Source organism: Chelmon rostratus, chromosome 2, assembly GCF_017976325.1.
Source record: "Chelmon rostratus isolate fCheRos1 chromosome 2, fCheRos1.pri, whole genome shotgun sequence".
NCBI classification, from domain to species: domain Eukaryota; kingdom Metazoa; phylum Chordata; class Actinopteri; order Chaetodontiformes; family Chaetodontidae; genus Chelmon; species Chelmon rostratus.
Genome location: NC_055659.1, coordinates 28492282 through 28631867, shown reverse-complemented (window position 1 = coordinate 28631867; position 139586 = coordinate 28492282). Strand labels below are relative to the sequence as shown.

Below are 139586 nucleotides of genomic sequence, written 5' to 3'. Positions count from 1 at the left end.
GATGGATTACTCTGACATCTGCTTCATTCACTCCTCAACAACGTTGCTACAACAACCACACTGTGCCCCCCAAAAATGCTCCCCGTCTCATCGAGATGCCAGACTGCCCATTAACAAAACGGTAACCATGCAAAGGCCAGATAAAATTTGGATGCTATTTATTTTGTGGAAATGGCAAATGGGACGAAAGCAGGGAGGGAGGCTTTACAATTGCGAGGGGATGATGTCAAGAAGGATTTCAATCTGCGCAACAGAAAAGGTCTTAACTCATCACAAAACATTCCTCAGCTAAACTTTGCCTCAATAGAATGACACTTTGAAAAGGCAGCTGGCCAAACAGCCGTGGTTAGAGTAGCACCGAGGCTCTGTCACTGAACTCAACAACATTATCTGAGTGCCCACAGAGCCCCGGCTCGTCACATGCTGTGCTCCTCTATTCACATTTCCAATGATGTGGCTCCCAACTAATTCTGTCAACAGGAAACAATCAGACATAATCACAGATGGAGAACTGATCCCCAAACATTATTATCTATGAACACCTCCTCCCCCGCACTCACAAACCTCCCTCCATCTGTAACGCTGGCCCCACTTCTTCACAATGCATCCGTCATCACTGGGAATTTCAGCCACTGATGCTTTAGAGTTCAGTCCTTGTACGAGTGTGTTTGTCTGTCTGCTTGAGCTTTAAAGTTCATCCTTGACCTTGAAAACAGCAGTTGGCAAAACTGTCCTGTTAACGGTGTTCTGGAGATGCATTTATATTAGATGTGACAAAACAACAATGATAGAATTGTTTACCATTCAAAATTAGAATGAAAATAAGCTGAATTTGGCTTCCCTTTGAGGTTAAAGTACTCTGGGTAATGTTGTCTTTTCATAGTAACTGCTCTGTCATCCCCATGCTATCTGAGGTGCCAGGGTATCTAACGCTGTACTACCATGGACTGCTATAGTATACTATTGCATAGCGTAGTCTAGCATGTCATAACACACCTGCTAACAACTTCAGTAGTCAACTACTATGTCCAAGGTCAAAATGAGCTTGAGAAGTGTGTGTAGGCAAATGGCATCAAATGACGTCCACACTTCAATGACAACCGGGGCAAAATCTGCTGAGGAAGATCATGGGATATCATCTGAAAGCTCCAGAGGAGCTATGAAATGGACATTGTCAAAATACTGTTTTGTCAACAGTGCCTGGCTGGTGTTAATCCTCCTCTAGGATCACTCTTGCTTTGATTTGTTAGCTAGCTCTGAAGACCCTCAGGAGGACCTGTTCAATGGAACGCTGGATTGAATTGACACCACTGGACCAATAAACCACGTACCTTCTGGAAAAGAGCTGCAGATCACCTGGATAACAAACATCTACAAATCACAGACTAGATGGAATCCTTTATTAATGACTTCTTAATGTTTGTAATTGCTGATGACTTACTAACCTTTGCTGATGGCTTATTAGAAAGTGAGACATCCATGAGTAAAGACTGTACTTCTGATGACTCAGTAACATGTCACAACATTGTAATTATAATTTTCCTGAGCCAAAGGTGACATGTTCAAATTGCTTCTACAGTCTGAGCAACAGCACAAAAACGAAATGTTTGAACTTTTCAGCTTTGTTTAACAGAAAAGCAAGATGTCCCACATCTGAGGAACTAGAACCAGATCTTTTTTTTTTGCTTTCATGTTTGTTTGTCAAACAATATTCTAGAAATCAAATAAATACTTAATCAACAAGTAATCTTTCATTTGCATACTCTCTCTTCTCGCTTCTTTTGAAGAGCACAGTCCACAGGAAATGGCGTTTGTTGGCAGTACAAATCAATGCAGAATTAGAGGAATCCATGCAATCACATTTTCTCCCATAATTTTTGTTTCCAGGACATTTTGTCATACACGGTCTGTAATTGTAGATCAAATTAAACTACACGCTTCCTAAGATCGGCAGAAAGTGACGACAAACACACGCTGCAATTATAAGTCAGAGCGCAGCACTGAGTCATCCTCCACAGGCCTCACTCTGTCAAAAACTACACACCAAAAGGGGATCATTGAAGCACTAATGAACTGCTTTGTGGTGTTTTTTTTCTCTGAGCACCAGCACATCACTTGGATCCTCGGTGTTTAAAGCCTCTGCTTGCTGATAGAACTGCTGGCGCTAGCCTTTTCTGCGTCTTTCTGCACACTGTGCACCTGTAAACACCTGCATTGAGGAGGTAGCCCAAAATTTCTGACCGCCAGTCGTCTGCGTGGGCTCACAGCTATCGCTGTGACTGCTTCATCTCTGTGGCTGTCCCTGAATAGTAGATATTTCACTTGTGGAGAGCTTAATTCTTCAGCATGGGACTTCACTCGATGTTTTCAGTTTAGGGTCCTTGAGCGTGACAAGCTGACAGGTTGCTGCTGCGCTGCGAATGCCGCTGGAAGCTGTCACGCTTGGCTTGTGCAGGAGAGATTCTTTCTCAGAATGTTGATTATTTAAGACAGGGGCTGCGTAATAACTATCATTATAGCAGTACCTTGAGAGCGAGGGCCAATCAGGGTCCAAACAGAAATCTCCTCCGCCAACAATGACATCGTAGCCAAGGAATGAGCCAGAAACAAGGTACACACATTCTGGAAAACCAAAGGCTGCTATGAAGATTTTAATTGAAGGATGCATAAATCAAACATTTCATATCATGTACTTTAAAGACTGCATCTACAATAAATCATAATTTGGCTCAGACGTGACTGAATAATGAATGATGTGTTATTTGTTGGTTAAAATAGGCCATGGTTGGGGCATGCCAGATAATGATAAATCTATAGCCCTGAGCGAAACTTCTGCTGTCTGGTTGTAAAATGTTTTCAGTGCTGAAACGGCTTTAGTGTTAAAGCAAATGAATGAAAAGCACTGAAATGAATGAAAATGTGCTTTGCATGAGTCTTCTCCATCTTTTTATTTAAAGGGTAGCTTCAACAAATTGGCAAAAAAAAGAGGACAGACTACCTCTCTGGTTTTTAGTCATGCAGATAGTTTTGTTTTTGTTTCATCAGCTTTGGAGATATCCATCTCAGCCATTTCTCCCTCCACTCCAATACAATGGAATTTTGTTTACGGTGCTCACAACAGTGTTTACACAAAGGTGTAGAGAGCAGTTTCATTGCTTTATTGTAGATTGTTGGAATCAACTCTTTGAGGTCAAAACTCACATGTTCACGTGTAAGTTGAAAGAGTTCTTAGTTGCTGTAATTATTCCTTCTGTCCAGTGAGATATATGACAAACTCCACAGTCTGCACGCTGCCATGCAGTTAGAAATCCAAGATTAGAATAAAAGTCCGAATCTTTTGAGTACAAAAGTTCCTCCTTGTTGAGCTGTGCTAAAAGGACGGTGAAATGAGCTCCACCCTTTCTCTGAGCTCCTCTGTTTCCATACTTATGTACACAGGGTCATATCTTTTACCTGTCAGCATGTTCAAAAGACACTGCTGGACTGTATCTGCTCATGTCCTCTTTCTTTGTGCACTTCTGAAGGAAGGTAGGCCTTTATTAATCACAGATGAGGTGGGAGAAAGAACAGCACACCTGACACCAAACAGCCCAATCAGAGCCTGGAGACAGAAATAGCACAGTTCACACATTTAGGGGAGGGTTTTGTTGCATTGACACACACTTGGTTGCAATAATGCCCATGACAATGGTCAAAACTTCACTGCACTAACAATGTCACATACATGGAAGTTGGAAACTAGTGCTGAAAAAAAACCCACCATCAACTGGGCAGAAAATCATCCAATCTGGCTGCAAAAGTCAAGTTTCCATCCATTACTGATTCTATGAATATTAGGAGTTGGGCACATCGAGATAAACAGCTGATAGAGTTGGTTTTCCAGTCGGGTGAAATTAAACCATTGCAGAAGAAGAGGACACAACAAGATGACGTCATAAAAAGGGCGCCAGTTCAACCCTAAACAACGTGGACGACGTGATGGAAACGTGGCACTTCTGTTTGTTTTGTGTGTAAATTGCAGGAATCTTACAGTCTCCTCATGGTTCCACACTGATCTGATGTTTTCGTCTGCCGTAATTTTCTCGTCTCCGCTCTCTCTCAGTGGACGGCACGTCACGTATGTCATGATTTATTCACTCAGTCAGTTTCCATTGCACGTTGTCACATTTTGTTTTTCTAAGCAAACAAACTCGTCCACTGCTGCCAAGCACAAAAACGTCTCTGCAACATTTACCCGCTGGTATCGTTTTCACCGTGTGAGTCTGTGTATGTGTGTGTGTGTGTCATCATGGCAAGATGTGGTTCTGCAGACATCGATTGTAGTGGGAACCACCACAGAGGTGGTTTTGAGTCCTTTGTCAGCTGTTTATGTCTGTCTGTGGACAGATTTTGTCAGTGCATCACAACCATGCGAGAGGCAGTCACGAAGCTTCACAGGTGTGTAGTTGAGGTCGAAATGAAAGTCTGAGCAAGGCCGCCGGAAGTAGAGGAGTAGGAAGTGAGGAAGGGGCCACTGGCCCCTGACTTTACGGCCCTGGCCAACGTCCTTTTTAAGTCGTGGATCACTGTATCCCAGTCTCAATCCTTCCCTACGACATTAAGTGAAATCAAGCTATGAAACAACTTGGCTTCGATCAGCACATCGAAGAGGCAGCTGCAGACAATGGAGCTGTCACTGACCACACTGATTACAACACAGCATGTCCTGAAATCCTCACACATGTTGTTGTTGTATATATGCAACCTTTCCTTCCAAACAGGCAGCTTCCCACAGGACATGAAACTAGTCAAAGTAGTCCCCATCTTTAAAAATGGTGACAGACACAGTATGGACAACTACAGGCCTATAGCTCTGCTGCCACAATTTTCAAAAATTTTAGAAAAGCTCTTTATAAAACAATTCGATAATTTTATTGAAAAATATAATATTATAAATGAACAACAATATGAATTCAGAAAGAACAGAACAACTACATATGCAGTGATGCAGATGGCTGAAGAAATAGCTGATGCAATCGACAACGATCTTCATGCAGTAGGTATCTTCATAGACCTAAGTAAAGCTTTTGATACTATTGATCATAATTATTTGCTGGAAAAAAATGAAACACTATGGATTTAGAGGGACTGTTCATGCCTGGCTGTACAGTTATTTAGAAAGCAGACAGCCATATGTTCAAATTAATCAAACAATGTCTGAATTTAAACCTGCGGAGTGCCTCAGGGCTCCATTATTGGCCCCAAATTGTTTATTCTTTTTATAAATGACATTTGTCATGTTTCCAATAAGTTAAAATGTATCATGTTTGCTGACGACACAAGTTTGTACTCCTCCGGTGAAAATTTAGAAGAACTTCTGCACACTGTTGAACAAGAACTTGGAGTGTTCAAAACTTCAATAAATTATCTGTTAATATAAAGAAAACTACATTTATGATATTTGGAAGCCAATCTGAAAGTAATATTAAATTAAAAAGCTCTAACATTGAAATAGGAAGGGTTTGGGAGACCAAATTTCTCGGGGTTGTGATCGATCACAAACTAAACTGGAAAAAACATGTTGAATATGTAGAGGGGAAAATCTCAAAATCAATTGCAATCATGTACAAAACCAAAGACATGCTAAATTATAAAAGTTTATATTTAATTTACTGTTCTCTGATACTTTCTTATTTAACTTATTGTGTGGAATTATGGGGATCTACGTTTAAAAGCACAACTGAAAAAATTGTGTTACAACAAAAACAAGCCATACGCATCATAAACAAAGCTGCTTATTATGACCATACAAATCCGTTATTTTTAAATTCTCGTGTATTGAAGTTTAGAGACTTGGTTTATCATAGAACAATGCAAATTATGTTTAAAGTAAAAAATAAAACACTACCAGACAGTGTGCGTAAGTTCTTCAGAGTGTCTGAGAGTAAATATGAGTTGAGAGATGGAAGCAAATTTGTGTTACCAAAAGCTAAAAAAGAGGTTAAAAGAAGATGTATTTCTTTTAAAGGGGTTCAGCTGTGGAATAGTGCTGATCTCAAACTTATGCAATGTACTTCTTTTGTTATGTTCAAAAAATCATTATGTGGATTTATATTTAGGAGTTATGGCTGTAATTGAAAGAAGGGGAAAAGAGATATTTATGTGCATAAGTATGTATGTATGTATGTATATATTTTTTGTTTGTTTATTCTTTCCACTTGATACCATGAATTGTGTAGCTTAAGATGCATAGTAGGCGGGCATTAATAAGCTTTGCTTCTGCCTGAGCCTTTTTCAGTCAAAATAGTTTTTTTTTGTGGTTCTTTTTTTCTTTTGATGCTTTGAAGTGTATATATGACTGAAATAAACTAACTAACTAACTGACTAACTAACTCCTCGTACCACGACCAGCAGCGATGCTTCCTCAGGTACAGCAACAGTTTGAAAAAGTAGGTCGACATTCAATGGTCATGTTCTTGCCAAACAATTGACTGTGTATCTCTTGCCAATAATGACACATTCTACATTCAAGACTAATGATGTTTAATCTTGTACATTCCTCGTACCAAACGAGGGAAGATTTCAGCAAAACACATGTGTATGTGGATACTAACATACTGTAGGTTAGAAGCTGACTGTGTGAGGATGGTTAGGCATACTGAATACACTTGGCACAGTTCACCTGTTTGGCCAAACCCACCTCTGTCATATCATGTGTTCAATGCACTGATCTGACGTCGTGGCTGCTCTAGTTTAACATTTTTCTTTAATTTCCGGCTTTTTTTTTTTTTTTTTTTTATGAGCAAATTGTGCATAAACACAAGTGGATGGAAACTTAGTGACGAGACGGTCTGGAGAAAAATAAGATAACATCTGGAGTTTCTGGCAAGTTTTGAACTCAGTGAGTCTGAGGTATGAAATACTCCTCACACACACACACACACACACACACAAACACACACACACACACACACAGAGCACGTTTGATAGAGGTAATGTCTGTCCTGTTACCTGCGATTGCCATTTGTGTCCAAAAAACTAAAATAACATAAATAAACCAAGCTGTAAATTCACTTCCTGTTTCAGTGTGAGCGAAGACAACCTACGACTGACAACCAGGAAGGATTCCTCTGCTGCAGCTCAACAATGAAACACTCTCTGGGGTAACACAGAGGCAGCAAATAGCCCATAACTTCGGAAAATACTCACTTGATTCTGTTAAGTGAAACTGCTGAAGCCTCCTATTAGCTTTGGCACAGCTTTGGAATGCACTTTGCGTGGTGGATTTTGTCTTTTGCAGTGGAATTGAGTTATGGCACAATTACTTTATGGCTTGTGTGATGAGAAGGAGTGATCACAGCGACCAATAACTGTAACTAACAGCATATGGCATGAGAGTGCAGCATAAAGGTGAGTGAAAGTGTCACGTGTGGGCGCAATGCTCTCATGTTATTTGTGACAAAAGCATTTTTTTAAATACTGCTCTCCATTTAAAGGATTACACAGCTCTCTAATGTTGCAGTCATGCCGACTGCCTGTTTTCTCCCCCTCAGTCCAAACAGAGATCAGTGTGTGGAGCAGGTAGAGATCTGCCATCGGCACTGAGGCGTCATGTAGTTGTGCTGTGGTTATGCACTGAGACATGAAGCCATGCAGGAGGTCCCAGGCCCCCTTTGTTTCCTGCAGTGATTGACAAGCAGCTTAATCCCACAGAAGCCGAAGGAAATAACATGAAGATGTACTTAATTACACTTTTTTTCTCCTGCAGGCCTTTCTACCACATGTGTGGCGTGTATCTGAAATTACACTCCACGTATGAAAAGGATTAGAAATGATTCTCCTGCTTGTGTTAGCTTGCAGTTCATACCAATTTGTGGAGTATATAGAAAAGTATCATGCTGTTATTAGAGCTTACAGCGCAGGGGAACTAAATTATGAGTTGTCCCTACAAAGGTTTACATCAGACGCTACACCCTCTGCTCCTTTGACAGTAAAAATGTGTGAAGAATGCAATAATGACACATGGTGTGCACCGTATGAACCGCTGTACTGACAGCACATGGGAGGTATGTCCCTGTGGCCATGCTGACATGAAAACCAAATAAGCAAGCATCGGCTACACAAACGACTTCCTGCTTTACGCCCGGCAAGCTATAATTTTGCTCCAAATAAAAGGATGTAAAAAGTTCTTGAAGCATATAGAGCCATTAAATGATGAGAAAGCCGTGATGTCTGAGGCCTGGAGCACAGTGTGGGCGGAGAGGTTGAATCAACAGCTAATACAAATCCCGTATCCTGTTTGAGTTTGCTGCATGAACAGCTCGGATGAATCACAGCACAGATCGTTCTTTACAGAGAGAGCAGGTAGCGCTTTAAGTGACGCATAAATTCCTGTATAGAATCTACTCGTTCTTGATGGTTTCATCACCTCACACCAGTCACAGTTGATTTAGGCTGAGGAATGTGGTGGATCATCCGGCAGCAGAGAGGGCAGCTGAAACTGAGGTACCTGAAAACAGTTGTGACAGTCATGCTAAAATAAGTTTGAGTAATGAACAGCCTGATGACAGACTAATGCTATATCAATATATACCAAAACAAGCCTCCTCTCTCTTCCTCTCATCTCGCGCTTGGGATGATGAATGACTAATATTTATAAGAACTATTATTGCACAATCACAGAGCCTGCGTTAAAGCAATAACCAGGGATGTTTTCTGTCAATCCATGGCCATGTTGCTGATAGGCAGAGCTGATTCTACCTTTCAGTTCATTACAGCTTGACGTGTCTGAAAGGTGTTTCCAGGACAACATCTGCTGCTGCACAGGTCCACCTGTGTGAAACTATCTGATTAAACATTTGATGGACACATCTACACTTGGCCTGAAACATTTGGCTTATAACACGTAGTATTTACACAATATTACAACTGATGTACTGCAAATAAAACTTTGCGTTTTATTTACTTAAAGCTGCACTACGCAATATTTGGCAATATTTTAACACTAACAATGGAAAAAATGACTCCATGTTGTGATAAACCAGCCAATGATTATTACCTAACTCTGCGCTACAGAGCATTTTAGCATCTCTGCTAACAAAAGTTAGCAGCTGGCTGGTGAACATAGCAGAATATTTAGCAATTCAAGAGCCAGATATTTTTCTCAGGAGTGGGTGGAGACCAAAACAGAGTAAAGAGGAGAATGAATATTGGACCCATATTTGTTGGGTGGACAGAACCATAACTTGAAATGAATTCTAATGCTGTGCTAATTCTAATGCATCTAACAAGTTCACCATGTCAAATTTCTCAGGCGATGATACGTCAGTGTCATGTTTACGACTTGTTGGACCTTTTTTTGTTTGTTTGTTTTCATTTCTAAATTGAGGGTCAAAGATTTTTATATGTTGTACAGATTGTAACAAACCTGCAATGACTGTTTTTTTTTGGCCACTTGGGGGCAGTGGAAACAAGTTGTGTCCACCTGGTGAACGGTTCAATATTCCCTCTCTTTTAGTTCTATTTTTGGTCTCTACCAACTCCTGAGGGAAATATGTGCCTCTTTAGCTGCTAGCTGCTCGGCTTGGCTGGTTTGAGTTCAGTATGGGCTAGTCATACGGGGGTGGGCCGGTAGCTGGAGAGGTGCCAGTTCACCTCGGGGGCGTTGCAGTGGTGCCCATGAGCAAATGCAGCGATAGGCTGCAGTGACCTGTAACTCTCACATCTCTCCACGTCAACTGCATCTCTGTGTACCAGTGTGTGTGTGTGTGTGTGTGTGTGTGTGTGTGTGTTTGTCAGAAAGTACTGAACAGAGTAGAAAGATGAATTTCCCCCAGAGGGGATTAATGAAGGAATTCTTCTTCTTCGTCTTCATTCCAGAGCCACAGACACCAGACCAGACTCAGTTCCCAATAGAACAAACTCTTAAAACCTGAAAGGCCTCAGTGGAACTGTCACCTCTCTAACATTGGCCCGTGAGAATCAGGAGCAGACAGGAAACCTGAGCTTTGTTTTCCTCTGAGTTCTGGGTGTGCTTACACTACCTGTGCAGGACCTCGCCACACGTTATCTTTACGTCCAATCACCTGTCTGTTTTCACGTACTGTATGCATTGCTTCAGTTAGGAAACTATTCCGCTCACATTCATCAAGCACATATCTTTATGAGCTTCATGAGGTATTACTGAGATAAGACACGCTCATATTGTAAATGTGCATGACTCTGGAGTTTGCACCAAACTGCATGCTTCAACAGCTTCTGCAATAGAGCTCTTAATCACAGTGGAAGGAAGTCATTCTTTCTGCCCAAAGTCGAAGGCAGAAGCAAACTTTTTTTCACATTCAGAACATACATAAAAAAGGCTTTTGATTTGTCAGTTTAGAGGTTCACAGTAAGGTCACGACAATAGCACAGCCTTATAAATTGTGGAAACTAGGAGATTAGTATAATAATGATGACTGCAAGGCTTAGTCATTCGTGCTGGCAACATCAGCCCAGGATTGGATCGTGAGTTCTCCGCTGTGTTGCTTTAAAACAACAAGTTTTAACAAGTGACAAGACATGGATTCTAGAGGGAAAAAAAGACCTCAGCTCTCTTCTGTGCCAAATGTCAAAGCTTAGGCAGCCCTGACTACTAGTTTTCTGTGAATATTATGCAGATCCTTTGTAAGTCTGCGTGACATATTAAAAGCCAGATTGCATGTCAGCTGTCAGTGTAATGATACTGCGGAGAAAACAATAGTGACAACAACGTTACTGTACCTGTGGGTTTGGTGACCTTTCATCTCGCTGCAGCCTCTGATGTTCAGACAAAGTCTGGCAGAGGCAAAAAGAGAAACAGAGATCAAAACCCTCGGAGGATCTATAATGCAATTATACTCTTTTTCAGGTTGAAAGAGATTCCCTTGTAGTTTGTATGGGCCTCTGTCCTGAAACCTGCAACTAGTACTGGTGGGATGGGTCTGCCGCTGGTTATTGTTTGAAGAGCAATTACATAAATCTTTTAAAGAGAGCAGGAAGCTGAGGCACTCTCACTATTTAACTCACCAGCCGGAGTTTTCTGCCCAGTAACCCAAGGAATGACCTCCATATTGGACAATTCTGTCACAAGTCACAAATTATGTTCGACATTCAGTGCCAGTGCTGGAAAGTAGTGTGTCCTCAATGTAGCAGGGTAGAAAAGTACGGGTGTGGAGGCCCTGTGGTGGATGAATGTATAGTGTGTCGGACTTTGAAGCAGGTGAGTGGAGTATATGTCCTGTTTAGAGACGTGACGATTCATGGTTTATCAAAAGTAGCCACCATTTTTTGCTTAATCTTAGAGCCAAAGTTTGACTCTACATCTAACCCTCTGCTTCCCAGCAGTGGGTTGGATGATGACAAGGTCAATACCACTCTTCTCTTCATCTGTGCTATAAATATAAGGCTACAACCAGAAGTCAGTTAGCTTAGCTTATTTTTAGCAAAAAATTGCAAGTTGTTGTTTTTAAAGTTCAAGTTGTGTGTGACTCAGCCAGCTGTTTCCCCTATTTCCTGTCTTTATGCTAAGCTAAGCTAACCGGCCGCGGGCTGTAGCCTTAATTTAAATGGATGTAGTCTTGAACAGATAGATATGTGATTGGCAGTGGTGAAAGAAGTATCCAGATCTTAACTTAAGTAAAAGTAGCGATACCATAGTGAATAAATAGTCTGTTATTATTTACATTTTTACTTAAGTAAGAGTACTCATCATGCAGGCTGGCGTATTGATGAATTAATGTGTTCATCACTTTGTTAATTATATTTTGTATTAAACTAAATCTGCAAAATAATTAGTGACTAAAGTTGTCTAATGAATGTAGTGAAGTAAAAAGTACAATATTTGCCTCTGAATTATAGAGTTGGAGAAGAATAAAGTAACAGAAAGTGGAAGTACAAATGTCTCAAAATTGTACTTAAGTAGAAAACTTGAGTAACTATTACTGTTTACTGTTACCTGTTATCAATAGTCTCACCGAACTCTAAATGAAAGCAAATACACATATTTCCCAACATGTTGAAGTATTTCTTAAACCAATGGCTGCCTAACCCTTATCATACCTAAATCATTGTTTATTCACTAATAGTCTGATATCAGTCTTTTTGTATAGCAACAGAGTAGTGACTTTTATGGCAGACGAGGACATGATAGTTGATAGTTGAGGATGGCAGATACATTTGTTGCTCACAGCCAACAGTCAGCACTGTATGCAGCTGATGGTTGTTACTAAACACCCTGCTAGGTTCAGATTAACTCTTACAACACTTTGATGAAGGTCAGGCGTTAACTCACCTGCTGTGTTGACAGAAGACCATCTAAGTGTTTGTTAAACCTTCAGATACATCTGACTTGGCCTCTGCCAGTATCACATGATGTTCATATTGACAATAATGTCAGTGCTGCATTGATAATGTAAGTTCTGACAGTGTGTCCATGTAAATAATTAGGTGAACCGGTGCAGCTCTGCACCTGGCGAATGGAAAAAGTTAAATAAACACATGTGGGATGTAAGCACATATTTCTCAGAATAAGAAAAATAAAGGCTATTTCTTTCTTCTGCTGCCTGAGATGTGCATTCTGCTTTCCCATGGCTGCCTCATGTTGCTTGTTGCTGTCCCCCCTCTATCATTGTTTAGACAGCTTGAGGCCTCCTCAAGAAGGGAAAGTTGATATTTATGTTGAGGCTTTTGGACTGACCATAAGCAGGAGGAGCTTTTGCCCAGGCCCAGGCAGCCTGCCACTGATACAAACTTTTATTCATAGCACTTAGGGAAAAAAAAAAAACCTGACAGGTTCAGATAGTGGCTCTCAGATTTAACAGGTGAGGCTTTCTCTTTTGTATACCACAAGCGCTGGCAGGCTGCATCACCAAACGCTCCACTAACACACATTTTCCACAGAACTCACAACGCTCCTCTTTTTCCAATTGATCTGGAAAGATTTTCCTTCTCCATTTAGCCCTTGAGTGTGTTCCAGTGATAGCTAACGGCAGGAGCGGATCCCTGCTGCTGCCTGATTGGCTGAGAGTGTAGTTCAGCGTGAGGTCAGAGGTGTCATCCTCCGCCCAGAAAAACACAGCTGGCCAGACCAGTGATGTCAGACGGGGGATGATAATTAAATAACTGATGGCGTTCGGGCTGATTGACATGGAGCTAATGTGGTGTACGGACGGTGAGGATGAGCATGAAGAAATGTACAGTAACAGTACCACAGAGCAGTGGTTAACACCACAAACTAAACCGACTCTCAGCTCATCAATCAGCCATGTCTTTTAAAGCTGGAGTAGTTTAGAAGCATTTTTATTACATGTGCTGAAATTTTCTTTACTTCTGACAGGAATCAATAAATCACACGGTGCCAAAAAACATTTGGTGTGTGTGGCAGCTGCAGGCTTTTTTTCATTTTTCATTCATTTCTTTCAGCCCGAATGAAATGATTGGATGACCTACCTGCCCGTCTACCTACATACCCGCCTACCCTGCTCGTACACTCGTTGCGCATGACCGGGGTCTTCTGCGAGGCTAGGTAGATATATTGCTAAAGCTATAGCGGGCTAGTTGCGCAAGAATGGCAGAAAAAGTGCAGCCAAAATTTCCCAATGCCAGCGTGCTAACATGGCAGCTGTGAGAACAATGAGATGTGGTCTTTTAATTTTTAGCTTAGTGAACAATTAATTAGTTGAGTACAACGATATTATTACCAATAGGAATTATGGCCAAAATCAAAAAATCAGACTCAAGGTGTAATTAAAGGGGATTCTTTAATTTTTTGGCCATTTTGGGGACTTATTGGCAAACTATTGCCTATTTAGATATGCAGCAGCCAAATGCTGTGGTATTTTCACTAGCCAGTCTCTAACTTTGAATTTCTTCAGCTCGGTACTGTGTAGGCAGTGTACAACTGGGTTTTTAGCTGAAAGCGAGCGATACTACAACTATCTCAGTGACTAGATATCAATAGGGTTAATCGAGAAAACATACTTTTGTTCACCGGGTGAGTCATCCCTTTAAGGAAGCTGCTCTTGCTGTGTACAGTAGTACATTATAATACGGCTGCACGATAATACGATGTCCTAAAAACACACTTCCATACAAAGAGGCCTCTGGAAGGATAGAAGTGCAGTGTGCAGATTTCTAAAACAAAACTGTGCACCTGTAAGACTCTACTCCCATTATTCACCTGACTTGAAAGAGAAAATCAGATCAAATCTAGCTATTTACAAACTCGTCCTTAATTTCTGGGTTACATGATAGGGAGTCCTAGCAGAGTACAATGGCCGTTCCTCCCCCGGAATAATGTAGTGCTTCACTGGAATGCTTAGCAGGTTCCTGGAGGCCATTCCCCATTCAGCAAACAATCACTGCCAGGTAATAAAAGAAGCATTTGTGTGATATGTCAGCAGTGTGCGCAGGGCTTAAAAGCAGAGAGATGGTGTGGCAAGATAGCATTTACTTTTTTCCCAGGGGGGAAAGCTATACTATTATTACCAGTAGCCATTGACACAGCTACAGTACTTCTTTGAAATAAAATGTGGCAAAGGCACGGTCAGACGATACTTGTGCGATCACAACCACCATAAATTGCAGTTCCTGAGGTCCAATGATTCTCTGGTTACAGCGGCAGGTACAACAAAGGCCTGTCCCCAGTCAAAATCCTTCACGTGTCTAACAGTAAAAAATATACAGAAAAATATGGCAGAATTCAAACATGAGCTTGTCTTGGGTTACAACCACCAATGCTGGAGTCCTTTTACAGGGAAAGGATGTAGAATGAAGACCAGTGATCATGAGATCGCCATTCTATATAAAGTTTGACCAAATTAGTTGGGAATGTGCCTCCTCTGTCCATCAAACCTCGTGGTATTGCATTTATTCTGGGTTTTTCTGTGACATAGTCAGAGTTTTTGTGCTGTGTTGCTGCTCTTTGCTTTGTCTATTCAGCCTTGATGCTACGGCTGTTTATGCTCATGAGAAAAGTTGCTGTTGTTGCTAACATGTGTGCTACGCTGGCTGCTTTTCATTTGATGCAATAGAAAATGCCGGTTAAACAACAATCTTTTAAAGTCATCTGCTCGTGTGAAAACTTTCCTGAGTGCTCAGATCCCTCAGAAGTCTACGAGACGGGGAGCCGGAGAGCCATAAAGCTAGTCTGTACATGTATGTTTTCTACATGCTATTTAAAACACACAGAAACACACAGGTTTGTTTTGTCTCATCTGCCTGTGGTGTAACCGTGAGCTACAGACTTATTAAACCCATTCATCATTTCACCCAGCGCAGACTGTCACAGCAGAGCAGTAGCTGGAGGACACAGCCAGCACAGAATGTGGACTGGAACAATCAGCATTCGTTGATATTTCCCTTTATTCTGTCTTGATTTGGGTGAACATTTTTGACTTCTCTTTATAAACTGCTGTCATACATGACCTTGTCTGAAACCACAGTGTTTCCACAGTTTGAGGCAAGTCAGGGCTTTACTGACACTTGGATGTCTATTTGAATGTGTTGAAGTGTATAAAATACGATTAAGCACTTAAGCAGCTCTATAGATCTTTCAGGATCAGGCCTCTTGAGGAAGCACATTTCATCTCAGCAATCACAGGGAACACACATGGTTTATATAGACAAAGTTTATGTTTGTCCATTGCATCACAATTTACTACTGAGCCCCCACATCTGGACCTTAAGTAACTCCCAGTTAACTAATGACCTCATCGCTGTGTCAGAACAATTATGTCTTTGGCAGATCGATGGGCACACGGTCACTGTCTGAATAACAAACTCGTGCTTTCCTTTATAATTAAGTCAGACAAAGCTGTTGTGGGGCTTCTACATTGATGTCAGTGGAACAACCACATGCAATGAGTTAAAAGCTGCAGCCGACCTAAGATGAAGAAGAAGACGTGCAGCAAATCAAGCCTTTTTTAAAAAAATCATTGTAGCAGATTATTCCACAGAAAGTTAAATAAAAGTTTCTATCAAAGAGTTTAAAGTCAGATTTTTTTTCTCACAGAAGATGGTCCAGTGACTCGCGGTGGACGGGTTCCATATGAATGAATGTATGCGCCTGTTGACTGCTGGATTGTTAAAGTTAATCCTCTTAGTTCCAATGCAATGTTAAACACTGACAATGAGGCCCCATAATGTGGCTATCAGGAGCAATCTCATGGCCGTGGAGATGCTAAACAGCCTGGTGTGTTGGGTTAGGCCCCCGAAAAGAAGAGTGCGCCTTAGAAGAGGCAATATTTTTCAAATTGTCTGGCTGGTGAGCAATGATAGAGCTGCCTGTCACATTTTTCTCCCTGACTACAGGGGCTCCCTTTCAGAGGGGCTCTCAGGCCCTCCGATGTGACACACAAGCACCCTTCCGGCCTTGTTTGCATTCAAATGTGATAAAACTGAGAGGTGACTTTCCCCCACAGCTGGGCAGAAAACGGATTAGGTCAGAGTGACAGGCTTCTTGGGGATCCTGCCTCAGTGGCTAGTCACACTGAGGAAGAAAAGAGGCCTCACTAAGCTCAGCTTTGGAAGCCAATTGAGGGGCTTTGCTATCCCTTTCACACTTCCAGTGTTCCCAATGGCAGCTAGCCAGCCATGGTGACCCACTCACAGACAAGGTTATACATTCAGCACAACTCCTCCCAGTGCAAGGGTGCAAACGCTCCCCAGCTCTGAGGTTGCACTGCAGTAATGTGGAGTTTGATTTTAAGCAAAGATATAACCAGTCATATATTTTGTTTTGTTCTGTTTTCCTGAGCCATGAATCTATGAAACATCTAAAGCTACACACAGTCAAGAAATATTAGCTGATCTCTAAGAATCCATGGGTTCCCATCCCAACAGATTTAAATAAGAAGACAATATCTGGCTAAAGCTGTGCAGATCTGGTAGAATGGAGCCACTTATGATTCAGCTGCAATTAAACACAAGTAAATAATAGTTGTGGGGGTAGTCAGATTTAACATCATGAGCTGCGTGTGCCAGAGCTGAGACAGGAACCTGTTTAAGAATTAATCCAGAACAGTAGCAATGACCTTGAGAAGACATCAGGACATTGTGATCGTTTTAACTGCACACCTGTTGGTTCAGTCTTCACCGACATTGTTAGCTGAGAGGGAAAAACTGTACAGCTCTGGTTTGCTCTGTTTTAAGAGCATTAAGCATCACATTAATAATGACCTTCACCAAGGAAGTTCATGTTTGTCTGCTGTGCTGTTCTGTGAGGAAGAGCTGATTAGTTTTTCTTGAGGTCAGCACCACCGCATGGACATTTATACAGAGCTTTATGTTTCAGCCAGTCACTGCTGAAATGTGAGGCAGAAAAAAAACAGTCCAGGCACTGAAGACATTTGGTTTTTATGGGGGGGACCCGACAATCACAGTCATGCATCAATGCTAGTTCCCGTTTGATTACTGGAATCTACGTAACAGTTAGCAGGAGCTGATTCTTGCTTCTTGCTGAGTGACCAACCTCATCCTGTGAGCTTTTCTTGTTGGTAAACCGCCTTACTATGTCGCAAACCTCGAGAGGTTCAATTCAGCCATGTTGTTACACACAACTCACAACGAGTGTGAGAGATCACCTGCAGAGGGTAGTGGTACTTAGTCCATATTATCAGAAACAGAGACAATTCTTTCAGAAAAACACAATATAGTTTAATACACAAGAAACACTTTGCCGAAGTACATATTAAATAACAAAAATAACAATCAACAATGCTGATTTCTCCTGGGAGAGCCAAAATCCCTGGATGGGCGGGCCTGGCCCCCCGGGGCCTGCCCTTCACACGAGATCTGTGGAAATCCTAAATGACTTAACGTGGATCCCTTGGTTCAAGGCAAATCTTTCTATAAAGGGTCTGATTTTCTACCCTTCTAGTTTTTTTTTTTTTCGGACACAGTTGATCCAATGAATTTCATCCAATCTTCATCAAGTTTGGTACATGACACATTTTGATTACAACAACAAAGGTTAATGAAATTGCTCCAGTGGGCAGGCCAGCACCTTGCCCGGCAGCCTTGTGTGTAGATAAGAGGTGCTTTATTAAAAAGGGATTTGTCCATTACTGAAAAAAAAGTCAATGAGCGTGGTCCATTTATCTAACTAAACTTTGATAATACATGCACATTTCAACTCAGTATGATGAAGCTGAATGGACATAACTCAGAGCTCAGCACGACTGTTTAGCATAATACATATTTTGATGCAGTTACATTAAAAAGACAAATATGGAGGTTTGCACAACCTCCTCTCTTTTTTTTTATTTTTAGAAAAGCTATTTTTAGGCAACGTGTTTCTCTCCTAAATGTATTGAAGTGTTTATTTTCTAATAGACCTCTGCTCTATGGTTCTTGGCCCCAGATTACAACCAGTTGACGGTCCCTAAAGCACAGTTTGTTGAAAGCTCAGCTCTTTGTTGACATTGGCTTAATCCCCTGCAAGACACAGGATGCTTCTATTCGAAAACAAGCAAACACAGTTCCATTTACATGCTATGGGACAGAAGTTCACATCGCCACATGTTCATGATTTTTTTGGGCTTTTTTTTTTTCATTATATGTCATGTGATGAAAAAGTAATGATTTTTTGACATTGTGATGATTTTAGTAAGAGTTTTAGGCTGCATTTAACAGCCGTATGGAGCAAAATATCATCAAACTGTCTCTGATTAGATGATTGATTGAATATGGAATAATCATGGCTCTATATTCCAAGTTCATGTCTGTGAGCACAGTCTCCTCAGCACTTGGTTGATCATCAGAGAGCTCAGGAACTGGGGCGCCATCTGCAGGTTTACGCTGACAGAGGGCTGAGCTCCATCCTCACAGGGCTCACTCAGCAATGCATTCATTCACACAGTCGCACACACTGATGTACTAAACTGCTTTGTTGTTAAAAATGTGATTAGTTGTACCACTGAGCATAAACTGCATGTGATCACATTTTGTTTTACTGAATCTTACAGACAAATTCACTGAGTGTTTTCAATCCATTAGTGCATAATTTGGGGGTTTAAAAGGAATGCTATTTTCAAATAGTTCCAATCAGAAAAAACTGCATATTTCAAGATGATTCATACAATCAGTTTTCTTATTTTAATTGTTTCAGCTTGATTTGCCATCAGCATGGTTCTGTGAGTAGCGTGAATCCCTTCATTCATGTTTAACCCATTTATTCTGATGTCTTTTTGATGACGCTTCACACGGCTAATTAAATATGATGTAGAGTTAACTGTGTACTTGTATGTACATGTGACACACCAGGGTCATGCAAAGGTAATGAACTGCTCAGTCATGCTATTAATGATGAGTGCTGGAGGAGCAGGTGGCATTAAACCTGCGATCCCACTGAGGTGGTTCATGTGTGTTTATTATTGGAGCTCTTTGAAGAGCTTCAGACAACATATCTGAGAACAGATATCACCACAAAGCTTAAGTGTCAAACCGCCAACGAGGCAGCTGTGTATATCATGTGTCATCACTCACACATTACCTGTCCACACCTTAGACAGACAGACACACACACACACACACACCCCACAAGAGATCATTTAAAAGATGGAATCAAGCTTAGCTATTACTTTAGTAGTGCTATATTAAAAAGATGCATACATACATATATATATATATATATATATATATATATATATATATATATATATATATATATATATATAAAGAGGGATCTCTGAGCAGCCATGAGCGAGGATACATAAGATCAGCCTTCAAGGATGCGTTTAATCGGCCGACATACCCCCTTAATGGATATCAGTTATTGATGGACCACGCGACTGACAGGACTCATGTAACACATCACTGGAGTTTCAAAGCAGAGTGAAGACAGATACACGTTGAATCTGTTAGTTTTGCATTTGATTTGTTTTCTGAATCACCGTCTTGTTGCACATCTGTGTTAATTGTAGGTCTGAACGAGAAAAGGACCGCAAACAAGTGTCTTCTTTGATGAGAAAGATTTTTCTTTTCATGATCTGTTTTTTCCCTCATTAACTATTATTATGAATGCGATCAAAGTCAGACAGCGTAGGAGAGTGTGTCTGTCAGCAAGAAGCACTTTTACATCATTTATCATCATCGTTTCCATTCAGTCACGTGTGAGGCTGATCTCGCCTGAGCGTCAGCTCTGATCACATCATTTCCATTTTCAGTGAAACATTTAGGCCAATAAATGATTACCAGTGTTCAAAAGACACCATAATCATATTCAATACATACAGATGCCATTAATGAAGGAATAATGTACACATGAACACACTGTGGCAGTAGAAGTGGTTCCTGTGCCTCTGAACAGGACACAGCACACAGTGCAGACACAGACTGCAGGTTGTTATTCATGTGCAGGTGTTTGTTAAACAGGTAATAGACTACAGAGAGAAAACAACTGCTGCCCTGGCACTGATAACTGTGTGCCTTCATTAATATTAGCACATGTGTGCAGGCATTAAGTCTCTGCAGCTGTTAAAGCTGACTGATAGATGATCCAGCTGTGATCTGCTGTGATCAGAAACGGACGCTGCTTCACATGACGTTTCAGAGGAAAGGACGTCTCATTTCTCTAAAAACAGATTTCCTCGTTTCTTGTCTCCTCACATACGTTTCCTGATGTGTCACTTGTGTCTTTTCCAGATGCAAGGAAAAGACACAAGTGAGGGAGTGAGTGAGTGAGCATAGAGATTTGGGATGTGCTCACTGTGAGGAGGGTAGACTCCTGCACATAGCAAACATAAGCTCCACACTGTTCAGCTGGGCACAACACTCGAGCTCATTACATAGGATCTTAAAAACTAAAGAAAGTGTATTCATCATACTGAGGTGTCCCAGTGGACCAGCTGGCACATCAAACACCACGCTTTATCTCTGTCTAAATTCCCTGACATTCGTTTGATATTGACTAGTGCACAATGTGCAAAGACAGCAGGCTGAAAAGACTTTGTGGAAAAAGGAGAGATGTATTTTTTTTGTGATTCCCCACAGCTTGTCGGACAGGTTTTCTGCCTCTCCACCAACACAGTTTCCAGGCCCTCGAGGCTCCACATTCATTTGTGAGGCATCGTGGAGGTGCAGGAGCTAGCAGGCACAGCGCAAGATTAAGATGACAAACCCTCCCAGTTTAACCCCTAAACCTGCCATTCATAATCACTCTTTATATCTCCAAAGACAGCTACTTCCTCCCAAAGCCCTGTCCAAATCTTTATGTAATGGTATCTTATCCTCATCCCTCTCCTGGTTAATTATTAGTAGGGGAAAGTAGCCCCAGTATGTGCCTCTTGTGTATTACTATATATTTGGGTCACAGAGGTAATAATCAATTTAAAAACACTTGCTACTCTTCTGATGATATTCTTAAAGTCCTCAATGATTCTTCTAACAGTCTGGATGAAAACATATTCTATTTATATGTTTAACCTGTTAAAACTGCGCCACTTTCTCTGAATCAAAACAGCAATGACAGCTCTCTGGACAGGAGTATTGTACAGGAGTATTATTTTCTACATTTTTGACTGCAGTTTTGCATTTTGTGAGGTAAGGAGTTAGCTCATCCACTTTGAACAGTACAGAACAGCATTTATACATGAATATAAAGCAGGCAGTGCAACTGAAGGCCTCACAGCAGCACCCTGTATTCTCATGCTTACCCATTAATAACTTGTTGGTAGTGCCAGGAAAGCGTCACCTACAGATGTCTGAGTCGACCTGTCAGGACGGAAGACATCATATCATCAGCTGTATTGTTGCATCATGATGGTGTGAAGGCAGTCCAAGTAGTTCTGTCAGTGATTATTAGGATTCATGTTAAACTAATTATCACCAGTGTTAACACCATTTCAGACATTATCATAATGCAACCCCAAATTAAAACATGACCACAGTCTCGAAAGCACACGCCTCTCTGTCAGATGAAGCGTTTCTGATACAAACAATATCATAACACATCAGCTGTAACCTATACTGACAGGAGAGACACAGTCACTGGCACGATGGCCTTCCTTCTCCACCTGACAGGGTGGTGGCCGTAGACAGGAGAGATTTAGTGTGTGGTCAGCCTTTAGTTGTTCGGAGAGGGCAACATAACAAAACAGAGAAGACAAAATCTGTTTCAGCACCTTGGAGAGAGACGCTCTCTGCCACACAGGGTTAAACTGTCCAAATGGAAAGACGGACTCGGCCATAAGTAGGAATTCAGAATGGACAGTTTTGGCTGCTGGGCAGGAGTCCCGCTGCCCGCTCTCCAGGTACGAACGGTCCAGATGGGGTTAGGCATTCATCCAGCTTATCCGGCCCCCTCTCGGGGTCTCCTGGGGTGCCACCTTGGACATCTTGGCCCAAGTTCTTCTGACAGAACTCTTTTCTTCATTACTTTGGTCTGGGACAGCTCCAGTCAGGTAGGCTTGGCAGAGCAGTAGTGACAAAATATAAAGAAACAAACAAAAGTAAGCAATATTTGGGTCTGAATAGCTTCACAAATGACAGAAATATGGAAGAGTATAGCGTTTCTCATGTGACTGTCGAGAGGAGGGAGGGAATAGAGAGGACAGAGCTCTAAAACAGCACCAAGCAGTTCAAGATTATGAATTTGTTACGACTCATAGGCTTACAATGACATTAAATCACATGTGTAATTTACATATATATCATTAAATATAGCTTAACTGGACTACCCCCAAGGGTGGGGTGAGGTGGAGGTGGAGTCAGTCTCTGGCAAAGCCTTTGAGCTTAACATTTTGATGACTTCTATGTTCATTGAATGCATGCACTCTCCTCTGTACTGTGGAAATGTTAGAACTGTATTTCCCAGCATTTCAAAACAAATAAGAATGGAGTTTCATTGGTTTTTGCCTGACAATGATCTGCTGTTCCTGGCTAGGTTATTACCTAAAATCTTAAAAACAGCCAGCAATCACAATTACAGAATAATTAAAATAAACTATTTTGAAAATTCAGCAAAAATACTTGTGTACTGCTGTTCAGTACATAGAAAAGTGTTATTTCAGTATTAAAAGGAAATATTTATCTACTGCAAATACATATCTGTAACAAATGATGTAATTGTTTGGGGACAGAGATGTTAGTGAAGCTGGTAGAAGACTGTTATGACAGATGGAGGTCACAGTTCACATCTGCACCTGGTGGCTTTAATGACATAAATGATCTGAATTAGAGGGCAAATGTTTTATCTCTTCTATCATCACCTGCACATAGCTGCACTTTGGGGCTAAATGAATGTCTTTATATTGAATGTGCTGAGAGAAGTAGCCTTGCAGGTGAACACGCTTACAAAGGAGTGCTGCACTGAATAAAGCACTTCCAATCATCTAATCTGCAACAATAAGTTGTGTCTCCACACCTGTTTTTCAAAGGGAATCCTTAAGTCTCCTAAGTTAAAAAAGTGAAACGTTTGTGGTGAGTATTGCAGTCTAAACCAGAGCTTGCCCTTTGTCTGAAAGCTAATTATGTCTTCACGTACTCTGATGACTCAGACAGCAGGAAAATTACTGAGCTGTCCCCATCAGTCAAAGGGCCGTCTGGGGAGGAATGCTACATCACGGCAAACTGAGATAGATGTGAGGCAGAGGCCCTCCTCCTGTTTCCTGCCAGGGGGCCGATGAAAGAACTGTCACTTTCCTGAAGCCTTTGGTAGCACAGTGGCTGAGAGATAAGTGATAACAAAGACAGCACGATAGAGTCTGATGGTACCCAGTTCTACATCACAGCTCCACTGCTGTTCACACGCAGGCAGCAGAGGAGTTGAAGGCCTAGGGTGATCTCAATCACCACACATTAGAGGCAAGTTGAGGTGCTCTCCAAAGCAAGCAAACACAAAAACAGAATTACCACTGAGAGGACACACAAGAGTAATAATTAATAAGGGTGGAATACCCCACCTGGCATCACATCAAGCAAAGGTTCACCACAAATTAGCACCAAAACAGGTACAGGTGTGTTTGTGCTGGCAAGCGTTGAGACTGACAATACTGTATGTTGAAGTTACAAATCCCTATGGAAGTGAGAGGCAGTGGTTTGAAATTAAACAAGTATACATCCAGAGCTAATAAAAGGCTGGTTATAGTTTATGCTGTTGCCAGGACGTTGATTTTCTGTAAATGGAGAGATAATGCTGCTCCACTGAATCTTCTCAGTGTCAACGCTCTGCCAGGCATCTTGCATCTTAGGGCCTCCAAAAAGGAGAAGCATGCGCATCATGCTACCGCAAGATCACGCGAGCCAAGAATCCACGTTGCCAGGCTTCAAGTCATGTGTTTGTGGCCAAACCACAGCAGCTTCAGCAAGAGTCCTACCACAACACATGGTTTGTTGATGTGATTGGTTGAAGTTTGCCCATGCAGGTGATAGACGGTTCATACAATCACCTGCCGAGTATTCTTTGAAAGCACCTGCATTTTTCCATAGAGTTTCCACGGACGACTACTCTGGTGGTTCTGTCACAATATGTGACACATCATCATGACTGGCTGTTACTGAATGTTTAATGTGGCCCTTGAACAGACTTACACCTCCCTCAGGATCATTACAGAAGGTGTAGTATCCACCTTCCCAGAACCACCATGGGGAGAACACCATTAGCTTCAGACCATTTAGGCTCCTACGCTGGATGGAAACAACCGAACAAGTCTGCAGAGGTTAAACATTTTGGTGTTTGGTGTTATTTTACAGATCCATCATCGAATCAGTGCTTAGCTTCTCACAGATTTGTTGCTATGGAAATCTAAATGCATGAAACAGGAAACACTGTAAAGGTGGTGAGTAAAATCTTTGGTGAGCAGCAGCATTCTGTCTGACGAATCACGCGGAAACCTGAATCCATCATTTCAAACAAACCTCTCCTTACGGAATCCAACATCCTCCCCTCAGGTCAGACACAGCTTTCCAAAAAATTAGGTGCAGCAGGTTCAAGTTTTTATTCATCCCATGTGTAGCAAGTGCTCTTAATTCTAATACAGTAGTTACCAAACTTAAACTGTGTAGGCAAGAGTCTGTCAGTGTCAGACTGCTCTTTCCAGGAGGCAGTGCATACCAGTGCAGGCCCAGTATGAATCAAAGTCACAGAACTATCTGGGCAAAAAGTTTTTAGTCATTTTTTGGCAGCAGAAGTACACTCATCAATGTGTGAAGGTGAAAAGCAAAGTGTATCAAGCTGCATCTTGAAGTAATCTACATAGATCAGGGACTCTTGAAATGACGAGTGTAAATGGGGCCTTTGGAGGACACTGGCAAACAACCTTTTTTTTTCTAATTCTAAGGACTTTGACTTATGTCTACATATGTTTACTACAGCTTGAAAGTAGGTGTTCATGGTTTCAGTCAGAGGTCTAGTTTGGGCTGGACGGGGGTAACCTGGAGGAGGTATTTGTGGGTAATAAGAGGGAGGGTGACAGCCCTTTCACGAGCATGCTGAATATCTGTATTCAGGAAGTTCAACACCTGGTCCATGCTGTTCGTTGTCACAGTGAGCGCATGCAGCCTGTCTCCTTAAATTATCATGTCTTCATAGACGTCCCCTCACTGATCCTACCTCCATATTAAGTCATTAAGTTCTCAACCTCTCCCATGCAGGTTATTAATAGACATAATTTGGACTTAATTACAGGTTTATAACTCGCCAGTAATGATAGGAAGCACTGAGCTTCGCTTTGAAGTGAGATCCCAATCTTGTGGAAGATGGATAAGTCCCAGTCCTGCAGATCGAGCTGATACACTCATGTCAACAGCCTCAGGGGTCATAAAGAGAAAGGTTTGTTAATTTCTATACGGATTCAGTTTGGAAGCAAGCCTGTGTACTGCTGTGCTGTAGTGGAAGTGAAATGAATATATCACAGGTATTAGTTGTGTGTGTCTTTGAGACTTTTGAGGGATCATTGGTTGAGGAATTTGAAGCCCTTGGCATGTGTGGCCTGCCTGAACAATATCTTTGATAGCTCATTCAGTTTGAGTCGTTCTGCATGTTTTGGAGAGAAATCATACCACTGCATTTATGACATTTTTGTTTCTTTCAGACGTTTTAGGGAAGCTCGGATTAGCTGGATTTCTACTGTCGGCAGGTCATTTGTAAACACAGACACACAATATGAGCGCCTGATTCAGAGGTGGCCTATTTTGAACAATGTTCCCTTTATGTGTCCACTCCTGTGATCGTTTGTCAGCTCCCTCTTTCACCCTCCCTCCCATTTGGCTTTCCCAGCAGTCAGACAGCTCCAAGTCAGTCTGTCAGGTAAGTTTTACCTGCAGCTGAACTCTGCACCACCTCCTATTGTAGCCGGCAGCACCGGCAGTGCTCTCTTATCCATTAAGCAAACGGTGAATTCCAGGTTTGTGCCCCAAGGCTGTGACACTTCCACCACACATTGCCTTAATATGTTTTTACATGGAGCTGCTAATAGAGAAAAGGGAGGATTTATTCCTCTGCTGCAGTTCATATCTAGGAAAGGATCATGTAGCTGGTTGTCAGAACATTTCCTTGCTTAAAATGACATTAACATCATTTTCCTTTGAAGGTTAATTTCAGCCTGCTGAAACATTTGCTTTCTATGTATTACATGATAGGTAGTCCTGGTATAGAAGTGACTGCCAATCTGAAAAATTAGAGTTTAAGCCCCTAAAAAAGTGGCATCATATCATAGACTTGCAGTGCGAAATTTTTGTGCCCCCCCCTCTGGCAATTAGAGTAATTCCACAAACACTGTTCGTGTGCTTCTGGCCTACGCCATACTCCTAGTTGCTGTTGCCGACTCCATCACTACAGCTGCTCACTGGTGCTGTGGTCACAGCCAGTGGCCATGTGATCTGAGCACAGCCTTCCTTGTTTTTGTTGTTCTATAGAGTTGATTGGAAGTGAATTAATGAATGGGATTTAAAGGTTTGTTTTATTTTATTTTAAAATTATTTTACAATGTATTTGTAATATAAATAATATAAATAATAAAGATTACTAATAAATTCTTAATGCTTTAACTGTCTGTCAAAGTATTAAGACCATTTAACATATTTCCGAATGGCTGCAGGTTCCCATCATATCAAGTAACAGGACACCTCAAACATCCAGTCAACACTTCAACCATTGCTCTCCATCAGAGCAGGTAGATAACACCCAGGTAATAACTCACTGAAACTGACAGAACATGCATTAAACAGACTACAAACAAAACTTCACAATATAGATTTTGATGAAGACTGCCTTCCTTATATCCCCTTGTTGAAGGGCAATGGCAAAAGTGTGATAAGATGAGCCTTTATCGATCCCCAGAGGGGAAATTCAGCAGCAGCGTAAGGAGAAAAATAAGTACAGATAAATACAGAAACAAACAAAAAAAATGAATAGAGGCTAAAATATAAGACTACAACAAGAATAAAAATAAAAATAGAATCTACACAAGTGCAACTAAATGCAAACACACTCAGAGCAGTGTATTATGTTTTTCTACATTATATATAGCATGTTGGGTATTTCATATTTAATATTTCTGGATTGCTTGCTTGCTATTTCCCAAACAGTACAAAATATACCACAGACACCAAAGGTTCACCACAATCTTTCTTTGCTTCTCTTACAAACGTTGCACATAAAGGTTTTCTGCTTGGGATGATTTCAGATGTTTAAAGCCAAAGGAAAAATACATCAAGATACAGGCAGCTGGATAAAAACAAGCAAATATTGCGTCAGCTTTGAACCTCAGTTTATCTCTCTAGGATTCAGGAATGAAATGTCCCCTCGTCTTCAGACAAACATCTTGTTTATAGAACTTGAAATAAGGCCTTGACGCTTCATGTTAGGTTAACCTGAGTCTAGAATATGTCTATACCTTACAGTGTGAATGCAAAGCACACTATGAGCTGAGGACTAGCGGTTGCAGACTGCTGTGATGTTGCACAGTGTTGCTGGTGGATTCCAGTGGAGCAGCTGTACGGCAGAGGAGTCAAGAAGGAGGTGTCTGAGGATTGGTCAGACCTTGGCAGTCAAGCCAGGTCTATAAAATGAACTCCTTCTTCTTCCTTTTTTATAGTGTGGAGATATGCAGCAACTATTTGTGCCACTTCACCGCCTCTCCAAAGGTTTTACACATCAAGAACACTTTACTCATCATGGTGAGAACTGCTCACAGCGTGGAAACACTTGTATAATGTTTTCTGTGGCTTTGGAAGATCTTTCTTGAGTCCGAAATGACCCCTGATGATGTCACAATGATGTCATCAATGCATACTGAGGTTTGGATTTAGAGACAACAAATTTTCCATAAGTTATGGTGTGTTGTAATATATTAGACATGGCCCTTGCTAACCAATCAAATGCCACATACAAGCTGAAAGATGTCCACCCAGTGTAATTAAACAAGCTTAATGGATAGAGTGTTAAATTGTCACTGCACGGTATTTTAATGTTCATATGGCCAACTCTGCAATCAGCGGCCAAATGACATGAATGCTTGCACGTGGTAACATGGGACTCTTTGCTGTCGCAATCATTCATCCTATATGATGTGAATGTGGCAATACCACCAATCCTGCTCTCTGCATTAAAGGATAATTCTGGATTATTACATTGGTGAGTACAGATAGAAAGCATGGCTGTGAAACCTGTGAAAATAAGCAATCATGATTCACTAACCAATCATTTTATACTTACTTCTACTGTTTCTGTCAATTAATAGTCACATGTTTGTGCTCTAAGATGCCTCAAAAAATGACAAATGCTACTCTTGAAATCTGGGTATTAGGAGGAGGCAAAAGTTGAAACCAGGACATATTTTTTTCATTTTAAAGATTCCTCCATTATCGCAGTGGCAGCTAGCCAGCAAACAGACATACTGTATCTCAGACAGGGATCATTTTCATTTAAGGTATACGCTCAGTGTGTTGCCAGCTCTGCTCGAGGAAGAACCAGATTTTGGCTTAACACTACGTCAACTTGAAATGATTTTCCATGTATAAACAACTTCAGTTTAGCTGTTTAATAGTCAAGTTAAGTCATAGTTAAGATCATCAACTCTGGTGTGTTAAAATTGCTCAAATGTATGAAACATATGATGATCTATAAAACAGTATATACATGATATATCTAGACATGGTCTGGCTGACAAGCAACACCACATGCCAGACAGAGGTAGGGCACACACAGCCCTATCCAACACTCTTGGCACTCACATAAAGAGTCTTTCACATGGATTCATTGTTAGACATAACTGCACTGTGTACAGATTTAAAATGCTCAGAACTGGCTAAGACCATAAAGCGGAGGGTTACAGTTGTGACACTGTTACCCAAAGTGCCACACACAGTGACAGGATTCATTATATTGTGCCAGACAGGGTGGCATGAGAATGAAAGGAGACAGGGCACAGATGTTTCCACCTCCATTTTTTGTAATACTCCCCATCAACCAGGTAATTTTCCTGCAAAGTCATCTCAACTGAGTAGTTTTATATCAGTAACCGGAGGTGAGATTAAATGAACAATACTGTGGTTTAAAATAGTCTTGCAACTTGGCTTCTTTCAAAATAAAAGGTCTTTCTATGGGCTGACCTTTAAGAACAACATTTCATTATCATTCTGCTGAATCATCAGCACTGAATCATCAAACTGTCTGAAAAGCTTCCATGTTCTCATAAACAACTCCAGCAGTTGCATGAATGCAGCAGGGTGCTGCTGTTTGTCCTGATTTATGCAGCCCAGAGAAGAACACCTACTGATGTGTTCATGTGACAGCCGGAGAAAAAGAAGGCACTTCTGCTTAGCAGGCCCCTACCACAGACAATTGAACACATGGCTGTTTGGAGTAGAGCACACAAGCAGGTTTTACTAGTGAGGACAGGACCGTGCTGGAATTCCTGAGGTGTGCACTAAGTCGGCAGTAAAAACACTCCATGTATCTGTCCAGGTCTCCCACACACAGGCAGCCCAGTGTAAAGTGGTCATGCATCCCGACGGATCTGTCACCAGATGCTTAGTGTGTCCCAGAGTCGCTGACGGCCCTGGCCCGGCTCTTTGTCTGCCTGACTGCAGCACAACAGAGCAGATTCACATTCCCCACGTCCATAGGCAGCACTCGGCACCGCTCTGTGGGAGAATACTTTATGATGACCTGACACACATTTTTGCTCCCCAATTTGTCATCCAGTGAAAGGATGTTCATTAGCAGTGGATGGGAGCCATTTCCAATCTGAAAAGCAGAGGCAGAGAGCATCTGGCCTTTGTGGCGTGGTCGACTGCAGGCAGAAACCCTGCCGCTCAGTGTCAGGGTCAGGCCACATTTAGCCCGCGCTACCTGTTCACTTAGCAGGTTTTGTATGCGCGCTGCCGCTGGGAGCGGATGAGGTGTAAATCACAGAGGGGCTTCCTGCTCTAATTCACAGGGAGTTTGGGCTCAGCACATGCTAAACCCCAGCAAAGACTCCACACTAAAGACAGAGAAAATGCCCATTGTAATAACAAACACTCCAAGAAAACTCAATGCTCCAGAAGCATTGTTTCTCTCAAGGCAAGCCCCAACTCTTCATCTTTATGAAGTGCTGTCCATTACATAGCTTTGGGAAATTTATTGGCCCTAAATCCATTTGCAAAAGACAACATGCATTCCTGAGCTGATTTATTACTCAAGGCAACAACAACTCACCAGAAAGCATGAGGAAGATAGAGATAGACATACAGATAGAGAGGAAGAGGAACGAGCCTATGTCATAGTCACGATAAAACATGAGTGACAGGTAGAAACTGAAGTCTCTATGAATATGACTAACTGTGGTTAACTCTGGTAGTTCTGACCGTTATTTTCTATATGCATTAATAACATTGCGTCTGCACAATATACAATACATATCAGTGCGTATCTGGTAATGTGGTGACATTGCTAAAAACAGGTGGGACAAGAAAACAATTTCTCAAATGTATTTGAATGGATGGTGCAATTCTTTAAGCCCTGGTGACGCTCGAAAACAGCACAGGGTTTTCTAGAAGCTCGGTGAAGGAGGACCAGCTGCTGAACTGTGGCCAGTGGGGGACACGCTCGTGCTCACCGGTCACATTTGCGGAATCACTTGTTGCATCAGTGAATGGACATTGAATATTGAAGCATATAGATTTTGCCAAGAAATGTAGCTGTTTGAAATGAACTGACTAACTAAACTAACTTCCTGGTTCAAACATGCTTACTGTTACAGTGCTCACACAAACTTTTCCTGCATTAGGCAATATTACTGACTTTCTGGGTGCACTCATCTGTGGTTTTACTTGCATATAAAGCTGGTTGACATAATCTGGCTAAACTGTGGGCTTGTTGAAAACCAGCAGACAGCTCATCTGACTGCTTGTTTCTTACTTATGTGTGCTAACGTGATGAATTCCATCCACATGAACATATATTAACATGTTGTCCCTTAACACTTTGTTCTGTATGGAGAAGCCTCAGTACTTGACCTGAAAACCTTGACACATCACACTGAAACTTCTGTATTATGATTCAAAGACCCAAAAATGCATTCTGGGACTATGAGTAACCCTGCTTGCCATTGCTTGCTGGTTTTTTTTTTTTTTTTTTTTTTTTGTGCATGTAAGCACTTGGGCAAAACCCTGCAAGCATGATTCACTTGTATCCAGTGAGGTCTGGTGGAAGTCTTTTCACATATGATAATAATAAATCACCTTGAAACTAGCTGATCTTGGCAGAGCTCAACAAGTAGCTTTGATTGAGGCATAAAGTAATGTCGCAGTCTGTGTGTGTGTGTGTGCGTCGCAGCAGTAGCAAAGAAGAGGACTGCATGCCACACAGTGAGACAGCACTGGGATCCATCATCAGAACCATTATCTTTTGTTGTAGCCAGACCCACCTACATGAGGCGATGAAAGTTCAGGTTAAAGTGCACTCGACTAAGAAAAGCTCTCTGCTCTCTGCTTTCTCAAATAACCAAATTAATTTGGCCTGATAGGACGGAAATGTTTGCATCAATCACAAGACTGTGCAACTGTGCACAGTGACCTTCAAGAGGAGCTATTTCCAACAATGTAATAAACAAGAGGACAAGTTTATTTCCAATCGCTTACACTGCGTAGATTTGCATTCTTACATTTCTGACATCACATACAAAACACAAGTCTCATCAGTCAAAGCATTCAGTCCACTTGTTTACTAGACTCTACTTCTATTGCCAAATTGCCAAATCTCAGTCTCAGATATTCAATTTATTGATTTCTAGTTTCATGGCTGGAATCCTTGGCAGTAGCTGGCAGGCTGTGAGTGTCAGTGCCGTGTCAAAGACATCAGACATCAAGTGCACCTGGTGACATGCGTTTCCCCTTACCTAAATCTGAACCAAACTGTCTTCTGAGATGCTTATCCTGACCCCAACCTTAGAGAGCCAGCGTAAACACCCTTGCGCTGTGACTGTGGCTGTAGCATGTTGTTAGTGTTGATGAAGAGTGAGGACCACACCAGTACCTAACCAGACCCAAGTGGCATTTACAGATAACATATGATTCCCAGTCTGTGACTGGTGTAGCAGGCTGCTGTCTGGCTCGGTGTCAGGGCTGCCAGCTCCACGTTTTTTCAGCAGAACTGGGATACAGACAGACAGAGGAATAGAAATGGAGACAGAAGAAGAGGGAAGCAAAACTCAGGGAACAGATTAGGTCAGATATACAATCACCTACAACACCTCTTGGATGAGGACCAGTGGCAGGGCCCTCAAAGCCAGAGTCAGTATGTATTATAACTCCGGATGAATATTCACTTCTCATTGGCTGAGCCGGTGATACCGACGTGGAAAAGGTGAATGACGCTTCTTATGGCCTTGTGACAGTATTGCAAGATTTCTTTGTTCCTCACAAGCAAACTGGTTAAATCTTCAGTCAGGTGTTAGGGTTAAGGTTAGGTCCGGTCTGTCCTCTTTGGGGCATCCTGTCAGCAAGCTTCTCTACCCACCAGTGTGCTGTACACATCAACGCAGTGCCCTCTAAGCCTCCATCTTCCCTTCTCAGAGGCACAACCCACCGGCCATCTGACCATCTCCACCCAGTGTTGGAGATGGTAAAGGAGAAGTTCCCCCAAGGACAAAAGGGGAATTACTTCCTACTATGAACCAAGCCATTCAAACGGGGGTTTGATATCCCTTGTAACTTTTTCAAAGCCATTCGCAACAAAGGGGCTCCAGTCTGAAGCTATCAGCTAACAGCCTTGTTCGCTCAGAGGAAGACATCCCCAACACAGAAATGGATAAAGGAGAAGGGGGACGGATTCCCCTTCCACTGAACCACTGTGGCATCCAGGGTTTATTACCACCAACCGCGTTGGAAGGTAGTGTGTGTGGGGGGAGGTACAATGATGACCCCTACCCTGGCACCAAAATGGCTCTTTCAGAAACAGCATCCGGCAGAACTCCATGCAACGTAATAGTGTCGCAAATTCCTGGCCTGGCCCTGGCAAAGATGTCAGCTGGTAAAAGCAAAAGGTTGATACAACTGGACATCATCTGGGTGTAGAGAGTCGCCCCCCCCACACACAAATTGCCAGTTGTGGTTTTAAGCTATTCTTTATAACATTACAAACAGTTGGCAAACAGCCAACAAATCTCAGGTAGAACAATCAACGATTACAATGATAACTTTTTTTTTCCAACACCCAAATATGTACGAGTAAAATTAATCCCTTTGAACCCCTTTTCAGTCCTTTTTCCTCAACAAAATAAACATTTTAACAGAGAAAAGCTCCTTTCTTTCGACCGTGTACTGTGGTGGTATGATATTGTTGGAACAATGCTAATATGTTACCGTGTGTTACTGGACATGTAACTAACTTTGCAGTCTGAGCCATCATAACTTGTATTTCATGTGGTTAAAATGGTGAACTTTTTTTTCTTGCAGTTGAATTGCAGGAAACAATTCACATGTTGTATGAACTTGTTAGGCTATGTTGACCGATCTTGAGCCTCTTGATTTTATGTTTAGCTGTAATCAAACATAACTTGATAAATGGCTGTAAAGGGGCTATTACATCAGTTATTCCTGTTATTAGCCTGCAGAGTTATAGATTATGGGCCACAGACTAGGCTGGGCAATGACAGTACAGCCAATAGATTCAAAGGTGGACGTACAGGAAGCCATGTGTCTTCATGTTATTTCCACCAAATATCCATGGTTGTCTTATTTACACGGTGAGTCTTAGCTGTGTAGCTAACCACACCGCTAACTGTTGGTGGTCAGTGCATAGCTCCAGTGTGCAGGCTTGCTGCTTGTTACAGTTTTTCTCCGTTGCTCAACATTCACAGCCCGACAATGGCAGCCCACTGTTATAGATCACAGTTTGGGAGAAGAGTGGAGAGTTCAGTCTACGTCAGCAGATATTGTCTGATCAAAGTAGACTGCTACATCCCAGGTCTGCCTGTCTGCTGCTGTTTGGTGTTGCTCCACACAGTCAATATCTCCTCTGCCAAAAGCTGTAATTCTGCTGTCAGACTTAAAAAAAATAATTGTATGTTCTCAAAATCCACATAACCTCATCATTATCAGATAATCTGCAGCCACCAGGCAAACCACCTGTGACACCATTCCCCACCTGCAGAACTGATGTCACCATACATGGCATATTCTTTTTGAAAATGGTCTATAAAATCATGTTTTTTATAAAAATCATCTTCCAAAATGTTCATTTTCACTTGGACTGAACTGTATTTTATTGTCAGATTTCTGTGAATTTTCTAATGAGCAATTCGCACCACACAAACAGACAAACCAACATCTTTTTCTTTCCCCTCCCTCCCTCTCAAATCCTCACTACATCTGACAGTCATGTAGTTGGCGCTAGATGTGGCTAAAGCAGCCTGTTTGACATAAAACTGTCTGATTCTCAGCACCAAGTTGCCATTTTGTGCTCATTAGCAGTGACAAAAGACTGTAGCGATGCAATCAGAAGTAGCGTTCCCTACAAGACCTTTAAGTGATATTTTTACCACTTGGTGGTAGCAAAAACAAGATGAAAATACAACACAGACGTACAGCATAAACACAGCTGAAGCGGATACTTGGTAAACATGTTTTTGAAGTTGTGCTTCTTGTTACCTGGCCAATCCAATATTCACTCTCCTTCAAGATTTGCTTCGGTCTCCAATGTCTTATTTCAAAAGTAGCTTTGTCTTTTTTGACTCAAGCAAAGTGAGAAAAGAGAGTATATTGTTATTTGAATCCACTGAGTCCTTATTCCAGATCAACAGCAGAATCAACTGTGCCTCACTTCCTGCAGTCGGACCCGCCATATTGGAAAAGCCCTTGTGTTCTATTGTTGAAATTGCTTTTAAAAAAGGTTATTTGGTCAGGTCAATTGACTTCATATTCATTCAACTGTTATGGTGTTTCATTCTGATTGTAACTTCAAATTCCCACAACCAGTGTTGTGCATGAACGTGCTGTTAAGTGCTAAGAGGGTCAGTTGCTCACGCACCGTGGCATCTGGCATGCAACCAGTCCAGCCAGAAATACAAATGCAGCTGTGAATATTTCAACATAAATCAGTGCAGATTCCAAATGAAAAAATCGCATATTGTGCCCATATTGAAATGATGTATAAGATTAAAGAAACTGACCAGTCTTGGGAAATATCTGCGAGTGAATGATAATGACAAAAAATAATTTACCTTTGTTTCCCAACAAGTAGAAAGACTTTTACTAGACTACATTTTATGAAATCTTCACACTTTGCGACTAAAACAAAAAGGAAGAAATAAGCATGAGCTAGTTCAGTTTTTGGGACTGTGAACTTAGCAAACACTCTAAACTATGAATGTGAACTAGTTCATTTTAATCTGCATGAATTTAACCTTGAGCTAGCTCTTGAAACCTTGTGACCTTGCTGCACTGCCCACAGAGAAGAAGAGGTGACTATTGAGTGTGCAGAAGGACAACAGCAGGATACAGCTCCACACAAGACTACAGTTAATTTCCTCCAAGCCTCACAGCCAAACCACAAACACAGGAGAGGCCACCCACAAAAATGCTTCTCATAACAGCTCCAATCTCCACTGATAAGCCCAGAGCCAAGATAAATAAGAACACGCTCCTCTGCCAGCCTCCTAGTTTACACTGTAAATACTGCTGGAGTGCACAAGGCAGTTGGTCAACATCCCTCTTTTAAGTCTGCCACACCCTGAGTAACGTTGCAGGTCCTCAGTTGTGGGCTCATCACTGCCAGAGGTGAAAAGCTTTCCAGAAATCTGGTCCAGGGATCAGTTGAAACCTGTGAATTAGCTGCTCTGTGCGCTGATGCATTGTTTCTTCAGGGGAAAACTGGGAAAATACTTTCAGATGCAAAAATCTATTTATCAGATGAGATGTCACACCATGGTTAAATAATGGCTGCTTTACATATAAAGCTGAAATATTTCAGCCTTCAAAATGACCATGCATGGTTTTTCCCGAAGCCTCTGGGTTTTTGAACTCTCTGTGCACATGCTAAACCACTAAATTCATTATCACCTCTGATGTGTACATGTTGAATGGATGAAAGCTCCTTGAACCCTTTTTGTTTATCAAACAGGGAGCTGGGTAAAATATCTGCCACTTCAGAGGGGTAGAACCGTCTGGCCATTCTTGGAGGGGGAATTAACAGGAAACACAAAGTCGTGTGTCGAAAGACGACTGATGGAACGGAAGCAGCGTTGTGCTTTGTTGGCCGGTCAGGTGTCGTCTCCTCTGACCCTTTAAGCCGGAGCTTTCACACAACAAACATACCTTCCATGTGAAACTGCTAGAGCAGTTCAGATTTTTTTCACAATAATTTTATATACTTTGGATGTGGGCCAATATTGTTGCCGGATGATGGAAAGTCTGCTTTAACCTCAGCAACATTACACCTGAAAACCTGACATTCACTTAGAGTTAAAAAAGCTTAAGGTGAATTAAAGGTACCTTGCAGAGATTTGATGACTTGTAACATTATGGAAAGAGTGATTTACAAGTGGGCCCCCTGTTATATCATGCATGAGGACTCACATGCACTCACAGGAGCATGTGGGCAGAGCAATTCACCTTATCATCAACATCAATAACTGGTGTACAGAAGTTAAAAGAGGTCAGCCTTCACTCTTGGTTTCTCCTAGGTGAAAGTCCTGTGTTTGTCCCATCCAACCACACCAACCTCCTCCATATGTTCTCACCATTTAAGTTACGTCACTTGATTTAAATGGCACTTCAAAACATTACATTAGAGGAGCACCTCCTGAAATGATGCTAGAGGGCTACCTAGTCTGAAGTGTAGAGCCACTGACCAAGCTGCCGTATTTGATGCGTTAGGAGGGAGGACAGGCTGGGATACATACAATGTGCTTTGGCGGGTAACACCAAAATGCAAACACAACTTCAGTATGTTCACAAAAAACTCCACAGCCCAACTTGCCCTTTGTTGGTTGTGACTTGTTTGAACTCCGGTGGTAAACTTAGCACAAACATTTCATCCGGATCATCAGGTTGAATAGATGTGTTCAGAGTTCTGTAGAGGTCTTCAGTGGAGGATTTCTGTGGTGGATCCGCTTGCTTCCTTCTGTTGGAGCAGTAGGAGTTGGCCCTCTCTCTCTCTGTGTTAGCAAGAATGGCCATCTTCACCAAAAGAAAACCAGGAAGACTGCAGCACCCAAGAAGGCCACAAATAACTCTATTAAGAAGCTTTGTTAGCTAAATTAGCTCCACACTCACATTTACATTCATGAACACATCCATGCATCATTAATTATATTCCAGTTATATAATATACTGTATATTTTATACATTTTGTATGATGAGTCTTTTTACTTTGGGGATTTTCTGTATTTTGATGGTAATGCTGTGTTCTTAGGTAAGAGTTTGAATGCAGGGCAGAGTATTTTTACACTGTGGTATTGCTAGTTTTGTTGGAGTAAAATATCGGAATACTTCCTGTGCTGCTGCATGCACTACAAATGATCCTGCCATCGTTCCCCAAGTGTGTAAGCAGTCTGTTTATTGTAGATAGATGGCATCAGGGGATTCCATGCATTCAGTGGCCTATGATTAGAGGATGGAGATGCAAACAGTGTCAGACTGTACTCTGGACACCACCAGGGCCATTGAATAGCACAAGATCCACCACTTCCCTCAACCAACCGAAGAAACCTGGGCGATAGTGGCCGGGGGCCTCTGGGAGACGTGACAATTTCCTAATGGCATTGGAGCACTTGATGGGAAGCACTTGGCAACCACAGCTCCACCCAGGAGCAGAAGGCTCTTTTAATTATAAAGTGACTTTCTCAATTGTATTGCTGGCCCGTGTGGATGCTAACTACAGGTTCCTGGTAACAAAGACAGGGATTTTGGCCGAACCAGTGGTGGTGGTGGTGCGTTCAGAGACTTCGCTGTGCAGGAGGCTGGAAAACAACATTACACACGAACCACCACCAATGCCCCGGCGAGACGCTTAGCTCCTACGGGAGGTGCTGCATGTTATAGTGGTGACGCCTCATTTCCCCTGAAGGTATTTCTCCTGAAACTCTTTGGAGGATGAAACCTTTCTCAGGCTCACTTTCCCAGAAGGCCTGTCTAGGGATGTTGTTGAATGCTAATGAGCACTAGACTAAAAATACAGAATTACTGGGGTTACCTCGCTAATGTCTCTTGAAGAAAGCATCTTTCCAAGCATTAGTTAAATACTTTGTTCAGTAATGCTCAGTGTAGTAAAAAAAAGTGATGAATTAGAGAAATTTTACTGCTGCTTGAAGAAACTTTGACTTGATGTGAAGTGGAAAGAAATAAAACAAAATAACCCTCTCGCTCCCCGACAGTCTGCCTCCAGTCACCTTATTAATTTATTCTTCTAGTTAAATGAGGAGGTATCACATAGATTACAGGAATATTAAAGTGATTAAAGTGTCACAAACACACTTAAAAAGTCATGTAATATGAGATACAGTATTGGTGAAATACAAAACAGCATCAAACACGGGAATGTTCATCTAGTTTTAGGCGTACATATACAGTACTTCTGTAAATCTGACAGCGCTGTCTCCTGTGGCAATCGTCTGTCATGACTGTCTTTGGTGTCTGTGTATTCCCCCACAGTGATTATGTCTATTTTGCCTGAGGATTCAAGCTTAATTCTGCTGTTTAGTCTCACCTCCTGAGAATGTGCAGGATCAGACAAACACTGCATGACCAGCAGGCTGAGGGTTTGTAAATGGGGAAAGTGGGAATTCCCTGTAGTGCTGCTGGCACTGAAAAACCCTCGCTGTGACATTTTATAATAGCTGTTAGTTAATTGACTTATAAAAGCAAATATCTTTTGGGGTCCGGCCTGTAGACCTGAGAACTGCTTTGCTGCTTTTTGCAGATGATGTGCTTCCGTTGGCTTCATCATATTGTGACCCAACATGCGCTGGAACAGGTTGCAGTGAGTGTGAAGCAGTTGAGATGAAAGCCAGCATGTCTGAAGCAATGGTTCTCTGCTGGAAAATGGGTGATTGCTCCCTTCGGGTTGGGAGTGAGTTGCTGGCCCAAGTGAAGGAGTTCAAGTATGTGTCTTGTTCATTAGTGAGGGTAAATTTGAGTGTGAGATGGACAAGCAGACATGTGCTTCATTGGCTTTACTCCAATGCTCTGTTGTGTCAAAAGGAGAGTTGAGGTAGTTCCATCTGATAAAGACGCCTCCTGGCTGGCTGCTGGGAAAAATTGCTGCTGAGCCACTGCCCGGTCAATACATTCATGTTAGAATAATGTTAGTTTCACTGTCCTTCTGTCCCATTCTGATAGCGTTGTGTAAATGGAACATAATATCCACACTGTAAGATGATTTTCATTGTAGCCCCTGTATTACAGGGCAGTAAGTATGTCATCATGTTAGCACCTCCAACAGTTATGTCATGTAGCTAATGCTACTAATGAGCATTCATTAGTTCTAATACAAGCATTCAGCTCAAAGTGCATGTGCCCAAGTACAGTTAAGGCTTACAAAGTTCAGATGAGACTAATGAAAGTGAACAGACCTGAGTCAGACACATCATAGTCTGATGGTCTGCAATTGTCATCGTACAGCGTTATAGGTAAAAACATCTGTCTTCTGGCAGCATGCAGGCCACACTTTACATCTTTACCCCTCCAGTGGAAGACTCTGCCTGTAGATCTGAAGAGCGGGTGGCTTTATTGATGTCACCCACCTGAATTTCTGGGTCATAAATCTAAAAATCAAATCAAGTTTATGTGAAACACATAACAGTTCAAAGTGTTTCACCACAATAAGTTCTGAATCCCAGTGAGGTCATATTTGCATACTAACACCAACAAGCACAAGCTGAAGCACGGACTTCCATAAATCAGCCTTCCGTCTTTTCTGTACCATCAGATAGTGATCTACAGCATCTACTGTGTGCTGCGCATCAACGCAACCATGAGCGCTGGGAATTCCCAGACACTTCAACACAGGACCAGGCTTATGACAAGAATCGATATAAAGCAAAGTTTCTCTGTGGTCTGGAGCTCAATACCTGTTTATCCCCCATCACACAGCACAGTTCTTTTCATGATCAGACCCCAACCTTTGTGCCACGTGGCAGCTCAAGCATACACCTCACTTGCACAGTATTTCACAACCGCTTACAGTAAGAATGCAGATATAAAACAAATCAGTCAATTAGACAGTCACAACCTGAAGAAATACCTTTTTAATTGCTTCAAACTGTTAACTCAAACTACTGTTTCTATAGACAACAAAACCTTCCACCTCTTTCAAAGATGTCTTTCAGACACAATGAACTGCTACTGCAAAACACTTGGCTGAAAAATATGTTGTTTTATTGACAAATCCTCTTGTGGAGATGACATAAAGTCAGCTACCGTCATGTCAGCAAACATGTGAAATTGCCTAAAATGAGGAAGGTTTCACACAAATCAAGTCTTTTGCACACATGGGATATTGTTGATAAAACAGAAAAGCGACAGCTAGCACCCACATGTGCACACACTAATGTACACACACACTGAAGCCTGTTACACAGATCCTCTGCAGATAAGGGAAACAGAGATGAGATAGGCTGAACCCACTGGGACATGAATGAGTGCACAACAAAAGCCAGAGGTACAGTATCTGAATGGATTCTGTGCATGCCATGTAATATTTGGTGTGTGGTGAGACAGCAGCACAGACCATAATATCCTCCAACCCTGTCTCATAAAAGGCCTGTGTGAAGGATTTAGTGGCATCCAGCAGTGAGGTTGCAGATTGCAACCAACTGAATACCCCTGGTGTCACTTTGCTCTACATGGGCCATGGACAACATGGACGGTGCTTCCAGGACCTGATCCCTCAGAGCTCATTCCAAGCAATGAAAACACAGCAATTCTTATTTTCAGGTGATTATGTGAAAACACCATTATGAATATTTTATTTCTATTATGCTCAGTGGCAATGTATTTTCTTGTGTCATTTTCTAGTCACAAAAACATTCTACAATAAAACAAATTAGAAAAAAATCACTTAATACTGCTTTAAACAAGGGTTTTAAACATAACAACGAAAATGTGAATTAGCTTTAGGTGCCATGAGTGGGATATTGTATATTAAAGTAATGTTCAGTCTGGAAATTGAGCAACTTTATTGTGCAAGTTAATGAAAAATGCTTCTGCATTCTGTTGATAAAAACATAATCTGAACAGCATTATGTTCATTTTGAACATGCTGTAAATTTGCATGTCTCAAGCCTCTGTACACAAAAAAGCAACAAGCTCTATTTTTTTTGGTGGTGCGACAACCAGTGCAAGAAACTCTCAGATTTTTGTACCTCGAAACGGGCTTGTACATCTCTCTCTGTGGTATTTTTGTGCCAAGCTCACAGCACACGGGTGTGTAAGGTAGAAATGTGCCATTATTCCTCCTCGCCATTCTGTAGAAGATGTATGAACACAGAACGGGGGGTATTGTTGTTCCACCTTTAAGCTGGCAGCAGAGGAAGTACCAGACATCTGTGTAAAAAGCATGACGCATGACGCAGTAGTGTTACACGTCTTGCCTCTTTTGCTTCCGGCAGGCTGCACACACTGGATCAGCATTTGTTGTTTGGTTTTGTTTAAAAAAGCAAAGCCGGTGTGATAACAGGTATTATTTATGGCAGCATTGTGGGATCTCTGTGTGATGGGGCTTAAACTTCTCTTTGAAAACAGACATACAGCAGAATTATGACTGAGTCAGCATTGGGCTGATGTTTTCTTATAAAAAGCTTCACCAAACACAATTTTTAGGGTTAGGGTTATTTCTAATTATTTCTTGTCATTTTACTAATTAACAGTTGAAAAAACAACACATCAGGCTGCTCTGCACCATCCAGACAATATGATTTTCCACTTGTTGAGCTGTTGCTGTCATGCAGCTCACTGTGATTGGCCCAGTTGTTTCAGACCATTTAGACATCAGAGCTGTGATTGGCTGAGAGCGTATTTATTAATCATCAGACCCTCATTCCACTTCCCACAGCTCTTCTGCACTCTGCATACATGAACCAAGATAGCAGGTGTGCTTAGAAGCACTCAAGACCTCCCAGTTTGCTGGTTATTGTTCTTGTGCAGTTAAAATAGGGAACATGATGTTTCTCGTGACATTTAGTAAGAGGGCTGTATCTACTAACAGGTGGTGGATCTTTGAGACTCTGACAGCTGGTGTGGGGACAACAAGTTTGTCTGAAAATGAACAGAAAACTGCCTCTCACAAGGGACAACCCACACCTCGCCCTCCTCCACCTGAATTGCTTTTTTAAATCTAATTTATCTCAAGTGCCAGCCTCACTGCTGGGAACCACTGACGCTTCATTATTAATCTCCCAACATGATCAACTGAATAAGCAAAGCCAGGCCCACTGTGCACTGAAAGCACTAGAGACTGACATGACCTCTGGAGAACTGTCACTACGCTCATTTTCAGGCAGGCCAGTCATAAAACCTCAGGCATAGACCATGTATTTGCATACTGCTGCTCTGTCACCGATGGACACTGATTGATGTTTACACATGATAAGGGCAAAGGACAAAATGTGTTTCTGAGTAGAAAACAATCATCATAGTCTGAAAACCCACCGGACTGCTAAACACATGCATGATGTATTTGTGTCCATGACACGTATGCACAGAATTTGGAGGTCAGTAACAGAGGGCTTTGTTGAATTTTGATCTGGGTGACAGCACAAACATTTCTCAAAAGTGACTCATTTTGTTTTTTTTAAAAAAAAACAAATGAACTCCTTAGTTGTGATGATCAAACTGCTTTGAAACCCTGAAAGACTAATGAAGCTGCTCAGAGAAAGAAAATCCCTGCTGTTATCATCACAGCAGACTCATCATGGGTATGTCCTGTAAACTAAGAGCTTTTGGAAGAAGAGCAGAGGGAATTACCACAGTGCCTCAGGGGCTGAGACAGAGCTGATAATAGCTGAGCGGCACTCATCATGGCATGCCATGAGTAATTAAGAAGCTACCTGTAGTTTCTTGCTGCCTTTCGAAACATGTGACCAGCTCTGAAGGTCAAGGTGAGGAACTATTTTCCATTTTCTGTCATAAAATCTGATTTTGAAGGATAAATGTTAAAATTATCATTTATTTATGTTTTTGTTTTTTGTACACCATCAGAAAACACATTTTACACACAGGGGCTTTGAAGTTGTAAAGAAATTATTTTATTTTGAGAGGGACATAACACAGGAAATGCTTTTAGACACAATGACTAAAGATTAATACATTACAGCCACTGTGTTTTGCCTGTATGTGTCTCCAGAAAGCTGGAGTGATCTTAATTCACTGAAGTGAAAATGATGAAATCTTGTTTTAGTAGGAAATTCAAATCAACAACTTCTTTGGAGATGCAGATCCTTTGTTCTTACGGACTGAAACATATCTTCCTGAGTGCTGCTTTGAGCTCCGTAATCACAGCTCTGGAGTGACCTGTGAGTGATTCAGCTGACCCGAGGATCAAAGCGGCGCGGCGTACCTGTGCGAGCATCCCTAGTGGAGTACAAAGGCCTGCGCTGTCAGGCCGACCCTCCGAGTAGCTGACCTGCAGCACCCAAGCTGACTCAGACGCGAACTCGCCGAGCCTCAACAAACACACTGCTGGACGACTTCAAACACAGCAGTCGGCTCTGAACTTCATTACCTCACATGAAAGACAAAGATTCATCTTTCATTTGAGTCAGACGTTTTGTTTGATGCAATGCACTGACCTATGTGGGCACAGTGCAGGTCTGGTTCTCAACAATCAGGCTCATACAAAGCATGTACAGTACAGCGCCATTCCAACCTGGGCCGGCATAAAAATGACCTTTTCCTCTTTCCAAGAGGTCTCCTCTTTGGCTCATAAGATGATGAAGCTCCTTTGACAAAGCAATGTCCCCACCACACACCACTCTGGATATGAATAGAGGAGCTGACTTAATGTTTCTGTTGCAGCAGCTCACACAAGGCAGTTACTCTTCAGTGAACATGGGAAGCAAAACATCTCAGAGTTGAGGGAAGGTCATTTTTCTCACTTAGCCGAGGGGAGCTGTGCGGGGCTGTGTGAAGCAGAATGGGGGTTCGAAAATTACCTGTCAAGCCACGACTGTCTGTCAGTAGAATGCACCTTTCCCAGTGATTTAGGTACAACACGTGGCCTTTACAGACGCTTCATTAAGATGACTGCACTCTGATTTTTCTATGGTTACAGACACACATTTAGAGTTTGATTTACCAGTGTTGGTCTTCAGCTGTTTGAACAAACCACAAACTTCCTGCTAAAACTCAGCTTTAGCATTTCACTCACTTTATTGAGAAGTCTTAAGATAGCTGAAACTGATTTCTTTGGCCACTTGGGGGGAGCAGACCCAGCTATAAACACAACACTGACATAAAGTTGTCATGGTAAATGTGTTAGCTTTTTACCCATCCAGCAGACACAGAGCAACATTAGCATTCATATGAAGTCATGTGTCTACCCACCTGATGAATTTAAGTCCTTTTATCTCTGTTTTGGTTCCCACACACTCCTGACAGAAATATCGGGCTCTGTAGATGCTAACTTTGTCTGCTGTTTTGGCGCTGGGCAGGTGGTGTACGGCCAATTATAATTATTTCTAATTATATCTCTTGTAGAATACTGTACCAATGTCTGTAGAATGTTTGATGATGGAAGGGTCCTTTGAACAATCTTGTACATATAAAGAACATGAAAATGAACCAAACAATGATAAGGTACATGTCAGCCAGGTTCCCTGAAGGCCGGAAACAAGTATGCTTAGGAATGATGAAGTGAGCTTTCAAGGCTTTTGCACTCTTTTGACTGTCAGCGCCTTAGGGAACGTCAGTGCTTGGAATGTCAGGGAAAGTCTCTCCCTTCCTCTTGTCATATATCCATGTACTTAATGTATCCGCACTCATTCCTCTTGGTTCACATGATACCAAATCAGTTAACAGGCAGGGTTTTACATGTTTGACTCACTTCAGGACTTCGAACAAGCACAACGCCTTCACGCCTTCAGAATGTTTTAATTTGTAAGGTGCAGTCAATAATATTTTATTGGTTCTGACCACAAACTGACTATGATTTGTTGGTTTGCAGGATTTTGCAAGTGTTGCTGATTGTTATCGCTCCTCAATTATCTGCTGTGATAGCTTTCTAGAGGCATGGACAGACTGTATTTTTACTGGGAATGCTCCACTCTCCAGGCCCAACTGTGAACAGCTCACTGAAAGCTTCTTTAAAACCCAGTGAAACATCAGTGCTTTAAGGAAGGTCGATGCTACCGAGTCTGAAAACCATCAGTACCAAGGTGGAGATGGTGCAGCCTTGCTACCAAATTGTCCTAATGGTCCACCGCATTAGTGGAACAAAAGAAATCCCTGTGGAACAAAAAGCGCCTTGGACTACCATTTCAAATGACACGGCTGCTCCCAATTACTATGATATTATAAATGGTGAAGGAGCCTAGAAGAGCAGCCTTAATGTGATGTCTGTGAAGTGTCCGGGCAAGGCGGCGGGTTCAGGAAAAGAGACACTAATGAGCACGTGCCATGGGCTGCACAACAGGAAGTAAACCAGGTAGAAAAACTCCACTGGCATAGGCGACTCGTAACATAGCCATTAGTTGGGCTAATGCAACAAATGATGCTAATGTTAGCCTTAAAGGCGCTCACAAGAAAAATAACAACGTTGCCTGAGAGTACCAGTTTTCATGATGACCCGTCGCTGTGTGAATTATACAGAGGGCCAGAGCAAAGTAAAATGCCGGGCATTTGTTTTTTAATAGTTTTTTCCAAAAGCAACAGTGGATTCATATTGAATAGCTGCATCCAGTATTTATCTGTTCAAACACTACCCTCAAATGATGCTTATTTACTCATACTAATGATGACACTTAAAATTCGGTCCAGTCATTATTAATTAATTGTGACCTGATAGCGCAACCTATTATTTCTAAGAATGGGAAAGCATCCTAAGGTTGTGCAGCCTCACCCTGCTGTTAAACCCTACAATTCATACACAATCTGAGGCCAGGTCAGTTATTAGTGCAAAATGAGTAACTATACTGTAAATGTTGAATCTGATAATGCATGAACCTTAAACTGTCACCAGTGGAAACAGGACGCAGCATGGCAGAGCGTTCAAGCCACGGCCTGTTTTGGTAGGATGGACTGGCAAATGTGTGCTCCCTCCCTGACAGGAGTGCTTGTTTGAGTTTATCCACCCAGAGATCATCTGCTTGATTCTCCTGCATTAGCTGGAAAATGCATTATCACAAAGTTGAAAACAGACTGTTTTTCTTCTGAAAAGTTGGTTCTGACAGGACCGCGATGCTACAAACATGTGCTGATCTTATAGAATATGATGCTTTGCTGTAGATTAAATCACTCAGCAGTATATAAAGTAGCTCAAAAGAGCTCAAACTTAAACATCTACAGCAGAATACGTCCAACACTGGCATTAGCTAAACATATTCTCATTGTGCTTTGTCTTGCAAGCTTTTTTTAACGTGATGAGGTGTAACAGGTAACTTTAGCTTTTACTTCTAGCTTAAATCACCTGAGAAAGAATAGTCTGATATGTTTTTAATCGTTGAAACTGCTGTTAGCTCATACTGTTAGCTAATGTTCGGTAAAATTAAACCTGACAGGACATAAACCGTCCTCACTAAACAAGCCGTGTTGTGCTAAATGTTGCTGTCCATTGTTCAGTTTTAGTGCTCCTGTCCTTCTCTGGAGAGGTTCAGAAGACTTTTTCATATTCTGTTGTGTTATTGTTACTGCCACGTGTGTCATAAAACAGAAATGATAATTCAAGCTGATGAACTCACCAGACTTTCCACCTGTGTATATTCCACATGCTGCAGCAGAAATGCAAATATTATCCTTCATCTTATTTTTTGCATTGCATGTTATCTGTGTACCTTTCCACATACATATACTGTACGATTAAGAGCAGCAGTGGGAATTTTCCATTATGGGCCTATCCAATAAAAATACTCATTTGCATTCCATCATGATTGCAACTACGACAAAGAAGAATTAATTAAAATCAGATGATACCTGTCTCATGAAGGAACAGCATTAAACAACATTAAACCTGGGGAGACTCAGATAAGTATGACTAATCGTGAGTGTGCAGACAATTGCACAGCGCGGTAAACACAACAGGGATCTTACGCAAACAGGAGCTCTTTGATTTCTCTGTGGGTTTTGTCGGCATACTCCGGCCTCACAGGCTGGTACAGCATGATAAAAGAGAAGTTTCGTATCTCTGTGATTAGTCAGCAGAAGATGGATGGTGTATAATCAGAAAATCAAAGGCATCATTTAACTGGAGCCCCTGACAAGACCTGGCGTTGCTGTCACAGAGGGAGTTCCGTGCTTTGGAAGAAACACATCACATTTATCCATGGAAAAGCTGACTCATGATTTCACGCAGAGTGTGCATGATAACCATCCACCAATAACTTGGGCTGACGCATTATTGCAGCGGGAATGTGACCGAACACAACATTTCAGCGGAATCCGCGGCGTGTTAGCGAGGAAGCCCCCGTGAGAAGAATGGGAATGTGTTTGGGCTCACATGTGCTGGAATGGAAAATGTAGGCATGCTCAAATACATGCCTGCATTTTCCAGACAGGTTACGCAAGTGTATTGTGCAAGTTAACATTCTTTCAGCAGCATGCTAAGAGTGCAGGATTGGAACAGTCTGCTGCCCTCTGTTGACAAGCTGCAGCTCACTGAGGTTACCACAAGCAAGGTTTAAGAGTGCTACTCAGCTGAGGCTCAGATGTCACATCCATGACTTCAGACATGGAGATGAAACTCAAATGTAATTCTAGGGTTCAGGTTTTGGCTACAATACATGTAATGTTCAGATAATGTGATTGATGAAGTGACCTGCTGGTGTAAATCTTTGATAGGCTAAAGTGATATTTGCTTGTGAGTGTCTTTAACCAGATTTCAGCTGAATATATTAAAGAAATAAACAAAACTCAACACACAAACAAAAAAAAATGCATCCCATTTACTTCAGCCAGTTACAGGATTTAATATTGTGCATTATTTCTCCCTGGTATGGGACACTTGGATAGAATAGAGGCACCATTAATATCATTAGCTCCACATACACAGTATGGCCAAAAGTCAGTGGACGCGTGACCTTTACACCTGTATGAGCTGGTCGGACACTCCGATCTAAAACCATGGGCCTTAATGGAAACTGGACCCGCCTTTGCAGCTGTAATGGCTGCCACTCTTTGGGGTGTGTCTGTGGGAACGTCTGCCCATACAGCCAAAGAGCATTTGTAAGGTCAGGTACTGATGTTGGACAAGAAGACCTGGCTTGCAGTTGCCATTCAAATATCTTCCAGCAGCAGCAAAGGACCCTCCCCAAACTGTTGCCACAAAGTTGGAATTGCCTAACTGGCTAATCAGTGGATCCTGTAGCGTTTAGAAGACCCTACACTGGAACAAAGGGCCTTGCCAAAACCCTGAAAAACAGCCCATTACCCCTCCTCCCTCAAACTTTACCTAGGCCAGTATGCTTTCTGATAGGGGCTGCAGTGGTTATACTCCAGCAGTGAAGTGTGGACTTTGAATTAATGTGGTTGCCTTGCAGCCTGAAGCTGTTTGAAGTAAAATGTGCTGTATTTGTGCACGGCACAGTGCCGAGGCTCCAGGCCTCTCCGCCGCCTCCCTGTTAGAGCCAAGCTCCACTTTCTTCACATCTGCATTTAAGATCAAAGCTGGCCGGCCTCAGTGCTCAGCGTCAGGGTCACTGATCACTCTCGATTCATTGAGCAAGCTCTGATGTGCTCTTACTAGAGTTTTACTGATACGTCTCTGAAGGCTGTCTTGATGGTTCAGTAGTGGAGCTGCCATGATTCTAAAAGGAGTCTGTCTCTGTCTCTGAATATTATTCTTACCATATCAAATCCTCTCAATCAGCATTTATATTCTATATATATATTTATGACTCACTGAATTTTATGGGAAGCTCTGGAATTAGTATACACTACTGAACATGTTGAAGTAAAATGCAAAGACCAAATAAAATTTAATTGCAGGTTTAACCAATTTATATTGTTGACTGACACTGACTGGCTGCTATTCAGTAGTTCAAGGCAATATTGGCTCACATAGGCTGTATATCACTGTAACCAGTTTATTTTATGTTCAAAGATTAAAGGGCGCTCTAAAGCTGACAGAAGTATAAGAGAAATTCATTAGGTTAACGCTGGCTCAGTTAGTGTCTCAGGCAGTGAGCTGCAGTTCTGGCTCTAGCTGTTGAACAAAGTGCATTAGTCCCTCTGAAATGTTGTGGTATATCAGCAAAAATTAAAATACAAATACTGAAGTACCTTAAAGTGTTTATGTGACACTGAGTACTGGGTTTTTAATGTATGTGTCGATTTTACATAAAGTTAAGGCCTGTGACATCATCAGCTTAATTCATGCAGCTGAGCGATCAGCTGGCACGCCCGGTGTTCAGTAACTATTGTTTCCTCACACCTCTACCTGCTCCTGATGATGGTTTTAAAGTAAAACCAAAAGCCTGAAACCTTATTCATACTAAATGATTGGAAGAATACGCTGAAACACACTTGGTGAGGTTGCAAGTGTGAAAACTGTGCGGTAAATGTGGTGATTAGCTGTTAGCATTTAGGCGTTTGCAGCATTATGTTAGCAGAGGTCTGGTTGTCGTCATGCTTGAGTACCACGGTGGGACCTCATCAATTATATTTAGTTGTCTTGATAACCCTTTGAAGCTGAGATAGATAATCAGAGATCACACCCTCGCATGTGTGGGATGCCATCTCAATAGCCGGATGTGTTTGGGCTTCAGTGGAGAGGAAAGAGGCCTCCCAGTGCAGACCGGTGTCACTGCTGTACTGGCTTAGCAGTTTCCTGAACAAACTGTCCAATCACACGAAACGCAGTGGACTGTTAGGACCACTTTTACTTCTTAAGATGTGTATACCTTCGTCACATACCATTTTTATGTCATATTTGTAATAGAACTGGGAGCCACCAGCAGAAACTCTGAGGTGAAGGTGACCAACATGATCTGAAGTGCAAAAACACCACAACAACAAGCACTGAGCACCAGAGATGGAGGTAAAATCAAAACAGTGGAGGTTTACCTGTCAGTTTTCAACATAAATCCACATCATAAGTCAGTGCAGGGAGGTTATCAGGGGTGAAACAGAAGTGTGTGTCTGGGCTGCTAAATGGAAGGTCCGGCCTCGTGGAAGTCAAACCATCTCAGACATCTCAGAATCTGAGGTCATCTACAGGCTTTTGTGTCCAAAAGTACAGATCAGGTGCAAAGACTGTACTAATGATCACCTACAGATGGATGACAAATCAAAGGGAAAACCTTAAAAATAGAATGAAAGAACAAAGCAACTAAAGGGCGCAAGGGGCTGGATGGAGGATGGAAATGATGTGAATAATGTGCTGTGAGCTATACAGTCACCAGATCTCAACCCATCTAAACACCTACTGGAGATTTGGGAGCACCGTGTTAGATGGCGCTCTCCACCGCCATCACATCACAACACCAAGTGAGGGAATATTTTTTAGAAGAGTGGTGTTCATCTCTCCAGTTGAAGAATATGCCGAGCAGCAGTGAAGCTGCTCCGGAGGCTCGTGGTGCTGGAATAACACTTTATTGAGACATGTCATGTCGCTTTGTCCATGAATTTGTCCCCCAATGGCTTCCACCCCAAAAATATCAGTGTTGATATGATCCTGCATCAGTCATACGATACCTCGTATCAGTCAGACTGTGGTGTTTATTTATATGGTGACCTGTGAGAAATTCACCCTCCCTACTTTCCGTTTGAAAGGCTATCTGTTGGGCCGTATTATTAGGCTGAGGTAACAAAGCACACACACTTTCCGGGTGGGAATTTTGGAGGGTGTAACACACACTGAATGTTCCTTGTGGAGCAGTGGAATAGGTGATTAAAACAGATAAGATAAGGATGGATCAGACTTACAGTGAAGCAGTTTCTTTTCAAAATAACATGTGAATGAAAATGTTGCGACACAGAGTAAAATAAATGAGTGCTCACTGACTTGAATATTTATTAAATCTATTTTTAGTGTTATTCCGACTTATGTGAATCACTTTGAATTGTCATGTTGTTGAAAGGTGATAAACAAATAAACTTGGCTTAGTAAGAGTGGTGAATCTATTGAAGGACTGAGGCCTTGGACTGTTCACACTGTCACCACTAGATGGAGATGTTGGCTCACCGTTCACTCACATTAGAGTCCAAACAGTGAGGAGATGCTGCGCAGCACTGACTCAGGGATGTGCATTTTGAGGAAGAGGGAGGGGAAGGAGGAAGAGGAGAAATGGACGGGGTGGAACACAAATCAGAAAATACAGAAGGGTCCATCAGAAGAACTGTCTGGACCAAACCTATCCTTAAACAGAATGATGTGCCTGAAATCAACACGGCACAATGTCTGAGGAGGTATACGTTCATTCTGCATCACCTGGGGTCTTGAACTCACAACCTTAGACAGCAAGGGCAAGCCATGAGAAACCACAGGCAGCTTCACACTATGACTTAGTCACTGGGGTTGCATGTTAAAGCAGATTTTGGAAATGACGTCAGAAATTTCTGAAAATGTGTGTTCTTCTGTCAAGTGACATCAAATTTTGCCATTCATGAACTATGGAAATGTATTTGCAGAGAATGTGCAGTGGCCGTTTACAGAGAAACATTTTTTATGCACTGTGGCCTCAGTTTTTGATCATTCAGAACTGCGGCTGGATGTTTTGTGGTGGACAGTTTGAAGATGCACTGCAGCGAGTTTGGCGTCTGCTCAGCAAAATATCTGGGAGGAGGTCTGTTTACATAGTTTCCCAGTGTTTGAGAAAAACAGAGTGATGGACTTCATAATTCCTGTCAGCTCACAGCATCTGAGCACTTCTTCATGTGGCTGCATTGACTTTAGTGCAAGTTGCATGTTGTTATGAAATTAATTTTAAATTTTAGAGGGTTGTTGTAGCGCCACCATCAGGACTACTAGCCCACAATGCCAGTTGAGGAAGTTCGGCATAGAACTTGACCTATGTGCAAAGTTTTGTTTGTCTTCGTGCACTTTAAGGCAGATTTTCACTGACATGGAGAGTACTAATCCTACTAACCCTGGTTAATACACGAGTGGTCCGGCAGCAGAGAAACCACAGCATCAGTGTGCAGCACTGATGTGGAAAAACTGACCTTGACAGAAGTTGATCTGTACTTTTATTGAGCAACTGACAACAGTTTGATCATCATTTATTGATTGGTTTATAGATGTCATGTGGCAGCTGAAGCTGTACCGGCTGTGTGAGGCCAGTCTGGAGTTACAACAGCAGACTGATTCATTCCTGCAAACTGCACAGGCATTTGTCGAGCGTATACACAATTACATGAATTTCACCCTGAGATAATTACAACACAGTAACATAGAAAGATATGTCCAGTAATACAGGAAAGAATACGACACTTAAAATGATCAACGGCAACGCTTCATTCATATTCTCAGTGCTGTAATTTACCTTACACGACTTCTTTTCTAGTGAGATTTGCACTGAATTTTAACAACTTACATTTCATCAGATCACATCTTTCATCAGATCACATCTTGAAAAAAATAATATACACCAAATGCAGAACAAAATGTACTGTTTGAAGTTTCTGCCACTTTTCTGAGCACGTTAACAAAGCTGCGTGGTGACTGCAGGGGGCTCAAAACTGACAAATGTACATCAAACACTAAATGTAATGCATCAATAATTATAATGTTTGATGTTTGTTTTAAAGTAAGTCTAAGTAGAAATATAAAGATTTTAAAATGTAAAACCTAAGTTATTTAATCCATAACGCATTAAAACTTAATTTATAATAATTTACTTTACTTTTGGCACACAGACTCCCATGCTGACCCAATCCTAGACCTACACAAAACAGGTGGATGACTACAATTCTGACAAGACTAAAAAGTGGTAAAGGAAAAAAAAAAAAATAAAAAGCATTTTGCTTTTTTTAACCAACTGATTGGGAAGGAAAATATAAAGACATATTGTCTTTATTGACATATTTAAGTTGGACAAATTGATGTGTTCAGTGATGTTTTTGACTCGTCTGACTTCATGTACATTTAGTCAGTTTTGGCCCTCCACAAGTGACAAGTGCCCTTAAATTCTAGTGCTGTTAAGGTTTATTAGGCTCTTCAGGCTTTCATGAATAATTGTCATAAAAATGAACATTTACATAGGGAGGTCAAAGAGCAGTTCTTAGAGAGAGCGGAGCACAGCACCAACCACCAGCCGGACTTGTGCAGTGACCTGTGCAGCACCTTGCCACCGTCTGTACAAAGCAACAGCTTGAGTAGACTAGCTAAAGCTAAAGCTAAATTACTATCAATTACAATTAATAAAGAGTCAAACTGAAAAATACTTTGGTAAATACAAATGCAATGTTTTCAGGAAGTACAACTGTCATAGAGAGCCTGCAGAAACCAGCAGGTACCCTGCCACAGAGAGAAAAGCATACAGTAAGGCCTTCGGCTGCATTTTACTAGATTCTTGAATAATGCTTGATTGTGGGGGGGGGGGCATTACAAAAAGAGTCTGCACTTTAAAAAGTTTAGCACCATATGAAATTTCCAGTCCATGTGTCTGTTTCTTTCTGGCGTTACACGGTGCTGGATGTGATGAAGACGTAGATCCTGGCGAGGAACGAGGTGAACGAGCCCTGCCGCAGCAGCTTCATCTCCACATCGATCAGGAAGTCTTTGGGCTCGCGGACTTGTCTCTGCAGGTAGACGGCGCCTGTGAAACTGTTCAGCTTCCTGGTGCTGAAGTAGCCCTCCTCGTTGCCTTTGACGATGCCGATGATGATGTGGTCGCCGGAATAGGCCGGGGACGGTCCGATTCGGAAGATCTGGGCGGGAATGATGATGTTGGTCTGGAAGCTGAGCTGGTAGTACGTGATGCGGACGGGGGAGTTCTGACAGTCTAATGAGTTGCTGGGACAGCTGATCCTCTCACAGCGTCTGAAGACGACAAGAAGTCAAGAAAGAGAGACGGAGGGAAGAGGATGGATGAGCAAGACAATATGTGGGGGCTTGATGCTTGAGGTGCATTGAGATTAAAGACGAATAAATTAATCTGAGTGTATTTCTGAATGTTTCTATACAATAACTGCTCACATTCAGACTGAGACCAAACTGAACTCTGGCTGGGCCTTGAGATTCAGCAGTCAGGTTTGTTGGTCTCTGTAGCGATCTAACTACTGTCAATGCATTCACACTGTAGCCTGCAGGGTTTTGGAAAAAAAGTCACTACAAGTCGTTCAAGTCAAAATTAGTTCTGAAACTTGCAGGTGCTTGCAACAAATTATCTGCCTGTAAGTTAGACTCCCCAGTCCTCAGTCCTGCACTGAGCTGCTGTCAGGGACATGAAGCACAGGAGTTTAGTGCTTCTCTGCCTAATGTGAACACGGCGTAAAGTTTTGCAAGTAGGGGAAAAGGTGTCACTTGCCTTGAGCACATGTCATACGTGCAGCAAACCTCCTGCCTGTACTGGTGAAGCTAACGGCTATAATCATGCACTGAAGCTATTTCACATCTACTGTAAAGAATTGCACTGAACACATGCACTCAATATATGTTCGGCATCATTCATGACAACAAAACATCTGGTAGTCAGAGGCTCCAGCTTGCAGAGCGGTTCCATTCACTTCACTGATGAATGAATGGCAAGAAATTCATTTCCAACTTAATGAAGCTGAGTTTCATTAAAATACGCTTCTGTGAGAGTCTGTGCACTGCTTGTCCTTGGCAAACTTGATTTCACAATACATTTATAAACTACCAGCCTGCTACTAAGATAGTTAAACTCGCAGTATCACTACATGTAGCATTGCTAGTCCACATCACTACAAGGATTTCATGACAACAGAAACGAGCACAGACCAGCACAGTAGTACCATACCAGTGCAGCAAAGGGCGTCCTGCAGTGGCCAGTTGCAGGTCAGTATTCTAATAATCTGTGACTGCGTCTCCATTACGCATCAGAATTTACAGCGTGGAGCAAAATTTGATGTAGTGCATCATAAAATTTGCACAGCTCATGCCAAAACAAGAGTGTTTCAGAACCCGCTCCAATGAATCACACGGTGGCACTAAAGGCAGACTGGGAGGCATTTTAACCTGGAATGCGTGTCCGCGGCTGCCAAGTCCACTCATGAATGAAAGATGTCTCTCCACGCTGAGCCAGGCCACATCACACTGAGGTTAATAAGGTGTCTCTTGATGGCATTGATAAGACGCCTCCTGTGGGCTGAGTAGAGGGTTTGTGCGCTGTTTCTGTCCACTGGAGCGCAGAGCGGGCAGAGCTGCAGAGACGGCCCGAGGAAGCACCGAGCTGATCAAAGCCATCTGACCGCATCGTGCCGCTCGATGGGAGTCATGTTCAGTTACCAGCCAGCCTCTATAGCTGCCACAGGTTCACAGCTAACAAGAGCACACTGCACTGCAACGGCATGGATGTACTTCTCATTAGAGGAGCACAGGCAGAGAGAAAGTAAGGGGAAACCTATTGAAATATCCCACAGGTCAATGCTTAAAGCGGCAGTATGTCAGGTTTTAAATGGATATTCCAAAATAATACGGTTTACCTGTGAGCAGAGTCATTGCACAACATTTGAAGAGTCAGAAGAGGCAGAGAGAATAAGGAGACTCACGTGTCTGACACTTTCTTGTAGTTGTGAGGGCAATCAAAGGAGAGACATCTGAAGCCTCCCTGGAGGTTGTAGCACGTATGTCCGTATGAACAGTTGTGGGTGCCAGTTGTGCATTCGTCAACATCTGTAAGAAACAATAAATAGAAGAGATAACCACGCTGACAGCCAAAAAGTGTTTTCAAATCATTCTGAACATAACTCATTCATCTTCTGGTCTGTGTTTTCCTAAAAAGAAGTTAAAGAAGGATATAAACATTGTGGGAAAGACATGCAATCGCTCTCTTGCTGAAAGTTAGATGAGATGAGTCCCTTTCATGTCTGTCTGTTAAATATCAAGCCACAGCCAGCTGGTGATTAGCTTAAAGACAAGCTGAACAACTGATGGGCGGCCAGGTGCAGTGACTTCCCAGACTCTTACTGTCTTCACTATTTACCTGCTAACCAGCACACACCATTACAGTAATAATGAAAACTAGACTCCTCACCGCTGTCTGCCTTCACCAACCGGACAAGCTGCAGTTTACATTCATGTCTGTCCAGACTCATATAATACATGTAATACATGCAAATATTGTACGATTCCTGTGAATGATTTTCAGTGAGAAACATGTTGTCTTCACTTAGAGACTATTTTTCCAGAGGAGCACAGAGGGCTGATAGAGAGCTTCATCACATGGAGCAACAACAATCACCTGAAGCTCAGTATCAGCAGAACCAACGAGCCTGTGGTGACTACAATGTTTCAAATATCAGAATCAGATTCGGCTTTATTGGCCCAGTATGTGTGCACATACAAGGAATTTGACCTCCATAGGAAAAGGACATACAGCAAAATCTGAAAATGAACAATATACAGAAAGAAAGTTGTGGCAATCAACACTAAAGTTATTACTGCAAAGGAGCTACAAGCTGTGAAATGTGGACGCTTCACACACATCTTCAACCTGGCAGCACAGACGATCTGTTCAATCACCAGTTTCACCACTTCAGTAACTGAAATATAGCCACAGTCTCCCCCTCACAACAACCACACCCATTTTCTTACACTATTTCATCACTAAATTCAATCCTGAGAATTTGTGATGACAGTTTTCTGAAAATTGATGACAAAATGAAAATGTTTTCTGAGTTGAGAAGCTCCATAAGCCTCTGTGGGGGGGGGGCAGTCACACTCACACACCCTGTTTACCACTGCAGCCAGCACAGCAGAGGAAAGCCAGGCCCACAACTGAAAGACATTTTGAATTCTTGGACTGCTGTTACCCATTACATTAATTTTTGATGTATTTCATTGTACTTGGGCAGCTACTGCCAAGAGGGAAATGTTCACAATATGACCAAACCAGCACGGGAGTTAACACGAACAAAAACACCATCAATCAGCGAGTTTTATGAAACGACTCGCAGTTTGATCGAAGAGCATAACGAGGAAGCGGCAGAAACACTGAGAGGACGAGCTCCAGCAGTGAAGTGAACCACCGTGAGTCTGGTTCCTTCCAGCCATCACACAGGTGTTGTGTTGAGCAGGCTGCACAATGAATACATTTAACAGTTCATACTAATGAGAGAGAGAAATGGGCTGGAGATGGTCAGAGTGACTGTGCAGGCACACAGTGCGGCCCCCTCCTGCATTTTTAACAAGTTTCTTTACTGGGTTTGTTTTATTCACCTTAAAAAAGTCTCTACTAAAAAAAAAAAAAGTAGGATAAATGAGTAATGGCATATTGCAGAGTAACTGATATCATGATTGAATGCATCAACAACTTCAACACTGTCTATATCAATATAGTTGACACTCTTTTTTAATTAGGTTAAGACCAATTAAAGTTATTTTAGGAGCCAGATCTAAACTGCATGTCCCTTCTGTCTGCTTGCAGTTTCCAATTTGTGGTCTCCAGAGATGACACAGTATGACGATGATATGCATTGCATGTTTGTTGAAGGCTTACCCCTGCAGGTGCGTCCATTGGCGGACATAACGTATCCATGTGGAGGACAGGAACACTGGTAACTGCCGGCAACATTAACACACTGGAAGGCACAAAGGTTCCCGATGCTCTGAGAGCACTCGTCAATATCTGTTAAAAGATGCACACACAGCTCATCAGTCGGATTAGAACTCAGTGTAAGTGGAAGGCAGCTTCAGACACAGCAGCAGGACTTCTCCTCTTTAGCTTCACTGCTGAGGACCATTCATGTCCAGCTGAAGGTGCAGCACCTTATTGCCTCGCCTGCATCACTTTTACATTTTTTGCACATTATCATGTAAAACCGAGTCCTGATTTGGTTGGTATTAAAAAGTACATACATGAGATCGCACATAACATCTACTTTTGAAGGCTCATTTCAAGCCCCTCCAATTAGATTTTTGTGTGACTGCAAATTGTTTGCATTAGTGTCTGCTCCGTTGTCTTTTTTGACATGACCACTAGGGAGCGCCAAAGTCTAAACCTTTACAGCTGTTCTGTTCTTTTAGTTGTTTTGGCCACTTCATGGGAGGTGAAAACACGTCCACTCCCTTTACTAAGTAAACCTGCACAATCTAATGCAATCCAGTCCAACAGCTCTGACACACACTCTACCTTTATGAGGCTTGTAATGGCAAGTTAATTCATCTATATGTGCATTACTGAGGACATAGTTTGTGGTGGTGTTTTACTGGAGTGTATTGTGTTAAAATGCGTCGTTAATCCAAACTGAACATTAATATCTTTGTAAAGGAGCTGAGCTGAGATGAGCTGGACCTAACTGTTGCTCCTGAGTGTACCTCTGACATAGAATTGCTTTCTGAGGTTGTTTTTACTAATGTGTTAACAATCAATTATGTATTTAAACATGAAACAGACCACGAGCAGCATATTGTGGGCTACTGTAGGCCTACACATCAAATTCATTTGAAGTTACGTGTCTGTCCAACTGGCTAATGTCCTGTCCAATATTCACCCTCCTTTTGAACTTGAAAGAAAATACCTTCACAGGTGTGTCCGTCCTCTTTCAGGAAGTAGCCTTGGCGACAGTAGCATTGATATGAGCCGTAGATGTTGGCACACTCTTGGCTGCAGGGGCTTTTGTCACATTCATTTACATCTTAACACAGAAAAGACATGGTTAGAGATCTTCCTGTTTTCCATATTCATCCTTCTCCACTGACATCTCTGCCCTCTCTGTGGCATTCAGCCCCAAGACCACTGCTTCCTACAGAAAATGTAAATCTTTGAAATTAAAGTAAAGCTAATCTTATAAATAGTCACAAATACATAGTTGTAAAAGCGTCTGTCTTTTTTAAACCAGCTGGGCACGGCAGTTTAGCGCAAACATTACTCAAACAGGAGGACATAGTGCATTTGTTGGGGACTACTTTCAGCTGCGGATTGATGTGTGAGTATTTGGGACAGCAGGACAGTGTGTACGGGATCAGGTCAAACTGAAGTGTGTGCTCATGGTAATGAAGAAACAGGTCACCCAGTGCACACGCACACACACACGCACGCACACGCACACACACACGCGCACACACACACACACACACGCGCACACACACACACACGGACAGATTCTGTGTTACTTTTTTCTCAATTTCTATGTTTTCTCTTTTAATTTTACAGAATTCAGTTTTTTTATTATTCAAGCACATTTTGTCATCAGAAACAGTGTCGAATCATGTGGAGGATGAATAAAATTTAAACAGTCGATAACAAATATTCAACATGTTATGACCGTCATTATTTCTCATCAAACAGATCTTCTGCAGGACAGCCTCCACATGCAGCTCGAACACAGCGGGTAAGTGGCTCTGACGGATGTTATTAATATTTGTACACTAATGAACTCAGTCATAAGGGAGGAAGTATTACAAGCATGGAGTACATAAAAAGTGGCCTTTATTTTTTAGGTTTTTGGTTGTTTTCATTCTTTCTTTTTGCTTGTTAGGACAGGTGGACAATAATGCCACCTAGGACATAAACATGATGATGATGTTGACATTTCAGCCGGTGAAAGATCAAAGATGGGGGGCACTCCACAGAGATGAATGGTATTCCAGGTATATACGATGTGCTCATGTTTATTCTATATAACATGTTTCATTACAGTTGATCAGGTATGAAGATAATGAGGCTGAGCTTGCTTGCTTGCTCCTGGGGGGTAAATGTGTTGCTGTATGGTTTGTTGTTTTCTGTCTTCTTGTTGAGATTCTGGGTCTTTCTGTTGTTGATCTGGGGGGGTGCTTCTGGGGAAGTGCATTGAACATTTTCATCTCGACCATTTTGAAGTTGCAATGAAGGTTTCTGGTGTTATTTGAAAGCTTATTCATTTCTACATTTATTGTCTGAAGAAAGCTTTGAATGTCTGGAACGAGTTCATCCGACGAGCTCTAATCAAAATCTGATCACGCCGCTCAGACAAACTTTGATTAAAAAACCCTGGAAAACGCAAACCCTCACCTTTTGATCATGAACAGAAACCTTCACAACCTCATGAAGTGCTCTGAATAATAACTGTGACAAGCTAAACGTAATGTGAATCATGCTCCTGGTCAGCTTTGCTCTTTAAAGCACAAACACATCTCCAGCACGCCGATGACTGACAGCACCTGAACCTGGAAACCATTATGCATGCACGTCAGACGCCTCCACATCCAAGAGACGGAGACTAAATTAAATTCCAAAAGAAAACAGTTTTCGCTGAGAGCAAAGACGTACAAAAGACTCATAAACAGTTTCCTATCAGTGCATAGAATCTCCAAGGTCCGTGAAAAGGCTGCATTTAGCTTTTGATGCCAGCGCTCCCCCCAGAGGCTCACCTCCTCACCTTCAATTCTTCAAGGAAAACAAGACAGACCATCTAAACAGGTGGCATTTAAGTTCGCAATATGTTTGAGAGAAAAAAAAAAAGAAGAAGTCTAGCTTACCTTCACAGTTCTTGCCATCAAATGCTAGGGAGAAGCCAGCTGTGCATGAGCAGTGGTAGGAGCCTGGGGTGTTTTCACAGGTCTGGGCACACAGCCTGCCAGGATAGCGCCAGCACTCATTTACATCTGTCAGTGCAGGGGCAGGAGCCATTAGACAACAGACAGATACCTCCAGGCCATGAAGAACTCACTCAGACACACACCCAGTGATGTGGAGAGCGACTTTTTCACCACGTTCTCTGCTCATTTTCTTACACCCATTTAACAAGAAGCCAAGCATGTCACAGTGATTTTCAATTAACACATCACTGAAGTGGGACAATTCAAACCCATACAAGGGTTTAACCATGACGTCATGATAGATTTCATATGATTGTTTGCACTACTTACTGAAGAGATAACCCAGCTGGAAACCAGACAAAACAAATGTATGGGGCACTTCCTGGAGTAGGAGCCTACAGTCCATATGGTAAAACAAAAAAACCCTCACACTGTTGGCTTTAGCATTTAGACAAAGTAATGTTAGGATATATGAAAGTGCTGCTGTTTTCATGACAAGATATCAAACACAACATATACTGTGTGTGTGTGAAAATGCAATGGCTGCACACATCCTGTGTCAGCACAGGATTACTGAGCTCTCTGTCAGCCCGCTCGTTTTTCCTCTGCACGTCTCATAGTAATGTTGTTGTATTAATTAATTGTTCTATATCATCTGCACGGATTCTGAAACACAACTTCAAACTTCCTCCTCCACACAGCCGTGCACTGCCTCCTCTTCATACAGCGATGGAGGAATCATCTGCTTCTTGGCCCACGCATAAACCCCAACATAAACATGAAATCCATTGACTGTGAGCTGGCAGTAAGGTCAACAGGTTAACTCTCCCACAAAGCCTCGCAATGTTGACAAAAGTGAAAAATTAGATGTGTCATTCATATCATGAATGATTTATTCGTTAAGTCTGCTTTCGTTGTAGATTTTTTTTTTCACTGTTTCCACTCTGGTTTTTTATGTGTAAACTAAAAATGTGCACAAAAACAGGTGGATGGAAACACAATGTATGTTTGGGTCCTCTTCCCTCTTGCCTGGTTCCTCGAAATGTAAATTTTTCTGCAGTTAGCAAGAATAAGAGGCTCCTTTTTCACCAGACTTTACATCGCCGTTATTTATTCTACCATATTTTGAAAATGTGATGAGAAACGAAACACCCACATCTAAAAATACTTTGATTTTATGTCAATGCTTTAAATTCATTTAGATTTTTATCACTGTGCTGCAGTCCCAAAAATCAAATCTTCACATAATTAGCACTAATTATCAGTAAAAGGCTGACAGGAAGTGCCCCCCCTGTTCTGCTTAGTCATATCTGCCATCACATTTAGCACAAAAACTTTGTTTTTTTGGCTCTGCACTGACGTTTAACTGAGCCCATTTCCTGCTTCCAGAGCGGCTCTGGCTTCACAAACTGTTTGGACCACTAAACCTCCGATCTGCTCGTCATCATCTCACAGACCTGACACAGCGATACGTACCAGTGCAGGCTTTGTGGAGGGCGTCGTACTGGTAGCCCGTCTGACAGTCACAGCGGTAGCTGCCAGGGAGGTTGTGACAGATCTGGCCCACTCCACAGCGGTGTGTCCCCATCTGACACTCATCAGTGTCTAGACAGGCAGAGAGAGAGATAAAGCCTCAGCAATGACCCACTCTGCACCTGACTGGGTCTAGCTTAAACACAGCAACTTGTGTGTTTGTACTGCGCCACCAGACGCAGTAAAAACACACACACACTCAGAAACACATACATATGCATCTCATGCTCACTCTCTGTCTCTCACAGGTTCACAAAAATGCAGATGGAGTTTACCAAGCTGCCACAGATGTGTTTATCTGAGCACTTTAAGGACTTAATATGCTGATGAAGATCCTGTAGTTAAGACCAAAAATTCCAGCACAGCTACATAATGGACTTGGATGTGTTTTCTCAGTCTGTTGATTATTTGTGGCTCTTTCCTTTCATGCTAAAGCAAAAATATCTACAATGAAATAAAAATGATGTCTAATAAAACGTAGTTTAATATTATTCCATGATAATTTCTTTCATGATTTCACAAATGCATACATATTTAACATAAACACTCATACTGGGTTATTACTTTTATAATTTAAAGCCACTTTTTTTTTTTGTTTTACTATCCTGCGTCTTCAGTCCTGTGATTGGCTTGGTCTGCTCATTCAGACCAAAGCAACAACCATTTACTGGCTCTCCCTCTGTTGGCCTTTGCCCGGCACTCACCCAATGACAATCTGGATAATTCCAATAGGGTTCCAGCATCTGCGGTGGTCGGACCCCTATTAAAAATGAACTGCAATAAACTGTTATTGTGAAGTAATCATTCTAACGAGGTGAGTTTTTTATAATGCATTTATGTTATCATTCATTTTATAATTTCTTGTTCATTTATTCTATTTTGTGTGATTTGGTCTGACCCTAACTGACCCTCGCTATTATGGCATTTTGTAATTATGCATGTGAGCACTTGTGTCTTAGCCAAGACAAATACAATATTAATGCTTTCATTCACATCTTTCCATAGTTCCTTTCCAGTAAATCTCACCGACACACTTGGCTCCATCGGGGCTGCTTTGGTAGCCGTGGCTGCACATTTTGACCTTCTTCTGGCACGTGTAGGAGCCCACAGTGTTGATACAGTTAAAGCCTGAGCTGCATGGCTCACTCAGGCTGCTGCACTCATTTATGTCTGCAGAAACACACAGAGAAAGAGTGAAGCCTCCGGACCGCTGGAACAATGACACTTCCACAGGAGAGTGATTGTTAGGAGGTTTAATCCTGATTGACAGACCTACCTATGTCTATTTCCTCACAGTCATTTTACCAAAACAATTATGTAGTCATCTGTTTACTTGTAATAGGTAATCATGTCTTCCTAATACAAGGTGGCTCCAGTACTCGGGGGGACGAAGCAGGTTATGAACTGCACATTTAATATATGTGCGTGTTGTCAGGAGGATGTGCATGTGATACAGCACCTCGAGGCAACGTCACAGAAATGCCAAACGGTGCTTGACTAGAGGTGTATGAGTCATAGAATTTGAAAAATGGTGACAAGAGGGTTAAAGGAAGCCTTCCACCCATGATACATCTGTAATGTTTGTGCTGTCATATGCTGGCAGGCATTGGCTAGATCATTACTTGGCTCTGTGAGGCTTTCTATCAGCTGAGGTATATGAGACCTGTACGACCAGGGGTGAACCTCAAGATATGATGCTTCCCATATTACTTACAACAAATTGTAAGTAATATGAAGAAAAACAGGATGTCAAATGTAAAACAGACAAATCGTGGTTTTACTTGAGGGTTATGTGCTGGTCTTGTCGTTGTGAGGTTACCAATGGAGAGACTCCACGAAGTTGCTGCAACCAACCTAAATGTTTCGTGTGTGACAGGTGTGTCGAGGATGGTACAACTTGAAAACAAATCCTGCGAACTTTCTCGTTTTCTGCTCAAAGTATTAGATTCTAATATTTTGGTCTGTTTTCACCAGGTGTATGGGCAGCATCTCAACACTTCCATATACACGAGCTGCCTCAATAATCTAATTATCCAATCAGAGGACTACAGAGACTAGTGTGACTGATGATCACCCTGAACTTATATATGCATCACTTCTTCTTTTCTATTTTTGGCTCTTTGGAGAGCTTTGAGCTTACAGCGATGTTACTTAAGATTTATTGGTGTCATTATATTGAGTCATTTTGCATCTTTCTTAACTTTTTAATGCTATTTTCTGTCCAGTAGTGCAGATGATTTGAGCCAGTTCAGGGTGATCATCAGTCAAACAAATCTCTGCAGTCCTCTGATTGGAGGACTGAACGACTGAGGCATATGTACTGTAGAAACTGTATATATGGAAGTCTTGACGTGCTGAAAGGAAGGAAAAACACATGCACATCTGATACCCAACAGGATGGGTGCTGGATCACAAAATGCCTGGCAAAGTAAAGAACCAGACAGAGAGCTCCCGTTTGAAGAACTTTAATCAGCTGCTGCGTTACGCTGGCAGCACTGGGCTCTTCCTCAGACCGCGTCTAGTGTTGTGATGCTGCCCATACACCTGATGAAGGTCGTACAGGCCATTACAATCTTATGAATATTTCAGCTGAAAGCGAGACGGTGTGCGCCAGTTCCTCTCATTATTTTCAAACTGCGCCCAGCCTGCTGACAGTCCGGCACACAATGAAACCACAGCTTGTCCTTTTCACACTTGAACACCTGAATTATTAATTTAAAGCAACTATAATGGGTATTTTTACAATAACAATGTATGAAATGAGCATGTGAAGACAATGTGAGAATGTGAAATGTGTCTGAAAGGAGCTTTAAAGTGTTTAAACTCATCGTTCAGCTGGTTCTGGGTTACTCTCGCCGCTCTCACAGCGCCGGCCGCAGCAGGACGAGGAGCACCGAAGCTGTTTGATATGGCCCTTCTCTCGACTGGCTATTACACGGCCATGTGTTATGAGTTTCTATTAGCCAGCAGAGAGCAGCACTGACAGCCTCTTACCGATGCAGTTGCCATGGGAGTCCTGTGTGAAGCCGCTGACGCACTTGTGTTTGGGATTACACAGGAAAGAGCCCACTGTGTTCTCACACACAAAGCCCATCCCACAGTTATGGGTTCGCAGAACACATTCATCAAGGTCTGGAAGAAAGGACACATAAACATTTACATTCAGAGAGCTCACACTTCATTAGGTTGTGAAGAGTTTCAAAATCTGCTGTCAGCTCTCGGAGCTTCAGTCTGAGCTCTCGGCTTGTTCAGTGCAGTAGGTGGCACTGTGGCTCAAGCACAGAACAAACATGTGCACCACAAATTCAAACTCAGTGTTGTCGAATTCCCCTCCCATAAAAATATCACTTGTTCCCACTCTGCAATTAACAGAAGTTGAACAAAACTTCTTAAAATGACAGTTATTGAATCTCATGAGCGATGGATGGAGTTTAAATGGAAGATTTGCTCTTCTGTGCTGCGAGCTCGTTTCTCAGGAGTTCACATTCAATCGAGTCCTCTGAGACTGGTCCGGTGGCACATAAGCACTTGAGATCTTAATTTGGGTTTTTCTCTCCCAATCATCATCAGAGGGATACTTTTCCAACACCAAAGCAGAGATCTCCCGTTTTTTTCATGCGGCTAATTAGTTTTTCCCTGTTGGACGGTCACCTAAGTATTACTTTCATTATGTGGCTACATTGATTAGTCCTCCCTGGTGCTGATGACAGGAGTCACAGAGCTTGAAAGTGCTTTACCGCAATGCTGCCTCTCTGGGTGATCATCTTGTCACATACTGAACCCGGGCATCTGCTGGAACACAAATATGACCACTGGGGCCAAAAAACATTTGCATAAATCTTAATAAAGCCTTGCTGACTGAGCTGAGTTTAAGCCATGACTACAGACACATTGCCACAGTATGGCAGGAGTCTCGGTATGAAAATCATCATAAATAATCCACATAACCCTCTGGTTTCCACACAGTACTCTGAGGATTTGTGCAGCTTTTCCTGTCATTAATGTTGACTGTGTTCATCTAAACAGCAGCTGAAGGTGAAACTGGTCCTTTTAAAGAGCCTCTTTGGAAACTATTGTCTGCCATAAATAATGCCTGGACACTCCAATAGCATCAACACCATGATGCACTACACTGCAGTCTCGTATTCAGGGGCTTGTGGTGCTCAAGGGACCCTTTAAGGACAAATGATTCTTGGTTTTCGGCGAAACAATTAGAAAGAGCAATAGAGGGGACGTGATGACAAACTTTAGGACCAGAATAGACTGTGTGTGCATGCATGAGCATCTATTACGCTGTGCCACAGTTTTAAGCCAGGGGCGTTGGACTTGTTGCTGGCTCCTCTTTAAATTGCTGAGAAACTGGCAACAAGTAACACACTCCAACACAAACATGAGCCACGGCCAAACGTAAGTGCCAAGTTGTGTTATGAAGGGGAAATACACTGAAGTAATATTCAGAACCTCACAACATGAAGGCTACTATATATGAATGAGCAATTTGGGTTTCATCTAGGTGTACTGCAGCCCGGTATCCCTCGCTATCCTGCACAAATAGGACTAATCTGCAGCTCATGACTTAAGGCCAACAGTCAGTGCCAGAGAAGGACGTGTAGTGAGGTGAAAAGAAAGGGTGTGGAGGTCAGGGTGGTAGATGGGCCCGCAACACTTACGACTTTCACACAGGAGACCAGAGTTTGCATCTTGTCACAGATCTGCAATTTAATTTTTATTACATGTAGCCACAATGTTTTTTTCTTTTTAAAAACCATTGGCATTGGACTTTAAAAAACCCTGCTGTCGCTGAAAGTAATCCAGGCATTTGCAGAATAGTCCAAAATTGACGTTATAGTCTGGCAATAGGGCTGTGGGTTTACTCTACTGTTCGCTCTGTCTTATTTTTGTCTTTCTTACCACGAGAAAGAAGCACAAATCCCTGTAGTGCATATTGAAGAAGACATCATCAGCATTTCCACCGACTACTTAAGTGGTCCTGGAAAAGACTGCTGGGTAAATTGGCTTAATGAAATACATCAGGGACAATGAACTCACCCTCGCAAATACTGTTCCTCAGCTGGTAGCCTGCAGGACAAGTGACCTGCAGCTCGCATACAAATGAACCCACAGTGTTCGTACAGTGCTCGCTGGGCCGACAACTGTGAGTGTTGGTCGCACACTCGTCCACATCTGCAGAGGAAGAACAAGGGTGACTGTGTGTGAAATGACCGGGAGGAGAGGGACTCGGACAGAGGGCGCGTGACTATGAGGTGGAGGTAAAGCAGACTCCCTGATTGTCACCATGACGGAGCTCAATGAGTCAGCAGCACATGAACGTCGGCAAGAAAAATACAGAAGAAAGCAGCATTTTTCATTTAATTCATTTTTACATGGAGGATTTTCAGGCATACCAGGGAATGACATGTTTTGCTCTTGCCTGTGTGGAAATCACTGGCTGGGAAGCTGTCATGATAGTCTCAGACTGAGACGCTCGCTTTGAAGTTCAACTGAAATCACGTTCCTTTGTGCAGTCAAGATCATGTGAAAGTGTTTTTTCCAAATTGGCTGTACATGTTTTTTCTATTTCTAAAAAGGAAGAAGAAAGGCATCTTTGGAGATAATCATAAATGCTCTTTTAGCTTCAAAGCCTCTGAGAAGGCTGACCAGCAGGGACCCAGAACGCTGGAAACTCACTTACAAACCAAGGACAGCGTTTTGTTTGTGGTGGTTCAGAAGAATAAAGCTGCACTAATCAACAGTTTCATATCAACAAAGGATCAAGTGACTGTTTGATATGAAAAGGGTCACTCGTTGTGAACCCACAGACCCCTCAGCCCTATGGAGCATTTTATCGTCTTCCAGCTCATTGTTTTGCTTTTTTAGGGCCTTCAACTTAAATGTTTTCTTTCAGGTTCAGTTCTCTCATTAATCTCTTGTCCATATGCAACAGGCAGCTGTGTCAGTAAGAAAGCCCCCCCTCAACAGCAGACAGACAAGGTTAGCAACTAGCTGGTGAACACAAGGGAGCATTTACCAGCTGAACAAGCAGATATTTGAAGCAGAAAAAACAGACACTTCAACTGTAGCTGGACTAATGCAGCACTCACAGAATGTGTCCTGGAGTGCTTGGCAGGCCATTATACCAACTTTGGGCGGTGAATGCTTCATATAACACAGGTCAAATTCAAAATATCAGGTCTTGGCAAAAGCTAAACAATATTTTGCTTGTTATGCTTGTTTGTAGGAAATAAATCCACAGTTGCAAACCTTTAAATCTTTATCAGTCAAACAGCGCTGCAGTGAGTAAACAGGCGCTGTTGATTTATGACACTGGTTCGCGGCTCATGCCGAGACAGTGGATCGTCACACTGTTGTGGCTCATCTTTATCAAACTGTTGCATTCCCTTATCGTGCATTGCCATGCATGGCCGATTAGCTGGATGCGCTGATAGCACTGGACTGGGATTATTGTGTGTGTGTGTGCGTCTGCACGTTTGTGTGCATGCGGGAGTGTGGCAGTCATCCAGATTTGAAGATCACCCCAAAATATGGCGCGTTCCACAGGGAACCCTGCGAAAAGGTCTTGTACAAATCTGCATGAAGGAGCCCATTCTGAAAAACAAAAGGCAGGAACAAGAGGAGAACATATTCTCCGGTGCTGCCTGCGTATCTGCTGGCAGTCCCTTGCTGAAATGCCTTGCTCGACTTTCAAAGCTTTTTCTACAGGGAATCTGAACGAACCGTGTGCCTTACAACACCTTCCCGCAGAGAATAGGGGGAGGAAAAACTCTGATCTGAGATTTTACCTGGTGTGTGAGTAACATCCTGCAGCTCTTTTCCCGTAAGGTTTTTCACCTCAGGAAACTCTACAAGCATCACCCCTCACAGCACAGAACATGGTTTATTGTATTATATGAAGTCTCTGCGGAGCTGCAGGAAACACATTCATCTTACTCACTAAAATTAACAGGTTCTCCTTTTGACATTGTGTAACACTCTGGAGAGTCTACAGGACTCATGCTGTTCATGCAGTGGTGGCATACTCTTGTTTTGGGGCCTGTCTTTGTAAGTGTCCCCATTTGTTCCCCGGCCGAGAGACATCTGCTGTCTTCATTGCAGGAAGTATATATTTCCAGGGGCAAATCACACTGAGGACTTAGTCCGCCTCGTCCTCTGGGCCCTGCTCTCCGTCAAGCCTCACGATACAAGGGACTGTTTCCAATGTTTGCGTACTGCCAGTGGTGCAGAAAGTCGCCTTCGCCTTCCCCACTGGTGGCCGGCATTATTTCCAGTGCGTCATTCGAAGAGAGAAAAAAAGAAAAATAAAAGGAAAAAGTGCCTATTGGCTCAAGGTCCCTACCTTCCCCTGCCAGTCCCCCAGGGGCAGCCACATTACACAGTTGTGAGGAGTGAAGTGATCCAATACAAGGCGGAAACAAAGCCTCTATTTTTGAAAAATACGACTGTTCAGTCAAACAGAGAGAAGAGAGAGCAGTTTCAGAAGAATTCCATCAAGAGGCCGATGGAGGCTGTGCGCTGGGACATGTCTGAGAGGCAGCACTATGAAGCACAGAGGCAAACACACACCCTCTTCTTCCACACTGGACCCTGCAGATGATGAGATTTTTGAAAAGTTCAGGCTGAGGTGGATGAAGTCAGCCTTGGCGTCTTTGCAGGTTTGGTTTGAGACAGGAGGGCTAGGCTTACACAGATGCAGACTGGAGGGACTGTGAGGATCACAAGTTGTGAGCATAATTTCCCAGTCATCGAGGACAGGGGATGAAGTCAGGAGGATGCGCCTCACAAAGCGTGCAGACAAACTCAGACATTTACATGTGAGGGATATTTTTTCATATCCATTAAAGCAGACATTGGGCTCTATTTTAATCCCCAAGGCCAATACAATCACAAGTTCGTAAGGTCACTGAAAGCACATCCAAGCGCACCTGCAAGTTTTGTTCACAGACATGCAGAAAGCTATGTGCAAAAGCTCTGGGTGAGGCCAGATATGAACCAGAGGGTGCGGCAATTAATTATTGTCCTCCCCACCAGTCACATTAACCGTCTCATATCTTTTAAACAGCTGTACCAACACAGTGCATAATGCTACAGGTGTAGGCTACACTACAATTAGTACAGCCAATGTGAGTTTGTGATGTTGATTGATGAATTCAGTTAGGGGTTGACCATGCATATATGCAAAAACAAAGCCACTGCTGCCAAAAGAGTGAGTTTAAGATGTTATGGGATTGCATAAGTTCTCTATAATGACCTGGGGGATCTGGGGTTTAACTTGCATAACTCATCCTTAAAAAATGTAACTAGAACTAATACAAATATGTTTTATCACATCACAGCACAATTAAAAATGTACAGTAAAAGTTTTCACTATTAGCTGTGTTTTCATCCAGGGTGTCTCTTACGACCACCTTTCATTTTGTGCATGTTTGCACTGTACTTCTGTTTTCACTGTAATTATCAGTGATCCTACCACAGTTTCTGAAGAAATGACATTCTCTGGTTAATCAGAGCAGCACTTCAGAATGTTGGGGGGGGGGGGGGGCGCTTACCCCTCTCATTGTGCTCCTCCAACCAATTTTGTGTGTGAAACCCTGGATCACAACTAAACCACCTCCATGTCAACATGAGGAGGGAGGTGAGACGTAGCCGAGCGCTGAGGAAAACCAGATCAGCTGACCTTGTGATGAGAATCTGTTATCACAACGTCATTTTCACCAAAGTACCAATACCACATCTTGATACACCTCATCTGCAAATTACTCCCATCTCATCTGGCCCCAACTTTCCACCTGTGCACCATGTGTGCTGCACAGGGTGTTTCAAGGTTATGGAAACACCACCATGCAATAGTACTGCTTTCAGTGCTTCTATGAAAATAGAGCACTTAGAGTGATGCTATCACACCTTATAAAAGCACACAAATAAACATATCTACAGCCCTATATGGGAACTCTCTATAGGGAGATGGTATCAATTGTAATGATTTCCCATTTTGGCCTCAACAGCTAAAGAAATGACCTTTACCCTGGATCAAACCACCAGGCTTCTCTGTGTTTGACTGGGCTGGTCCACCAGTCTGAAAACAGCGTGGTTCAGTGAGTGTTAATATCTTCCACAAGGTTTAGTGGAGCAGACTAAGCAATCCCAGCCATGTAAACCTTATTATGATGTCAGCAATGAGAACGCAGACAGGGTAACACAGCGGGCCTGATGGCACTCCAGTGCAGGCTCTTATCCACAGCTATCTATGCAATAACGCTGCAATATGATCCCCGTGAAAAACCCATTAAACACTGCCCACAACAGCCTGTTTAGTCCTCAGAGTGAAATTCGTAAACAGGTGAACGTGGGCAACCACATGTGTTAAAGCTGGAAACCACTATGTCTGAATTTGGATTGTCTGTGGGCTTGTGTGTGTGTGTGTGTGTGTGTGTGTGTGTGTGTGTGTTTGTCTGGGAAACTTAAGAATATCAGTTTACAGGCTGGTGATGAGCAGAGATACTGTCAGAGCACTGATTAACCGTCTAACCCACACATTTACTATTCAGGTTGTGCATAGAGCCCACACATCCTGTCCTGGTTGACACATCTGGAAGGATCTTCACCTCTTCACACACACGTCACCGTGGGAACAACTGTCTGTTAAAATCCTACATTTATTACATTCATGTGCAGCTGAATACAGCACAGAGAGAGAGAAGCAGCTTTAGACCAATTCAAAAAATCGAACAGTCATGAGAATGGATCAGTCAGGTCTAGATTTCTGACTGGAGTGCATGTTTGTTAAACAAATGTCAGATTACAGATGACTGCAAACATCCTAGGTGTTAAAGCATCATGGTGTTTGCATCTGTCCATATGACAAACAGTATGTATGACAACGAGTTCTTCATAGTCTACTCATATCTCTGTCAAATCCTCAAATCCCCCCTCACACTCACATCTTGTAGTTGTATTTGCTTTGTTTCATTCCAGTCCAAACCAAAAGCTGCCCACCCACATCTTCACATGTGGCAACACTTTTGGAGCGCAAGTCCCCACTCTGCTGGCTGGATGGAGTGATAGGCGTGCAAACACTCACTCTTGTGTAGTGCTTATGCATCCAGAGGTCTTATCCTGCCTGCTGATTAAATGAACTCATCCAGGACTGCACCTCCAGTGTGTGTACATTCAGGTCTTCAGTATTTAAGCGGTACATGATCTCAGAAAAAAACATTCACACGAGCAAAAGTTTTCATGTTAATGGCACTCACATCCTGCCTGTCCTTTGCTGTAACTACATCTTGTGCCCTCAAAAGTACATGTGGAGGAAGAAGGGATTTGCACGAGCAACACTTATCGAGCAGGTGTATATTGAATTCCAGAGTTGGACCCTATACCACTTCATTCACAAAGGAAATTGCTGCCAGGTTTTCACCCTGTTTAAATTCATGGATCAATTTACAAACTACTGCAGCAAAACTTTAAACTACTGCAGTAAAATGTTGAGTAGCATGCAGATGCATTTCTTGTCATTTGATATTGATTCTCAACTCCAGCTCTCCAACACACATTTATCTGGTGAGCAGCGGTCTTTATACATCAAGTGTTTATTTTTTACCAGCAATGTAGTCCTTCAGGATGTAAATACATTAAGCTTTAACTGGCAATCTGGAAGATTTCAGACCTGGATGATTTGATGACACCTGTAGTCACTGCTGGTAACAACAAATGTGGTTTAAAACGACAGGTCACACAACTCTGGGACCAGCAAAACAAACTGTAGTTGTACTAATCCAGGAGTCAGGCAGTAATTGGTCTTTTTTCCATCATTCTTTGAGCAACTGTGATCTGATCTGATGCTGCACACAGCATGAGTCTGCAGACAGCAGAGCACAGTGAGAGGAGTTGGTTACCTCATTGAGGAGTTAGAGGCTTGCAGCCTGCAGTCTGCAGCTCTTCATCTAACAGCTCACAGTGCAATACTTTTATCATAGCCATAGATAGTGATTTAACATTTACTTAAGTAAAACTTCAGCTTTCAGAGTTGCCTCTTTGGATCTCTGCTATCTTGGATAGCAGCAATATACAGTATTATATCAATCAATAATTTTTTAATGAGGGAAGCCTAAATACCAGAAACACCTCGCAGTATTATGCAACAAAATTCAACAGCAGCACAAACTACAGCCTCCATGCTGACCATGAAGTTGAATCAGCGCCTCCCTAAAACAGCTTGAACAAAAACTGATTACAGCTTGATAAAGGCAGGGTTTATTACAGGACTGTTGTATTAGGCTGCTTTAGGTTCAGCTAAATGAACCAAATGAACAGCCAACTGAGTGTATTATCACCTTATAAATTTGTAATGGAAAGCACGTTAGCAAACAATTGCCTCTTTAGACATTCAGCAGACATGGAGTAACATTAGCATTCATTTTGAGCTCTGTTTCTGGCCACCTGAAGAATGTAAGTCCAATAACTGTTTCTTCAGCTCTGTTTTTGGTCTCCACCAACTCCATGCAGGGGCGTGGCTGAGCTGTTTACCATCAAGTTTTTTTTTTTTAAATGTACTTCTAAACAGACTGTTTCCATGCATTTTTGTGAGTGCTGCACATTGCTGAAAAAATGGCTAATTTAGAGAAGGAAGAAAGGGTTTAATTTGATTTACCAGATAATCTGCACGTGAATATTCCAGCCGCTCGAATGTCTCATAGGCCTACATCTTCAAAACCCAGAATACAGTGTCAGTTTCACAAATGGGAGTTGTAAATGGCTACCCACTCAAAGTGAGTAACGTTCATAATTAGGTAGCAAAATCATTGCTGATGGACCTACTTCATATGAACCACAAGTCCCACCTCAGTGGTCAGGGAGCAAAACATGAGCAACTACTGTAACCTGAATGTCTGAATTCTGTCATTTTAAAATGATATGATCTGGTTAAATTTTCATTCGTTTTTCTATCAATAAACCTCATCAGTTTTCTAAAAACAGCTTGTTGATTATGAGGGACTTAAGATCCCTGTCAAATTACACAACAGAGTGTGAGGAGGACCGAGCAATAGCCACTGCACAAACTTGTCAGGCAATTTCTGCTGATTGTTGCTGATTGTTTGTCCATCATCTGAAGGCTCTCGGTACGTTTGTGACCAGACCTTCCATTCCATCCTTCCCAGGATTTTCCCATATTTTGCCCTTCTCTCCAGATGTCCTCCTGTTTAAATATTTTCCCATAAATCTCCCATATTTTTAAGCTTAACCTCAACCTAATGTTGACGGGAGGCATAACTTACGTAACATAACATAAAGCTTTTGATGTGTTTGCTACATTCCCCTCAGGTACAGCAGGTGACAGAAGTCTCACTCAAATGACACCTGCCAACAAAAAAGAAGTTAACCCAGTCCTTGTTGCTCTGATATTTTAAAGCAAGTGGTTGCCTGGTGGTGATCGCCACACTGACCTACAGTGATGTGTGTGAGACACGTCTAAAGCATTTAGATTGATTACTTTATTTCCTCCTGTTTCATTTAAATTTGGTAAAAACCAAAGTGCTTGTTACATCTGTGCAAGAATCCACCCGAGATCTATTGTCCGTGCAAGCTTATGATGCATTACGATCACTTTAGAAACTATCCGATCTGGTTTAATCTTTTCAGAGCCCCACTCTTCACTGTAGTTTTATATCTGATGTTTTTGGATTAATATTACTGCTCCATTTATGTGTATGTTGCATTTTACTGCTGTAGATATTTAACCTTTCGCACAAAAAACAGTCTGTTTTCAGCTTTGTGATGATTAATTTTCCTGCTGATTCAAGAGGGGTTTTTATGTTTATAAGGATATTTAGCTTAAGAAGTCGGAGCATTTTTTAAACCCATAAAGGACACTCCTTCAGTCCTTCAGTTTATCAGACAAATCACCAAATAGATGCACGGTACTCACTGCACAGGAAGGGTATGAAACCTGAAAAATAACTAGCTATGAAACAGTTTTTGTTAATGTTGAAAAGTGGGGGAGATCATCAGAATTTCATATGACTTCATCTGTGACATGCTTGAGCAATGGCGCCACTCAACCTGCTTGATTCTCACCACAGTGACTCTGGACTTGCTTACGACCTGAAGGTTAAGCCTCTAAGTACAGTACTTCAATATACTGTATTTATATAGGATGTATATTTTTGGTGTATAGACGATATGATACAAACATTTGTGTTGCCATGTGTTTCTTCAGACATTTGCAAGCACCAGGCTTGATTATTGTTATTTAAACTACACTTAAACACACTGCAGCTGTGAATTCTGACCTTCGCTTGTCAAAGGTGCCACTGTTGTGCAAATGTGTCACACAGAGCCTCAGGAAAGGAAGGTAGCTAAGTACGCAGATCCTATGTGTAGTGTTTGTTATTGCAGCTATTGCTGCACAGAGTAATTGGCTATGGTTGACTAATGCTCCAGGCAACGGCCCTCGCCACCAGGAAGTGGGAGCCCAATCAGTCAATGCATTGTTTAGTATCACAAGACCGGCATTTTCCTTCTTCATGAGTGACTGCATCCAATTAAAAAGTGTCCCGATCTCTGGACAAACTGCTCCATTGCACTTTTGTGCTGTTGTCAAGGCCGTATGTGTTTGTTGTTGTTCATTCATACAGCAGTGAGTGCTATTGTTGATGGTGTTGGGTTGTTTGTTACCTTGTGCAAACCCTGCTTGAGGGAGACGGCTTAAGGGATACATGCGAGCATTGTGCATCGCTCCAATTACCGACAGTACCACGCAGAGAAGGAGCAGCAGCTCTTACCTTCACACATGTGTCCATCGGCCATCAGCGAGAACCCTGGGAAGCAGGAGCAGCGAGCCCGGCCTGCCGCCACTGTACACTGCTGACTGCAAGGACCATTTTCTGCAAGAGACAAAAATATGAGCAGCATGATCACAATCGTGTCTGGATTATACACCGCTACGCCCCCGGGACTGTCATTCACTCATGTCTTAATTCCTCATCCTTGTGCTGCTCCTCAGCTGTCCTGGTAATTCATTGCCCTGTTGTCTCGCTCCCTGAGGCTCCTACAGACCCTTCACACCCTCGCGCTGATCATCCTTCCCCGCAGGAAGGAGCCTCTCATGAGCCACCGCATCCAACACAACAGAATCAATTCTCTCTATTTAAGAGCTCGATAGTCCTGTCACAAAGAGGCATGAGCCAGGAACTGTGTCCCCACATTTTTTCACCAACACATTCCCCACTAAAGCCCTTGTGGTGGTGAAGTATCGGAAGGCGGCTCGATACATCGACCAGGATATTCTCATAACTAACAATCGGCGGCACTTTGCAGGAGCAGGGCTTTTGTTGGGGCCTGGAGTAGAGACTCCAGCTGCTCGAGGGCTTGCCCTGCTCATCTCCTCCTGACTTGATCAAGATTCAGATCATGAAGCTACAGCAGCATAAACACAGCAGATCAACTATGACTGAGCAGTTCATCGGTGAAAGTGCATGCAGTTCTTGACTTCTGTTGATAAGAGCGTTGTTCACCTCGGGGCAGTCAGACGGTACTTGGGCACATCATGTCAGCCCTTCTCAGCTCAACCTTCCTGCACTGTTTCAATAAAAGCAGAGCAGATATGTTGAGCAGATGCACCCATCCTGCTGGCCTCTAGGCTAGAGACACCAGCGACTGCTTGTACACTTCGCTGCCTTATATCAAACACTCTCCAAGGCCCCAAACACTCTCATCACCCGTTACACAGACAGCTGTAACTGTAGCCAAGGGAGGGATCCATCATGAGTCTCACAGCAGGAAGTGCACATCAGAAATCTACAAATCATGTTTCATATTCCTACAGAAGAAAACCCAGGTCTCTGCTCCTTTGTGCTACCTTTATACAGTTGCTAATGTAATTTTGGTGAATCATCTCAAATCCTTCATTGCTTACAGATCACCTATTATAGATCACCTATTTTGAGCAAGGTCAAGTTCACACATTTTCACACATTATACTGCAGGGGGACTTACTGTTTCAGATGCTTAAGAGATGTGGATTGTACCTGGACATCTTACCTAAAAAAAACAGCTAAGGCCAGCTACTCAGTTAGTTAGCTAATTAGTTATGTTAGTTTTACAGTAAGTTTTTTTAACAGTTGCTACAACAATAATAATCAGGAGTGCAGCTGTGAGAGAACAGTGGAACTAAGCGCCCGTGGCTCTGACATACGGAGGGTTGTCAGAAAGCCTGGAATTAAAAGTTTCTTTTTATCTGCAATTTTAAAGTTACAGCTACAAAGCTACATTATTAGCATTAGACTGAGCTTCAGGCTGCAAAGCTCCTAAAACTTCATTTTTTCCATTGCTACACTTTGTTAATGAAGACAGCTGAAGCCAGTTTTTCTTAGTATCTGTAGCAGATCATGTAGTTTCTGACCATATTTAATGTAATTGATGTGTAAAATCACTATCTATCACTATCATTGCATCTATTATCAGCTACATTATGGACATACAGGTCCTGCAGCTGACATCACAGCCTCTAACAGGTATCATACTGGCAGCCAGTAAACATCATAATCTCTGTCCTGCATGTGGATTAATATAATCAGAATGGAAATAGTTTCATGTGAAACGATCTTTATTAAAGAAAATGTCCACTATGCCATTAGCCTGCAGTGTAAAACAAACTGCAGGAGAAGTGCCAGAATTAAAGTTGTCATTTAGTTAGATTTCTAGATATTAGGTTTTAGAAGCACTGGAGTGGAGGTTCTCCATGAGAAGGGACCAATGTTTTAGTCAAACTTGATTGAGTTCATAAGGTGAAAGTGATTATTTTATAAATAAAGACTAAAAAGCTCTAGACTTCTTTGTAAAACAACCTAATAATGTAAGTATAGTTAGATAAGTTGGAAAAGGTTGGAGAAACTGGTTGATTTGTTCATGTAGTGCATGAACATCACTGAGGAGCAGAACAAACAAACAAAAAACAGACTGGAAGACTAGAGGCCAACACAATCAATAAGGCATAACCTGACACATATGTACCATATATCAACAGCGGGGAAACAGTGTTGTACTGTACCGAACAAGACTAAAGGCATAAACACCAGGAAGGGCAAATTAATTTTTCATGGAGTAATCCAATAATATAAGGTATGATTCTACCTGAAAATGGCTGCAGGATGCTCATCATCTTGTTGCACTGAAAGGATATATTTTCTTCCCTTTCCTGCCTTTAGAAGTCTGTAAAAACCCATTCCTGAATCTTTGTAAACATCAAACAAGCCCAGATTTGTATTTCTAATATGAAGGCACAGATACTGAAAGATTAAATGTCTATCATTCAGGGAAGGCATTACCATGGCGACTCGTGTGCACAGGACTGTCACATGCATTGTTGTGTAATGTTAGCATTGCTGCACCTGCACAAGGATTGAGGCGTCTGGAGCTGGTGGTGGTTGTACTGGTTGTGGTGGTGGTGGTCGTAGTGGTTTGTGTTGGGACCGCTGCAGGGCTGTCCTCTCTGACTCTGTTGTCTTCGTCAGGACTCACTGCACATTGGAAACACAACAAAAGAGACAATGTCCTATCATGAGGCGCTCCAACTAACTGAAGCCTTCAACTACAAAAAGCAAAATACATCAACTGAAGCCACTGCAGAATGAAGGAAGGCAGGTTGAGTCACATGTCATATGAAACCCTTTTGAAAAAAAGCAATATTCCACATAGTATCTATTTCCTAATGCAAGACATAATTTGACCCATGCTGGATGTTTTAGTCATTAAACTCTTTTATTGAGCAGAGAGGTCTGTGAATGAATTCGCTTTCATTCGAGGTTGTGGGGAATTTTGATGAGCCTGTTTATATGGCTCATGCTCAAGTGCCATAAGTATGATGATGAAATCTGTTGTTGGGTTAACCACAGCATAATGACAGTAAAAGGACCATAAACACACATACAATAAAAATAACGATTCCTGCATCTAAGCTTTTGATGCAAGTGAAACACTTGAGTTTTATTGGTCAGCAATTCCCTCATCCCTCTCAATGAATTCCAATCAGGCATTTGTATAAAAAAAAGCACCACAAGGTCAAACAGGGGACAACATGAACAGCATTTTAAATATGTGAAGAGGACTAGCATATACACAATATAAACACACCTCTAACAGACCAAACCCAATCTTTTCATCATGTGGTTAGCATCATAGCTGTGAGGTCAGTACTTTAGCCACACATTCATGGTCACTGCCTTTTAGTGTGCTTCATTGGGACTGACATTCTTAAGGAAATGACACTCCCGACAGCAAACACACTACAAATATGGCAAAAATGTGAGAGTCTTTGTATCCACACACACGTAATTAAATTACTGCTCCAGCCTGTACATGAGGGTCACCTGACAGGTGGAGACAGCTGAAGCTCCTGTAGGCACTGGTACTCTGTTTGCTTCTCTACTTTTAATGTAAGAAGGTGATCAATAATGGAATAGTTTACCACCAACAATTAGATCTCAGCTAGATCATTGAAACCCTTAAAAGCCATTTGAAGATCCATCTCTTTTCTTCAGCCTTTAATTGTCGTCATGAAGACATGCCTGACCACACTGTTTTTTGTTTGTACAGTGCTGTTTGTTATAAGATATTCTGTCTGTGCTCTTATTTGATCATTTCTGTCGTCATATTGAATTTTTCTGGTGTTTTTGTTTGATTGCAGTCATCAATCGAGTAATCCCATAATTCAATCTTTCCGTAAATCACTTTGGTCAACGTTTGTTGTTTTTAAATGTGCTCTGCAAATAAATTGACTTGATGTTGTGTTGATGTTTTTTTCTGTCCCTTCCGGGGAGCTTTGTCGAATCTCAGAAAATAATACAACATTTTCGGACTGTGAGACTTTAAAGACAAAGCCTGTGTTGCAGACTGACAGCGTTCATTTAGAAACATGTGGACTTTTTCCAGGCAAAGAAAAACATTATCAAGCTGCATTATGAAAAATGTGGGAGCCAGTGTTTTTTTCAGTCTCCACGGAGACCCCCAACTTTTGGAAGTTAATACTAACCCCTGGGGTGCCCTGTCATGGCTCAGTGGGAAAATGATTCGAATCCGCCCCCACCACGCACCTAAATGCATTAATGATGAGTGTGTGCAGATGCTGAAAACCAAAATTTGGGGGAGCAATGTTTACACGTCACACAATCCTGTTTAATACTGGAGGTAGCCAGGGCTTTTTAAACCTGGAGTATGAGCTTACCAGGCTCATTTTTTGCTAAATTCTTAAATGCACAACAAAAACCAGATGTTGAGTGTGAACCAACCTTCCATGGTGAGCTACAGTAGGCGTACCTGGTGCACAGGAGTGTCTGTCCTGCTGCAGTATGTAGCCCTGGTGGCAGCCACAGCGGTAAGAGCCCCAGATGTTGGTGCACGTGTGCTGGCACAGCTGGCCCAGGTAGAGCTGACACTCATCCACATCCTCCTGCTCCTCCACTGCGTTGGCAGCTTCATCTGTGGCACTGATGGAGAAGGCCTCCTTGGGGAACTTGCTGTCTGAGACTGGAAGAAAGAATGAAGGAGAAGGGGGGGGGGGTCTCAAATTAGATACAGCACCAGATTGCCTGTACAATTTATCCTGCACACTTACTTCATGAAACTGACGCGAAGACACCAAACAACATCTGCTCCTCCTTTACATTTACATTCAGAGCGTTGAAGTGGCGCTTTTATCCAGAGCTTCAACTCCTAAATTACTATCATTAAAGCAACCACCAGCAACAAGTGCAAAGGTCAGGGCCTTGGTGGTGGCATTCTTATGACCGCAGGACAATAATGTGAGAGTGAAGTGCTGGGAAAAGAAATGCACAAAATGCTAAGCATTTTAGAGAGCAATTAGATTGAGCAGACAGGGAAAATCATTTGGCAGAAAGGGATTGACATGAGGCACTTACTGGAAAGATCGCTTGCAGCCTAATCGCTTACTGCTTCTGCACACTGTCTCTATCACAGTTGTTCACTTGGACTCTAGTCTGGGTCCGTCAGCTTTATTCAACTTCTGCACTGCATCGCCTCACGCTACAGGTTTTTAATCACTCTCTCACTTTTCACTTTAATCACTCCCTGTGCATGGACGTACGACTTACGGCACACCTCTACACTGTATTTCTCAACATGCAACCTTTCCAGAACCCAACAACACAACACCAAAGGAGAAATCTGTGTGTTCATTTGATCTAATATAAGCTGCATGCCTAGCTAACTAGCTTACTGGCCATCGTAGCAACAATCTTCATTCTAAAGGCAAGAGTCATGTCACAACTGGATTATCATGTGGGGTTACAGTTTAGACTAGACCTGGAACATCCACTGTGTGGGAGCCAGTGGATCAGAGAGAGGACGTTGCAGACTTTTTGATCGGGACATGTAGCTTTAGCCTCGGTCTTTTAGCATTTTACCATGTATTTAGTCATCGTGTTTACAAGACCCTGTAAAAGTCCTCTTGTTTTAAACAAATGTGCTGGTCAAAGGGCACTTGGAGGTGGAGTTTTCATCCTTCTCACTGAGTTTAGTTTTAGTGTTGGTATTATCTTAAACTAGCTGGCTACAGTCTGCCAGAGACAGTTGTTCCTGCAGACAACAAAATTCATGCTAAAAATGAGAAGCCCGCTTTTCATTATTTTGAGGTAATTCAAAGATCCACTACTTGAAACATTTCAGTGATAAATTCACCAATCCATCTGATGTCCAACAGCCAGATTGTAAATAGTTCAGGTGATTAATCAGGCTTTGCAACCCCCGGAAACTGAATGTTGAAACTCAGCACGTTTACAAAATAAAATGAGTGTTCTTAATTCAAGGTTCAAATCTAAAAGGGGTATTGGGGCAATTTAGTATTGCACATCCATAAATAGTATTTGTAAGAGACAGATTAACAGCAGAATGGATGCAGCAGAGGCTGAGATATCCTGACTCGTAGTCTCTAGTATTGTATTGTATTGTCTTAATTGCATCTTTCATTAGATCTCTGACTGGATGATACCCACGTCTTTCAAATTTGACATCCACAGTTTGTAGTGGAAAGTTTCTAAACTTGTAGTCTCCAAGCCCAAGATTAAATAAGTTGTGTTACTTAAGTTGTGGTAGCGAGGTAGTAACCATGACTAGAAAAATCTCCATCCTTCATTTCATTACATTTCAAACTGATAGGAGGGCTCCTTAAATTCATATAGCATGTACCGTGCATTAACAAAAACCTAAAGGCAAAAATACACAATGCTATTCCAGTGGGTTTGCTGTTTTTGGGACTGTTGCCTGATTTATACTGCAAAAACACACAACACTGTGCACGAACATGTCAATGCATTACAGAAACCCTTTTACTTATATCAAGGGGTGATGGGTCCAGTTGAGGATTTTAAGTAAATATTTCCCTCAGTCATTACCTGGGGTTTAAATTCAGAGAAGCAAGGCGATTAAATGTTTCCTGTTTTAATTAAAAGGCGGTGAGTCATAAGACTGAAAACATATCCCCCATGGAAATAATTACAGTGCATCTCATCCATATTTTCATCCATAAAAACACTCACAAAGTAAAGGCATCCTTCATGCATCCTGTGAGAGAGTGTGTGCATGAGAGAGAGTTATACACACACTGACTGAGAGCTTGAACAGTTTGTGCAGCTCCTAAACCTTTCACAGCTTTCAGCAGGTTAATTGATTCCCACTTCAGAATGACATCATTCAAATTTCCTCTTTAAAGCTGAAGGAAATGAGCTGCAGTCGATGGTTAGAACAGAGCCTATTAAAGGGCGGGATTAGGAGGAATTCCTCTGATGTTGTGAATGAAATAACAGGCTAAGTGAGGCAGTGAGGAGACCTTACCTCATCATCATACTTGGATACAACTATTCCCATTAAAGGACAACCACGAAGGCTGACTAATAACAAATTGCAATTCCATGCTGTGTGTCTGGTCCCAATATATGAACTAAAAAGCTGAACAAAGGTTTACCAAAGCCTAAATCAATGATTTCGGGAAAAGGTCTTAGTTCTTGAGTCAGGACCTGTCCTATGCTTTTATAAAAGGGATTTAATGCTCTAATTGCACAGGAAAGTACAAACAGACTCACACACAGACAAATACAGTGTCATACTGTAATCTTTTTAAGTTCCATCACACCTCTGATGTCATTGATGAAAAACCCTTCCCATGGAGCGTACAGCTGCAAACAAGACACTGTATATAGGTCATCTCCAGAGGCCAGTGCACTGAACAGAAGCAGAAGAGTTCACAAACAAACTGCTTCAACCACGTTTCTGTCGAGGTAAGTAGACACAAATGGGTGCTGGACAGCTTTTGCATCGAGGCATGTTTACCCTGAACCTCAGATGCTTGAAAACTCATTGATGTAAATGTCACTGGCATTAGGTAGTTGATGGATCAGAGACGGAGGAAAACTTTGCTGGCACTAGTAAAGAGACAACAGCCTGAGCTGCCATCTGTTCCTGATTCATCACAGCTTGCATACATCTTCGCCCATTACTCTGAATGGTAACGTGACTCCTGACCAATCAACCTAGAGCATCTGTCTTCTGCAAGATCAAACTGGGCCCATACTCTACCTCTGACATAAACTTCAGTGAGGACAAAATAGCGATGACCCAACCCAGAACAATGACGTACTCCAGTACAGCGCAAAGTTAGTTGAAGGCAGTCACTGTAAACATGTTTTGTAGGCGGAGCTGTTGGGGAGGCAGAATTAACCAAATGTTTTGTGTCTTAGCTAACTAACTGCTGTGTGTGACAAACACATACTGGCTAGTTTTCCTGAGCAGCAGTACAATAGTACATCGAGTTTAAAGAGTCCTGTGTTGTGTCCCAGTCCAGACTACACATTCATTTTAAAGGAGGGTTTGGATTTGTGGTGCATTCACACTGAAATACTGACAAGATTAAGTCCACTCAAAATATCTACTGTCCCACTATGCAATTCATTAACTGGAGAAATGATCCACAGATGCAAAAACTTAAGTGCCAATTGCCAAAAGTCTGCTTGACAAAGATCCTGGAAAACAAAGTATTAACTCTTTTATCATTTCTTTAGGAAATTTCGATTTCTCTTTCTCTTTGATTGATCGCAGCATTCCAATCAGTGCTAATTGATTGTGTTGACGTCCATCAATGCATGGCATCATTACCCATTTCAGATGAGCCAGCACTGTGCAGAATCAATCACCAGCAATAACAGCACAATACAATACACAGGTCAGATTTCTGTACGTCTTGTTCCAAACATGCTGACATCAGCAACGATGGCATCACAAGATCGAAGTTCTGCAGTTTTTATTTGCTGTCCAGTAATGCCGAGACCTCAGTGCATGATGGCAACAATGATGCATGCACACATCGTGTATGATGGATGTTTACTCTGTTAAAAGAATGATTGTTGAGGGCTTGATAACGTTTACAAATTCAGAGAGATTGGCTAAATTATTCCAGATACAAGAATAGAACCTCACTGGTATTTAATTCTTGTAAACATCATGAAGCAACACAAAGCTTTTTGTAACAAATTTGACATGAGCATTCTTAACATCTGCATGAACAGATGTTAGGTCCTGACAATTTAATTAAGCCTGACATATCAATTAAGGAAATTCATGTCTCATATTCCTGCCGCTCCGCTTTCGATGTATGCATATAATTGTGAAGACAGTTTGACATTTTAATTTAATTTATTCATTTGTGAATGAGTTTGTAGTGGACATCAATATAAAATTTCTATATGAAACAATTTAATGAAAATGAAGGTTCTGATTATCACAGATGTATGGCATATTACTATCCTATCATACAGAGCACAATTGAAGCAAGTACGTTGTATGAATCAGGCTGTTAAATTAATTTAGTAAACTGGAATCCAGTAAATGTTTTTCCTCTATAGGCTGGAAAAGCAGCTGGAAACTGTCCAATTTGACAGCAGTGTTTTCTCACTTCTCCAGCTGCTGATTCATTTTTACTTTGAAAACAACATAATAATTAGCATAAAACATACTGTGAACAATTAATAATAACAATAATAATAATGCATTTTACTTATGGACGCCTTTCTGGACACTCAAGGTCACCTTACATCATGAAAACAAACACAGAATTGAGAAACAAATAGGAATAGCAAAAGTAGCAGTGAAAGTGAACTTGATGTTTACAAAAAATGTGTGGAGGTAAATGATGAACAGCAAGGGCCCCAGGACAGAGCCCTGGGGCACACCTGTGGATAAATAATTTTAATTGAATGAACTGAATGCGGCCTGAAAGGTATGAATGAAACCAGTTGAGGGGTGTGTTGGTCATACCAGTGGAGGAAAGTCTATTCAGAAGAATGGTGTGTGAAATAGCAACGAAGGCTGCACTCAGGTCGAGCAGGAGGAGAATGGATAGTGAACCAGAGTCAGCAGCAAGGAGGAGGGCATCAGTGATTTTGAGAAGTGCTGTTTCAGTGCTATGGGGGGGACGGAAACCAGACTGAATTGTGCATATAAATTATTGCAAGATAGATGGGAATGGAGTTGAGCTGCAACTGTTTTTTCTGATTTTTGAGTTTGGATATTCCATTGACTGAGGGTGGGGTGAATGTTGAAAGTGAGTGGGTAGGGGTAAATGAAACTGGGACAGCAGAAGTGGGTATAAGTTGTTGGTGGATATGTTCGATTTTTGAAGAAAAGAATGATATCATAGTGCTACAGAAGGAGGAGGGTACTCAGAGGAGTACAGGCGAGGAGGAGGTGAGTCCAATGGTTTTGATAGATAGATAGATACTTTATTAATCTCCAAGGAGGTTTTGTATTATTTGTAAGGAGGGAGAAGAGGGCCTTAGAGTTTCCTTCATTTGAACTGATTAAAGCAGAGTAGCAGTGGGATTTGACTTTAGAAAAGCAGTCTTTGTAGTGGAGAATATGGTTTGACTGCATGTCTTTGTACACAGACCAGTTTTCCTGTAGAGTCTTTCAAGTTGACTTCCTTTTGCTTTTAACTGAGAGTGGGAATGAACCAAGGTGCAGTGATAGTAAAAGAGACAGATCTGGTTTTGAGTGGAGGAAGATTATTTAGAAGGTTATGGATATGTCTTTGGCAGTTGTTGTAGTGGGAGAGCACTGTCAGCACTGGGGAGGCTGCTGATACTAGCAGATAAATGGTCCAAGTTGATGTCCTTATTTTTATGGAAAGTTATACTACGTGGAGGGTTGGATTTGGAGAGTGAAAGACTGAAACTTTAAAAACAACAGCATATGGTCCGAGACAGGGAGGGAATCTGCCTTGTAGTCAACAAGTGTAACACCTGAGCAGCACATTAAATCTAAAATGTGTCCTTTGATATGGGTGGGATAGTTAATATACTGCTGAAGTCCAAAACTGTCTAAACAGGATGTGAAGTCTTTGGTGAGGTTATTATTGTTATTGTCCATATGAATATTAAAATCCCACAAGAGTATTATGTTCTGTGAGAGTGTGGAAGATCTTATTGCATGATCTTCATCAACAGATGACAATGTTGAACCTTTTCATCCATTTCTATAACTGGGCAATCTCCATCTTGTTATGAAGATCTTTTGACATGACCGAAAGCCTACCGGAATGCAGACTGAATGGACCGTGAGTTAAATATTTGTGATAGCAAATATGCTAGGGTTATTAGCTTCCTCTTCTCTTGCCCCTTTCACCAGAGCAGGTCTGGCTTTGAGTAATGTTTGAAAGTGTTTTAACACATACAGTGAATCCTGACTCAACCAATGTGCATGGTGAATGTGTTTTTCATGATGAAAGCTCCATACCAGTGAAACTCATTCAGTGGGTAACAGGTACCTTTTGTAGGCATAGAAGTTGATCTGGGCATCTGCTTTCTTTTCACAAGGATCTGGCTCAGACCTCCCTCCTCCTCGCAGCAGGTGAGGAAGACGTGACCGCACGGGTAGCCCAGGTACTGGTGGGCATTGCAACCCCGTCCTTCGCTGCGCACCCGTAAGCCGAGGGCACAGCAGCTGCAGCACACCTGCCCATCCAGACAAAACAGCAGAGCCTATTAGGAGTGTGTCACTGGGGTGCCCTTCACATCTCTAATCACCACCTCTCTTTATGGCCCTCCACTTTTAGCCCTGTTTAGTAAACAGCAGAGGAGGGGGAGATAGAACAGCTTAGCAGGCAAGCAGGCCAGCTCATCCCTGTGAACACACCGCAAAAGATTTCAGCTGCTGCCTCAAGCTGAACCACATGTCCTGCAAAGAAAACCAGACTTTCACTTTTTTTTACTTTCCTCTAAAACAATGACCTGGCACAGCGGTTTGGCTCAGCTGCCTCGACACATGAACACTTGGCTCGAGGGCCAAACCCCCGGGTTTCCTCTTGGAGAAGCAGGCAATGCTATTTGAGCTGACTCTGAGCAAAGGCATGATTCCCATTTCCATATGGAAGTGTTCACAGGTCTGAGGGATACAAACAGAAATGGGAGACTTTGGCAGTTCTTCGCTAATATATTTCGACCTATTTGCCAAAAAACACAAATAAACCGTCTGACCTTTACAAAAGCCTCTCTGCCGGCATAGGTATCTGAAATTGAAATCTCACTCTGTCAAACTACGTATTCACCATGTTATTGTGCAGTTCCAAAGGATTCACGGTGTTTGGCTGCTGCCTATGGTTTGAACTTTTTACACTGCCCAGTTTTGTCGCCTTGAACCATTTTTGAAACGGTGAGTCATGTCCTACGTGACTCACAACAACAGAGGAAGATGTAACTTCCTTTAATCAATTCAGTGTTTGTTTTATGGAGAACTCAGTGGCTAATGAGTGCACTATCCACCCATGACATCATGTCTTTCATTCATGACTCAACCATCTTCACCCTTTCCGCTGCATGCTATCTAATACAGAACAGCTATGGTGGATGCCTTTAGGTTTGGATCACCAGGAGTGGTGAGACAGTGACCTACCTGGTAGGAGTCATCTGTGCACTGCTCGTCATCCACTTCACAGGTGTCCCCTCCTCTGGCTGAAGCCATGCCTGACTCACACCGGCTCTCCTTTAGAGAGCTGAGGCAGCACTGCTTCTCTGCAACACTGATACAAACACATGCTCATACGTACACATATCTACACAGCACGCTGACTGAAAATCATGTTGAGAGACAAGTGATGCACACAAAATCGGACAGTTTTTTAGTCCCATGAGCACACCAGGATGGTAGATTTAAACTCTAAAAGCACAGCCAGAGAACCTGAGAGCAACTGGTAAACATGAACTGGCAGAGGAGAGACTCTCGGTGGTGATTGAAGTGATTAAAAAGATCTAAGAACAAAGGTTAGTCAAGTTAAGTTATTGCGCACTTTAATCAAACTCAAATCAAATCTGTACTGACAAATCTTTAATAACATTTCATCCTTCATCTTTATTGCTCTCATTTGGCTAATTGGTTTAATATTTTATGTAATTGTGTAGTATTACAACACTGCAACAGCTGTCAAAATGTGAAATGTGTGCAAACAGAGGCTTTTGTCGTCCACATCATTATCAGTGCATTCAGAGAGAACGAGACAGAGAGAGAATGTACATACATTGCTGTATTTCTGAAAGCGTAGAGTAACAAAATGAAAATTTCAGGCATTACAACTTGAAAGGGGTTTTGCAGTAATTTAACACTACACCTTCATAAAGTGAGGGGCCTTGTGAGAGGTAGATTAAAAAAGGAATGGTCAAAATCGAAGGCGCAGACACTGAGATATCGCTTCTAATAATGTTTCACACATAACTTTAGTGACTTTTATCAGACATTAGCTGCCTAACTCCCACATCTTTCAAACTGTAAACCTCCAAACTGTAACATAGGTTTTCTGATAAAAATGTGACATCTCAAGACAAAACTAATCTGAGAAAGCTCGCTCCGTGTTGAGTGGTGCTCCCCATGAGCACTCCCCATAATTTCAAGCTGTCAGTAAAAAAGTAAATAGACCTAGCACTTGTAGCAACACCTGGAGCTGTGGTTGTTTGGCTCCACCCACTGATATTTCATCCAACCAAAATGTTACAATAAATGTTGCATACATTTCTCCCTCCAAAGCAGCAAAAATGTGACAATCTGATACCAAAGGCCAGGTCGCTCACCTGCATATGGAGTGCTCGTCAGGATTCAGCACTGGCATGTGAGTGCAGTGGTGGTTTTCTGTGGCCCATTTCTGGCCAGCAGCACAGCAGCTCTGCAGAAGGTCTTCAGCAGAGCCACTTGGACCTGCAGCCCAGAGACATGGAGGTATGCATACATCAGCACACACAAGACGGATGGAATAAAAACAGTTCTGCAGTAAATCCTGCGCCTGCACAGCTACACTGTATGAATCAGACAAAAGCCCGAAGAGTGCAGCGAAGGCAGTATGCAGTCAGACAGAAACATATGGTAGACTGCTCCGGGTCTCAAAGGCGCCTTTAAGATTTCTACAGCTGACTAAAGAGGTGCAGTCACGTTACCAGAATACAGTAGCCCATTTTATGATTGGAAATGTTTTACTCAGGTCTGGAGAAAGTTACAGTTTATTCTATAAATAGTTTTCACAAGTAGAACGGCAGTCCACAGAGCCACGGGCCACAACGGAGCAGCAAGGTGGAAGGATGTCCCGTATGGTAGCAGGCAGCTGGAGCACGTCCAGGTCTGATGGTGCGTGCAGACCAAACGCAGAGCACATTCCTCACATTAATGATGCAATGCAAAATATCTGTTACTCCTATATTTGTGCAAATAAAGTATATTTGAAAATATTCAAACTGTATAATATTGTGCTTATTGCAGGGTTGTGCAGAGTGCAGTTTGGGGAGGACTGGGCAGAGCGGGGGGACAGAGCTTCTGTCGCCGACAGACAGCTGCTGCCCCGGGGAGCTCTGGAGGAGGGGAGCCTGGGGCAGAGCCAGAGCCTCTGGAGGAATAAACACACTGAGTAACACTCGATTCTGCTCTGATCTGGAGCCATTTACCAGCAGGAGCAGAGCTCAGAGCATACCTGTCAACAGAGGGATTTCAAAATAAAGGAAATTTTCCATGCCACCACCCTCACCACTGTCCACATACAGCTTACACTCAGACCAGGGGACACACAGGGACTCCTGAAGTCACCACCAGGCAACCAGTTGCATTAAAAAAAACCAGAGCAACAAGCGTTAACTAGTTCCTACAACAGTCAGGTGGTCAGTCAGATACCTGGCTGCAGGTGAGACGCTGTGAACATCCCTGCATTATGTCAATGAAAACACTAAGGTGCATAGAAATTCTTATTTTCTTATGTATTACTTGAGGTATATACACACATCATTAAGTACAGGTAAACCTCCTCTCATTTGGAGAGACACTTGTTTCAACTTTCAGTCTTTTTGGCAGGTATGCCATCCCTCTCACGTTCATCTTTTTTGCTGCTCTTCCTCTTGTTTTATTACAGGGTGCCATTTGAGTGAATGACTTCTTGTCAATAGATGTAACAGCAAATGTTCTACATACTGCCACCTGCTGTACCGGAGGGGGACGTGGCACATCAAATAGGCGGTCATGCCAACTGAAAGGTTCAAGACGGGAGATATATGGGAAAATTTTTAAACGGGAAAAACTTTATTTTTGAAACTTTTTGGAATAAATAGTGGACTATCAGAAAAGAACTGGTGTCTCTGGTGAGTGCTGAGTTCAGTCAGAAGCTGAACACACACACACACGCGTACACCTACTCATACACACACACACTCTTACAGTTGGTGCCTGCCGATGAGTGATAGCTCAAGGCTAATGTGCAGGTTTGTAGCTGTTTGGGGCGAATAAACGTGGTTTAAACATATATGCTTAATCCCGTTACTTTGTGTTTGGTCTGAACACACCATCAGATGGACATAAAAATCTCCAGTTTTTATTATCAGTACAAAAGATGAACAACTGCAATAAAAAGAATTTAGTTCTACGTTAATATTTGACAGCCACACTAGCAGCTCTGTGAGGTCGTAAACATGCCGACGTTTAGCAGGTGTAATGTTTATCCTGGTCATAATCATCATCATTCAGTCATTTGTTCAGTAGTCATATGCATCATTAGCATCCTAGCATGCTAACACTTGCTAAATACACAGTACTGCTGCGGCTGATGGGAATGTCATTATTTTTGCAGGGACTGGGTCACAAATCCAAAATGTTGACCTGAAGATGGCAACAGAATCATTCCCCTGGAGACACTGAGTGACTGCACCAAATTTATTTACTATTCATACAATAGTTGTTGAGATATTTCAGTGCAGACTAGTGGTGGACCGCCAACCCACGCTGTCACCCATAGAGCAACTGAAAAAAAAGGCTTTTAAAATTTTCCTTCACATAAAAATATGTATGGAACTAACAGCAGCGGAAACAAACGTCTATACTGTTCAGACGCCAAATAAAACCTTTAGCAGCCTTGGATTTGTCGTTAGGACCACCAGCCATATGAAACTGATGGGGGAAAAAAAGGTGAAAAAGCAAAACTGAGGGCCATAACTAGAAAAGTACAGTACTGATGAATTACTATGTTGAGGAACACTGATCATGTCATCGAAGACAGAAAACTTTGAAATGGGAATTTACAACGGGGAGAAAATACTTCAAGAGACAGACGTTTCCTCTTTCCATTGGATGAGTTGAAACATGAGGTTCAATGTGGAGCAGAGCCATTACTCCATTCACTGACACAAAGCTGATGCAACACTATGAAAGTAATGTTGGTTAATGAAGCTGACATTAGATGGCTTTATGAATGACTCTGTTAATTAAGTCAGTTGTCACCATTAACTGGCCAGTGAAAGAATACCAAAATAAAATGAATGGCTTCTCTTCAAAATCCATTTTCCCCTCCACTTAGAGGAAAAATGGCATCATTTCAATATCATCAACTGAAGGAAATGAGCATAAAACATGTGTTAAACCAGGAACCCATTAAATCCCCGTAATTGAATGAATGCATTCCATATTTCTAAACCTCACGTTTGTGTTGATGCAAAAAAAAAAAAAAAAAAAATCAGTTTCACTTTTTTGCTTCCAATTAGCTGATTTGCAGCAAACCTCGCCTGCGTCATGAGGCTGCTGACGTGGCAGCCATCATAGCAATCACTGACATTCTTCGCAGATGCACTGAGAATCCCACAGAGACTGAATTCCCCCCCCACTGCCGGATGTGTAGCAGCGAGCCCAGCTGCTCCGCGTGGAGCTCAGCCGGTGGCTGAACACACCGTGAGGCAAGCTGCTAGTGCTGCTCGCCGCCGTGTAGCGCAGAGAGCTTGTCAGCCTCCCCATCGCACACGCGTCAGACCCAGAGCTGTCCCTCCCTGCTGCTTTTATCCACACATTAGCAGGGACGCACAAGCACACACGCAAACAAACTTCTCTCCGTGCCCTTTGAAGAAAAGCCTCTGACAAAGAGCTTTTGTTTTTCAATTCAATGAACCTTTGTTGCCTCATACAGTACAGGACATTTGCATATTCCTCACATTCAAGGTGCCGTGAAATGAAGCTTTGTTGTATAACTCAGAGGACATGAACCTAGTTTATGTTAACAGAAATTTCAATAACTGTCATCCTGATGCATAAAACCATTCAGTCATGAACACACACACACACACACACACACACACACACACACACACACACACACACAGAGTTCATTGCATTTCATTGTGAGAATTCCAGTTGTAACATGAAGCTTGTTTCTTGTAATTAAAAACAGCAACAGAGAATTTGCTCCACAGGGTGTCAAAATAAAGTGCTGTGATCAGATTCAGCAGTTTTCTGCATGCATTATTTCCTTGATGTACTGTATCGAGTGCATTCACACTGAAGTACAATTGGTCTAAACTATGTTAATCCCATACAGCGCAGTGTACATTCAGATAGAAAAGGAGCATATAGGCAGGGATGCCTTAAATAGCCCTGCTTTGAGCTTCACTTTGAAACCCCTTTTATTTTCCTTTGCTGCATTCAGTTTCATCCCAGTCCCGGATCCTTTAAAGCTCAGTAAACAATCATTTAAAGCAAAGGCTGTCTGCAGCTTACTCTGCATAATTTATAAGCACCGTCTTCAGAAAATAGTGTCAACTTGAGAAAGGAAGACGCCTGAAAGTTAAAGCAACTTCTTCTTTTACCCCCCAACACATTTGTGTTTGGCGACGATGTAAAACATTATTACTGTAGAATCTATGTCCTTGTTGAGAGCCTACTTTGAAAAGACTTTCATCTCAAACACTGTCTGAAACTGACGTATCCATGTTTTATTAATGAGTCTCAATGTAATCTGTAGGATCTGTTTCTAATGCCAACAAGGAATGTGGCATGGTTTGAAGTTTGTTTTCCTTTCATTATTACAGCAGCTCTGAGGACAGATGGATAAATACAACAGCAAAAGATTCCTCACACAACGTCTCCACTGCTTTGATTTTGTGCAGAGGCTTTAGAAAGCGTGGGACTGGATTTGAAGTCACAAAAGCACGTGACACTAAATGGGAAAGTTGGAAGCCGTGTAATTTCCCACTGTTATGTGAAGTATGTTCCAGGAGTGCTTGCCAAAGGCCAAACATGAGGTTCAACTGGAGGGTCAGACGCTGCTTAACACAGGACAGCCTACTAATTACCAGAGAAACAATAGAAACAAGCACATATATTTAGAGCTCAGAAACCTCACTTTTGTAAATAGCTATTGTTGAAAGAGTCAACATGGTTGCTGGGATGGCACCACCGCCCCCTGTTATGTAGCAGATAGACCAAATATAAGCGACACCCGTGGGGTTTGTCCCATGGGGTTTGTCTGCACTGATTAGCCCGACCTCACACTGCTCAGCCCGACCTCACACTGCTCACTCGTCATTACTCTGTCTGGCCAAACAGACCTGTCTCGCACCACACTGAGACACATGTCAGACACATCTGTGCCGCCTGAGAATGTACGACAACATCCAGACACCAACAGCAGCGTGTAATGTAGTTAATGTCTGCAGCCACTAACGACTCGTAGTATGGATGCTTTTGGTGTTAATGAAGTGACGATACATTAATTTGCAGATTTATCACGCTGATATTGGGCTCTCCAGGAGTATCAGCCGATTAGTGTTGACCACAATGATAGACAGGCGTTAATAGAAAAAAAAAACTGTCCTTAAAATCAGAATTTAACAAATCATTCAAATTAATTCTTGTAATAGAAAAGAAAGAATACATATGGTGGACTTCTCCGGACATTATATATGAGGACTGGACAGGCCTTACAGCCGCACTGAGCAATATTTAGCACCTTTAGTGAGTTAAAACAAGCTAAATTTTGCTAACATATTGGCTATAAAAATGTTGCATGTGTCTCTGCTAAATGTCAGTCCAATATTAACTCTCCTTTCAGCTCTGTTTTTGGTCTCCACCAGCTCCTTTAGCTGCTCAATGCTTCACCATGTTCAGCAGCTAGTTGCTAACAGTGTCTGTGTGCTGGGTGGTGCTGGGCTGGTAGTGTACAGTGAGTTCATCTGAGCTTTTTGAGAGAGATGAGACGGAGCCACAATCAGAAATGCTGAGGGAACCACAATGAGTAACACCTTTCACTTTACACGCTGTCATTTGATTCATCGTTAATATAGGCAAAGTGGGAGCTTTAAAGAGCTGCAAACCCTGCTTGACAATCCTATTGCAGTTAGTTAGAGGTGAAAATGCACGCTTCAGGAAATACATTCTGGGGGAAATTAACAACTGTTTGTTTTAATTGGTAGCTAAATTAAAAAAAAATCTGAATATATTAACAGGATGTTAAAGCCCCATTTGGCCAAAAGGAAGGGGAGGAAGAGTTGAGAGGTTATGGTATAAGGAGAAGTTGAATTGCAAACAAACCAGCTGAACTGAGAAAAAGCAACACCGTATCTCCACTTTATTTTATTCTTTTTTTTGGGGGGGGGGGGGCTCCTGTGGAACTCTCACAGACGTAAAACATGAGGGGATTCTATCTTTCCTGCTCTAAGTGCTTTCTGCTTCGACGTGTTTATTTGCACTGCCAGTATGAATGGACTGATGAGGCACTCAAGGCATTCAAGGAGTGTCGTTTTTACGATGTAATGATAGGAGCGGGCCAGAGTGGGTAATGGCTTAGAACAATGCCAGGATGCTAACTGCCTCAGCTCCCACTGCTCTGGCACAGTCACAAGCTTTTCTCGCCTTGAAACGCACAGTGACGGTCATTCATCAATATGTTTGCGAAACAAGAAAACCAGGCAGAGTGGAACTGACTTACTCCTTTTCCACAACAATGTGAGCAAGCTGCCAGAATTATACACTGCATACAATGAGCAGGTTGGCAGGAATATTCTTCAATATTGAGAGACATATTACATCTCACCGAAATACAGAGTTCTTGTAAAGGATGAGGAACCATTTCAAAGTGTTTGACCTTTTCAGTTCAACATGACACCATTGGAAGGAGCTCTGGAGATGCAAGGAATCTCTTCACTTCTTGTGAGATGTGTGAAAAACACACATTTGAGCTACTTGTATCATCCGTACCTTCTACTTCTGTCCTTTGCTCTGTGGCTGTAACGCTTGTCTCACTGCACAGGCTATGCTGTATATTATCACTTTCACTTTGTGTTCTGTCCTGACTGGCCCCGGCCTACAGGCTTCAGCAGGGCCCAGAGTCTTGACTGTTCATCACATGTGATATTTGTTGTGCTACACCCAGATCTTAATAGGAACACATGTGTTTTAAACACAGTGGTTGGCTAATAGACTGGAAATCCGAGTCCCCCCCCCCCCCTTCCCTGTGTAGTCTTTCATCTCAGCCTCTGTCATGGATTCTGGCAGTGCCAGCACTGTTGCCTGATTTGGCGGTTTTCCACCCAATTAGGCTGCTTTTTATTTATTTTGTACCATTTGGGCAGTTTCCACCAACGTTAAGTTGGGCTCCATCCCAATAAATCTGCCCCTCTTCTCATTTGAGTAGTATGATTGAGCTTGACAGGGCACTGACTTCAATAGCTCAGCTCAACACGCACAGACTGATGATGACCATCAAAACCAAATGTCATATTAGTTTATTACAACTCAGTTGAAACTTGTGTCCTATTCCAATCATTACTCTCTCGTAGCTCTATGATAAAAGTCTTGCTGAGGCTCAAAAAAAAAAAAAACCTTTCCTAAATGAAAATCAAAAATTGGGTTACTTTAATGATGATTGGGTGGGTTCCAGGCTCTGATTGGGCTACTTTTTCCCAGTCCAATCTGGCAACACTGGCAACGCTGAGCACCAGCCGGGAGATTTCCCAGTGGCTTTCATGTATTGACAGCAGGCTGCTAAAAGTGAAGTAAGATGTGTTTACTCAGAGCTAAGCTGTAAAAGCTTAAAGCTTAAAACTTCAAAAAAATGTTGATTCAAATTGGTAACTGAGTATTTCAGGTGGCAGCACACACTGCTGATGATGATAGAGACGATGCTGAAGAGGTGAGGTCACCGCCGAGTCTAGTTTAACCAGGTTAGATCAAGTTCAGGTGTGAGTTTTATGCCGTGCAGAACTCCTAGCAGTATAAACTATACTTGTTTGTCTTTATTCCAGTAGGCTAGGAGAAGAAACAATGCCGCTGAGCTCAATTGTTTCTGTATGTCCACACAATGTGTATTTCACTCACTAAGTAATAATTTGCTGTTTCCTCAGAGAAGAAAACATTTCCAGCCAGAGATCATGTCCACTTTAACAATTTCAATTTGGCAGAAGGGCCATTTTCTAAATCTGGCTGGAAAAACAGGTGTGTTTTTACATAAAACACTGCTTTTAGCGTTGCTGGAAACATCCAGCCAATCAGCGCGTTGTTGTCTCAGGTTGAATTTCTGTCTATCTACAATATGACCTGGTGAGCAACAGCCTTGCCTTAGTCACACTTCTTGAAGGTCAGTTGAAGGATTGTTGATTAAGTTGACCACAGCCACTTGTAAGTATCATCTCCATATCTTGTCTGCCGTTCTTCTCATTCAGCGCCCCCAGGATCTGAGTCAGAAGACCTTGAGCCTTGCATGCTTATCAGACAGTGAAATAAAGTTTTCAGCTCAAATTTGGAGAAAACAGCAGCAGACATTTCTCGGGAGGCGGCTGGAGCTGGGCCCAGGACGCCGCTGTGGACAGGCTGCTGTTGACGGCTGATAGATTGCAGGACATGAAAAGGGATGACTGGCGGTGGGAGGCTGGATGGGCACGCCTGGCGATGCAGGTGATTAGAATTTCTAGGCAAAAAGGAATAATTGTTGAGAGAAACAAGCCACTAGTTCTGCTGTTTCGTGAAGGCAAAAGGTGAGTGGAAAATACTGTATTTCTGGCAGAGTGTGAGACAAAGACAAGACAATGCTGCATGCGGCTTCTCTGTTTCTATTTCAGTGAAACCATATATTTCAGAGACAGCTCTGACTCAGTGTAAGGGACAGTCCTTTCAACCCAACAGTCCATTATATTCCCATCTGCTTTACAGATGAGATCCTGGGGGGCTGTGTGAGAAGAAAGGCAGGCAAGAACTGGAGATGATACTTGAATGTAGCCGTGCTCATGTTAGAACTTTGACAATCCTCGGACTGACAATCAAACAGTGTGACGAAAAACAAGGAGGCTCACCAGGTGATATTGTAGATATCAATATCATATAAATTCCACCTGAGAGAGACAACAATGCACTGATTGGCTGTTTGTACAGGAAGCCGCTATTCCTAAAGCAACACTAAAAGCAATCTTTTATGTAAAAACACACCTGTTTTTATCCAGCTTGATTTAAAAAGTCTGCCAAAAATTCACACAGGTTAGATTAGTTCATAAACTCTGATCTTATTCACACCAAGACTGAGCAATGACTAATATCCTTCATATTCTGGGACATCCTCTCTCGCTGCCGTACTTCATTACGCTCAACGCTGCCAGCATCAGGCAAGATCGTTCTGGCAGGAGTCCACTAGAAGCAGCAGTCGGGTTGAGATCTGAGCTGTGGACCAGACATGGCCCAGGAAACAGAGTCTGAAAGAGTTGCCCCTCCTGGCAACTAAATGCCAGACTCTCTTTTGAAATCGACCTCTCACATCTGCCAGCCATGGCAGCCCTGCTGTGGGTCCCAAAGTTGAAAATGTGAAATAAATCCAATTTGAATGCTTTTCTAATAGAAAAGGAATCATTTCAGCAGTCAAAGGACATACATCCTGGCATATGAGGAAAAAATAGACATCAAGCTAATATTATACTCTGGAACCAGTAACAGTGCCTACCATTTGTCAAAGTACCGAAGGTGAGAATGAAGGAAGATAAGATGAGAAAGATTTGTTTGGGGAAGCTGGCTACACTCTAGGTTGGATTAAGCAGGCCACTGCACCGGGGGGGGGGATTCCAGCCACCACAACACACTGATTCACTTCCTCGCCAAGAGAGATGTGAAGATCAACAGGCTTATCTCGTGTTCATGCGTTCAGCACAGAGCTGGAGCCAGGATGTGGTCACTGTAGCTTAGTTTGGCAACTGCAGGTGAGGGGGACTGTCTATCTGACCCCCCTCTTCCACCCAAAATGTACCCGTGCTTTGTGTAATGTAACTACCTCTAGGTGAACAACAACAGTTGACTAACTTCCTGAAATGCGTCGTCATAGAAAAGTTGGCACGTTTGGTGCCAGCATGCTTCTTCAGAGACCCAAACCAAAACATGTCCTCACTCACCACATACCTATATACCTGAATACTGATTATAGCTACTTAAATAAATGTATGCTTTCATCAAAATACCTCAAACAAATCATTGTTCTACTACTCAGTTAGGACCCATATGCAGTTTCTGCCATGTAACAATATCCATACTTCAGGCTTTGCACAGCTGCTTTAATATAACTTTTGCAATTTATGATATGATTCACAATTCGTGGACAGTTCTGAGCCCATTTGATGCGATGCCACATGCTTCACTGCCTCCCATTCACTGTCTGTACTTTCACTGTCCGTGAAATCCTCCCTGGGCTACTAAATCATTTTTAACTTGTTGATGTGGAGTAAATCCACAGCACAGTAAAGTACAGTATTCTCACATACTGTATAAATTAAAGGCCTTATCAGGCTTGATTCCCTAACCTGATGGAATCTGATTACACAGGTTACATACATACTAGATAGCACTTCTCAGTGTATGTTAGGCATATCTGCTCTCAATAATAAGGGGTTAAAGGGTTGATTCACCCAAATAATGAAAACCCACATTTCTCTCCTGACTGTAATGTTACAGTACGCAGTAACACAAATACTATAATTTTTGCTTGATGTCTGCCACCTCGTCAGTATAATGGAGGTGAATGGACGGCTTTTGGGAAAATCCACAGAATTGAATAAATAGTCCCTATAAAAAATATCTTCTGGACTAGAAGGACTAAAACAATAGCTATTTGCTTGGCAGCAGTAGGTGTGAGTGAGAAAGGGTTTTTTTTTCATAGTTTTGGTGAACTGGCCCTTTAGAGATGACATTCAATTCATGACATTATTTGGAAAAGGTGCAAGAAGTCTCCTTTTTTCTGACTCCTTCAGTGACACAGTGCTCTGGGCCTTAAGCTTCAACATTCAACTGCTTCCGATGTTCTCCTCACAAAACTGTTATTACAAGAGGGCTCGTTGATTAGCTGCAAAAATAACAATCTGTTTCCCTAATTACCTCCACTCCTCGTACTTCTTCTGTACTCAACAGCGGAACCAACTGTTTGTTGAACCGCTCTCACACTTAAGTTCTACGAACACAGAAACAAATGGAGTTTCTGCATGATTAGCTGCTTGATGCTCCATTGTACTGCTGGCAGGCGGCGATGAAAGCAGCGTGACTGGGGTCATAACAAAAGTAGGCAACCCACGCTCATGACCCAGCGATATCTCCACATTAAGAGATAAGGGAAACGACCTCAGTGACAAATGAGGGACCCACTCTGCATCGTCACCCGTTTTAATTCAGATGATTTGCTTCCTGCCAGCGAGCCCCGCGAACAAAACGGCTCTGAAATCGGCAGAGAACAAAGGCAGGAGATAGCGGGCTGAGAGGGGAAAGCTTTCACAGATCCACTTAAGATATGTAGAAGAAAGCCATCAAGCGGAGTTATATGCAAGAAAAATAACACGAGATGAGAATCAATATCATCCATTATTCACCACATCTATGCCAGTTGCTTTTAACGCCAACATCTTAAGAGACACTCTCCCCATTGTTGGGAATAACAATAACAATAAAAAAATCTCTCTGATTTTCCTCCCAGACAGTGGGCAAAGAGCTGAGCTGTATTCCACTCAGAGCCAGGGAAAAACGCTGGAGGCAGTGGAAGCAAAGGAAGTATGTGTTGTTTTGTGCGTCTTACACTCTGCTCAGACAGTACGATACAGTGACACAGATGGGACCAGTCCAAGTTAGGATCAGTGCTTTTTTCTGGGCCACTATGTAAACATTGGCACATCCTTCTAGCTCCTGCACAGATTTGAATCACAAAACCAGCATCGTGCAACTGGAAATCTTCAAGGGCCCATATTTGTACTCATTCATCAGTGCAGTCTATGTGCTCAGCTGCAGGGGATGCAGCATTGTTTTGGTGATTGGGGTCGTCCAGTGGGTCGGGCTGACACGGGGCGTGAGTGTGCAGGGGAGCGGACCTTCATAACCGAGGTATTATCAAGGGACTGCAGGAGGCAAGAACTTCTGAGGCTTGAGGGGGTCACACTGACTTCCCTTTGTGGCCAAGGCAATAACAGAACTGTCCCATCCATCACACGTAAGGCCGCTTTCACACCATGACTTCACATAAGGAAAAAAATGATGCAGGACACCTGAGGGTCTTCCATGTTGGCACCGATTATCAGACGGAGCTTCCATTGGTATCATAAACACCTGGGATTGTGTCCCTGTCCTCTGTTTGCCTTCAAGTTACTGACACCCTGCCTCGGTCATGTCAATACTGTTAGCAGCACGGTTAGAGTGCCTGATGACTTGTGCCTGCTGCTGAGCCTGGGTGACTTCATTTTAACATTTTCCTCTGGATCTTTTGACCTCAATCATCCTCGATCTGGTTAATCTACCAAGAGTAGACCCTGCCTCTATGGAGTCCTATTAAGGACAACACAGACTTCAACGAGGAAGTAACAACTAGGAAAATAAACCAAAAGCAACCCAAAACTTCAGGTGTTAGTCCAGTGGTAAGAAAACGCTAAAAGTAACTTTTATATTTGCAATACTGCAAATGACTTCGAATCCAGAGCAACAACTGTACTCAATTGCTTGTCCTGTGGCTCACTCCCTTTGTCTCGAGGGGAAGAATGAATGAAAGAAAAGACTGATTTAATATTTCTGTTTTTAGCAGCCTAAAACAAAGACCATTTCCCACAAGCCCAAGACCACTGCAAGTTAAAGGTCCCCAGCAAGGTAGATAACAGGTAAAAAGTTGAAAAAATTACATCTGTTGTAACCATGTTGTAATAACCATAACGCTCCCAATCAATTGATCTAAAGGATATCTGAGGCCCCTCCAGCACTGGTTTGTTGTTTGCCATAACGAGACCGACTACATGCAGGTCTAACAGAAATAAACGTATTAACATGTTTGCTAGGTTGTCCTCCTCTCGACCTGTAACAGATAGTAAACCTCAGGAACGTGTATAACTTTAAATGAATGAGATACTGCTGTGAGCTACAGAACATAGCTCAGATTCAACTCTCTATGACAAAGCGGTTTTGAATTAATTTGAGTGATTTGATTTCTTCAACCCATGGAATCACGGAGCATCATAAAGCCCACAAAGCACATAATGCTGCAAATGAAAATCCTCAAAGTCATAGATAGATAGATAGATAGATAGATATACTTTATTTATCCCAAGCTGGGAAATTGCAGTGCAGCAGCAGCATTACACACAGTGAAATAAGTGAAAATAAGACTATAAAGAACAAACTATACATAATAAAAATATAAATATAAAAATAGTGAGTAAATCATCCGAAAATATGTGGATACAATGAAGCTGAAAACAAGAAAACTGCCCCGCGTCAACGTGCAGAAAGAAAGACTGAAATATCTGAAAGGGAAAACAAAATGCTGTGTTGAAGTCATTTCAGATAATGAGAGATGATTACACGACCATCTGGAAGAAGCCGATGTGTGTCGGTTTTGGATGTGTTTGTCGCAGTGTGTTTCGGCTGACATTATTTCAAGTCATTGCAGCAAGTGTCTATTCCTAGAACTGATCACTGCAACGGGCAAACGCTGCTGCTTTCCTCTAAATGTCAGCTTAGTTTGATACGCTGGCTCCCACACAAACACACACTCTGTTACACCTCATGCAATCATCTGTTCTCTAAACCCAGTCCAATTATGGGGTCAGATTTGTTTTCCCACCTTTCCAAGAATAAAGCGGGTATAATAAAATAAATACATATAAAAGTACAAATTGAATCCTTGTCATTTTGGGTCAAATATTAGCCTGTTTGGACATCATACCACCGCATCAGCTATACACAAATCCTTAAAACTGTAATCTGACTGCAACATAGAGAGAGTGAGGAACACCAAACATGTCCTTGTTTGATTTTTCAACTGAACACTGCAAGACCCTGCTGAAGGATCCATTCAAGTCTGTTACTGCTGCACGAGGTGCTGATCAAATCGCTGAAGTATGACGGCAAGTTGGAAATCTCTCCTGCTGAAAAACCAAGGTCAGAACAAAGCACGGAGCCAGACAGCTGAGGACGCACAGAGACTGCTTTTAGACCAGCTTATCGTCTCAGTGTTCAAATACGAGCCCTGTAGGTCTCCTTTAGGAAACCACTGCATTTGTTTTAACTTTTGAGTCTTTAAGTGGAGCCCTGTTCTTTGTCTTTTCAGCCATGGCGGCTAGCGCTACTCATGCTAGCTACCCGATGTTTCCAAACAAGTCCGAAAAAAAACCCCTCATCACCTTCTGTGCGCCAGACGTTTATTCCAAGAAGCACTGACTCACAGTGTGTGTTAAGACGAGAAAACAAAAAAAAGTTTTTTGCATGAACTAATGACAGGAATAAGAAAACGGACTTTCAGCTATGGAAAAATGTCACAGACTACTGTCTTTAATTGCCTCTGAATGAAAACTATTAAAATATTGTGCCTGTCTCAAAATTACCCTTCTCCCTCTCAACCTCCAACACTAATTAATTTGCCATTTTGAGGTAGTCATTATAAATAATCAAATGTGAATGCCCCTCATCAACACTGGTGCTGAAGGAAGCGTTTGGGTGATAAAACCAGCCTTGGCTTCAACTGCAAGCAGCAGAGCCAAGGACAAACTGCGAATGGATTCAGTGGCTCTGACTGTCCTCCATTTGTTGATTTTTGTAATGTAAAAATAGTCCTTTGCAAGTGTTTTAGGGTGACCTTAGTGTGATAATTAGAATTTTTTCATAATTAGAAACTGGAAGTGGAGGCACGCTGAGCCAGGTGCCAGGGCCGTGCTGGGATGGGAGAGTTATAGACGGCATGAGTTTGGCCTGATGACATGGAGCTGATCCAAAAAACTCTGTCTCTCTGAGAGCCATTACAGTGATTAACTCTGCTCGCTCTGCCTCTCTCCATGACTGATCTGCCGAAGCAACTGAAACGCTGCTGAGTGGATGAAGCAGGTCAGGAAGAAACTCTGACAAACAAACATGTTGGAATTTCACTTTGGGTAGCATCACACACAATATATGAAATCACACCGCCATCGCGATCTGTCCCAACACCTACCTTGGCTGAATTTTGTAGGACTGGCCAATAATAACATATTCCCAGTGGAATGAATGCATCAAAGCATCGTAGTTTACAGCATGACACTGGCCCATCCAAAGCACTGCTAGATGTTGCTATGTGAGGCCACATGCTAATTTATACATTTGCAACATTACCATGTAAATATTTACATATTTACATGCTTTGAAAAATGAAAAGATTTTTAAAAACGTTAAGTAAATCAGAAAATGAGGCCAAGCTAAGCATAAAGGGTTAACTAACTAACTTCAGCATTGGCTATGTTTCAACCTGCTAATTTCATGTGTATGAATTTAAAGCTTTTTGTAATGCTTGTTTTAAAGACTGTGGGACTGAAGTACAGCTCTGTCATGAATAGAGGGGATCCAGACAGCGGAATAAACTCACTCTTAACATATCTAACCTAAAGCTAAGTTTAAAGAGAAATCACACAGAAGGAAAACAAAGGAGAAGGAGGTCCCTGGACAAACATCGGGGATCATTGATTGGTCAGCTGAATGTGCTGGTCCTCTCTCTGTGAACACTAAGAAATACTGTCACCTCTCTTTAAGAGACAGGAGGTCAGGTCGGCCCAAAAATGTCATTAGATTTGTCAATTGGCACTTTTTCTAGCGAGAGGTCATAAAAACTGTCAGATCAGCTAAAAAGTCTTTTAGTTTGCAACACCTTCCTTCTCACACTTGCGGTCTTAAGGCTCTCAAGCACTTGGAAACTGTTGACAAGTGTGCACTTGACATGTTGCAGATAGTTTAAGTGTAGCTTTTGGGTGGGATCCTGCACATGACAGTGACATGAAGCACAACACAGCGCGGTGACTCCAGTCTTTCCATGTGGTTTGAATCCCTTCGTGCATTAGCCGGGTGCTTCAGCGTGAGGTGTGATGGAAGCAAGATGAATGTCAGCCAGCATCACGTGGTACAGCATTTCATCAGCTCTCTCATGTTATACATTGCTCAGTTTGTAGCTGTTTGTATGGTAATTCCTTTGAAGAGCTAAATAATATCTGTCACTAATCCAGACATACGGACATGCGTCTTTTAAGCTTTATGCTGCTTGGATACAGTCCAGATTTCAGAACAAAGTCATGTTTTTCTAAAGCGCACAGGCTCACTGTTTGCTATTGTATATCTCAGAGGAAGCAGGGTGATTATCGGTGAGCAGATGGAAACTTTTGTCTTTCATTCAGTGAACACATGCGGACTACCTCATTGCAGGTCTGAGAGAGTCTACCCGATGAGCTCTGTTCACAGACTGAAAGAGACTCTGATGTGAAAACGTGTTTTGTTTCTTTGCAGCGTCGCGGCATGGACAGCCATGAGCAGTCCAGATTGTGGGAGGCGTATTCCATGACCATCCTATCTGTCAGGGCCTAGGAGTGTGACTGGCATTTTGATTGCAGTTTTTCTCAGGAGACTGTCTGGGACCTTGACTCTGGATCACACACAGTGGTCGCATGGGCACACAGGATCCAGCGGGGGTTGTCTTAAGGAAAAAAACATGCTTTCTGCTATGAAAAATTATAGCGGGTCATTTCCTCAGTTGTGTGTCTTGTTGTCTGAAGGTGTAATAACTCATGTTTTAGAGCTCTACAGCAGATGACCATAATAAATCTGGCAGGGTTGTTTATCGATACCAGTGACTCTACAGTTACTTCAGTGGGAGCTGAGATTTCAGGCTTTTCAACACACTTACAGAGTGCACTGTGTATTCAAACAGTCACCAGCTATTAGAGTGTCAAGACACTCCACACAAGTACCAATGCTCAAGCCAAAGAGTCAGTCCCCCAATTATCATAGTGGTAGAAATGCATGTCTCTGTTAGAACTTAGCTGTGATTGACTGTTCGCTAACCATCCGCTTGCAAATGTTAATCAAACTTGGCAACTGCAACACAGCAGGCCTGTCAATAGCAATATGCCTTCTACAAATATTGGAGGGTGGGATCTTTTTCTGTGCCTTTCAAAAGCTAAAAACAGATCAGCATAAGTTCAAAGACTGGATCAAACTCTGCATGTTTTTCATCTTCAACAGAAGCTGAAAACGCTGCAAACTGCAAGCAGGTCGATCATCATCTGGGATGACGTCTTTAGCGTCCACCGCTTTAACGCTGAGCGTGTGGAACTCTGATTAGCCGTGGGGCTACAAAGCCGTCCTGCTTGGTGGAGATCCTGGGCAGACAGGCTCAAATAGTCAAAGCTTGCATCCAAATGCCAGCCCTCTACCTCTCTTGCAGAAGGACAGGAGAAAAAAATGTGTAAAAATGTGTGTGTGACAAATAATTACAACAATCTTAAAATTTGCAAACTCTGCATGTTTTTCATCTTCAACAGAAGCTGAAAACGCTGCAAACTGTAACTAGCTTACTACCTAGAGCAGTGATGGTAATGTAGTGCTTCCAGCTGCTTTGTTCTGTGGGTATGTTCAAAAACGCACTGTGTCGAATTCCCCCAAGGTGTGGGAGGCGGTCCTTGATGCTTTTATATGAGGGGTTAAGTTAATGTTAACAGTCCAGCAACTGCAGCTGAGCAGAAATTTCCAAGTCAACTCTGACTATTCAAAATGAGTCATCAAGAGATATTTTTTACATTTTTCACAAACAATTCAACAGATGTGCAGAGCTATCCAAAAGTGTCTATCACGCTCTCCGTCTCCATTACAGCTAGCTTTTTTCAAACTGTATTTAATGGGATGTCGATAAAAGATGAACGGAAAGATGGAAATTACAAACAGATCAGAGAAAGAAAAGAAACAGAACATCTGCACAAGAACGTAAAAACAAGACAAATGAACAGAATGGGTCACTTATGAGAACTAAAGTGAATCATTTCACTAGATTAGGTAGGGATATTAAAATGGTCTAAATGGTTTGTGGGAGCAAAGCTTATGAGCACATGCAAAAAAATGGTCCATGTCTTCTTAAAACTATCCACAAAGTTTTTCCCATATTACCAAAGTAGAAGACATCTCTAATCCAAGAGTGATGGGGAGGTGGAGCAGGGGATTCCCACGAATCAGGCATCCAGTCAAGAAAGTTACAAAAGCTATAAAAGTTGAATATGACTCCATACTGCAGGCGTGAGGGTGACTCCAAGTAAGCAGCGACTGCAGATGGTCTGACAGAGACAGAGATCATTTGTGAAAGTGTACTAAATATTTCCAACCAAATGCTAAATGCTACGCAGTGAGAGGTATGTCCAAAACACATGGACGCTAGTAGCTGTAGACGGATGACTTGTATCGCAGACAGGATCAAAGTCCCCATGCATTCCCGATGGTTTGACCTTCGCTAAGCGATAGCGGTGAGGGACCTTATGTTGTAGCGAGCTGGTTTAAGCAGAGATGAAGCAGGAGTGACCCTGCCGCAAACACTCATCCCATACCATCATCTTCATTTTCAAAATGTAGTGAGGTAGGATTTAGTGAGTGGATGAAACTATACAAAACAGAGGTCAAGCCCTTCATAGCAGGTAGTGGGGGTCACAAAAGGGTCAACGCTAGCAGCTGCTGGTCAATCAGGAAAACTAGGGTACGCATTTCTAACAAAACTACAAACCCGGAAGTGGCTGAAAACCATGTTTAGGAAGACTAAACTTCTGAGAGTTGTTGGAAAGACTTCAATATCTTACCAGCACATAAATGATTGTTTGGATACCACAAGCATGCCAGGAAGAAAATGGTCTATTTGTTAAAGAAGGGTCAGAGGCCAAATACTGGCTAAATTGTTTCCATATCTTTAGCCTTGATTTAACCGTTGCACTTTTTGAATGGGGGGAGATAAAGATTCGCGGGAGCATGAACAAGAGCAGACAGGCTGGTCTAGAAGAGGAGGACTCCGGTATTATCTATGCTGGGGGAGAATGGGAGGCATCCAGATGAAGCCAGAACTGAATTGCTCCTCTCAAGTTTGAGGCCCAGTAATAAATCCTGGAGAGGTTTTTGGCCTCTGAAGCAAGGCTTTACAGAGTCTTGGAGTCTTCCTGCTGCAGATAAATTAAGACATTAATTTATCAGTCTTGCAAAAGAAGGGCTGAGGAAGAAGAATGGGGAGACATTGGAGGATATTCATTTTAACATGTCTCATCTGGGCCACGAGAGATAAATCTAACAAAGAATAGCGCCCTGTTTTAGCAGCTAACAGAAGAGTGTTCTGTTAGTGTTGTAGTTAGATAATTCTGAGACCAGACTCGGGCTGCTGTCATCCCATGCTGCGCTGTGCATTGTGACACAGCTGAAAAGAGGTGCAGTGATTCAACATGGCGGCTTCTCGGGCCAGCCTGATGACTGGAATCATGATGTCAATCACCACGTCCTCTGCATGGATAATGAGCTGCTGAGGATGCTGACTTTCTGCCATACACTGTACATGGGACATATACATGTACCACAGCTTCAGCCTTTAAGCTTTAGTCTTTGTTAGTCTGATTATTATTGATCTACCCCCTCACTGTTATTATTGTAAAAGTTATCTGCAGTGCCAGACTGGTAAACAAACTAGCAAGTGTACTTTATTTCATGTGCCAGATCCATCAGTGTACTATTTCTTGCCACAGTTATAGAAGCCTACATGCTGCTAATGCTATAAAATTACATAATGTCCCTTCAAAAAGTCCAAAGAAGGGAGCTTTAAGAGATGAAAATGTAAGCCACATACACACCTCAGTCATTCACATTCACAGCCTCTGTCATCATGCCTCATTTATAATGGCATGACCTTTGAAAAGCCACTGCAGAACCGACTCACCTGAGTCCAGAAACAGAGTGAGAAGCAGCTACCTGACAAATTGGTCATTTTCTTTTGACCGGCCAGCCACTGTGACACCCCGACAGACTGCTGTGCATGAGAGCTTATTTCCAGAGACGTCAGACAAAGTGCTGACGTGTTCTAAAGTGAGGCAACGTTAGCGTTAGCATGCTGAAAAATACCTCGCTGGCTTATCACTCACATTTCACACGCTTTGCAGTCACAGCAGTCTACAAAGGGCAGACAGAACACACGTGTATTGATGTCCAAGATATAGAAATTAACATATATATTTGTGTTTTCAACATATAATTATGTCTTCATGAACAACTACCTCATAGGTACACCACTATAGGCATGTTCCAATCCAGCCTGCGTGTCATAGCCTATATAAACATCAGTGTATTGACTCCATCAATGCATGGTGACACATCACTGGTCGTCTCAATTCATACAACGCTCTCACTTTCCAGCTAAGCGCTAATCACCAGATAATGAGGCTGACCAGGTCGCTGGAGCTGGTCAAAGCTACAGGTATTTAAGGTGTTAGATTTTTCTTTTAAAATGTACAAATGAGCGTGGGCACTAGTCTTAGCTAGCTGCTAGCATTAGCATGCAGATAAAGCACCTAGCTGGTTAGCTGATCTTTGAAAACTCGGTTTAGGCCATCAAAGTCGAGTCCTCCCTGGCTAAACTGGTCAAAGAGAGAGAGAGCAGGTCGATCATCATCTGGGATGACGTCTTTAGCGTCCACCGCTTTAACGCTGAGCGTGTGGAACTCTGATTAGCCGTGGGGCTACAAAGCCGTCCTGCTTGGTGGAGATCCTGGGCAGACAGGCTCAAATAGTTAAAGCTTGCATCCAAATGCCAGCCCTCTACCTCTCTTGCAGAAGGACAGGAGAAAAAAATGTGTAAAAATGTGTGTGTGACAAATAATTACAACAATCTTAAAATTTAATTATACAATATTAATATTACTGCACCTCATATAAGAGTTTTGTGCACTTTTTAGGACATGTACCATCATTAACACTGCTTAGAGGTCAGCCCATTGCACAGGATATTCTGAAGGGGTGGGCCCAGAGGGCTCAGTGGATGGACAGAGAAGTCTCAGGGGTCAGGGGACGGTCAAGGAAAAAGGCTGCAATCCACTATGTTCTAGTTTATATAACTCACTGTAGGCAGGAGACAGGTGAAGTACTGCACTGCAAAAAATACCCTTCTGTTAACCGGATCAGACAAGGTATTATATAGGTTAGGTAAGTATTTTCAACAAAATCTCCTTTCTTTTCATGGGAAAAAACCTGCTCTCACCTGGGATTTTTTAACACGTGTCAGTTTGTTCATGCACTGAAGACTATATGTCGTGGCACAGAGCTGGGAACTGAACCCTGCAGTCTGTTGCACCGGCTGAACATAAGCTTGATTGTATGTAAAGTCAACACTCACTGCTGTGTTGTAGCTAGTTAGTTTCACAGTAACCTCACCATTTCAACTCATGCCACGAGAGCCCATTTTTTACATGGTACACTGACACTGACTGACTGAATCTTGCACATTGCAAATATTCCTTCAACTTAATACTGTGAACATCCAACAGCCAATATTTTGCACATTGCTGCATAAAAGCTTTTTCATTTAAATAACTGGAATATAAAACAAGTTGTTTTTATTGTTTTATATCTTTTTCGTGCTATTGTCAATTTTCTTTTTTCTCAATTTTGTTCTTTTTGACTTGCAGTACTTGCTTTCATCTTTCTTTATATTTTCTCATACAACTTTTGTGACGCACCAATACAACAAGATAAATTCCTTGTATGTGAAAACCTACTTCACAATAAATTGATTCTGATAGGATGTAAGAGAAAGACACTACTAATGAAATAAAGTAAGAATATTTTCATTTGCATCTATGTAACAAATGATGCCTAAAATGACATTATTCTCATTAATGTCAGGTAGGAATGTGAAATAATACACATGTATAAAGGCAAAAAATTAATTTTAGTGAGACTTTTAAAAAGAGAAAGATTCAAATGCCAAAAGGCAACAAGATATATTTCTATCGGATAACATGCAAGACAAACTTCCTTTCATCTTCAAAAAGATTACCACAAAGACAATGTTATAGAAAAATTGGGCCTCTTGTGTCAGATGTTAAAGAGTTGCCAAATCCTGTGTGCTTTGCTGGTGTTATCCAGAGATGATAAACTTCATTATCAGCAGCCTGGAGAGAGGCCCTGCCTGGTCCTCCCCTCTATCTCCACTATAAGATTGTGAGCAGACACCTGTCTTTGGTCCAGGGCGTTTCTATCTGGAGGAAGCACTTTATCTGGAATAAAGGCACCCTGCCACCCCAACAGATAACTCCTCCTCAGCTTATCCTCCTGCCTGTGCTACAGAGGACACAGCAATGTGTCATTTTCAGGAAGAAACTTTGGGAGCAGGTCGTGATCCACCAGCCAGTCCACTGCACACCAGTCCCCCCTTATTACCATGAATCAATGTGCAAATGGCCTTAGAATTAATCAAATGTGGCAAGCAGTGATTATGTAATTACATTATCTTATCGTAAGATTAATTAAGACCAGCCTCCTAATAGTTGTAGATGAGGAAGTGGCTCGTTTCATCATCCACATGCTCTATTTAAAGAGCAAATGTGTTGAGTGTATATGTGTCACATTATGTCATTTTAGTGGGGAGAGAAGTTTATACAGCTTATTAATGTGCACACTATATTTACAAACGCAGTGTTTACTGCATGATTATTGCATTGCATTACATTATACTGTACAGGTATTTCTGATATTGTGCTCAGTCCCTGTATTAGTCTCCAGTGCAGCTACAGTGTGGAGTCTAACTCTGTATATCTAATCCCTCCAGGACACCAACATCTGGATCTGCAACTGCCTCATGCTGCACACACCTCTGACTTTTGACTTTTCAAAGCCATTTCATTTGCATCAGAAACGGATCAAATAACTCGGACGTCCAGCTATAAAGTGCGTTGACCTGCTAAACCATTTCAACCCAATCTTCAAATCGTGGGTTATGACGCTTTAAGCTAAATAAAAGTCCTTCGTGCTTCGCTCTATCATCAGTTTATATAACACACACTGGGATTTCATCCATACATGAGAGCTTTGACATTTGCTGTTTTGAAAAAATGTACAGGAACAGATGTGTTTCACTTCTCCACTTCCTTTGAAGTAAATGGAAGAACTATATGTTTTGCATAAGCTATGAGATACAGACTGAAAAGAGTCTCCTCACAGTGCCACCAAAGCACCAGCTACACTGTTTGATGGACACTACAACCACCTCGGGATACTACAAAATACACTAATATACTGCATAGTCTGTAAATCTTCCAAATGAAAACTTTTAAATCTAAGACACACCTCTGAAATAAAAGTATCTGAAGGCTGGAGGCCAGTGAGAATTTATGAGCAAATCCAGATTCTCCAGCTCCCGTGTCTGATCCCTGTGGGAGAGCTGAGGCAACGTGCAGTAAAACAGTGGCGAGGCCTTGTTTGCCGGGTGAGGGATGGCGGTGACTGCTACGAGACTGCTGTGAGAGGATGTTCGCCGCGGGAGGAGTGTTTGACTCCCTGCTCCAGACAGACCCTGGGCTCACTATTTATGTTCCCGGTCAGACACCTGGGGACCGGCGAGCGTCTCCACTCCTTCCATGCGCTCATGACATATGGCTTGGCTTGGTATTTAGAAAGGGCCAGAGAAAGGGAGCTTTGTTCTGTGAGGACAATGCTGTACAGCTAAACATTAGGAAGACCGACTTTTAAGTGTTTTATGTTCGATTAAAAATGGGGCGCTAAATGCTGGACTGCTGAAAGAATTCTCAGAACTTAAGCAATATAATAAAGGTTTATGAAGTGCTAAAGAAAAATGTTCTGTTTTGTTTCAGTCGCACCACTTTCATTAACATAGGATCCAGCAGCAGAACTTCGTACACGTTATTTTTTCAGTAAAATGTCCACGATTAACCTTTCCAGAAATACTGTATACAAGAGGAGGAGACAAGATTACATAGTGTAGCAAGCAGCAGTGGCTGACACATTAACTGCTGCTTCCCACCAAAGAGGGTGGTGGAACAAGAGGTGAGTGGGCCCGGGGCGATATATGACGATACAAGTCGTCTGACGGTCAAAAAACAACTATATTACGATCTAGCGTTTATTTCATTGTATTACAAAGCACAACATTTTTGGGAGGATGCAGGCAGGAAACTTGCATGGAGGTTACACAAACAAACATGGAGGACAGTGGACATGAGACAGAACGGGGTAATTAAGAACAGAAGACTCCCCAAGACAAAATGAGAAGTTCGTACATAAAAGAGGAGCTAAATCTGTCAAGGACATGGTTTAGGTAGGAAAAGTCTGACATGGACAATCAATCTATCAAAATTACCTTTTTAGATTTTAGAGATTCAGATTTTACATTTTGCTACACGCTTAATTATGAGATTTTGCTCGTGTTGCACAGCCCTGCAGGGGCAGCTGTTTGTATTATTTCAAGATCCCAATATCACAGTCATGAAGGCTGTTTAAGTTGTAATGTGGTGAATACAAACAGATCAGATCAGTCAAACACTAACTCAAATAAAAAGCACAGCCCAACCATCGCTGGATGATTGAGAACAATGTCACAGTATGATGGCCTGTGTGTGAAAGCATCTTTTGACTTACCTCCATCAGGCTTGGCGAGAAAGACAGGATGATCTCTCCTCCCCACCTCTTCCTCTGTCACCTCTTCCTTCACCTCTTCGTGGTCTTCGCTGTGAAGGTTAAACAGCTCCTGACCCAGCTTTCTGCCGGCCTCGCTCTTATCCGGCGTGAACCTTGCTGGCGGCTGGGTGGTGGTGGCAATGAAATGGACCCCGGGGGTCGTCAGGTATTCAGGCCACCTGTGGAAGCTGGTGCTGAGCTCGGGTGTGGTCTTTTTGTAGCTGCTGGTTGGATCCCTGCTCTCTGACTCCTCATGGCTTCTCTCTTGTTGTGCTGACTCTATCTCGTAGGGTACATCGACACCTTCAGGCCCAGTGACACTACGAAATGCTACTATTTCTTCCTCCTCCTCTTTCTCTTCCTCATCCACCCCTTCCTCACTGTCTGGTGCCACTGTCCCCTGTGATTCTTTCTGAACATGTGAACTTGCCTGGGGGTGGACTGGACTCTCTGTGCTTCTCAGCATGTACAGTGGAAAGTTCACTCTATCTGAATGCCTCTGCTGACTGTCTTGACTGTCTGCACCTGCCACTGGATGACTCACGTCGATCTGACTCACCGAACCTCTTGGTGTCACACTACCTGATGCATTTTGGTGATGTGTCTTAGACTCAGAGCCTCTCTGATGATGAACTGCACTCTCTGAAACCTTAGGTGGATACTCGGGGTGTTTTTCACTCCCTAATGCTTGGTTTTGTGGAAACATGACACTATCTGAACTTTTGAGAACATGCAATGGATTCTCAAGATCTGTCTGTGTACTAAGATCACTGAATGTGACACTTCGTGCACTTGTTAGATCCCGTGAGGGCTGCCAAGAAGTAGTGGCGTTCTTGGTCATGTGTGGCCTGACAGTACTCTGCTCTACTCTCAGAGGACTTTCTGTGTCGTCCTCTCTGTCTGCAGGATGGCCATGAACTCCGTATCGCTCTCTCAGCTCCAGCTTGCTTCGTCTGCCAAAGCTCTGCAGGGCAGAGGTTCTGTCAGAGCCTCGGGACACAGAGATGACCTTGCTGGAGGAGGACTGGGTGGGGAAGACCACAGGTTGAGGGTGGTTCTCTGGAGAGTCTGTAGGGTAATCATAATCTTCTGGTTCCGCCTTATCCAAGGGTGACAACTTGAAGAGAGGAAGGTTTCCATTAGGAAGAAGGCGATAGGGTGTGGATAACTGATCCACGCGGCCCTCTTGGTCAAACCTGTAGGGGTGACTGTTGCCCCTGCCGTCCTCCTCTGTTGATGCAGCTAACATTGGTTTCTGGACCTTCTGCAGATCACAGTCTGGCACAGGGTAACACATTAGCTTCCCCCCATCATTGGGGCAGTGGCAGACCCGGCAGTTGTCAATGTGGAAGGAGTGTCCGGCCTCATACTTTTGCCCATCATAAACACATCCTACGCGTTCACACTGCATGCAGCCATCTGCAGGCTCAGAAGCCTCGATGCAGTTTGGTGGCATATCCGGACAGCTGATGAAGTGGCAGCTGATCCGGCCCCCTCCTGCGGGGCAGGAGCACTCTGTACTGCCATAGTCAACAAAGTAGGAGTCCCCCTCAGGCACCTTGCCATTCTTGAATCCAGCGTTGATGCAATCATAGTATTGGTATCCCTCGCATGTGCATCCTTTTTGCAGGCATGAAGCGCAACAGGTGCCACTCTCCAGCACCTCTTCAATGCAGTTGTCCAGCTGGGGACAGTCCACACCGGTGCAGTCACGCTGGCACAAGCAGACACTCAAGTAGAGGAAGAGAAATGTAAACCTCAGCAGCGTTACTTCAGCTACTACAAGACCGGCCATGGCACCAGGTGGACGTACGACAATCAAAGGAGATCAGGTATCGTCCTCAGGCTGTAGAGTGTCTTCAAGGATTCTGGCACATTCTGCCTTTGTGAACCAACTCTGCTCTGCAAGAAAGAGGAGAAATAGAGACAGGCACGCAGACACAGGCTTATTTCTCAAAATGAAAGCAGACCAACATCTGGCTTCATAGTTGAGCTCACGAGAGTCCAATTTTTACAGCCTCATAGTTGTCCTGACATTATGGCTACGCACTCCTCATTAACATCAGCTGCAGCGCAGTGTTTGGAATCATTATGCAGGCTGTCATGATGAAACTTGGAACCTTCCCAAGTCTCATATTTCTACCCCGTCCCTGATTATCTGCATGAGAAAAATTGCCGTAACAGCCTCGCATCGCAATCAACCCTAAAGTCTAACTGCTGAACATAGAGACTTCATAATGCTTCAGCGGTTGAGTGTGCTGGAAATTGATTACACTTTATGGAAAGTACATTCTCTGAAGTAATTAGCGGAGTGGAGACCAAAGCGCAAAGTCTTCTTTGACTAATGATTCTTGTTCCAAATGATGCATTTAATAAGCTTCAGACTCAAAGTGACTGCTTTCACACAGCTCCACACTGGAGTCGGTTCATTAGTTCATTTCAGTGAAACGCAGAAATCAAACAACCAAAATCATCCAGTCTTTTGTTAGTTTTGTGAGACAGAAGCAACGACATAATCAAAGCTCCTAAACTGACACAAGTCCCTTTTGCTCCACACTGTGACACAATTTAAAACACTAACATTTTCCTCTCTGTCAAAATATATCTGCACAGATCTGATATATCACCAAAGACACTGAGCACGGTTTCCCATGGCAATGGATGCTGACTGTGTTGCTTGGCTGATGTTCATGAAGTATCTCTGAGGTGCTGAATTTAACACTGATTTGTCACATATGGTGCTGTCAGAAGTGTGAAAATATGCTCTAAATAAGGACAGTTTTTCACATCATCTGAGAATGACTTTCACAGCTGGGGAGCAGTTAACACATTTTACTCAGAGGTGTATCACATTAAGAACTGCTTTTGTTATCTTTGCTATGCCTTATGTCATAAAAAGAAGCCAAACAAATCAACAACTTGACACCCTGTTCTTAAAAAATGTTCTGTGACTGTGGGAGCGACACAGAGGTAAACAAATGATTTTGTTTGGCATCAACCGTCTCATGTTTCAGGTTTTCACAACCAGCAGACTGAACTTCCTTGGCATGTCAGAAAGTACATGCAAAACAATCGTGTGTGGTTATTAAAGCCCTCGGTCTGAAGCTTCTCAGACCACTCTCAGGCTGGTTTTCATATTTCATTCCATACAGTGTCAGGGCCAAGCAGTTTGAACCACAAAATACATCGCATGAAGCAGAGAAAAAGAAGAGGAGTTGAGTAATTTGGCATGTCTTGCTCTACACTTTCAGAGCTGAAGTTTCTGCCACAGCCCTCGTGGGGGGGGGGGCAAGTCTGAGCCAGCCACCACCCCAAAGGTGCTCTTCCACTGAACTGAGCTTATTTCTAGCCTGAGGATCAGTGAGTCCTGTCAGTGGACGTGACATGCAGTGTGACTGTATGAGGCAAGGCTGCAGAAGAAGGCAAAGTGAGTGTGTATGCAGGCGGTGTTTCCCAGAGCAGCCAGAGATGGGGGGGGGGGGGTTCCTCCTTTTCTCTCTGCCTGCATGCACACACACACACTCAGCTGATCACTCAACAATCCCTAATGCCCAACAGCTCTGCCAACTCTGCTCACTGGTGAAAAAGAAAAGAACTTCTCAGAAAGCTGCTCTGCACCTTTGTAAAACAAAACACGATCTAACTTTTTGTGGAACACATGTGGACAGATCAGTACATACAGTGGCACATTAAAGACACAATAAACTACAACTAAACTCGCTTTAAACGCATGATAATGTATTGTAGGCACTCTGTAACGACACGAACAGTACATCAACTTTTCTGTGAAGTGTACTGAAGTCGCGCATTTGTCGCACCTGTATGCTGTTAGCAGAAAGAAGGTTCAGGCTGTGAGCAACAGATTAGACGAAACGGACTGAAGCAGAGTCAGTCTTGTGCACAAACCGCACTGCAACCTGTCACCTGTCTCCACCTGGTAACTGGACAAAGTGATATGGAGCACCGGCTGCAGGGCTGCGGTCAGTGCGCACGATGAGTTCTCAATGGAAGGAAAGTTAGAAGAAAACTAACAAATCCTCAGACGGTCTTACCACAACATCCGCGGATGAAACTGTGTGAGCAGGCGGACAGGGTGTCGGTAAAAAGCCGCGGACGCTTTGACGGTTTAACGAGTTTGCAGACGCCGGTTTGTGTTACCTTGTCGTGACGGGCTGATGGGCTGGAGAGCCGCCGGCTGCCGGTCCTCCGAGCGCCGCAAGTGTGAACCTTTTGACCATCGCGGCGCTGCCGGGACCAGGCGGGCAGGCAGGCGGAGGGGGAGGTGCGAAAACTTTGCCCAGCTGGAGACTCCAGAGGAGAACCGGTCTGCAGGCAGGGCCGCTGTTACACCCACCAAATACTGTAGGCCCCCTCAGCAGAGTCTGACTGGACACACAGTGGCCCACAGGATCAGGTAAAGATGGGGAGCTTTCTTTACCTGTAAAGTTTGTAATGTAAAGATAATTCATCTTAAGAAAACAAAATATATATATATAAATAAATAAATACACATGTCGGTTCGAGCACTGACCTTGGCAGTCTACATGTCGAAGTATCCTTGTGCAAGATCCTGAACCCCAAATTGCTCCTGATGCTGTGCATCTGTGTGTGAGTGTGTTAATGCTCCTGATGAGCAGGTGGCCTAGCTACCATTGTGTGAATGGGTAAATGCAGGCTTGTGTAGTTTCCTACACCTATAGTGTTAGTGTTTAAACCTAACCAAACTGTGTCAGAAAACCTAAAACAATAAGTGTACTAAGTCTGCAAACAACAACAAACAAAGTTCCCAAAGCCCAGCGTCCTGGGTCAAAGTCCTGTACTTGGTCCAGTCATTCACTATGACTTGTTCCCTTTGTGACATTGTCACTTTTTGGTCAGTTGTAGTGATGGTGCTGGAGCAACATTAAATATGATGTTGTAGGAACAACACCAGCACGGTGATATCAGATAAACCCCCAGCCACACACACCTCAAGGTCAGTAAATTGTGAGACCAACCAGAACTGCTGTGTCATTCACAACATTTTGGGAAAAGCTTGGATTTGGGGAATCTGGGGGGGATGCACTTGATACCTGTTAATTGTACGTGTTTGCTACACAAAAAGCTTTATGGATAATGGAATAATGATCCTACTCTGATACCTGCCCATTAAGAATGCAGCTATATCTCAGCTGTTTTCTCCGCACACATATAAAATGAAATGTTGTGGTTTACAGACAGTTATATGTTGTAACTAAACAGTGAAGTCAACACTGCCTGGAAATGTCTGCTCTTTACCAACAGTAAAAACCAAATTCAAAAGAGACTTGTGAAACTTCCATAGACTGGTGCTGTAACCGGAAAAGGCAGAAGTAATGCTTGTCTTGGGGCAACCAATACTTCCAAATACTGAAGAGTTCCAGTATTGACTGCTGGAAGAACGCAACTGCCCTCTGGATAGAATGAAAAGTCATAGAGAATAATGATGATAACAATATATATGTTTATATATAATAATGTTTTGTTGAAAGTAATTGGCTGCCACAACTCTTTTTTAACAGGTCTGGTTACAGCATGTAACTCCCTGTAACACATTTTAGAAATTGTGTGTGTACACACTTCTTTTCTTCTTATTTCACATACAACAATGTGGTCAAGTAATTTGAACTCACATAAGGTTTATATCTGTCCAAAAGGTAAGATAAGATGGCTTGAGGTTATGATTCCACTTTATTTGTGCTCTCACATTTATCTTATTCTAGTTTATCGTCATTTTGTACAAGCAGATTCACTGTACTGCTGCACTCTCTCATATTTCCTTTAGAACCAGGTTGTTGGCCCCCTGGGTAAACTTAAGCTGCTGTCCACGGCTGTGTTTTAAGGATCTTGCACATACCTCTTAAATGGAAGGCCGTAACCTTGGCTAAACAAGAACCTTGCGCTTACATCATCACTCATGCGGCTGCCTGTCAGTGTCCTGCCAGTTGCAGTCCATGCATGACACGAGGCCATAGGCTATCACAGCTACACACTCACAAAAAACAAGGCTCCTTCAGACTCAGGCTTGTTTTTGATTATCTGTTTGATCCCTACTCCCTGGAGAGAGACAGACGTATGTCATGCCAGTGAGTATGTCTTTGAGTTCACATGTGGTAAAGAAATTATCCATCCTCAGTTCATTTTCATTTACTTTCCTCTTTTGGAGGGAGCATGATCCTGCTAGAGCAAATGGCAGAACACTAAGTAACTTTACAACTTGAGCTCAATCTTGTGTCCCGACACCCCTTCCTTTATTTGAAGCTGCCCCTTTGGAGGGCATCGTAAATCTGGCCCAACACGTCACGTCTGAGTTCAAAGAGTGTAGGGAGTGCCGGTGTTGTTTGGCGTAAAATGTGGCATGCTCCATGTTTGAAAGGACTCATCACTCATCATGTTGGAGCACAGTGACCTGATCAGCAGTCTGGACCCCTCCCGTAAGGTCCTAACTAGGAGCTGACGGGGCCTTGGGTGAAGTGGTGGTCGGTGCTGTGATAAACAGATCGGCTCTGATCGCAGACCACGACCACTGCCAGTGGAGTGGGCCAGCTTTCAACTAGAGATGAGAGATGAGGTAAAACAATAGAGAGGACTCACATTCACAGCGTTCAGGCTGGGTCAGTGGAAGGACACGTCATAACGTATATGTAGGCTTCCATTTTTTCATTTAATCTGCAGTACTGTGGGCCAGCTGCCTTATTTTTCACATATAAAAATATACTTGGCTGTGACAGCGCGGCTCCCCGGAGTTAAGCGCTGTTTTGTCTGAAGTCGCACAAATGACACAGTGTAGGATAACAAGATCAGAGAGGGGTTGCCATGGTGCAGTGAACAAACTCGGATTTTGCATGCGCGTAACAGGATCAGGCTCAGCCCTGCTATAAAACACTGAGTGGGACTTGACAACGCATGGGTGAGATTTGTGGAATCCCAGTGTGATCTCTGGGGAAAGCCGTCAAACAGAGAGAAGGCTTTGAAATAGCCGGGGGGGGGGCCTCAGGGAGTCAGGCTTCATGTGTGGGGTCAGCGGGGAGCATCTTGCTCAAGACTTCCTCTTGTACGGTTTATTGAAGAAAGGCTTGGCGGGGGACTCACAAATGGCTTTGACATCATCTCTGGGGCCATTTTGAGTACCACTTGGAAACTGGCTGCAAGTAACGTATTCGTACTGTACACACCGTGAGCGACACATGCTGTAATTGTGTGAGGGCTGCTCAGGGTGAGTATCAGTTCAGTACATTTGGAAGAAAATTCTACAGAAAAAGAAAAAACAGTCTCAAGATAACTTTTGTTTCTAGTTTTGGCTCAACATTTCGATGTTATCACTGTCCTCTCCAAACCAGCTGCAGCTTGAGGAAAGCGGGACCATGGGCAAGATGTACTCAGTGATACTCACCTGATACATTTGAGCAGCTGGAATGAATGTTTGGCTCCCAAATAAAGTTTTCGAAGTACACACTGTAAGATTCAGTTTTAATGCTTTATGAATTTATTTCAGAGGTTATGTGCCAGGAGGTTATTATGCCATCTTTCCAAGTCTCCAAAGAGAAAACATGCCCTATAAATTAGAAAAAATATAAAGTGGGAATGGCTAATTTATAGATTAGGTCCTCAGAGTTCTGCAGATGTACTGTAGGCATCAGGATACAGATTTTCTGGCCAGACTCGACCGCTTTCTTTTTAAAAAAATGTAATTTACTTTATTAATCCCACGACTGGAGAAATTACTCTCTGCATTTCACCCATCACTGTTGAAGAAACACACACACATGCAACATGCAGTGAACACACACAGGAGCAGTGTGTTGCAATCAAGCGCCCGGGAAGCATATTGGGGGATTAAGTGCCTTACTCAAGGGCACATCAGTCAGCTAATGGAGGGGGAGGGAAAAATCCACCACACCCAAATTTTGTCTGCCAGTCCGGTGGGGAAATCAAACCGGCAACCTTCTGATCATAAGCCACTTATCTTTCCTCTTTGGGGCATGACCCTACACTTTGTCCATGGCAGTAAACTGACACAACTGCGTTCAACTACGTTTGTATTCCTTGTTGCTATGTTTGTTTTTTACCTCTGAGTGTGGCAGTTCATTCTTGAGCTTTGGGTTTACGTACGTACACACCTCTCCCCAACTCTGCGGCAGGAAGGCGCAGGGAGAGGGGGTGTCGTACACCATCTGACGATACAGCAAGCACTTCATTTGAAGCATACTGAGGCCTTCATTGCAAAAGACATACATTTCTTTGTCCTGTCATTTCATGTGTTTGCATGCCTCCTGTTGACTAACTAGCTATTATCTGCTTAAGCTTTTCTATATCCTTGTTTTGTTTTTTTAGACTGTAAATGTTGAACTTTTGCCAGAACAACACACAAAAGGCAGGAGGGGACACATTAGCCACCTAATGATGCAGGCACCTCATTACAGGGGGTCACAAGTCACATACAACATGCCACCGCCATCTGCTGAGCGGTTCACACACAGGTCACCAATGTCCTGTTTGGCTGCAGCTGAAATGATTATCATGCAAATGATCTGCACATCCTGTCTTTTACATATGTATCAGCTGTGCTGTTTAAAAGCAGGACAGGGCTTATAAAGCACCGTGTTAGGTGGTTGTATCTTAATGCAACGTACGGCTCTGCTGGTGTCTCAACTTATGAATTTTGGTTGTTTTTGAATTTAATCGTGAGAGGAAATCAACTACAGGCAAACACAATAACACAATAAAGATATTTAATTTCTGGAGTGGTCTTGATTCAGTCAGTGTGTTGCTGGCTAAAACTTTTGGTGAATAAATGCATGAAATTACTTCCAGACTAACCATATTCAGACGTTAATGTGTATTGAAAGGATAAATAGAATATTTCTGGAACACTGGCTGACTGGGAGAATAAAAGGTTTGGAAATATCTGCCTCTCTGCGAACGACAGCGATATGTGCCAGCATGTTGCAATTAGCTTCTGGCACCAGTTCAACTGCAAATTCTTATTTCCTGCAGAACTAAGGACACTGCATATCCTCTGGGTTTACGATATACAGGAAAGTTGAATACCTGGTCAAAGTTTCCGTGCAGAATCACTGATTCTTTCTACTGACAGCACAGAAACACACTTGCTTCTGCAAAATCTATTTTTTGTCTCTAATGCAGTGCTCCACAGACTTGAAGGAGTGACCGTCACATGGGTCCGCAGGGTTATGTGAGAGATCCTGCGCAGATTTGCAGGACAAAAGTGAACTCTGAAGAAGGGAAGTGGGAGGTGTCGTGCTCTGGAATCTCCATTAGTCCAGCACTGTAGGGGACAGAACAGCCCTGCCCCGTGTCACTGATTCTCTTAACACTGGGTCGGGTAACCAAGGGCCCTTTTAAAAGCAACTGCAAAGCACACAGTCAGTGGACTGTTTTATAAAAACAGTATGTGCTGAAATCAAGACTTTAAAAGACTTAGGAGAACCTTACATAGACCCTAACACATTCTGTGTTCTAGCTGTATTCGCCTCAACACTCATATAACACTCTACCAGAGAATGGGCTGCATAAGGCCCAAGTTAAATCAAAACCGTTACCTGAGCAGATAAACAAAGCTTTATGCCTTGATACTTTTGTGGCCCTCAGGTTGTTGTGTTATACTGAAAGGAATGAAACTTCCCAGTTGGATTAATTAACAGTGACTCACCAAACCAAATGTGAACCAGCTCGGTTGAATACAACTCGCCAAATTGGGCAAACGAGCGTCACAATGCTCTTGTCAGTGTTTGTCAGCGTGTCAGCTTCTCTCAGTTGCTGGCTGACCTGTCTTGTTTGGCAGCACAGTATGTTTGGAGGGAGCAGGGCAAACAAGGAGCGGGGCACTGACAGACATGTGCTCTGACTGCTGCCTGTGCCAGTCAACAGGATGCTAGAGACTTTTATCTTCAGTGCACTAATCGAGATTAATAGCATGTTATTGACTGCTGAGGAATAAAAAAAATGACAGGGAATTATGCGTTTAGCAATTATGCATTCCTTTCCCATTACACAGTCACTGGATCCATTGTCAATGCAGCTTTAAAGCATTTCTCAGCAAAAGCAGCACAAAGTTTACGGTTTCTATGTGTGACTCATGTTTTTTACATTATTTTAAATTGTCTGTGAATTTCTTTGGAGCCTATGTTACAACACATTTCTCGTATGCTCATGTGCATAGAAAAAGAAACATCCTTTAGCTGATATAATTTCTACATGATGCAGTCACTGTTGTTAGGCAGGGGTTCTTTTCCCCAGAACAACTATTTAAAGAGGAGATTTCGTTTCAAATTCATGAAGCTGGCATATCTGAATCGACATTTATCTCTGTACCATGTCAGTTTAAGGCATCCTGCATGTCTGAAAAGCGGAGGTCATGGAGTGTGTGACCCTGTCTTATCTAAAAACTTTGTTCCACCTGGATTTCAGCTTAAAAAAAAGGATGTTTCTTTATATTAGCGATTGTTTTGTTGAATGCAACTATTCACACCCATTCAGTTAATCAGCTTCTGATTTCATGAAATATGCATGGACTACCAGCAGGTGCTCGGCAGGGAGCTTTGGTTTCCAGGGGATGTTGCTCGATGCGGAGGAGGCATCCAAATTACGCATTGCCCCAAATTGGCTCCCTGTGTCTTCAGCGTTCTACGCTGCAGGAGAAACTCGGTCGTGGCATTACAGCTCCAAAGTTTCACCGTGTGAAACTCTGAAATCAAGAGCTACACATTACCACAAATGTTCCATCACCCCTTTAACCCCAGTGGTTCTGAAGGCTGCCTGCAGCACAGATTCAATGGCATGTGTTGACAGGAAGATGCATTCCTGTCATGAGCTGATGAATAGAGCCTCAGGTAAAGTGAATGTCCACAGCCTCTGTTGTCATCTCCCTTTGTGGCGACAGGAGCCAGCAGACAAAGGTACACTTTTAAACAGGGAAAACAACAACAACAACACCTGAATTAGAGTCAGCTGTTCCTTCTCTCTGCTAAATTTCTGGCTGCAAAAACAAACAACACCACTGCAACCCTTTACCTTGAATTAAAAGGAAGATGTGCAAAAAGTTATTTCTGTTGGACAAGCTCTGTTAATGTCAGATATTTTCCTGTCTGCTTTGGGAAATTCCTCCCCACATTTTTCAAAATCCTCATCCATTTTTTTTAAAATCTGTACTTTACAGGTAATGCATGTGAACATCAACATTATTCAGAAGTAACAACGATTTGCTTAAAGTGGTTGAAGCTCACATGTGAAAAAAACATAAAGCTGTGCCATTTTGGCTCATTTATAAAGAACTGTGCCAGCATGTCTTTTTCTCCCAATATTTAACAGCATTATTACAGCTATTCAAATGAGTAGCCCTTGAACTCTGCAAATGTCAACTCAATCAACAGTCACACTGAATGTCGACAGTGCACCGTTGTTTTATGCAGCCCCTGATGCCTTTTGAAAAAGCAGTGATTGTGTATAAAGTAGGACAATGGATCTCTTCCCATATGGTCAGCAGAGCCACACCAGGCAGCCTCAAAGCACTACACCTCTGTCCGCCAGAGAGGATCCAGCAGGAACTACAGGGAGAAGCCGGAACATATCCTCTTAAAACTGCCATTGTTCTCGTCAAGGGTCATGTTATTACACCACCATGTGATGTTGCATCACTTTCTTTCTAGGCAGCACAACACAGAGTCCCCAAAGAGGTATTGGGAAGTATTCTGCATGTCCTTTTTCTCAAACTGTTTGGGAATGCATGGTGCATGCAAGATTGGAGTCTTTCAATGAAACCCAATGGGCCACATCGGTTCTACCTGACTGCTCCCATAGGTCGGCCTTGGTCTGTGTTTGGCTTAATGATGTGTGAAATTCGCATAGCTGTCCCGAGTCATCCCAGATGAACAAAAGTGCCGTAGCCGACAAACTGGCTGTGAGATGCCTGCAGAAAAACATATGTCTGACTGTGCTAATTCCTTTACATTTAAAGAATTTGCGTGATGCATGTAAATTCAAAGCATGTTGATGTATGTATTTGCTGCAGGATATTCAAACATGATGATAGAAAAGGCTTTTAGATGACATAATGGAACCCCAGGCAGCCATATTGAAAGTCTTCAGCTGTGAGGCACTGAAACACAGAACATCTGCTTGTGTGTGGAAATGGACTGAATCTCTGGTGCCTCAGCAGGATTCGATGGATGTGACAGAGTCTTGTTCTGGTGTTTAGAGAAAGCTCAGTGAAGCTAATAATACACCAGCCATTTCTATGGACATCAGCAAGTTAACAATATAATCATCTGACCAACGCTATCACGATCATTTCTGAGGAAGCAAATTGTCAGGTCAGTTCCCCAAAATAACAGAAAACAACATATATTTCTACTTACCTCCAGCAGAATTGAGGTATGCAGATCATTTTAGTGTTATGCATCCAGGTTTTGAGATATCCACCTCTAAAAATGTATGCATTCCCGTCCAAGCCTCTGAAACTGGCTTCACATAAAATATTCAACACTAAATGTGAAACATTAAAAGTTTAAGTTTGCAATAAAAAAAAAGAATCTGGGGTATTATTTATTAAGCCAGTTTAAATGCTTTATCAGGACTGTGTGGGTATGGTTTGTACAGACTTAATTACCGTGGCATCTCCCAGGCAACATGAGAACACAACCCACCGAATGTTCAGGGTCGGGAGGGAAACAGATTCACATAACAATCATGATTCTTATTATCTATAATTCAGAACTGATTCACAGATTCCAAAAGTTGTAAGTTGTTAATAATGCTGTGTTGAAGGAATAAAAAGGCTGTGAAGGCACAGTGTACACAGTGTAATCCTCATAACCCAGACTTATCTGAGTTCATCTTTAATGAGGGCAAGAGTTTGGTCAGATTTAATGAAAATAATTATCTTTGTAAGACAAAGGTGAAGTGTTTTGTGAAAACGTACAATGTTAGCAGGGTGGAGCACTGAAATCAGACACAAGCCAGCCAACCAAACGCACACTGCACCACTTTACAAAACCTCGAGTCAACTCCTGTCTCAGAACTTGTCTCAGTTTTTTTCCTGTTTGGTCAGACAGTGACCTTCATCAAGACTAATTAGTTTAACTGCCAGTTATGTCCCACATTGCATTTCAGTGGCCTATAAACATGACTGAGTGGTTTGGCACAAAGCGCACCGGAGGAAGAGGCAGAAAATAGTGCCCCCTCGGCTATTTAGAGAATTGATGTTGAATCAAGAGTCAGTTCTGATTTGAACACTTTCATCAAGAACTGTCATCAGAGTTTGATTAACAAACTTGTTGCTAAATTCTGAGGCTGCTCCACTTCAAACCAGGAACATAGACCAAACACAAATACAGAAAACCTCTCATGAGAAAACTGTTTGAATGGGTTTCGTTTTTCTTGTCATTCTTAAATAACAATGTCCCATTTAGTCTGGATAATCAACAGACTGTGGACAGATTTCATTCGGGACTATTTCTCTCAGAGAAAGTAGTTCAAATTTGGGATTTGGAAACAAGATGCCTTGGAATCACTTGTGCGTGTGTCACAAGGAGCACACACACAGGAACACACATCATGTTAAAAGTGTAAAGACACCAGGGCTGCATCTGGGCCCCAGTCACTGTGGTCTGAGTGTCAGCTGCGTTGGAGGCCGGGGCCTGAGGCAAAGTGCCAACCATGTGTTACATTATAGGGAGAGTTTTATACTTAACTCATGTCACTCTAGTTTGCCAGGGCCAGCTTGGCAGCACTGAGTATCTGAGACTATTTAAACCATTATGGATTGGCTGTAAAACCTTACAAATCACACTGCACATTTGTACAAAGGATCACCCAATAAAATTCAAGAGTAACAAGTGCGGTCTTGTTAGAGGGAAAGATCCCTGAACGTTGGCTTCAAGGGAACCAACAGTCTGGATGTTGATGTGTTTCAGCATCAGATTATAAACCTTCCCCAGAGCTGCATGTCCTCAACAAGCTGCTTGTTCTGGTGGGGCAGGGCTGATATGACAGCACTGGGGTGTCCAAGGTTATTTAAACATACAAGACATGGTTTAAGTGTCATCTACATTTGTATATTTTTGTATTAGCCCAGTTCAGCTCCCTTTATCTGCATAGCAGCTACAAAGCACAAGACCAGTGTGTAGCAAAACACAAGAGTAATAATACATGGCGTATACAACCTACAGCCCTGACGTGAAGTCAAGACAGGAGGGAAACAGGAACATGATTTAAAAACCAAACCATCTATTAAGTGTGCTTTGAACTGAATGTCAGAATACAAACTGATGTATGTCAGGTATAATGTTTACCATGCTCACTGTCTTATTTTAGCATGCTAACATTTGCCATATAGCTAAAAAAACAGAAACTTCCAATCAGCTGAGGCTGATTGGAATGTCATGTCTTTTGCAGGTCATTGGTTTTAAACAGGTATTGGACAAATTTAACTTGTGACCTGATGGCAGAACTACATAGAAACATGGTGAATCATCAAGGTGACAACAGTTTGTGCTGAGGGTGGCATGAATGCATGTACCAGATGCTGTTGAGACATGCCATTGTGATGGTGGCACTGAAAGAAAAGTTGGCCGATCAAGTTTCAGGAGTGGCAGAGGTGATCTCCTCCTCTTTGGGAGGCTCCAGGATATCCAGTTTTTTCTTTGTGCAGCCGTGGAACATTGTCCGTGAGGTCGACAAGGGTTGTCTCTGTACCAGTGATGTTGCCATAGAACTGGCTGAAGGTAATATTCTTCAGGCGGGAGCGACATTGCAGTCGGGTACATGATGAGTGCACATAGCTGTGATTGAAGCATCTGTAGAGATGGCACCTGTGTGCAAATGATCCAGGGGCACTGTCTCTACATAACTCTGCCATGTTTGAGGGGATACAAGGCGGAGGAACACGCTGCAGGTCTGCTTCCTGAGGCTGCCACCACCAGCAGGGTTAGTCACTCCTAGCCTTTGCCTTTTTCTTTGATCTGATGGCAAGGATGGATCATCCATGTGACGGTGAATTCCTGGAGTCTCCCCTACTTCCATGTTGCCCCAGCTCTTTCATTTGGTGGGTAGAGCGCTGCAGAGTGGATTTTTAGACTTGTAGTTTATACTAGTAGTTTGTCTCACAGAAGAGGAAGGCATCTGTTCCGGATGTGTGGACCTGTGTGACAAGGGCGGATAAACACACTTTGGAGCTGTTTGTATAGACTGTGCCAGGCCCAGTCTGTATTTTTTATTTATTTATTTTTTGACAAAATCAGTGTGGGATATATTCACATACACTCCTCAAGAGCTTTAACTGTAGATGGAAAATGTGCTATTTAACCAAGAAAACTACATAATAAGTGTTTGTTTTACTCCAGTGTTCACAAACATCAGCAACATAAACAAACCTTCCCTCACAGAATACAGAAAATCCAATTTAAAAACGAATTCTTATCTTTTGACTAGTGTTCTTGTATCAAGTGATTCAACTGGAGAATGAAAACACGTGTCCACTCTTATTGTTGGTATTGGGGCACCATTTGTCCACACTGGGACCAGTGATAGAGCCAGGAAGAGTAGAAGAAAGACAAGAGTGGACACTTTGATCAGATCTACCTTCCAAGCTCAGCATTTACGAACCATAAAGACATTCCCTTGATGTCATCAAATTGAACCAGTCATTGGCAAGGTTAATCAACCAGGCTGTGGTCTCACACTCACTGGGGAGGATGCTGGAGTGCTGCAGGAGCTGAATGGCACTGGTTGTTGAGGGGTGGAACAGTTAGCATGCCGGTAACACCTTGGCCCAGTCTTTAACACACTGAAACACATGACAGTCCTCTGTCAGACGGACACAGCTATGAGCTTTGGTGGAGAGGACTTTTTCCCAATGCCTCTCCACAGAAGTTCCCTCAAAGAAGTTGACATCATTCTGTCTTTCTCTCTTGCTCCATCATTAGCAACATGTCTGAAAGCCACCCCCAACCCAACCTCAGTCATTGTGGATCTTAAGTTTAAGTTAAGTTTGAAATGTTCTAGACACAACTGCGATAACCCTCACCACTAGCAGTAATGCTGACAAATCCTTGAGCCTACCCTCCTCGGTCTGGGACCATGGACCTTTTAATCATTACATGGCCTATCGGAGTTAACCCCTTGACGCCTGAATTTATTTAGAATTATATTAAAAATTAAATTCTTTGTGTTTTTGCTTTCAAATTGATCCTAAATTAAGAGGAGTTTGTTAATTTTTCAGTAGCACATACAGTAGATATAAGTTTAGGTATGATGCAAATTAGCGACAACAGACAAAATCCTTTTTTTTTCAAAATTCATAAATGTGCATCATAAAAGCCATTCAAAATTCATTTATTTCATCAAAACAGACACAAAATTAGCTTACAACCATTACAGTGTAACAACAACACAACGGATGTCGTTTTCACTTTGACCGGTCCGACGAGAAACCAGTGCTTGGAAAGGTTCCTAGGTGTGTGTTGAATATGCACAAACCAGCATTAAAGAAATGCATGCATGTTTCGGCTGCAATGTGGATTAAAGCCGTATGATGTGAATTCACGGCAATCTGCGTCAAGGGGTTAAGTAAATATTCTTCAGCCAGTCTAGGGCTTGACTGTATTCTATAATGTTTTGCAGTTTGCCTCCATGATTTAAATTAACTCATTACTGAGGCAGTCAAAAGAGCTCCATGGCACAGAGCTCAGGACCTCGGGTCTTTCCTGATCTGCACTGGCTCAACTTCCAGCAAATATCTCCCTCTACAATGAGGAGCAAGTGTTGATCCCACAATGGGTAAAGCTCCTTGATGTTCTTTGCACTCTCCTGATTAGTTAATAACGCGAAACATATGTAGAATGATCCATCACCTGAGATGGTACAGGAGTTGGTCCAAAACTACAAAAAGAGGCTTCAGATAAAACATTTGAATGAGCGAGGCCTCTGATCAGACATTCTCCTAACTTCTAAAGTATGCAACAGTAGAAATACTGAAGTAATTCTCATGTTGCATAGGCCCTAAATGTGGCTGTGGTTGTGGAAGTGAGGGAACCGCCTTCTGGCATGTTATCAGGGTGTATCTTATGTGATCCAGAGCCCCTCTGGGAGCTGAAGCTGTGGGCAGTCTGCAGGATTTCACTGGAAACACAACTCCATCTGTCTCAGCAGCTAATCAGTGTCCCACAACTGCCTGCGTTCCCTGCAGATGGACTGCTTTCCTGTCTTTGGTTTCTAGTTGAAAGCAGAGACATACAGGAAGCCTGCGGAGGCTTTTCTCCTCTTCAGGTGCTATTGTACCGGCAGAAATGCCTTTTTTTCAGATGACATCTGTTTCAGCATGACAATATGCAGGCCATCTGCAACTCTTCATTCAACTAACCTTAAAGACGTTCAACATTTCCTCTATCTCTGTTATAAGAGAAGTTGGGATGCATCAGGGGAGAAGTTTGGCACAAAGACAGGTTCAAACAGCCAAGCGGATACGCTGCAGAATGACAAAGTGCTTGAAGCATTCATTCTCAGAACAGATGCATTCCCCTTTGATCTCCCCCTTAAAGGTATTCAGGCATCAGCACTGACTTTGATAACCCTTGTAAAAAGTCCCCGACTGTCCCTCTATTTCAGCTAATATAGGGGATTCTTCAAAGATGACAGGAACAGTAGGGTGCATGTGCTGCTTTTATGATTTCACTGCAGGGACAGTGTGGCAGCTGAGTCAGGAGAACACTAATTCCCCTGCTCATTCTCATGTAGGAGGTAGACAAATGAAGATTTGTATATAAGCATATAGTGACAGGGCACTCATTTTCATTTGCTTTAAAAATGCCACGCGGTTTTTCTTCATTAGTATCTCACTGTGCAGTAAGATACACATTCCAGTAAAAGATAGAAAAAATACCTCCTGAACCTTCTTGTCCTCATTATCCAGTTAATTTACAAATAGTTGCTTTGCATTGCACCCCTAGTGCTGAACAAGGTAGCAGGTGGTCAGACAGGCAGTCCAAGAAAAATGGCAGCAACAATTGTTTCAGCAAAGAAAGGAAAGGTTTGAAGTTTCTTTATTTGATAGAGGACAATGGAGCCACAGCAGGAAAGGGAAAAGAGAGTTGAACAACATGCTGACATGAAATGTTTCAGTTCATGGAAGGTCTTAACACTTAACATACGCCACACGCCACCAGGGAGTCCTGTAATTGGTTTCTTTTAACCGTGACCACCATCGTTCCCCAACCTGAACCAAGTAGTTACTTTAACCCTAAACAAAATCCTTCCCTAACCCTGACCAAGTTGGTTTTGTGTCTAAATCTAACCAAACCAGAAAATGATTTTATGTTTGCAGTGCCATTTGGGGTTTGGGGGTTTGAAGGGGCTAACATATGCTGTCATCCTGCTGACAGTGCATCAGAAAACACTTACATGTGTCATTGAGGAGGTCACTTACAATGAATGCTCATTTTCATTTGATGTCTGTGATGATTCTCATTCATCCAGGTCATGGTTAGCCAGGGAGAGTTGAATACAGGGCAACTGGACTTGAAATTTGAAAACATTTCACTTTTCATCGAAGGGGCTTCTTCAGTTCTAACAGATTAGTGGGGGCTCCCAGGTGTTAAACCTCTGTGGGGCTGTTATCATGGTCGTGGAAACCGCTTGTGAAACACGATTAAATATCCTGAGATGGGAGATGCCTATTACTGCCGTCCTTTCATCCCTTCCCAGGAGATTTAACAACTTTTCCCTGTCTCATGTGACAACCTTACAGACGTGATAACGACCCAGCAGAACTTAAAAACCTGGGAGTCCCCACCAGACAGTTAGACTTAAAGAAGCCCAGTGGATGAGAGGTGAAATGGTTTCTACAACCAAGTCCAGTTACCCTTGAGTCAGCCCTACTAGAATACTTTTTTGTTTAATTTGGAGGACTCGTTGGCTTAAAAAATCCAAATCGTGGCATTAGAAATAAATCATATTGACAGCTGCACCTGTTGCTTCTCTCTTGATCATCCTGTGTAAGGTCTGTCAAATGACGTGAGTGTAAAAGAAGAGCAATTAAAGATCCTCTGCAAGGTAAGTACAAAATGACTCTCCTTTGATCCTCGCTCCTATTCATCAAATCTCAGTCAGTACATTAACATTTTGAGTCGGCTGAGTGTGTACCTGCTTTTGATTAAAATCCTTGACGAATTCAAATCTGGATATACAGCAGTCATTCTGCCGTGAACGTAACACAACACTGAATCCTGAGCTCTGCTCCAGCCCATTTATAAGTCCTTGTGTGGCTTGAATTCATCACAGGGTTTTGTCACTCAGGTTGTTCTGTTGTTGCCTGTGGAAAGTCCTGAGGTAAAAGTTGTGAAACAGCAACAACAGGAGTGTAAATGAGAATGCAGGCAGCACCATCTGGATATGTTATGTTATAACTCTAAGAAAAACATACCAAACTTGAAATGAGTTTTTTTTTTCTTTTATGCCAGTATGTGAATCAATCAAGCTAAAGCACTGGAAGTTTTACAGCTGGCAAAGACGATAGTGGAATTTACAGAAGCGTCTGCCGTGTAGAAAAACTTTTGAGAACAATCTGGTTGAATTATCAATCAAGGGCTGTTGCAGATCTAAAAAAGTGTTGCTGGTATGCCCATAAATCACAATAAAAACCCACTCTGGAAGATATGAATATTAAATTAATTCCACTTCCCTCCACACCATGAGGTAACGTCCTAATACTGATTTTTACTTGTGCCATTGAGAACAAGTAACAGTAATTGGATATCAACTCCTTCAGCTGAAGTACTGCACAGCCCTGTCATGCAAACTTCTTTACAGATTCATACAATTTAACAATAACAGAGCATTTGGAGCACACAGAACATTCAACAGACTTAACAAACCCTGCCTTGTTTTGAAAGACCTATTGTTTTCCTAATTCTTTGCTTCTAATTGAATATGGCAGCTTTGATGTGGACAGCGGTTTCTCCAATCCTTCATGGCGGTTTCAGAGACTTCCCTGACAGCCTTGTTTGGGGCGGATGAATAAAAATGTCTGGCTCCCGTCCGAGGCCCACCGGCAGCCCGATCGAATGAGGGCTAGAACGTGACTTCTCTGCTGTCGACGCAGCAAGAGCAGCCGGTTCCCCGGAGGAAAACTTTTAATGGGTCAGGTAATCAACCTCTGAGCCTGCAAACACCCTCCCCATCTGTTTCCTTTGCATGAGCAGAGATGCTCTGACTTGGCTTCATTCTCTCTCCTTTTCACTACTTTTATGGAAGCTTAGATATTAAGATTTAAATAACCAACACAATCTCTTATTATAATAACAAGAGACTACATTTGTAGCCGTGTTTCAGTTTGAATCAATGCCTGCTTCTCTGATTTGTTGTCTGATTTGCAAATCATTTGTTTGAGAAACAATCGACGTTTCAGATCTCTGAAGCTGTGACTGGGGACTTCCTGCATAGCTAGCTAGCTAGCTACATCAGTGAAATAGCAACTGGAAAAATGCCCACGATGACATCGAGGATAAGATTGACACAACTATACAAATCGCTGAAAGTCAAGCTACAGAAATCACAACTCCATGCTCCATGCCACCACCATTCACAAATAAATTACTCACGGGCTCTACACGAAGCAACACCGCATCATGCCTCAAACCCCAGAATACAAATACGCTAACAAGGACATTCCACTTCAAAATGTGCCATATTTCACACAAATTCTTGATATGAACATCCAAATAAATTTACTTTGAGTAATATACTCTAATGTCATAAATTCTTACATTACATTACATTCTTAAGTTCGATGAGAACATCAATAACCTTCACCTCTGATTGTTCATGACAGAGGGAGTTCCAAGATGTGTTAACATAGCATAGCACAGTTGAACGCAAGCTAACCTAGACATGTAGACATAGAAGACATGGCAGTGTGGTTTAAGCAGCTGTTAGCTTACACACTAGAGCTATTTGCTGAACAACTAGACCAAATGACCATTCGGCACTTCAGAAGTACTTCCCCTGACAGTCTTGGAAATGCTGTTTTTTGCTTTAACTTTTGATAAAAGCGAGTTCCCCACTGCGTCCAGGCTTTGTGCAAAGGATAAGCTAAGAGGCTAAACATGTCAAGGAATTATCTCATTTAACCCACAACTAGTGCATGGATTTAACATCAAACTTCTCTTCTACTTCCCAGTGAGACAGCACATCAACAAATTTCCCTGAATGTTGGAGCATTCCTGAGAGGAAAATATAAACTGTTTCCTGAACAGCAGTTAGTGCTCTGGCCAAAGAAAGCTGGACTCAATGTCTCGTGGCTTTTTATGTTTTGGTATAAAATCATCGCATGCATCAGATTACATGATTTCTTGGTATTGAAGGTCAGATTTTTCAAACACTTCTCACCGCTGTTTGGAGACACTCATGCACCTTTCAAAACTTTTTAAAAAAGGAGAAAAAATGAAACTACTTTTCAAGGAAAATAACTGCTAAGAGGGAGAGGAATCTCTGACAAAACAGATTTATAGATAACATTTTTACAGCAAAGACACAAAGTCATGGCTTTTTCTAGACATTGAAAAACTGCAGTGTATCTTGGCGCAATAAGTCAACAGCTTGATAGATTATTGTTCGGTCTGTATCCAGGCAGAGGGCCATGTCTTTGCGGCTGTTGGGGGATTGAAGGATGAAAGCTAAGTCTGGACCCTTGTGTGGTCCTGCAGCTCCAGAGGCCTCCACTCTGGCAGCCTCTTCCTACCTTGAATATACAGTACCCACATACATCCTCCTTAAATTCATCTTTCACAATGAGAAAATAAGGGTGGGAATAACACCACTTCAAAAACAGCAACTATGCACAAAGGGATAGCCTAGATTTTGGAAATGGGTTGAGCTGCAGAAGGTAAAGGAATATGTTTGCTGTGCATTGTGCATCTCCTTAATTTGTAGCCTCAGAAAGCAGGCCACTTACTGTGCAACTGCACCAGCAACAATGATCACAGCGAGGGATCGAGGGATATTTGGGCACAGCTCTGATTTGTACAGTATGATCATCTAAGCCTGAAAACTTTCATATTCTTTTATGTGGACTCTCGTGGGAAAAAAATCCCATGAGAAGATCTCTTTTACTCTCTTTCAGTAGTCTACTTGCATCATACTGTACAGCAATTTTAGAAAGACAAACTCTGGAGACAGACTGGAACCCAGAAGCTCGACACAGAATGCAGGCAAGCTCAGGAAACAATTCAGCTTACTATATACAGAGGCAAATTCAGGGTGCAGGGTGATGCTGTTGGTCTCCTGCTATGCTGGTAATGATCAGAGGACGCAGGCCAGTAGAGCAAGCCTGCATCCAGATGCTGCTGCGCACTGGTTGCAGTTTGTCAGGCCAGAGCAAAAGATGCACCTGTGCAGCAGAGCTGTTAAATACAGAAAGTTGGTAGTCAGACCGACCTGCCCAGGGTGTCCCCTGCCTTCGCCCGAGAGACGGCTGGGATAGGCTCCAGCCCCCCCCCCCCGTGACCCTGCAAAGGATTCAGCGGTGTATAGATAATGGATAATGGATGGTAGTCAGACTTTACCGAGTGCCCGTCAGATCATGACGGGGTTGGGATTTCTAGTTTAGAATTTTTAAATTTCTTTAGACTATTTGTTTGTCAGTGATTTGGATTTGATTACATTTCTTGGCATGTGTTGGTGTCTGGCATTAAGGCTGCTTCAAATGATTGCACAGAGCATTTTCTCCGATTCTATCTGTGAATCTTTCACACCAAAGAACTTTATTCTGATGGTGCTGTTTTGTCCATGAATGAGTAGAAGCCAACATGGCGGTCTGTGAGAGTTGTTATCTGTCAATTCTGAACTTAAGCAGTACATCTGCCGCCCGAAGACAAGATGAGGAAAAAGGATGAACTTATCTTTGGCTTCTCCACAGTTGGACTCCATACTTTAAACTCTTGACTGAAAGATTGTTCTCTCAGCCCCAATCCCCACCATTGGCTGCAGCTATGGAAGTTTTTCTCAGCTTCTTCCATTTCATTCATTAAATGAAATGACTGGATCAGACTGGAGGAAGACTAGGACCCAGAAGCATGGCACAGAATGCAGACATGTTCAGGAAATAGGTCAGCTTACTATAATGGCAAGTTCAGACAATCCCAAGCAAGGGTTGGGCCGGAAGGTCAGTTCATAAGACAAACAAATCCAGTAAGGGGCAGGCAAGTGAGTCCAAGGACTGAAAGGATGGCAGGGTGGTCAGAAACAGGCAAGCAGGAATAGAGGTGGGTGAAACATGCTAAATGATCTATGGAGTGGGTGGAAATGGACATGTATATATATTGAAGGGCTAATGATGGATGGGGTGCACGTGGAGGGTCAGCGGGGAAGCTCAGGTGCCGTGAATGACGGGAATGGGGTAATGGAAGGGCAGTGGGGAGTAGCTGGATCTGCAACGACAGGAGAGTTAGAGACACGATATGAGAAGCAGAGCAGAAAATGTGAAAACATGAGTAATGATGGGGTGGAGTTGTGACAGTCCATATTTCTGTGTGGTTTGTCCCAGGCTCCATACGAGCAGATTCTGTGGGTGATTGGGAACTTGGATACCTACAGGCGATTGTGAGCAACCATAGACCACAGTGGAATGCATGTTAAACAAGCACGCAGTAAATCTCAATTTTCAGTCCTAATCCTGTGTCAGATCAGCCTTAACTAGTTAATTTAAACACAAGATACTTGTGCTCAAAAAGAGGATTCATTCTCAGTGAAGAACCTTGGAGCTCTAATCTGCCTCTATACATGCTAAAGAGCAGTGATTCCTAACACGTCTCACGTCAACAGTGTTTCGCCTACTTAGTTCCACTACACCTGCAGGAGGTTAGGCAGTGAACTCCGGCGTCCCAGAGTCACCCCCCCTAGTGCCAGTTCACACTGCTCCTACACAATCCAAACAGCACCGCCACGTTCAACTGACCCAGAGATGCTCCAGGTAGTGGCCAGTACCGATACTACCATTTAACTATTGCTAATGCTAACCGCTAAGAAGAACAGAAGAAGACAATACAGTTCCGATGCTACCATTTACCTAATGTTACATGCTAACCGCTACCTGCTAAGAGGAACAGAAGAAGACAATAAAGCTAGATTCACCTATACTGTTAATGTTAATTGCTAGCTACCAATACTAACTGCTAAGATACTATCATACTCTCACCGCTTTAGCTATTGTTAGCTGCTACAATGCTACCACAGGCCTAGATGCCACATGTAACTGCCGATTGCCACACTACCATCATCTACACCTGCCTCTCACCAACTGCACCAAAAAAGCGGGGTGGGAATACAAACCCTGGTTCGGGTAGGGGGTAGAAAATAAAGAGGTAGAGTCAAAAGATGAAAGTAGGGATTGGATACAGACCCTTGTTCGGGTAGGGGGTGGAAAATTTAGAGGGTGCTGAAGGTGGAGGCCTAAACCACAGACTAGATTTAACAGCCTCTTCTAACATTTCCTTCAAGAAGCAACAAACCCTACCATTTCCTTCAAAAAGCAAACAGAGCAGGAAAACAAACCCTAACATTTCCTTCAAGAAGCAAACATAACAGGAAAACAACCAAAAAGATCAAAAAACAATCAACTCTGTATCTTACAACGCAAACTCACCTGAACAGGCCGCATGGTCCCAAAGAGAGACTCTAGCTGGCCACACCCCCACCTTATCTAAACTTCCTCTTCCTGGTTCTCTTCCTATTGGCAGAGCGAGAAGATGGGGCGGGGGAAGCAGAGCAGAGGAGAGGTGTCTTGTTCAGACTTTAACCTCTTCTCCCGCCGGGTTAGGCATGCATGTCTTCTTCCTTTCATAAGCTGCCTCCACTGAATGTTCCCAAGGGACTGTTAACTCAATAAAAAACACAGTCTTTTTACTCATGGACCATAAGACAATGTCCGGCCTCAGATTACTATAAACTATTTCCTGGGGCACAACTAGCTTTCCTCCCAAGTCGACCTGCATTTGCCAATCATCAGTGGGCTCAGTTGGTAAAAGCTGATGTTTTGTATTTCCATGCACCAATCAGGATGGAGCAACATTTGAATTAAAATGACAGTCCTGTTTCTGTTTGTTTTTGAGAGTTTCTTCATCAATGATGTTTTCTGTTTAATTTTTATTCTTGCATATTTAGTCATGAATATTTAATGTTATAGAGAAATGGTCAAGATATAAAACCAAGTTTTCAGGGGTTTAAACATATTTTCTGTGGTCAGAAATATCCATCTATGACATCTATATAATTTGTTTTGTAGCAACTAACTTAACTCTTCTAGCACCATTATGAGGTCAAGTTTCAATGTGTTCAGTGTTTTAGTTTACGACCAAACACCTTCGAAACTGATGACATTCCCATCAGCCTCAGCTGTACTTCATGTTTAGTTCTAAGTAGCAAATGTTAGCATGTAAGCATCCTGATGTTGGCATTTAGCTAAAAGTTCTCTATCAAAGTATCTATTGTAGGCATACCTATAGCTCACTGCAGGGCATGAATCTACCCTCCT

The 139586-nt window shown here is 42.5% G+C and overlaps 1 protein-coding gene across 4 annotated transcripts; it reads right to left on the bottom strand.

Moving 5' to 3' along the window:
* Window positions 1-52754: 52754 nt before the first annotated feature.
* fbln2 (fibulin 2) lies at window positions 52755-118281 on the bottom strand. 4 transcript variants are annotated; one of them, XM_041960236.1, is made up of 17 exons: window positions 118184-118281; window positions 113987-115927; window positions 89878-90001; window positions 88709-88835; window positions 87585-87771; window positions 81071-81280; window positions 79147-79275; window positions 76540-76641; window positions 67793-67927; window positions 65738-65875; window positions 63770-63913; window positions 62687-62815; window positions 61151-61276; window positions 59212-59328; window positions 58191-58319; window positions 56242-56365; window positions 52755-54550 (listed from the first exon to the last, which is right to left on the bottom strand). In XM_041960236.1, the coding sequence occupies exons 2-17, from the start codon at window positions 115818-115820 to the stop codon at window positions 54190-54192; spliced, it is 4116 nt and encodes a 1371-aa protein (XP_041816170.1). In that variant the 5' UTR covers window positions 115821-115927; window positions 118184-118281; the 3' UTR covers window positions 52755-54189. The 4 variants fall into 4 exon arrangements, with proteins under 4 accessions (XP_041816170.1, XP_041816188.1, XP_041816179.1 ...); XM_041960254.1 differs by having other exon boundaries at window positions 113987-115922; window positions 118184-118249; XM_041960245.1 differs by having other exon boundaries at window positions 118078-118204.
* Window positions 118282-139586: the final 21305 nt, after the last annotated feature.

Coding starts and splice junctions, on each gene's coding strand:
- fbln2 (XM_041960236.1), bottom strand. CDS start 115,820: ATGGCCGGTCTTGTAGTAGCTGAAGTAACGCTGCTGAGGTTTACATTT. Junction 63,914..65,737: donor CTCCCATGGCAACTGCATCG/GTAAGAGGCTGT, acceptor GTGTTTCTGCAG/ACATAAATGAGTGCAGCAGC. Junction 54,551..56,241: donor TACAAGAAAGTGTCAGACAC/GTGAGTCTCCTT, acceptor TGTCGTCTTCAG/ACGCTGTGAGAGGATCAGCT.